Below are 122,758 nucleotides of genomic sequence, written 5' to 3'. Positions count from 1 at the left end.
CACGCGGAGCCGCACTAAGGACTAAAGAGCCGCAGGTTGCCGACCCCTGACTTATGGGAAGGATTGCTTCGATAAAAATGGTGGCTTTGCCAAAAAGAATTAATTGATTATTTTATGTGATCCCGAGTGAACCATCACCAGACTGGTTTAGATCTCTGGATTCGTATATGTCTAAATAAACCCCCGCGTATCAGCTGAAAAATGCTACATAGGACCAAGGATAAAGGAGGACTAGAGCTGCCTAACTTTCAACACTACTTTTTAACCAACAGGCTTCATCTCTGGATGGTTAAAACACGCCCACTAAGATGAGCCTTAGCGAGATATAGAACAGGCACTATTCAATAATTTAGAGATTTCAGACCTACCATTTATCAGCTCAAACATCCAACGACATGAATGCTTCAAAGGCATCAACATCAGCTCTTCTCTGACAGCATGGTGGGAGTTTCTAAAAATAACGGAGTCTTCATTAATCCCATGCAAACGTACACCTATCTGGAACAATCCGGACATATTACAAAATAATATGATGATGAACTCCACAGATTGAAGTCGTAAAGGAATGAAATACTCGGAACATATATTAGAAGGAACAGACTTTATTCTGTTCGACAGATTAGTTCTACAGTATGGGTTCAACAAGAAAAGATTTTTTAGAATATCAACAAATGCAATGTATAATAAAAAAGAAATTTAAACCGAATCAAGTCAAAATGAAAAACACCATCAAGTGTGGTACAGTTTCTCAGAACTCCCAAGTTACTTAAAAGAAATATAGGACGCTCCTGTCACGGCCTGGGGGATCAGCAGGACGTTGTTCGGCCATTTCTACCTTTTCTCACTCTCCTCCTCTCTGTCGCCGGAGCGGAACGTTTCATCGATTCTGATTCTGAAATAGTCAACGATTTGATCTAGCTAAAAATTAAGCCATATACGAAAAACAAATGCTTTATTCAAATTGGAAGGACAGCAGGAATGTGGAGGATTCAGTCAGCAACTTGAAATAATACAGTATATGCAGATTCTGTTTCCTGTAAGCTGTCAAGAGTCTTTTATCTAATTTAAACTTGTGATATTATATTGCTCGGTTTCCGACTATTCTAAAACTAATACAAAGCTCTGAATTTCTAATCACAACCCATAAAACGTTCACAAGATGACCACAAGATGTCTCTGCAGCACGTGCTGTGGACAGCGTAAAAAGCAATGAAACACAAAGCAGGACAGACAAATGCGTCTGGAATGAAAGCGCGAGAACAGAGATGCTGTTGTTAAAGGTGAAACACGACTATCAACGTACTTTAGCTGCAGTATAGTTTGTAGCCAGTGTGACATTAACAAACTAACAACGCGTAGTGAATGGTAGCTACACAAAAAACTGTTTTCTTTCTGTTTTCTCCAAGCTTCATTTTTTAATTGCAGTGAACTTCACGTAGCTGCCTGATGCGCATTCTGCTCTCTCATCAGAGGACTGAATTGTCTTTGAGTCATCAGTAATAAAGCGCCTTGAGGCGACTGTTGTTGTGATTGTAAATAAAATAAAATAGAATAGAATTGAGTCAGTATAATTGAGGGAGGCTGTATATTATAGTAAACATGTTCATACATTTTCCAGCTCATATATATTCATTACTGTTTTCCCCAATACCGAATTTAAAACTATTTTTAATCAGGATTTACTAACTAAAGGTAAAAACGGGAAAGTGGGTAAGTGACGTGTCCGTGATGGTGTTTGTGTGGCGCAGAGGAACCACATGACACGGTAACTTTAGAGGTCTTTCTCAGCCGTCTGCTGAGCCAACAGGAGCAGTGCAACAAGGACGCCCTTTGTTTTCTTCACTAACCGGACACCGAGGAAGACCTGCTGAACCGCACCGTGAGTGTATTTTACTTTTAAAACATCCAAACAGCGCCGTTGTGTATAAACATCAGGGTGTTAACCTGGAGGTGGCAATAAAACGAGACAGTCTGTTTTCCCTTTAATAAAACTTGAATCTGAAGTTAAGACAACATTATTAGAGAGAAAGAAAACGTTTACAGATTTGTGACAGTTTCACTGCAGTGAAGCATTAACCTGCCTCACGCCGATACTTTGTTACTAAAGGTGTTAAAGTGTTAAAGGTGGCACTGAATCATGGAGCATTCTTAGTTATTCACAGGACTGCAGTTGTGTGGAAAAGCCCTTTTACAAAAGTATAAACTGTGCAGTTTGGTGCACATGATGTCACATTAATTCAGGGATGTAACACTGGTGTCCTAAAACGATTCCCTTCATACGGCTTTATAAAACTTATAAAAGCTTTATAAAAAAAATTGACACAGTTTTTTTTTCTCTTTTTTCTGATAATGTAATAATGAGTATTACTGTACTTGTCATCATTATTAGAAAACCATGTTGGGACAAAACATTAACACAACTACTAAGCACACTGTTACTTATTCTAAACACAGCAGTGACTTCATCAGTTGCTCTTTGCAGCTGTTTTTGTGTTTAATAGAACAAAAGCAGATATTGCAGTGCATGTTTTCTTGTGATAGTATGCAGTGGTACCTGCAGCAGCTCGTTGTTGTTACGACTGTCTGGTTTGGGCCATGTAGATTAAAGTGGAGTAGACCCTGGTCAGGAGCAGCAGGTGTTGTGCTCCTTAACAAAGGCACCAGTGAACTGATAAGAGGCTTTGCTTCTAAATTTAGAACCAGGACGGCTTCCTGTCCACACACAGTGTGAGCAGTGGTGAGTTTCTGCAAAGTTAACTTGTTTTCTAATTGGGAATTAATTACATTTAAACTCCTAAATACATACACAATTTTAGATTCTGGATTTGCTTTTTGGATTTGGGGAATTTCATCGCCCTGCGACAGACTGGCGACTTGTCCAGGGTGTACCCTGCCTCTCACCCTAAGACAGCTGGGATAGGCTCCAGCACCCATGACCCTGAAAAAGGATAAGCGGAAGAGAATGGATGGATTGATGGGAACTTCATCTAGTTTTTCAGCTACAGTGGCTTGCAAAAGTATTCGGCCCCCTTGAACTTTTCCACATTTTGTCACATTACAGCCACAAACATGAATCGATTTTATTGGAATTCCACATGAAAGACCAATACAAAGTGGTGTACACGTGAGAAGTGGAACGAAAATCATACATGATTCCAAACATTTTTTACAAATAAATAACTGCAAAGTGGGGTGTGCGTAATTATTCAGCCCCCTGAGTCAATACTTTGTAGAACCACCTTTTGCTGCAATTACAGCTGCCAGTCTTTTAGGTTATGTCTCTACCAGCTTTGCACATCTAGAGACTGAAATCCTTGCCCATTCTTCTTTGTAAAACAGCTCCACAACTGCCCTGTGACGGCCTCAGAGGTTGTCTAAGAGAATATTGGGAGCAACAACACCATGAAGTCCAAAGAACACACCAGACAGGTCAGGGATAAAGTTATTGAGAAATTTAAAGCAGGCTTAGGCTACAAAAAGATTTCCCAAGCCTTGAACACCCCACGGAGCACTGTTCAAGCCATCATTCAGAAATGGAAGGAGTATGGCACAACTGTAAACCTACCAAGACAAGGCCGTCCACCTAAACTCACAGGCCGAACAAGGAGAGCGCTGATCAGAAATGCAGCCAAGAGGCCCATGGTGACTCTGGACGAGCTGCAGAGATCTACAGCTCAGGTGGGGGAATCTGTCCATAGGACAACTATTAGTTGTGCACTGCACAAAGTTGGCCTTTAAGATAAGATAAGATAAGATAAGATAACCTTTATTAGTCCCACACGTGGGAAATTTGTTTATGGAAGAGTGGCAAGAAGAAAGCCATTGTTAACAGAAAACCATAAGAAGTCCCGTTTGCAGTTTGCCACAAGCCATGTGGGGGACACAGCAAACATGTGGAAGAAGGTGCTCTGGTCAGATGAGACCAAAAACGCTATGTGTGGCAGAAAACTAACACTGCACATCACTCTGAACACACCATCCCCACTGTCAAATATGGTGGTGGCAGCATCATGCTCTGGGGGTGCTTCTCTTCAGCAGGGACAGGGAAGCTGGTCAGAGTTGATGGGAAGATGGATGGAGCCAAATACAGGGCAATCTTGGAAGAAAACCTCTTGGAGTCTGCAAAAGACTTGAGACTGGGGCGGAGGTTCACCTTCCAGCAGGACAACGACCCTAAACATAAAGCCAGGGCAACAATGGAATGGTTTCAAACAAAACATATCCATGTGTTAGAATGGCCCAGTCAAAGTCCAGATCTAAATCCAATCCAGAATCTGTGGCAAGATCTGAAAACTGCTGTTCACAAACGCTGTCCATCTAATCTGACTGAGCTGGAGCTGTTTTGCAAAGAAGAATGGGCAAGGATTTCAGTCTGTAGATGTGCAAAGCTGGTAGAGACATACCCTAAAAGACTGGCAGCTGTAACTGCAGCAAAAGGTGGTTCTACAAAGTATTGACTCAGGGGGCTTAATAATTACGCACACCCCACTTTGCAGTTATTTATTTGTAAAAAATGTTTGGAATCATGTATGATTTTCGTTCCACTTCTCACGTGTACACCACTTTGTGTTGGTCTTTCACGTGGAATTCCAATAAAATAGATTCATGTTTGTGGCTGTAATGTGACAAAATGTGGAAAAGTTCAAGGGGCCGAATACTTTTGCAAGCCACTGTATGTGTCCATCCTGAAGTCTTGGGAAAATGGAGTGTGTGTAAATGAATACATACAAATCCCCAGATCACACACTGTCATGGTCCTCGGTCAGTTGTTTTCAGTGTTTTGGACATTCTAGTTTTGGTTATTTATCAAGAGATGTTTTTTTTTTATAATTTTTTATAATGTTTAGGTTATTTCCTGTATCGATTCTTATTCCAGTTATTTGTTCCAAATTCTTCCCTCAGCGTTTCTCCCTCTTGTGTCAAGTCTGTTGTATTAGGTTCATTCACACATCACTCCCTGTTTTATAGAGAGCAGCATAAACACAGTTGAGTAGATTGTGTGAATCTTCATTGTAACTGCATTTTGCATTTCATTGTTAATCACACAGCTGTTGCTGGAGGAAGAACATGGAACGATATATCAGATCTTAACTGATGAAAGTGTGATTAGTGGTCTGTGATGTCTGCAGGGAATTTTACACAGAAATCCTAAACAGGGAGGAGGAAAAGAGTTACACAGCAGGTACATAAAAGAAAATTAGATGTATTTCATTTTATATGCTAAATGAGAGGAGGCTGAAGGAATATAAATGTGCTTTTAAGAAATATTTTAAGAAATATAAGAAACAACTCTTCTGAACACTGTGCAAAGGGGTCTCGGGATTAGGACTGCAGATTGATTCAGAGGACAGCTGCATTATTACGAACCGTGGACTGTGGGCTCAAATTGTGGTCATAAATATTTTGAACTTGTAAATCAGACTGTCTAGTTGTGAAGTGAGTTTTGTAACCTTGTAAACCAAAATAAAAATGTGTGTGTAAAAAAGATCTGTATTTGTAAAAGATAATTAAAGAAGTTACACGTTGTTTGGTTAATGTCTATTTACGGATAAAAGGCAAAAAACTATGTGTGAAACTCTGTGTTCAAGTTCCCTCAAGTTCCCTCGCATGCGTGTGAGTTTCAACTTGCAAATACGAATTTTGACCAGATTTTTCTTCCTTTCAGCTGATTGGTCGTCACACTGTAGAGAGAGGGCGAGTGGACCCAAATGCAGGACTCGCAGGCAGATTGAAGTTGTGGATGGTATTTATTAGCGAGGCTGGACGGACATAAGCTAACTGAAACTGAAAAACTGGCTGACTGAAGTAGACCAGGAAACACACCCGTGGATTAGACGATGACAAGACGAGGAACTGAGAGAAACTGAGGGTTTAAATACAGCGGCTAATGATGACAAGAAACAGGTGAGTACACACAGCTGAACTAAATCTCACTAATGACACAGGAAGTGGAACATACACACAGTCCGAGGCTAACACAATAAAACAGGAAATGTGAAAACTAAACAGTGATAAAGTCCAATACAGAAAACACTGATAAGAACCCTGGCACTTTACTGAGCTTCAGGTCCTGGAAGGGTAATACATTTTAAAGATGGAGGACGGCGACAGCCATTCGGAGGTGCAGATAGGCATTATTTTGTGGCTTAGTTCAGGGGTCAGCAACCTTTAAGACCCAAAGAGCCATTTGGACCCAGTTTCCACAGAAATGAAAACACTGGGAGCCGCAAATACTTTTTGACATCTAAAATGAAGATAACACCGCATACATTGTTTTTTACCTTTATGCTTTGTACAAACAGCTAGAAAGTGTTGCTTATGAAATCCATGAAGTGCTACAAAGAAAATGAAATTTTATTTATGTAATGAACACATTTTGAACTCTTAAAAAATTACAAAAAAGAAAGACATCCAGCTGAAGGTCTCTTTTAAATGAATTACAAAGCTGAACTGAAATGATCCATGTAGCAAACAAAAACTGAGCCGTCATTCTTATTTCAACTTTGGGCTTGCCCTGAATTTTAAAAATAATTGAAAAAAAGCACTATGCTGCTAAAAAATGGTTAATGTGTATGGCGGGGGCGTGGCCTGCAGTGCCTCTGCAGGAGAGGTGGACGCACCTGAGTGTCATCCGCAATCACGCCTCGCCACCTTAAAGTCTGCGCTCTCTCTGCTGTTGTGTTATGTGTCTGGCTCTGTGCTGGAAAGCTAAAGCCAGCTGCATGTGTACGGCAACCGTGTGTGAAAAGTGGTCAATAAAGAGAAGCTGAAAAGCGTGTTCGTGCAAACATTGTTGGGTCTGCCGTGATATGTTTAACATGGGACTTTTGCTCCTGAACCTCTGCGCACAGCGTCTGCAGACCAGGGCTTGTACGAAGTCACTTTCATCTTTACGCAGGACTGTAAGCTGTCGTCTGTGAGGCGCAAGCAGTTTTTGTTTTTAACATAGTTCATGGTGGAGAATAGCTGCTCAAATACGTATGTGGATCCGAAGATCGACAATCCACAAATTAGGCATACTGGTAGGCCGCTCTCGTCAGAGGTAAATGAAAATAAATCTTCCCAGGCATCATTAAATGTTCTATTTTCTTCAGATATTTTTCTTTTCTTACATTTCTCCATACTTGGCCTACCTGGGGTTGAAAGTCCCAATAAATCCATGGCGTTTTGGCGGGTACACCAGCTTCCGCGAGTGTGACTCTTATTTTGAGCAATGAAAAATAATGAAATATCATTTTATTTTTTTCAAGGCTCCGGAGCCGCAGGTTGCCGAACCCTGGTTTAGTTGAACAAAAACAAAATCATTGATATATCTTTTTGAATATCACATTCAGTTACTACACTGTGTAATTTTTCGGTTACTACACTGTGCACATTAGAAAAGTTGTTTCCATTAAACGTGATATTCAAATATATATATCTGTGTGGATTCTGGAGACAAGGGAATCTACAAGTAGTCCTTGGTGTGTTGTATAAAGACGAGCAGTGCCTAATCCAACCAGGAGTTTGTCGACCCAGGGCATTGAATAAGCATCAAATGTTAAATTTGTGCAGTTCGTTTGATGTGCGAGACATGAACGAGGTGCCCCAGCCAGCTGGTATCTTTTCGTGATGCCAAGTTGGAGATGACCTGAAACAGTGCCTGCCCAACGCTATCTGTGGAGATGCTGCACAACAATAATGTTTTGGGATACTGTTTTGCATAATCCATGAGGACAAATACAAAATGATAACCTGTGCACTACGATGAAATGACCCAATGAGGTCCATTCTGGGCAGGGTGCGAGGCATGGATCTCATTGGATGTGGGAACCATCTGCCCACATCCCCCCAGATGCCTGGCCAATAGAATCGGGAAATGACTCGCTCCAGAGTTTCCTCATATCCCATATTGCCCTGCCATCGGTGGATCACTGGAACTCGCCTCCTCCTCCCCCGAGGCAGTGTTGAGCAAACTTGTGTCACCACAAACACTACATGTCCCTATTGGTCATGCCCACATGTTTAATTTCCAGTGGTTCTATAGTATATTACCATAGCTGCCGAGGCCAGAAAGCATAGCGGCAGCACTGGAGAGGATCCACATCGAGTGGCAAGTTTCTCCAAAACCTGCGTCTGGCTCTTGGTCTGGCCCTGCAGTTTCTCCAGTTGTGCCCAATGCACCGCTGCCTGCTCCTGATGCATATCAGCAAGCTCCACCAGTATTCGCACCAGCAGTTGGAGTCTCTAAGCAGGCTGTGGGTCCAACATGGTGGACTGGGTTTTGGCTCCACTATAACAAGTCCACTGTGCACAAGACAGACTTTGGTTGGAGGGGCCATGTCTCTTTGGCCCAGCTTGCTACTTGCCGAGTCTCCACCTCTGGTCAGAGTGGATTACTGAAAATAGGTGAGACATGATTAAGCAATTGATGACAGCTGCCCTGCCCGCCTCGCCTGGCACTTCCCCCTAACCAGCTACATCACCCCTCCTCTGTAGCTGCAGTTGCAAATCACACCCTGCCAGACTACTACTAGCAACTGTCACGGGGTCGGTGACCCAGTGTTTTGATTTTTGCATTATTATTTTTAATCTTTGGTTTCACCTTGGTTTATGTCTACTAGTGTTTTGGTTGCTTTAGTATTTCAAGCGCTCCAGTTCTTCTGGGTTTCTGATTTCTTAGGTTTAATTCTCTCCCTGTGTTTTTTCTCACTATGTCAGTTATGTCGTAGGGTTAAGCTTGTGTCTCTGAGTCAGTGTCTGTGTACGTGGCTTATTTCCTGTTGTATTTTGATAGTCTGTCTCCTACACCAGCATCTAGATTTGCCTTCCATCGTCTCATTATAACTGATTTGTCCCAGCTCAACTCCCAGCTGTGTTTCTTCCTGTTCTCTATCCTCTTGCAATCCTACCTGTGTATTTTCTGTCTTCCCCTGCTTGTTGTCGCCTTGTTAACCTACACTCCCTCCGTGCTGCTCCCCTTCTCTCCCTTCGTGTTCCTGGTAAAACTCTAGCTCCAAGTTCCTGGTTTTGTTATTTCCTAGTTCATGTTCATTAGTACTTAGTTTCCTGAGTCCAGTTTAGCTTCTAGTTTACATTTTCGAAGTTTGTTTTGTTTTTCTTGAAGATTATTTCTCATGAAGTATTTACAGCGAATAAAGCTGTGCTTTAAGTTTATCATTCAGTCTCCGAGTCCAATGTCAAAGTTGGGAAAATGAATGCCTCGTGGGCTAAGGGTGAGTGTCCAGGCCCTTCACAGGGGTCTCAGCCTCTACCTGCTGTGAGGCCGGTAGAAGCCCCATTCTTCAGCAGCCCCTCTTGGGCCCCCGGGTGGGAGCCAGTTGAGGGCAGCTATCACGAGCATGATGTGGACGTTAAGACTCTCCTCTCCTCTGAGGAGTATGGGCTGTCCTGTGGATAGCCTCCGGCTAGCTCCACAGGGACAGAATTGGGCCAGGCTCACTTTTTTGATGTTATTGGCAGGGGATCCAGGGCTCTGGATGCTGCCCTCCCTGAGGACCCTGTGGCACCTGAGTCCACGTTTGAGGACATTATGCAGCCGTGGCCTTCCCAGATGCAGGTGCCACTGCAGCCTGACTTCAAGGACTTAGTGTACCGGCAGTTTGACTCTCCTGCTCCACAGCTGGTCTCCTGCCTGAAGGAGGTGCTGTAATGTTTGTAAAGTTTCTTGCCCCCCACCATAGATCAGGCTCTTGCTCCACTTTCTTTCTAAGGCCACATGCCCTAGCAGGAACTCCAGGGTGATAGATTCCCTGCTGGATTAGCTACACAGGGCCATGTCCACCCAGGCCTGTCTGGCTAATACAGGGACCATTTTGTCCCTCTACGTTTATTGCAGTCAGATTCTGGGGACTCCAGTGATGCAGGCGGACTGCTGGCCGCTTCCAACCAACTGGCTTCCCTTATGATGGAGCAACCTTGGCCTCAGAAGGTTAGTGCCTTGGCCTCCTTCTGGGTAGTCTGGTGCCATCTCTGGCTGTCCCAGCTCAAGCTGGATGACCGGGAATGTTTCAGTAAACATAGCAGTCTCTTATCAGTATGTTTTTTTTATAAACTGATTTACTGTAAGACAAATATTAGAGGGAGGATTTGGCTGAAGCACATTACAGCTACAGCTTATTGTCAGTCTCAGTGTTTCTCTTGTTTTGTTTGTGCCATTATTGACAGTCTGTCTTTGTTAGTTATTGTACTGGGCTTGTATGCATAACTGTTTCACAGAATAGTATTATCAAGATGTGGCGATAGCCGAATTGGCCAGCAGGTGTCACTGCGGAGATTAAGATTGTTTTGAAACACAGCTAAAGAATACTTTCTGGCACAAATGCCTCACTTTGTTTGGTGCTTGATCCTTAAGTAGCCAACTTAATCCTCTGATGAGCTGCAGGTAAGTTTATTAGCACAGTGCTTACAGGTGAGTGTGTGGCAGGGAGGCAGAGAGACCAGGAAGATCAGCCTCGTGAAGAAGGTAAATAACAGACCCACAAAACACACACAACGAGAGAGAGAGAAAACAGGCAGGAAAGCATGAGAAGATTCAGGGACACCGACAGCCCCTGTCTTTATGTTGGATATTTTTAAATGTATTCCACTACAGATTAATTTAATTCAATTCAATTCAACTTTATTCATACAGTGCCAAATTTACAACAACAGTCACCTCAAGGTGCTTTATATTGTACAGTAGATCCTAGAATAATAGATACAGAGGAAAAGCCCAACAATCATATGACCCCCTATGAGCAAGCACTTTGGCGACAGTGGGAAGGAAAAACTCCCTTTTAATAGAAAGAAACCTCCGGCAGAACCAGGCTCAGGGAGGGGCGGGGCCATCTGCTGCGACCGGTTGGGGTGAGAGAAGGAAGACAGGATAAAGACATGCTGTGGAAGAGAGACAGAGATTAATAACAAGTATGATTCAGTGCAGAGGAGTCTGTTAACACATAGTGAGTAAAAAACATGACTGAAAAGGAAAAACTCAATGCATCATGGGAATCCCCCGGCAGCCTACGTCTATTGCAGCATAACTAAGGGAGGATTCAGGGTCACCTGGTCCAGCCCTAACTATATGCTTTAGCAAAAAGGAAAGTTTGAAGCCTAATCTTAAAAGTAGAGATAGTGTCTGTCTCCTGAATCCAAACTGGAAGCTGGTTCCACAGAAGAGGGGCCTGAAAACTGAAGGCTCTGCCTCCCATTCTACTTTTAAATATTCTAGGAACAACAAGTAAGCCTGCAGAGCGAGAGCAAAGTGCTCTAATAGGGTGATATGGTACTACAAGGTCATTAAGATAAGATGGCGCCTGATTATTTAAGACCTTGTATGTGAGGAGCAGGATTTTGAATTCTGGATTTAACAGGAAGCCAATGAAGGGAAGCCAATACAGGAGAAATCTGCTCTCTCTTTCTAGTCCCTGTCAGGACTCTTGCTGCAGCATTTTGGATTAACTGAAGACTTTTCAGGGAGTTTTTAGGACTTCCTGATAATAATGAATTACAGTAGTCCAGCCTGGAAGTAATAAATGCATGAACTAGTTTTTCACTCTGAGACAGGATATTTCTAATTTTAGAGATGTTGCACAAATGGAAGAAAGCAGTCTTACATATTTGTTTAATATGTGCGTTGAAGGACATGTCCTGGTCAAAAATGACTCCAAGGTTCCTCACAGTGTTACTGGAGGCCAAGGTAATGCCATCCAGAGTAAGAATCTGGTTAGATACCATATTTCTAAGATTTTCAGGGCCGAGTACAATAACCTCAGTTTTATCTGAATTAAGAAGCAGAAAGTTAGCGGCCATCCAGGTCTTTATGTCTTTAAGACATTCCTGCAGTTTAACTCATTGGTGTGTGTTATCTGGCTTCATGGATAGATAGAGCTGGGTGTCATCTGCATAGCAGTGAAAATGTATGCTATGTCTTCTAATGATACTGCCTAAGGGAAGCATGCATAATGCAAACAGAATTGGTCCTAGCACTGAACCCTGTGGAACTGGAACTGAGATGGCTTTTTAAGTAAAGGTTTAACTACAGCCAGCTTGAAGGCCTGTGGTACATAGCCGATTATTAGAGATAGGTTGATCATATTTAAGATTGAAGAATTAATTAATGGCAGGACTTCTTTGAGCAGTTTTGTAGGAATGAGGTCTAAAAGACACGTTGATGGTTTGGAGGAAGTAATTATTGAAGTTAACTCAGAAAGATCAATTGGAGAAAAAGAGTCTAACTTAACATCAATGGTACTAAGAGTAGCTGTAGATAATATTACATCTGTGGGATGATTATTGGTAATTTTTTCTCTAATGATTAAAATTTTATTTGTAAAGAAGTTCATGAAGTCATTACTAGTTAACGTTAAAGGGATGGTTGGCTCAACAGAGCTCTGACTGTGTGTCAGCCTGGCTACAGTGCTGAAGAGAAACCTGGGGTTGTTCTTATTTTCTTCAATCAGTGACGAATAGTAAGATGTTCTGGCTTTGCGGAGGGCTTTCTTATAAATCAGCAAACTATTTCTCCAGGCGAAATGATGATCCTCTAAATTTGTGACACGCCATTTCCTCTCCAGCTTACGAGTTATCTGCTTTAGGCTACGTGTTTGAGAATTATACCACGGAGTCAGGTACTTCGGATTTGAGGCCTTAGTTTTCACTGGAGCTACAGTATCCAGAGTCGTACGTAGTGAGGAGCAGTGTTGGGTAAGTTACTTTAAAAAAGTAATTAATTACTAATTACTTAGTCAATATTGTATTTAAAATACTTATCTAATTACTGTGTCAGAAAAGTAACTTAATTACTAAATAAGTAATTTAACTAAATACTTCTTAAAATCCCTATAAACCTTGAGTGGGCAAACAATAGAAATTAAACTCTATAAATATTAAATACATTTTTTTTTAAAGACGGAGACTCTACAGTACGCAGCGGTAGCATCTCTTCCACAATGTAGCCTGCAGTCATTTTTTTAAGCTCACCTTCAGACACTTTCTGTGCTGCTGAAGTAAAATCAAGTTTTGCCTGCTTAGCAGGAGTTGCCGCGGTGTTATCCATGGATGATGAACAAGGATCACTCAGAAGTGTTCGTCTATGCTCTCGTGCTCTCGCTATTAACAGCGGCCGATAGTTTTTTCTTCCCAGGACATAGCTTACATATTACTGTAATGTTCTTGTCTGCTTGTTTCAGAAAAGTGAAGAGACAGGAATATGTCCATTTCATAAAACAGCCACACGCTTCAGCCGAGTCCGACATCTTCTGCTGTAGAATACGACTATGCAGCAAACTGGCGCGAAATGACGCGCAGCTGCACTACAGCGATGTTAAAGCGGCAGTTTACTACTACGTTTAGAAGATAAATTATTGAAATTAAATAATGATATTCAGCGAGTTTAATTATTTTACAATTTAACGCAAGTACATTGTAAGTAACTGTAATTAAAATACCTAAAAATGAACAGTAATTAGTTACTCTACTTTTTCAGTGGAAAAGTAATTTAATTATAGTAACGTGTTACTTAGTAACGCATTACACCCAACACCGCTCATTGGTGTGTGTTATCTGGCTTCATGGATAGATAGAGCTGCGTGTCATCTGCATAGCAGTGAAAATGTATGCTATGTCTTCTAATGATACTGCCTAAGGGAAGCATGTATAATGCAAACAGAATTGGTCCTAGCACTGAACCCTGTGGAACTGGAACTGAGATGGCTTTTTAAGTAAAGGTTTAACTACAGCCAGCTTGAAGGCCTGTGGTACATAGCTGATTATTAGAGATAGGTTGATCATATTTAAGATTGAAGCATTAATTAATGGCAGGACTTCTTTGAGCAGTTTTGTAGGAATGAGGTCTAAAAGACACGTTGATGGTTTGGAGGAAGTAATTATTGAAGTTAACTCAGAAAGATCAATTGGAGAAAAAGAGTCTAAATGAACATCAATGGTACTAAGAGTAGCTGTAGATAATATTACATCTGTGGGATGATTATTGGTAATTTTTTCTCTAATGATTAAAATTTTATCTGTAAAGAAGTTCATGAAGTCATTACTAGTTAACGTTAAAGGGATGGTTGGCTCAGCAGAGCTCTGACTTTTTGTCAGCCTGGCTACAGTGCTGAAGAGAAACCTGGGGTTGTTCTTATTTTCTTCAATCAGTGACGAATAGTAAGATGTTCTGGCTTTGCGGAGGGCTTTCTTATAAATCAGCAAACTATTTCTCCAGGCGAAATGATGATCCTCTAAATTTGTGACACGCCATTTCCTCTCCAGCTTACGAGTTATCTGCTTTAGGCTACGTGTTTGAGAATTATACCACGGAGTCAGGTACTTCGGATTTGAGGCCTTAGTTTTCACTGGAGCTACAGTATCCAGAGTCGTACGTAGTGAGGAGCAGTGTTGGGTAAGTTACTTTAAAAAAGTAATTAATTACTAATTACTTAGTCAATATTGTATTTAAAATACTTATCTAATTACTGTGTCAGAAAAGTAACTTAATTACTAAATAAGTAATTTAACTAAATACTTCTTAAAATCCCTATAAACCTTGAGTGGGCAAACAATAGAAATTAAACTCTATAAATAATAAATACATTTTTTTAAAGACGGAGACTCTACAGTACGCAGCGGTAGCATCTCTTCCACAATGTAGCCTGCAGTCATTTTTTTAAGCTCACCTTCAGACACTTTCTGTGCTGCTGAAGTAAAATCAAGTTTTGCCTGCTTAGCAGGAGTTGCCGCGGTGTTATCCATGGATGATGAACAAGGATCACTCAGAAGTGTTCGTCTATGCTCTCGTGCTCTCGCTATTAACAGCGGCCGATAGTTTTTTCTCCCCAGGACATAGCTTACATATTACTGTAATGTTCTTGTCTGCTTGTTTCAGAAAAGTGAAGAGACGGGAATATGTCCATTTCATAAAACAGCCACACGCTTCAGCCGAGTCCGACATCTTCCGCTGTAGAATACGACTATGCAGCAAACTGGCGCGAAATGACGCGCAGCTGCACTACAGCGATGTTAAAGCGGCAGAGTTTACTACTACGTTTAGAAGATAAATTATTGAAATTAAATAATGATATTCAGCGAGTTTAATTATTTTACAATGTAACGCAAGTACATTGTAAGTAACTGTAATTAAAATACCTAAAAATGAACAGTAATTAGTTACTCTACTTTTTCAGTGGAAAAGTAATTTAATTACAGTAACGTGTTACTTAGTAACGCGTTACACCCAACACTGGTGAGGAGGTAAAATTATTAACAAGATGATCGACCTCTGTTGGAGTAGCGTTCAGATAGCTGCCCTGCTCTATGTTGGTACAGGGCATTGAAGATGATAACAGTGGGTGGATTATATTCTTAAACTTAGTTACAGCACTTTCAGAAAGACATCTACTGTGATAAAGTCTACTCTCCACTGCTGTGTAATCAATTATTGTAAATGTAAATGTTATCAGGAAATGATCAGACAGCAGAGGGTTTTCAGGAAACACTGTTAAATGTTCAGTTTCTATGCCATATGTTAAAACAAGATCTAGAGTGTGATTAAAGTGGTGGGTGGGTTCTTTTACATTTTGAGAGAAGCCAGTTGAGTCTAATAACAGATTAAATGCCATGTTGAGGCTGTCATTTTTAGCATCTACATGGATGTTAAAATCACCCACAATAATTATTTTATCTGAGTTGAGCACTAAATCAGATAAAAAGTCTGAGAAATCAGAGAGAAACTCTGTGTAAGGCCCAGGTGGACGATAGATGATAACAAGTAAGACTGGTTTCTGAGTTTTACAGCTGGGGTGGACAAGGCTAAGCATCAGGCTTTCAAATGAATTAAAACTCTGTCTGGGTCTTTGGTTGATTAATAGGCTGGTGTGAAAAATTGCTGCCACACCGCCCCCTCGGCCTGTGCTTCGAGATTTCTGGTAGTTAGAATGACTCGGGGGTGTTGATTCATTTAAACTAACATAGTCATCCTGCTGCAACCAGGTTTCTGTAAGGCAGAGTAAATCGATTTGTTGATCAATTATTAACCCTTAGATGCACCCGTGGGGTCAAAAATGACCCCACGGGTTGTTTTTCTTCCAAATCTTTAAAATGAAAAGTTGTAATATATTCATATTCGAAGTATTCCTCATAAAATATGTTTGTAACATGAAGCCATTTGCATTTTTATTAATTTTTTCATTAATTTAAAAAAAAAATGCAGTTTTTTTATCACTACCCCACTCTATGTAATCTGATCAAAAATGATCAGATTATATTTTAAATATTTTTTCAAATCTCCTCCAAACCCCAGCTTTCTATAGTAAGTTTTGAGTGTTTACTAACATAAAAATAAAGCGTTCTATAATATGTTTATTAAGAGAGATTAAGCTTGTGTTTCTGTCATATATTGTGCCTAATTGTAGGAAGCTTATTAGTCAAGTCAAGTCAAGTCAGCTTTATTTCTATAGCACATTTAAAGGACATCAAGTGTCAGCCAAAGTGCTGAACAGAAGGATAGTATAATAAAATAAAAGAATTAAAATAGATAAGAAGAAAACATTATAGAAAACATTGTGAGACATCCATATATGTATGTAAAAATATATGTGTACATGCAAATATGCACATACATATACAAAAGTGTAAACATTTACACAAAAGCACACATACGTGAACATAAAATACATGTATACGTATACACATGCATACATCATCCAATGAGATAAAGACCAGAATAGCTAAAACAGAATAAAAGTGGTGTCAGAGAGATCTGAGACGAGACGTCATGAAACAGATACGTAAAAGCGAATTTTGCCAAAGTGCTTAAGAGACTTTTTAAAATTATCTTTTTTTTTTCTTTTTTTTTTTTCTTAAAGAAATCTACTACATCATGTGTCATTGTTTTATGTCATGTGTAATTTCCATTGCAAATATTAATCACAGTTAAATTAAGAGGGGATGGCAGTAAAAACTCCAGAGCTGTGATGTCATCAAGTGCACTTCCATTCCAATTGTAAAGGGATCGCACTGTGTTCTCGGGAAGTCCGGACACCTGTGTAAACTTATGAAGTCCGGAGTAGCGAGAATGCGAAATGTATTTCAACAAAGTGACTGTATTCTGAATATTACCTATTTAAACGAATACAGTTACTCATGTTTTGTATTTTAAATCCGCAACGCCGGTACATGTATTCCGTTACTCCCCAATACTGGATGTTACGTTCTGTTTTATTTTGATTTATTTTATTTTTGTTGCCTATGTTTTATTTTTACTTCCTTTCTGTCATCCTCCATGATTAGTTTCGGCTGTTTGCTTCCTCAGCCGTTTCCCTTTTTCCTTTTATATCCTGTATAATTAAATTCTCTGGCAGCATCTGACCAATCACAATGGAGCGTTTTATGGATAGTATGATTTTCTCCAACAAAAAATGATCCCTATAAATGCCACCTACTCTAGAGATGTTATCAAATGGTGATAAATATCTCTAAAGAACATGAAAATGCAACATTGTAAAAAAGATCACATGAATGCTGCAGATTTAGTGGTTTTAATTCCAGTTAACAGCTTTATCACAGAGTGCGCTCTGACTGCTGCTGTTTGTTTCAGCAACGGCTGCACAGCAGAGCTCTGAAACTTTAACCTGGATCTACTTTAACATTAAAGCTTACTGTCCCACAGCGCGGTAAAGGAGGAGACGCTTCAGCTCATGCACATCAAAATGACTGATCGATAGACTAATTTAGCTCATTTTCTGTAGAAGCAAAGTCATATGATTCCTGAAATACCCCTTTCTTGTCAACACACAGGATAATCCCTGTGTTTAACTTCAGTATAATGTGGTTATGCTGATAGCTCATGTTAGAGAGCAGAAGGATACCCTGGGTATATTATTATCCTGGGTTTAACCTGTAGTTGTTCCGTCTACTGCTTTGTGTAAATAAAGGTCGATTTTTGTTTCTATCAATTCTGTCCTCAGACTCTGTATTTGGGTCCACATCAACCACTGAACATGATAGAAGGATAAGGGACATGGAGCACTACAAAAACCTGACTGCACCTGAATAGTAGAGTAGATGAGAAGTGCAACACAGAGGCCAACTACAAAGTCGAGTTATAAATGCAACACTTTTAAATGGCAGGTAATTTCCAATGCAATAATCACCAAAAACAAACTCTTCCTTTGCATTTTGCACCACAATCTGTTTGTGAGCTAAAGGTTCAGTGACTCCAGAAGTCAAAAGACATTAATTTGTAATAAATTCACTCTCCAACTGAGAAAAAATGTCAAAAATAAATTACAGGAGAGAGAGAGACGAGAATTTATTTTACATGCTCAGCAAGTGATATTTGATCAAATGGAAATTGAAAGCTTACATGCAGTTTCCTATTTCTTATTAGTTGTAACACATTAGTATATATATCTATATCTATATATATCTACTTCTCTTCCCTGCTCACCCCTGCGGGTGGTCTATCCTTCAAGCTCGGGTCCTCTACCAGAGGCCTGGGAGCTTGAGGGTTAGCTGTTCCCAGGACTGCGCTCTTCTGGACAGAGATCTCCGATGTTGTTCCCGGGATCTGCTGGAGCCACTCGCCTAGCTTGGGAGTCACCGCACCTAGTGCTATGATTACCACGGGGACCACCGTTACCTTCACCCTCCACGTCCTCTCGAGCTCTTCTCTGAGCCCTTGGTATTTCTCGAGCTTCTCGTGTTCCTTCTTTCTGATGTTGCTGTCATTGGGAACCGCTACATCGATCACTGAGGCCGTCTTCTTCTGTTTGTGTACCACCACTATGTCCAGTTGGTTAGCCATCACCATTTTGTCCCACAGGATCTTAGCTCTGTCATTCTCCACCACCCTTGGGGGCATCTCCCATTTTGACCTCGGGACTTCCAGATGTTCCTGTACACTGCTGGCCACTTGGTTATGGCGCTCCATGTATGCCTTGCCTGCTAGCATCTTGCATCCTGCTGTTATGTGCTGGATTGTCTCTGGGGCATCTTTACACAGCCTGCACCTGGGGTCTTGCCTGGTGTGATAGACCCCAGCCTCTATGGATCTTGTACTCAGAGCTTGTTCTTGTGCTGCCATGATTAGTGCCTCTGTGCTGTCTTTCAGTCCAGCTTTGTCCAGCCACTGGTAGGATTTCTGGATATCAGCCACCTCCTCTATCTGCCGGTGGTACATACCGTGCAGGGGCCTGTCCTTCCATGATGGTTCCTCACCTTCCTCCTCTTTCTTGGGTTTCTGCTGCCTGAGGTATTCACTGAGCACGTGGTCAGTTGGGGCCATCTTCGTGATGTATTCGTGGATGTTTGTTGTCTCATCCTGGACTGTGGTGCTGACACTCTCCAGTCCCCGGCCTCCTTCCTTGCGCTTAGCATACAGCCTCAGGGTGCTGGACTTGGGGTGTAACCCTCCATGCAGGGTCAGAAGCTTTCTTGTCTTGATGTCAGTGGCTTCTATCTCCTCCTTTGGCCAGCTTATTGTCCCAGCAGGGTACCTGATCACGGGCAGGGCGTAGGTGTTGATGGCCCGGATCTTGTTCTTACCGTTAAGCTGACTCCTCAGGACTTCCCTGACCCTCTGCAGGTACTTGGTGGTTGCAGCTTTTCTAGAGGCCTCTTCATGGTTCCCATTTGCCTGTGGGATCCCCAGGTACTTGTAGCTGTCCTCTATGTCTGCAACGTCAGATCTGGTAGTTCTGACTACCTTCCCTCTCTTTGTTACCATCCGACTACACTTCTCCATTCCGAACGACATACCAATGTCATTGCTGTATGGCCTGGTAGTGTGGATCAGTGAATCGATGTCTCGTTCACTCTTGGCATACAGCTTGATGTCATCCATGTACAGGAGGTGGCTGACAACCGCTCCGTTTCGTAGTCGGTATCCGTAGCCAGTCTTGTTAATGATCTCACTGAGGGGGTTCAGGCCTATGCAGAACAGCAGTGGGGACAGAGCATCTCCTTGTAGATCCCGCACTTGATGGTGACTTGTGCTATGGGCTTGGAGTTGGCCTCTAGTGTTGTACGCCACATCCCCATCGAGTTCCTGATGAAGGCTCCTAGGGTCCTGTTGATCTTGTATAGTTCTAGGCATTCCAGGATCCAGGTGTGAGGCATTGAGTGTATATATGTATATATATATATACATATATATACACATACCTTGGCAGTTCATCTTGTAATCAGAAGGTTGCCGGTTTGAGCCCTGACTCGGACAGTCTCGGTCTTTGTGTCATTGGGCAAGACACTTCACCTACCGCCTACTGGTGATGGCCAGAGGGGCCGATGGCGCGATATGGCAGCCTCACTTCTGTCAGACCGCCCCAGGGCAGCTGTGGCTACAACTGTAGCTTGCCTCCACCAGTGTGTGAATGAATAGTGAAATTGTAAAGCGCTTTGAGGGTCTCGAAAAGCGCTATATAAATGCAATCCATTATTATATATATATATATATATATATATATATATATATATATATATATATATATATATATATATATATATATATATATATATATATATATATATATATAAGGGGTGCAACGATACACAAAATTGACGGTTCGGTTCGGTTCGATACTTTGGTGTCACGGTTCGATATTTTTTCGATACAAAAAAATGTTCATGCCTTTTTTAATTTGTAATTTATTACGATTATAAATATTTCTTTTAACTCAAAAATACAGTTTTTAAATTAAATGTTGCTGAAACACCAAAATAATAAAAGAATAAAAGAGTTTGGAAACTAGTTTATTACAGACAAATGTCCTTTTCCAAAATAAAAGCTATGCTATACCCTTCTTCTGGGGTAAATTCTCAGGAGCATATTGAACATATCAGGTCCCCATAAAATGAACCACTCTCTGATGGACCTCACCTCACACTCATCTTCTGGAGTGCTAGCACTTAGCTGCATATACAACAAAAACAACTTAAATAAAAATATGTATTGCACAGAAATGCCTTCCTAAATATATTTTTACATTTTTGAAATGTTCTATAAACAAGGTATCAACACCATACAGTTCTGCATTGTTTGGGAATCCCTGACTGTATTTTCTATTCTTGGCAGAATATAAAACAAACACACCCAATCCCTGACATGAAAATTTCTTTTAGAACCATGTTCTATGGTGTACAGAAAACACATGAAAACTTAAATCTGGTAAAGCTATACTTCACATATTTTCTGTTGTGCAAAAAAAAGAAGAAGCACCATGTAAGGAATAAAAAATAAATAAAGTAAATACAAATTAAAGCTATTCTATACCCTTCTTCTGGGGTATATTCTCAGTAGCATATATAACAAATCAGGTACCCATAAAATGAATCACTCTTTAATGGACCTCCCCTAACACTCATCTTCTGGAGTGCTAGCACTTAGCTGCATATACAGCATAAACAATTTAAATAAAAGGTCCTGTTAAATACAAACCAAAACAATTTACTCAATTTCCATGTACTTCTTCAGAAAAATTAGGATGTCCACATGTTGTGCTGACAGTACAGATCTGCTTGCTGTGACAATGTCACCTGCTGTGGAAAACACCCTCTCACTTGGGACAGAGGTTCCAGGTACAACCAAGTAACACTGTGCCAACTTGGAAAGATGAGGGTACAAGCTGTGATGTTCCTTCCACCATCTCAGCGGGTTACCATCTGTGGGAATGCAGTCTGCTAACCCGTATAAGTTAATTTCCTCCTCTGCCACTTTGGCTGCAGACCTGGTCCTTGGCTCCTGTGCCATGAACAGTTCTCCAAACAACTCCTTCATGGCCGACTTTTTCTCTGGTGGAGATGCTGATGGTGAAACTGAAGAGTTTGCTGCTTGAGTCTCTGTGGAGGTCGCAGTTTCTGTGGTGCCTGCGGCTTGGTCCTGAGGAAATATAAACAACCAAACTGTTAATTGTATTTGTTTAAATAATATTTATAAATCAAGCAGTAGCAAAATAAAATTTCAAAAATAAAAAAAGAATACCTACTTGTTCAATGCTCAGGACAAGTTCTCTGTTGAGTGCTCCATAGACTCTCAGCTGAGTGACATCTCCAAGTGTCGCAGGGACTTGAATCGAGGATCTAAAGCTGTGCACTTGTGTAGGTAATTCTGAAGGGCAGGATCAGCGTATCTCTGCTCCAGGTCCTCCCTGATGTTTTTTTTTACATCTCTCACTGCTGGGCTGTCATCATCAGACTGCGCCATAGAGTTCAGGATGTTTATTTTAAGTGGCAGGATCATGGATGCTGTTGGAGATGACGCTTCACACATCATGACTGTCACAGTTTTTAGGGTTTTCATGACTGTAACAAGATTTTCAGCCAGTGCATGTTCTTCCTGAGTTAGATTCTGAATGTTCTTCATACTCTTCTTCACAGTACTGTCGGCCATAGCAGCATACACTGCAGCTTGCTGTTCAAGGTATCTTTCCATCATATCATGAGAGGAGTTCCACCTAGTTGGAACATCTTGAATCAGTTTTTTTTCACTAAGCTGCAGCAGTTGCTGTTTTTTCTTTAACACATTGCATCCTGTTGTGCTTCTGTGAAAGAAGGAGACAATTCGTCTCATCTTTGCCAGGAGATGGGAAACCTTCTGCACTGCCATTCCTTTCTGAGCAGCTATATTAATAGTATGTGCAAAACATCCGATTTGTGGCCCCAGTCCAGCAGCTGTGACGGCATTAACTATGTTCTTAGCATTGTCAGTAGTTACAGGTATTGTCACATTTGGTCGCACTAACTTCCAGTCTTCCACAGCTTCAGAGAGACCTTTGGCTAAGTCGTCAGTGGCGTGACTTTCGACCAGGCGTGTCTGCAAAACACAGTTTTTCATCTGCCATTCCGGATCAATGTAATGTGCGGTGACAGTGAGGTAGCTCTTGACGTCCAGCCGTCTGAGGTCAGAGCAACAGCAGCTGCTGCTGACACTGCCGTCTCTAATTTAGCTTTTGTCTCCTTGTACAAAGCAGGAACTGCGATATCAGTGAAATAGGTTCGTGAAGGAATACTGTAACGGGGCTCAAGTACTCTCAGCATTTCCTGAAACCCGGTGTTTTGTACAACAGAAAACGGTCGCATGTCGACAGCAATTGCCCTGTCGATTTCTTTTGCCCTCTTAGAATCATGAGGTAACGGCTGTCTAAATGACTCTGGTTAGTAGCATGTGTGTTTGCTGTTGTTTTTGTCTGCCTTCACTTGTCTTTGCGCCGGCGTAAATGTGCATTCATATTTGTTGTGTTCCCACTGATGTAATTAACCATTGCGTGGCACATCCGACATACTGTTGTAGTTTTGTCCACAATGCGCTTACCATCAGAGTCATACTTCACACGAAAGCCAAAAAAGTTCCAAACGCCAGATTTCAATGACGGTGGAGGAGGTTCAACTTCGAAAGGCGTTGAGGCAGTTGCCATGTAGCAATGAGCTTAACTTCTGTTCTAGCTTGATTGAATGCATGTGGGTGGCGCTCAGTGGATCTGCGCTCGACAGTGCAGCCTAGGCGGAGTAGTCGAACGCAGATTCACTGATCGCTCAACACAGACAGCATCGTCAGAAGAAAAGTTGATAAAATAAATTAAAAATTCTGTATTGTTCGATACATATGCGTACCGAACCGAAAGCACTGTATCGAACGGTTCAATATCGATACGAATATCGTTGCACCCCTAATATATATATATATATATATATATATATATATATATATATATATATATATATATATATATATATATATATATATATATATATATATATATATATATATATATATATATATATATATATATATGGAGAGAGAGAGAGAGAGAGAGAGAGAGAGATATATATATAGTGGTGCCCAAATACTACACCCCTGCCACAGCTGGATGTTAAGTCCTTTAATTCCACTTTTGGATAAAGATAAGATGGGGAATTTCAATCTTTTTGACACAGTGTGTAATGTTCTTTCAAGAGGGTTATTAAACACAAGAAGCAAACTGACTGATAAAAGACATGGATCCAAAGGAGGAAACAGCTGGTAGTCCAGGTGAGTTATTTCATGCAATGTCCACAGAAAGTATGGAGAATGGAGGAAAAGCTGACTTGAAAGGTTGGCAGATCTGTCAAGAGTGGAGGGTGACATTCACTAGTTTGTCTTCCAAGTATAAGGAGTCACCTGGAGGATGAGCAGGCAGGTAAACAGGTGAGGTGAGTATTTTGAGTATTCAGTTCAACTCCAAAGGAAACAAACCAGTTCTATCTTTTAGCAATAAATGAAGCCGCTCCTATAGCCAGCAGGTAGGTAGAGCTGGTCTTTACATGCTGTAGCAGATGAACATATATACAGTATTGGGGAGTAACAGAATACATGTACCAGCGTTACGTATTTAAAATACAAAATATGAGTAACTGTATTCCGTTACAGTTACTGCTTAAATAGGTGATAATTAGAATACAGTTACTTTGTTGGCAAAAATGGATTACACGGCGGTCTTTTCCCATTTTATATGTTAGGCTATCCCCTCCCTACTTTTGGTAATTCAACACCGGTGGAAACCCAAACAAAACACGCAATAAGAGGCTCTAATGTAAGCGTCCTGCTAATGTTGATGGCTTCAGTTACACAATGGACCTGGAGCCAGCACAAACAGAACCAGCAGTGCATGGGCAGGAATGTTTTTCTTACTTGGAAATTCCGACACCACTTCACATTTAAAGAAGAAAGGGAGGGACCATATCTAAACGTGCAATGCAAACTCTGTTTTTCAGAAATCAAGCTGGTCTCAGCATCAAAAGACTCCCTAAAGAAACATCTTTTTTTAAAGCTAGCGTTAGCCTACTGCAGCTATCTTGTTTTAGTTGTGGTAGCTACCTGAGTTATATGTGCCACTTCAGTATCTTTGATGTACTACTGCTGTGTGATTCAGTACTATTACTGAAGGCTGCATTAACAGCCTGCTTGCTGCAAATAATCATGTGCAGTTCTGAAAGCAGACAGAAAGAAAACATATGACTGATATAGAAATAGTTTTCTATACGAGATCACTGCACAAAATGCAGCCTTACCTAATGTCCACCCACTGTTACTCATTTATATTAAGATTTAAAAAGCTAGTTGTTATTACTTTCAGAACTGCACTGGATTATCTACTATTTCTAACAGCCTAACAGTCTATGAACTAACCTCAGCTAAGGCCAGCTCACAATGTTAGCTCAGTGATCGTCACCGGTTCGTCTTCTAGATATAAGGAGGCAGGTAAAGGGGAGAGGTGAGTATCTAGCTCAGCTCCAATGAAAACAAACCAGTCTAAAGGAAGCTGGTGAGTCTTTTACGAAGGAATGAAGTTGCTCCTACAATCAGCAGCTAAGCACTGGGGACAAGGGAGAGAGAAAATGTTGAAGGAAGAATTACCAAAGAAGCAACCAGGGCTGAGTCTGTTATTGAAGTAAGTTGGCAGATAATCTACTGAAGACTGGGTGGTGGAGCTGGTCCTTACATTTTGTGACGACTGAAGATAACAAGGCACAGGTGGTTTGGCTGATTAAAGGCTGATTAAAGGGACTCTCCATAGCTGGACTGGCCATCGGCCCACCGCCTGGTGTCGACGCCGGTCCGAGTGTCAGGTGAACTGAAATTCAGGTGAGAAGTTATGACCAGTGTTGGGTGTAATGCGTTACTAAGTAACGCGTTATTGTAATTAAATTACTTTTCCAGTGAAAAAGTAGAGTAACTGACTACTGTTCATTTTTAGGTATTTTAATTACAGTTACTTACAATGTACTTGCGTTACATTTTAAAATAATTAAATTCGCTGAATATCATTATTTAATTTCAATAATTTATCTTCTAAACGTAGAAGTAAACTCTGCCGCTTTAACATCGCTGTAGTGCAGCTGCACGTCATTTCGCACCAGTTTGCTGCATAGTCGTATTCTACAGCGGAAGATGTCGGACTCGGCTGAAGCGAGTGGCTGTTTTATGACGTGGACATATTCCCGTCTCTTCACTTTTCGGAAACAAGCAGACAAGAATATTACAGTAATATGTAAGCTATGTCCTGGGGAGAAAAAACTGTCGGCTGCTGTTAATAGCACGAGTAATCTACTGAAGCGCCTGACACAAAGCATAGACGAACACTTCTGAGTGATCCTTGTTCATCATCCATGGATAACACCGCGGCAACTCCTGCTAAGCAGGCAAAACCTGATTTTACTTCAGCAGCACAGACGGTGCTTAAAAAATGATTGCTGGCTACATTGTGGAAGAGATGCTACCGCTGCGTACTGTAGAGTCTCTGTCTTAAAAAAAATTATTTATTTTTTAAAGAGTTTAATTTCTATTGTTTGCCCACTCAAGGTTTATAGGGATTTTAAGAAGTATTTAGTTAAATTACTTATTGAGTAATTAAGTTACTTTTTAGACACAGTAATTAGATAAGTATTTTAAATACAATATTGATTAAGTAATTAGTAATTAATTACTTTTTAAAAGTAACTTACCAAACACTGGTTATGAACTGCAGTCTATCTGGGTCAGATATAAACCAAATTTAGGTGAAGTTTATTTTCGTTACGCTGACTTTTTACAGTCAGTTACAATAACTCGTACTGCTCGTCCCGTAAAAAAACGGAATCGTCTCGTATTCAGAGAAAATATTACGCGTTTCGTATTGAGCTGAAAAGGAACACAGTTTGTCCCGGACTTCAGCTAGAATGGAAAAAGACACAAAGCTGGAGTTATTCTGCGTCTTTACACTGCAGCTGTTTCTTCTTCGCTCATTCTCTCCCCTCCCTCTCCTGTTGCTACTTCAATCATGAAACTGATCGATGATCAGCTGATCGACTTTTTTGTTGCAAGTCCCGTCTCTCTTGTTTGTTTATCGCCCACTTTGCGCCAGAAAGAGGAAACCAACGGATGTCGCGTTAAACAACAGCAGCACGTTTAAGCTTGATCAGCTGTTGTTAGAATGTATTTAATATTACTTTCTAGTATCAGCTGATGTTTGCTGGAGCCACAGCTGTAAAGCTGCTGGTCATGATGTCGGTTTGGATTTGTGGTGAGCAGTGTTGGTCAAGTTACTTTAAAAAAAAAAAAAAGTAACTAATTACTGATTACGTCCCCCAAAAAGTAATCCTGTTACTTTACTGATTACTTATTTTCAAAAGTAATTAGTTACTTAGTTACTTTAAAAAAATTATTTACAACCTGAATAGGTAATAAAGCAATAGATTTTTCAGCTCAATTCTACTTTTTCTGCATAATCCATCATATAAAATGTAATCAAATGAAAAAGTCTCTTTTTAAAACTTGTTTTATTCATTTTAATGTTTTAACTTTATGCAACAAGCATAAACACTCACTCTTTAAAATAGACGCAAGTAAACTAGAAAATAAATAAAATCAAAGAGTCAGCGGTCCTTGTAACGCGTTACTGCCCATCTCTGCTGGTGAGAGGGAAACATGCAGATGAAACCAGGAGATGTCCTTACTGAATCATCAGAGCTCAACAGGTGATGGAGAAACAGGTTTACCTTTTAGGTGACATGAATGAGTTGAAGGGAAGTTATGAACTGTTTCTGAGAGACAAATAACACCAGGATCCTTTTCTAAGTAGCTGACAGCCGGTAACTGTGCAGGGGCGGGTCTAGCAAAGCTTTGCCAGGGGGCCAGGTAGGGCATTAACAGGGAGAGGGGGGCACAAAGAAATACCTTTGTTTCTTATTCTCATTTAAAATATCTAGCTTTTATTAAATAATTATCTGAATCTTACAACCAAAGTTTTCATCTGATCTAAAATGTATAGAAATCCATTATTGTATGTAGTAATTTTTTTTCAAGGTCCCATCATAATTTCTTCAGAAGTAAGTACTGTATATGATGCCAGTATTTTCCCACATTTTCTAGATTCTGTACCAGTACTGTGTAAAATGCCATCAAAAAGTCAATTAAGTTTTATTCTTTCTCACCTGTCTTTCTGTCTCCTTTCACTTTTTAAAGGTTGCCATGTTAGAAAAAATATTTTGCCCTGCCGTGCTGTTTATTGATGTGGTAAATAAATAATTTATGAAAATATCACTAAATCTGTCATTTTTAATATTTTTAATATTCAGTAATGATCAAGTCTCACCTCTAGTCTTCTCTGTCCTAATGTCAGGTTTCCACCATGTGTTGTAGATAGATCAGGAGGTTAACTCGACCAAGCAGTCTTTGGATTTCGGCTAAGTACTGTTTAGAATACCAGAACAGGGAGGATGGTGTAGGTTTAAGTTTATTAGATTGATAAATATATACCAACAAGACAGTGTACATCACTGTCACAATGGCGTTTGTTTTCATTCAAAGGCTTTATGGTTTTTCCTATAATGGTGGGCCGGTCTCTGCCCGGGCTGATTTTTTTGTCCCAGTCCAGCCCTTGGACTCTCTATACCTGCCCCACTCATCCCCACTAACCATCAGAGAGGGTTAAACACATGAAGCAGTGATGGATCATAACAGCAACCTCGAAGGCAGCAGAGGCACAGGTCACCTGATCACAGTCGGTCCACATCTGTTGGCTCCCTCACCTGCCGAATCCCATTTTACAGATGGATTTACTTCGTTCAATAGCGGACAATGGTTGCACACAATTGTTTTGCTTCGGCAGAAACTTAAACAACTGAGTTAAATCAACACAACTTATTCATATTCAATAAACCTGTGCATTTTGTGTTGATGAAACTCAGTGTTTCTCAGTTGCAGCCTGTCCACAAAGAAAACGGACCGACTGTATTTCAACCCTGTTAAAAGAGACTTCTTTTCTCTATTGTACCGCTAAACTTGTCAAATCTTGTGGCGTCTCTATTCTTGAGACCAAATCAGGAAAGTGTGACAGTGATTAGTGGAATTTTGTGTCAAAAGGTATTCGATCTTTTTCAACATTCAGCCCCAAATTGTAGACTAAGGTAGCTTTTACTGATTCCTACAGGGAAAATAACTTTATGCTTACCTTAAGATTAGGTGTAGTGGGCAGCCACCAGCTATAAGATTGCTTATTCTCTTAGGGAAACCTCCAAGAAGTTATGAGTTATATCCCAGACATTTGAGGACTGTTATGATGAAACGTTTCTCCCACTGAAAACACTGAATCAACTTTCTGGGATTTCCTTACCAGAGCATGGATCAAGATGATACATTTTACACATTCGTCCCAATGTTTCTTCAACCCTCTGCTATATTTTTAGTTTTAGCAACAGCCTGTTAAATGCACGGCTGCACTCTGAACATTACACTACAGCAATAAAAACAACTTTTAGTTGAGTTGCGGTTTCCTATTAAGAAGGCAGATATAGAAGATAAAAATTCTGATATATATTTACTGATAACAGTCTGTCTGAGGTTCTGTACAATTAGTTTGCATTATTAGTAATGCTCTTCGCCACATTGCAGACTTTATTCAATTCAATTCAATCACCAAACCACATAAACAGTTGTTCGGTTGTACGGTTAAGTGCCAGCAGAAACAGGCTTCCACAGAAGAGCAGGCGGAAGGCTCTGCCTCCCATTACTACGTCTACCTGGGAACCACAACTAAGCCAGCAGTCTTAGAGCAAAGTACTCTAAAGAGGAGATACAGTACAATGAGTTCTTTAAGATGAGATGGGTGCTTTTAGGGACATCACAATCTTTTACTTCATTTGATAAACTTTTGATGGATGGAATTTATTGCAGTCAGACAAATCCTAACCGCGGAGGAAAGGAGTTCCACTAGATCACAGCAGGTAAATAAGAGAAAATAAGATGTATTTAGTCTTATGAAGCAGGTTTACTAAGCAGGGCAAATTATTGTGATGCTGCAGAGTCGGGATGATCTAACAACACATTTCACTTTGATTTGCTTGCTGAGAAAAAGAATCCGAGTTCTGTTATTTTTTGTAGTTTTACATGAAAATCCCAGAATTATTGAAGAGCAATATGCGGGGCTCACCTATGAGCTTGAGGATTGAGTTTTACTGAGACACGGTTTTGGCACAGCTTTGCAATATCCACATCACCATCTATCTCCTCGTCTTTAAGCAACAAACAATCACAACAACAGCAGCAGGCATAAGACATCATTTTTGGGGCTTTAGATATCATGCAATTTGCAATAAACTGTGTGACTCATTTAAATATTCTCCTCTTTACAAATAAATGTCATAAGGCCATGTATTTGTACTCCCCCTTTCGTTAGTAAATCTGGCCTAAATTTTCCGTTTTCGTTAAATTTCCAACCATTGTAATAAAGGTTCAAATGGCCTGCCGAGATTAGATTAAAGGAGTAGAACGTGCACTTTGTAGTTTAAATATGGCGGATATCCGGCATCACACTGTTAATGAGACAAGCGCAGGGTCTTTCGGATTTTCAGAGCATTTTTCCTAACTCCTTATCAGTTCTCTTAACACCTTTCCTGGACTTGGATTCGTTTCCCTCGAGGTCAAGGAAAAGCGATGGGAACGCATCTTTCTTTTTCTGCGGATGCCTTTCTAACAGCGTCACTATGTGACGTCAGATATGGCGAACCCCCTTCGCCAAGCTAATGTAAATAAAACAAACCGAAGCGGAATAGCGCACTTAATAAAAGCACGGTGTGTGACAGCAAGAGCAGCCGCATACAACGCGGAGCCACTTTTACAGGCCACATGACAAAGTCAAACCTGTAGTCTGAGTATGTGCATAGTTCATCGGACGGGGTACAGTGATTTTGATGAACGGACCCGGACCCCCCGCCCCACTGCTCGGCACCCACGTCGACTAACGCTAATACCCTTCACGGCTTGTTCACAGGCCATACACATGAATGCTTTTATTTTGATGTTTCCCGGAAGTACGCCACATCCTCTGTTCTTTTCTTGACTCTACTGTATTCTCATTATCAGCACAATAGGCAGGAAGGCTTACAGCTGGAAGAAAGAAAATTTCGTTTTACGTCCTCGGAACTAAACGGGCTTTTAGCCCAACAGGGACGTATTCCGGCCCGTGTCCCTCCGCGGGGCTGATCCGGGTCCACGGCCCGATCAGTGGATCTGCTGCAGCTGAAGCCTCCGAGATGCTCCGGGCTCTCTGCAGCTGCACAATAACAGCGTCACCGATACCGGCCTGGGGACACAGCTATGATTTTCAGACGGAGAGCCAGGTAACTTGAAATAGCTAGCAAGAGATGTGAGAATGGAACAAGTGGGCACAGAACAAGATGCTGCGAGCAAAACCACAATGGGTTTATTGGGATGCAGAGACTGTGGTGTACAATGGGCGGCGCTAGGCTGCGATTTTGCAGAGACATAGGCGAAGGTGTGGGTGTAGGGATTCTTCACACGCCAAGTCTTAACATGTTCCCAAGTTCGGGAACCATATATAGCGTATACAGCCTCTCCCTCCAGCTCTGCTTGGGCATTTGTAATATGTGGTATAGAACAGGGTGGTGGCTACTGCCCTAATATTAATCTCACATTGGTCTGCAGAAGTGCTAATCAGACGGAGAGGCAGTGTGATCAGATCTGATCAAAGTGAACAGCGAAATACACAAATCTATTTAGAGGAAGCGTGAGTCATTCTATTTCAGCTGTCATATGACATACCACACTATAACGTGCCTGACTGCATTGTTATGAATCCGTCTGGGTTTGAAAGTCAAATTATCATAGAGAACTAGTCCATCACATATTAGGAGAGTGTCAGAAGATTATTCTAGTCATCAACGTCTCCAAGTCCACTGAAGAAGTTTTTCCCCAAACTTTTCCAGTGTCCCATTAGCCAGTAACGTAACTGGGTAGTGTGTTTGAAAAGGTGATAGTAATATACATCAGTATAAGACTAAAATTAATTATTGGACATTTTTACCTGTAGAGGTTTTTTTTAAATTAATTATTTAGGGTTAAATAAAAAATATCAAGTTAATAAAGATGTTTTTACAAAATCTTAATAGAAGCATAAATTCTATGCACGTATTAACAGTACAAAGCTAATGTGGCAAAGTCGACAAAGTCGCCTTTATACTCTGAAAACAATATTGCTGTAATAGTGCGAATGGTCTCTTTCTTTTCCTGTTCGCCCAGCTAGATGGAACAAGGCATCACTGTGAAGTTGGATAGATATGAATATGAGCCTGGTTCTGCCGGAGGTTTCTTCCTGTTAAAGGGAGTTTTTCCTTCCCGCTGTCGCCAAAGTGCTTGCTCATAGGTGTCATATGATTGTTTTAGTAGTGTCTACCTTACAATATAAAGCGCCTTGAGGGGACAGTTGTTGTGATTTGATGCTGTAAAAATAAAATTGAATTGATGTGAATCGTATGTTATGGTCTTTACACAGAGCCCCTCTCAGCTTTAAAGACCCATGGGAGGCTTTGATAAGTGTATCAGCTCTTTATCAGTATAATAAAAACCAAAAGTGAGGAAATACGCTTCCTTTCAACAGAGTTGCAAGGTTGTTTTGGCAATATGTAGCAGCTTATTACCAATAAGCTGTACTTACTAAAATGCATTAGGTTAAATTAGGTTTATTATATGTGCAATAGACCCTGTGCACGAGAAAATGCTAACTTCCTGGTTTGAGACCGGATGTGGGGTTGTACATTTCCGGTAGCTTTACTTTGCAGTCAATCGCTACTGCGAAGATATTCTCTAAAATCATGTCCAAAACTCGAAAACGGAAAGATGGCGTTAAGTTACAAAGAGCAGAAGGTGGGAACACTCACCACTGTTGTGTCATAAAAAATCTAATGATCAATTTTGACGTTTAAAGAGTTTAGATCGATCAGTTGTTTACATCACTCAACACAAGCAGAACTGCATCACTGCAGCAGAAGACACATCGTCCACATTCAGAAGCACATCTCTGTATAGTGACTGGTCTTATGATTAAACAGGCAAATGTTCAGCGTTCAAACTACAGGTGAACAACAGTCAAACCAGATGTTTCCCCCTTATGTCCATATCAGCTAGTCAAGTACACACCTACACAGCATGTTAACAAACCATGAAAAAAGCCACACAAAAATGAATGATTGCAGGTAAGGGTTCCTATACATTAGTATTTACGAAGGGTATGTTGTGACTTACCTTCAGAATTACAGTGGTCCCTCGCTATAACGCGGTTCACCTTTCACCTCGCTGTTTCGCAGATTTTTTTAGTGCAAGTTTGCATGCTTTTTTTTTACATCACATTGTGTCCTGTGTCCTGATCGCTGCAGACGATCTCCTCTGTGACGTCTCTCCTGTACAGTACAGAATCGCTGCATCGATGCTAGCAGTGTGACTCTGAAGTGCAGTACTGTATGTCCACGATGTCCACGTGTCAAAAAAATAAAACTGGCTACTTGATTTCACCTATCGCTGGTTATTTTTAGAACATAACACCCGCGATAAACGAGGGACAGCTGAGAAATATAACATTTGAATCCCTTTTCTCTTTTGCTCTGAGGCGCGGGGGAAAAATATCGACAAGTCGATGAACATCATTTACAGATATATTGGGTAAATGCCCAAAACATCTATAGAAATGTAAATCGCCGCTTGATTCATTCATTTGCTTAATTTGTTTTGGACCGTAAACAGGGCGCGAATAGGACACCGGAAACAAAGCTCCCCACAGGAGTTTCCGCACCGGAAGTAGCATATGCTAACGTGCACATAGTCAATTGTATGACATAACAGCCACTTCCTGTGAGTGTTCCTTTGTTATCAAATACAAAAAGACCATGCCAGTTGTGTTCACGCTCTGATGACACCTGTGTGTGATTCCAAACCAATGAACACACATCTATCACAAATCCTGTTACATTGATCTGTTCCAGTGTGATTGTGTGACAGCAATCAATGACTGAAAAACAGACTGGTACTGTCTGAAAGTACTATTTCATTTTACAGCTCACTACAGGGTCTTTTACATAGAACTTGTTACATATGCACTAATATGTAAAAAAAAAAAGACTTTTTATTGATGTATATTTTTATCCCTTTTCTAGTGGTGTTGGGTTTTTATTTAAATGCTTGATAATGGAAAGTATTGTCACACTTACTGTTTAAGATGGGCAAACCCTTTTAATAATTAGTAGTGCCAACTATGGAAACCCCATAGACATCAATAGACATTAGAGCTGCTACGATTAGTCGACCAGTCACGATTACGTCGACGACTAATTTAATAGTCGATCCGTCGTTTGAAGCTTTGTAAGATCCCAAAAGACGCAGGAATAAGCAGTAGGATTTAAGAGTGTAATAACGGACTGAAACAGAAGATGGCAGCACTGCATGTACAAGGATGCCAGCTGCCGTTAAACCCCGAAGAAGAAGAAGCTGTGTCCAGTATCGTAGCTGTGTACAAATTCAGGGGCTGCATCCTTCGCAGGCCACATTTGTTGGCCGATTACGTTACAGCGACGTGACAAATGTCTAAATTCGAAGACTCCGACAAATGCGTCCTCCTTCTCCCCAGATTTGAAGGATGGGTGTATCCTTCGTGGACCAACCTTTCCCAGAATTCATTGCACAACTTAGCCAATTCCAGTTTCCAACAATGGCGGCAGCTACTTAGTTTTAATATTACTCTTATTATTCTTTCTGGGTCACAAAATAAACTTTTAACACATTTTCAGGCGATAATGTAGCTGTGTAAACTTCAAATATCTGCTCGGTTTATCAAGACACCACATATTTGCAAAAGTGCTCCGACGTTTTCGGAGACGTTTGGCTGAGGTTAAAGTTACAGTCACAGACATCAATACATACATCTTTACTATGAACAGATACACATTTGAACACATTTTTAAGTCTTTAATACATATACACCCCATTATTTTAGGTTTCACAATTACCTCATAATTTGTTCTAACATGTTTTACTACACAAATATGTATCATAGAATAGAGTGTTGTAAGAAAATGCCACACCCATACATATAAACCCACAGGAAAAATACAAGACACTGGTATCAGAGGCAGACTGGTACACTGATACTAACTAAAACACAGCATAAACAGGGAGGAACCCCCCGTCCCCCCTTAGGAATTTTTGGGGAATGAATTCCTTGGAGATGGTGCAGCAAGGTACAAAAATTTCAAGGTGTCAAGAGTTCTTTCACTCTCCAGTGGGCCCAATCGAGAAGAGAGGCGGTTGCCATGGTAAAGTAGAGAGGAGTCGTCTTTCTTCTCATTACAGAGACAAGCCCCCTACACAAAGTGTAAGGGGAAACATGAGCCAGACACCAGACCAAAGACCAGTAGGGAGGCCAAGTTTAAACTGTGGCCCCTCCCCAACATTTTCAAACCAATCACATTCATGCCTTGTTTGTGCCATATTATAAAAAACTCTGTTCAATAGCGAGTGGCAGCCTTTCCTTGTCCGCTAGCCAAGGAAAAGTCCATGGTGCTATGTAAAATTAACTTGAACCTTTAACTGATTAGTATTTAAATTTTGGTTAAAAGTATACTTTGAGTTTATTCATCTTCTGTTATAAGAATGAACCGTACAGTACCTAAGGAATCTAAGGAATACAAGATCTATTTTCAGACTGGTTTCCTTCCCGAAGATACTTAAGTCATTTTTGTTTTATGACTCATCCAGCTGTCCCCGTCTCTTCATGCCTTTTCTCCTCTTCAAATCCTATCCTGTCACTTTAATGACATTATCTTACTGTGTTTGATTCTTCCATCCATCCATCCATCCAACCGTCCGACTACCATCCATCCATCCATCCATCCATCCATCCATCCAATCGTCCGACTACCATCCATCCATCCATCCATCCATCCATCCATCCATCCAATCGTCCGACTACCATCCATCCATCCATCCATCCATCCATCCATCCATCCATCCATCCATCCAATCGTCCGACTACCATCCATCCATCCATCCATCCATCCATCCATCCATCCATCCATCTGTATTACTCTTTCCACACACTTTTCCCCTTCTTTGTCTGTATCTTCCTCTCCCACTGACTGCTTTGGGCTCACAACTATGTGCATCATTCCATTCATCCATCCTTCTCTCCTCTTCACAGGATGTTGCGATCGCTGGTTTGTGGTCGGCTGGGTCCAGTTTGGATGTGGAAAGCGCTGCTATTCTTTGTGGCCATTGCTTTTGCCACCCAGCTGCTGGGAATCATCTTCAACAAGAGGTATGGTTTTGCTTTTTCAATTTGAACTGCATTGGTGTTTTACATTTTTGCTTCAGATTTAGTTTCATTTCTCTCTATTATGAGGAAATTATGTTGGCAGTTCATGGACAACTGTGGGCTGCCCGTGTTCCTATAGAGTGGGTTTTTGTCACATGGTAACAGTGTCACAAATATGTGGTAGAGCTGGTACAACCATTGGATGTTCTTTTTTTCGTCCGTCAGCCGTCTGTGAAGAAAAGTGAAGTTGTACAGACCTAAAGTGAAACAGAGTTTCCACTGAAACCACTCTCTCTACGTTTCATACATTCTAACTCAGCATAAACTAGTGTGTAATGTTTTTGTACTTGTCTCATTCCTGGTCAGCTATTATCGCGCTCGTCCCTGTTGACTTGTCAACCAGTTAGCATTAACTGACATACAGCATCATCCATGTCGAGCAACATGCAGTTGGTATTGTGGAGGACTACAGCATGGGAGTACGTTTGCAGTGGTTGAAAACCCCCTCTCTGTAAGCTCTACATAGGCAAATACATGCTCAACATTATTGCATATATACTATAATACAGTAATAGTAAAATAACAGCCACACCGCTAGATGCTGCTCTGGGTCTCTAAAGTGATTTCTCCGCTTCCCCAGATGTGGTCACAGCTTCACCAGAAAGAGCTAAAACTGTCCCACTGACATCCTGAAATATGTATGAAGCAGCTGTGATAGAGATTTAGCTCCTGAATCTAACCATGAAATTGTCCCTGCTGCTGCGTTCTTGTGATGAACCCAGAATCTCAGTTTTTGTTCTTGCTTAGAAGCGTCAGGACCAGCTCGTCATGGCTTGATGTCAATAAAAATGTGTATCTACCTTACGCAACAAGTTCAGATCAGATGTTTTTAGGCAACACGCTTGGTGTGTAATGGCGTTAAAGTTTTAAAAATGTAAAATAAATGGATAAATACTCCAGATCACCAAAACTATTTCCAGTAAACAGTTCTTTGTTCATCCATGTCAGTCAGTCTAATGTAATAAATTGATACAATTAACAGAAAAATAATATTTTTGCACACCTCATAGATCCCAAACCAGGTTCTTTATGAGCTAGGTAGAACTTAATGTTTCATTTAGCCTGTTGTTTGCTGGGTCGTTACTTCTTCAAACCTTTGTTTGAATTATGAGCATGTCCTTCATTTTTTCTGTAAGTTTGCAACTTATTATTTTGATTTATTCTTTAGATTTCTGTGTGAAGAACCTGTATTTTAATTTACTGCAAGCAAGTATCTATATTAGTATTTTATAGAAAGTCTGAACTTGTGTCATAATTATAGAATCCCCAAACAAATTTAAAAGGTATAAATACAGGTGAAACTAATATATGATACAGATTCATTACATGCAAAGCGAGATATTTCAAGCCTTTATTTGTTATAATTTTGATGATTATGGCTTACAGCTTATGAAAACTTCAAATTCAAAAGCTCAGCAGATTAGAATATTGTGAAAAGGTTCAATATCGTAGGTTCAAAGTGTCACGCTCTAATCAGCTAATTAATCCAAAACACCTGCAAAGGGTTCCCGAGCCCTTAAATGGTCTCTCAGTCTGGTTCATGGGGAAGACTACTGACCTGACAGTTGAGCAGAAAACCATCACTGACAGCCTCCATAAGGAGGGAACGCCTCAAAAGGTAATTGCAAAAGAGGTTGGATGTTCTCAAAGTGCTGCATCAAAGCACATTAATAGAAAGTTCTGTGGAAGAAAAAGGTGCACAAGCAGCAGGGATGAGCTCAGCCTGGAGAGGATTGTTAGGAAAAGGCCGTTCAAAAGTGTAAGAGACCTTCACAAGGAGTGACTGAGGCTGGAGTTAGTGCAACACACAGACGGATCCTGGACATGAGCTTCAAATGCTCTATTCCTCATGTCAAGCTGATCCTGAACAACAAACAGAAGCGTCTCACCTGGCTAAAGAATAAAAGAACTGGTCTGTTAATCTGTGGCACAAAGTCCAGTTTCTGATGGGAGCAAATTTTGCATCTCATTTGGAAACCGAGGTCCTAGAGTCTGGAGGAAGAATGGAGAGCAGTGTCGGTCAAGTTCGTTGAAAAAGTAATCAGTTACTAATTACTGATTACTTTTCCAAGAAAGCAATCCTGTTACTTTACTCATTGCTTATTTTCAAAAGTAATTAGTTACTTAGTTACATTTTAAAACCATGATAAACAACCTGAATATGTAATAGAGCAACAGACCTTTCAGCCCAGTTCTACTTTTTCTGCATAATCCATCATATAAAATGTAATCAAATGAAAAACTTGTTTTGTTAGTTTTAATCTTTTAACTTTATGCATCAAGCAAAAATGAAATAATATGCAACATTATCTACTGGAAGAAATGTGTTTAACATTTAAATCTATTTACTGCACATTCTAGCATATAAAATAAAATAATGTTTTGTGTTTACACTCTTTCAAATAGATGCAAGTAAAACACAGCAGAAAATAAATAAAATCAAAGACTCAGCAGCTCTTAAATCTATTATCACCTGTGTAGCAGGAGTGGGGTGGGTGGAGGTTTGCCCACAGCGGTCATGTCAGTGGGAGGATCCGGGGTTTCTCTGTGAATGTCACATTCCCGTGGCAGCGTGCTCGCTGCTCGCTCAGAGTTGAAGTTTAATTTTTTGCAGTAGAAAGAAGTTTTCTTCCCACGCAGAGTGTTCAGCTGACGCTGATGTTTTTGTCACTTTTTGCAGAATCAAACTCAAAGTAATGTGAGTACTTCTAAGCTTTAAACGCCTCATGGTCGTACTCTCTCCATTGTTGATCTGCAAACATCTGTTTCTGCCACGGACGTCGCACGGGCTTATGTCATTGTCATGAGACACTCTCAGAAACAAAATCATGACGGTTTAGTAAAACCTTGTTCAGTGACCATGGGATAATTGTGCTTGATTGGCCAGCAAACCCACGTGACCTGAACAGGCTTTGCCAGAAGAAAGATGAGACACATGAGACCGAACAATGCAGAAGAGCTGAAGGCTGAAGCATCCTGGTCTTCCATAACACATCACTGCTGACGTGCCACGCCGCACTGAGGCAGTAATTTATGCAAAAGGGGCCCAAGACAAGTACTGAGTACATATGTATGATTATACTATCCAGGGTTTTCATAAGTGTAAGCTATGATCATCATAATTATAACAAGTAAAGTCTTGAAATATCTGGCTCTGCATGTAATGAGTCTACATTAGTTTCACCTTTTAAGTAGAATTACTGAAATAAGTTTTTTGCACCATATTCTAATATTTCGAGTTTCACATGTGCATGGTATAACAAGCCTGTAAATGAATGTGCCTCCACACTGCGCCCCCTGGTGGATACACAAGATATTACCACCGGTTTTCCTAAATGCTGCTTTTGGGACGTTACCACCCATGGTTGCATCGTCCAGGTGAGGGTATCATTACAGCCACCCATCAGCTGGCAACTGGTCAGAAATCCGTCACGCGCCCACCCACGGTCCTGTCAGGGATGAGACAGCCATTTTTAAAGTGGCTGTATCTGTAAGCCTAGTCTTAAAAGTAGAGATAATGTCTGTCTCCTGAACCCGAGCTGGTTTCACAGAACAGGGACCTGAATGTTGTGAAATACTGTTGTCCTTGCTGTCCCACTATTACCCAACTATTAAGCCACAGCTGCAGGACAAATGCTACCCAATCACATGCTTCTCATTCAGTTTGCTATTAATGATGAAGAAACGATTGCTGCTGCTTTCTTGGAGTATTTGTGCCTGTATGAAATGAAATCCCCGTGCTACCACAGTATAGCCTTTGAACATTTTGTCTGTCATGTGTCTGTGTTTATGTAACATCTGCTTAGAAGGAAACCATCCAGACAGGAATAAAACTCAGTTATAAAATCAGTTCACAGCAACTAATAAATTCAAAGCTCATACGTTTATCAAAGTCAAAAGTCAAAGTCAACTTTATTTGTCAATTCTGCCATATGTACAGGACATACAGAGAATAGAAATTCCGTTACTCTCAAACCCTAGAAGTTTATACTTCTTTAAGACATTTTAACTTTGCATGAAGTAAGGAGTTAGGTTCAAAGTGTACTCAGCAACTGAACTGTTTCTGTTTGTTGTCCTTTCTTTTACATTTCCTGTGAACAGCCACATTGGTTGAGACAGTGTGATGCTGCTAAGCTGTTTGGTTTAGCACATTATTTCTGATGTGGGGTGAAAACCTACTGATTTTGTAGTACAAGTAAGACTAAGAATTGATTTGCATTGATTGTAGAAATGTCAATACTATCATATGGTGAGTAGATTTGAGTTGTGGTAAAATCCCAGAGATGTTCTGAATAATAATTATTTACAGTTTGCTCCTCTCTTCCCACTCGTCCAACAGCAGTGCCCAACCAGCTGCTCACTCCATCTTTTCATCCCCTGATGCCCAGGGGCCGTCTCTGGGCTCCTGTCAGCCCCACACTCACATCATGTTCCTCAAGACACACAAGACAGCAAGCAGCACAGTGCTCAACATGCTGTACCGCTTTGGAGAGGAGCGCAGCCTTCGCTTTGCCCTCCCACTGGGCTACCAGCTGGGGTACCCACTACCTTTCAATGCTCACAGAGTCAAAGGTTATCGAGGTCCCCGAGCCACGGAGTTTCACATCATGGGCAATCACATGAGGTTTAATAAGCCAGAGGTAAGTCGTTCACGGGCGGAGAATGGTGGGTAAAATAGAAGACTGACAGTAATGACTGAAAATGGTTTGATAATCATACAGCAATCTGTGTAATCCTCCACTGTTCAAATTTCCAACATGGCTGGACATTTTAAAGAGACTCATTTTATAGTTTATATATAGAAAATGAAAGTGTACAAACTCATATACAGATGTCACACGGCAGTAGCCTCAGCCATACAATAATAATTGGCAGAAGATAATCGGTATCAACTAATAAACAAAATACACAAAAATAATACACAGAGGTCATTTTGTGGGCTAAAGTGATGTTCATTTAGAAATTTGCTCAAATTGGACTAAAAACACTACAGATTAGGGCTGCTCGATTATGGCAAAAATGATAATCACGATTATTTTCACTGAAATTGAGATCTTGATTATTTGATGATATTTATTTAACAATAACAATGTATTGAATAATGGCTTTAAAGATTGTCAAAAAATAATATAAAATAGTGTGCAAATACTGATAACAGTGCAAATGTTTGCAATATAAAAAATAAATGAAAAATGTAAACATCTATGTTTAGTGAACTTCAAAATACTGCATAATATTTATGCATACAAATAACCAAACATCAAGGCAAGCTGTGTAGCCACACAATGCACAACTGCATCAAACTGACATTGAGGTATGTCAACTAAAGTTGCTGCTCCTTCATTGTTTGATCGTATGTCACTTTGTGAGCGGTCTTCAAATGATTGAATAAATTTGTAGTGTTGCTCTGTGGTGCAGCTACGACACCGTAGCAAAGTTTCCACACTATGTCTACTTGATCCACGTCTGACTCCGCGAACCCAAAATGTTTCCACACCACTGAAGTCGTTTTACCGCTCTTTTCAACCAACAGCATTCTTTCTTCAGCAGCCATTATGCTCTCCAAATAACTTCTGCTTAGCTTTCCGAGCTTCCCTCGGGTCCTCTTAATTGTTGTGACGCGTGTTCGAATCGCAGAGAGGTGCGCTCGTTTTACCACATGGAGCAGCGCGAGAGTAAAGCACGAGGGAGGTGCTAATAATCGACTCAGTCATTTTTAATGATCGTTGAAAGCCCAGATCGTAATTTAGATTAAAATTCGATTAATTGAGCAGCCCTACTACAGACACTTATCTCCATGTTTAGTCTGACTTAACCTAACCGCCTGTATGACTGTAGGAGGACTGCCAGCCCATAAAACCTTCAGACTAGGAAACTGAACCCTTCAACCAGCACTAGAAGGTCCCAGTGGGATTGGTTAGCCTAATTCTGCCGGGCCGTGCATTAGCACTATTTGTCATTCCGTCTAATCACCAGACTGCTAGTATAAATACCTGTAAATACCCGTGTCAGCAAGCCGAACCCTCTGTGCAGATTGAGCATGCTCAGCGGTAGAATGACATCAGAGGAGCTTCTGTTGGTTTCATAATTAAAACAATGGATAGTTGAACCGTGACGGATGTCAGAGACAACACGTGATACTACTGCAGTAGTATCGTTATTTGTAACTGTTTCAATTTTTGTCTTTCAGGTGGAGAAAGTGATGCCTGCAGACACATTCTACTTTTCTATCATCAGGGATCCTGTCGCGCTGGCCGAGTCCTCTTTTGCTTATTACAAAGAAGTAGCTCCTGCCTTTCGGAAGGCAAAGGGGCTGGGCGACTTTGCCGACGACCCGAATAAATACTATGACCCTCGTCTTCGCAACAACCACTATGCCCGCAACCTGCTTTGGTTTGATTTTGGCATGGACAATAATGCTAATTTCTCAGTGGAATTAGCTCAGCATGGTGAGGCCATGATCCGCCAGACATTCAGACTGATTCTTGTGTCCGAGTACTTTGACGAGTCTATGATCCTGCTGAGACATGCCCTCTGCTGGCCACTGGATGCTGTAGTCTCATTTAGCCTTAACGCTCGGCAGCAAAAGCCCAGCAGCAACAGCGTAATGAGCGGAAGCTGGGTCGGCAAAGCTGCCGTAGCGGCTGGCGTCGGTGCTAGAGCTGGACGCTCACAAGGCAAGATGTTGCCCAATCTGTCGCTAACGGATCGTCAGCGGGAGAAGCTACGCCAGTGGAACGCCTTAGATTGGTACCTATACAAAGCCTTCAACCGCACGTTCTGGGAGGATATCGACAAGTTTGGTCGTGCCCAGATGGAGCAAGAAGTAGCTCTTCTCAGGATGCGGCGGGAAATCCTGGGCCGTGTTTGTCTGAAGGATGGTGGAAAGCCCGTAGAAGCGTACCGGATACGCGACAAAAATATCCGACCCTTTCAGAGCGGAGTAATAAAGATTCTTGGATACGAGCTCCAGCCGGGTCTCGACAATGCTACCAGGACGGCCTGTCTGAGGATGATTAGGCCCGAGATCCAATACAAAGATTTGCTGGATAGTAAACAGTTCCCACGGGCTGTCCAACCCCAGCTGGGACAGCAGGGACAGGGACTGCTAGCAGCTGGTGGTGCTTTTGTAAGACATGATTCATCTAGGACAGGAGAGAAAATGATGATGGGAGAAGCTGAGATGGAAAGAGAAAGAGACTGGGATGGAAGCCGTATAATGAAGAGCAACCAGACTTTAAAAGGAGTGCGAGAAAAAGAAAGATTGAGATAGTTTAAGGTGAGTTACATGTTACCTTTGATTTGCGAGCGGAAACGGACCAGAGACGCCTGAGCCAAATTTAGTTTACATGTGAGAAAGAAAAAAGCTTCTCTGCAGCACTTCCAGTTTTCTTTCTTTTCCTGAACACACTCTCTGGTTTGGTATGTCTTCATCTTTGGCAATTACTCTGAGTGACAGTTTATTATTGGAACTGCATTTTCTTAGTGACCCTGTGTTAATGCTTAAATTAAATAAAAGGTACAAGCTGTCCCAAGGTTACAGAGGAGGGGTACACCGCTCGGGTCTTGTGGCTGATCTGACAGAGTGTCTTTAATGGCACAGGCGGGAGTTTGTGAAAATAAAAGCATCAAGACAGTCTCACTGCACAGAGCACTGCAGAAAACCAAGACATTGTTTTCAGGCAAGATTTTAGGTTTGTTCTTGCATTAACAGCTGTTATTGATTTCATCAGACAAATGATCGCTTCCTTGCTCAACTCTTTTTTTGTATTTTAACATACAGACTGCTTTTTTTACATAAGCTTGCCTTTAAACACGGCTCAGAGACAGTAAATCTCATCTACAGGAGAAGTCTGCAGATAGCAGCTGTGGTGGTACAGGTACATCTTCCAGGTGAATTTTAAAAAATTCACGTTTAGGCAGGATTTTAAATGTTTTGATTTACATCAGGTTTGTGTAATGTTAAGGTTGTGCTTCAAAATAAGTGCCTGTGGGCGTGTCTCCTGAAACACCACAGGCTTGTTTGTGCTGTTGAGTGGTGAGTCTGGACTCTAAAAGCTATTTCTGGATTATTAGTTTCAGTTTGTTTACATTTATGAAAACACATCTTTTAGCTTTAGACTAAGATTGCTACATTGTTTCAGATCCACGCTTTCAGCAACATTAACCACGTCTTAGGAACCTGTCGGGCAGAAAGCTCATAGCTCGCTGTTGTTTCCAGCGACTCACAGCAGTCCCAGTTTCATTTTGTCATTGACCTGCTCTTCCATACTGAGGTCTAAAGTTACATTGGGCACGTGCAGGGCCAGCATGCTTACCTTTGCCTCCTTTCTGAGGACGTACCTGTGGAAGGAAAGTAGAGTCACAGACCATATTAGCAGTTTGTTAGCAGGTAAAGTGCTAAAGCTAGACGACTGCTTCAGTTGTGTTCTTCACCAACTGCTGTCCGTACGATCTAACACAGACTGAAAACCACGTTTCTTTGATTGCATAAGAAGCGTCACAGAGTGGGTTCACTGACAGTGTTGACCCAGCCTTAGTGAGGGTCATCCCTGCATGCGAGGTAGCACAGGTGACAGACAGCGTCAGACGTGACTGCATGCATATACATGAAATATGCATGCGCCACTTTGTTTTTAAATGAACCTCCTTACAACAGGTTGTTTCCTAGATCATAGGTGTTCGTTCATTGTTGAAAGTATTGAATTTATTGCCCAGTGTCAAACATTCGATCGTCTTGTTCTCCGTCCAGAGTCGGCCGCCCTATACAGTGTACATCTGGTCACCTCAGCAGTGGCCCGTAAGGGAGATTCAGGCATACTGTGTTTGAGCGGCTACCTCCTCTGATGAAAGGATATTATTCATCTTTTACAGTCAGTCTGTTTAAAGAGAGTCAAAGCGACGACTAATACTGAACAACGTCTTCAAATCAAAGGGACATAAGGTGTTTATTTCCCTTCACTCAGGAAACCAGTGGTTTATTTTATTTTACTCTAAATCTCTGACTTTCTCTTCATTCATAAATAAGCCATCATTAACAGTGAAACTCTTGAAAGTACTGCTTCAGGAGTGTCACAGTCCTGTCTGGGATCTCAACAACATTATTTCAGTCGCGCTAATTAAAATGTGCTCGTTATTACATCCAGAAAGGTCTCTGGAGTTCAAGCCTATGCAGACGTTTGGAAGGACAGAAGCTGCTGCTTTGTTACAGCAGCAGTGTGTGCACGGTTGGCAGGATGCTTCTGTGCTACAGCAGCGTAACTGAAGTAAATGTTTCCTTTCCCGTGGTTTTCCTGGTTTCCAAGTCACGTCGTGTTGACTTCACTGAAAGAGACCTTTCTGTCTTTTGCACCTGCCAGCTTTCACTTAGATTTCGAAGAACATCGCTTCATATTCTGCTTGTTCATGTTTTACACCAGTAACAGCTGAACATTCAAAAAAATTACACAATATGGATTTTTTTTATCATAGAGTGCTACTACATACTGTAACATAAGTGTCCCTCATATTTTGGTTATTAGATAACTGTGACTATTATATCCAGCTACATTTGTCACTCTCTGAAGGTTAGTGGTGATAAGTCATATTTACACACAGCATACACGTCGGTACTCAATCGCTGACAAAAGCCAATCAATTCTTGCCAAAATGGACTATAAACAATTAATACACTGAAAATCCCATCATAATGTTTTTATGCTTTTCGAGCGCCCTTCTATATGATATCACAGTCGTGTCATGTAATCAGCACAGTGTAATAAAAAAATAAAAATACTTTATTAATGCTGAGGAAATTTCTTTATTACACACTTAATTCCAATATAAATATGGAAGATGGCAAAGAAGTTGAAAATTGTAAACAAGTAAAACTAAAATGAGGTGAAACATTTGAACATAAATAAATAACAAAGTTAAAGCTGTTTCTTAAATTCAGGACAGTAACTATGTTGCCACCTCTGTCTGCTCATACTTTTTATTGGTGTTTAAACACGTGTGTGTGTTTTATTCCTTTTAATTCCACTCCATTAAAAACAGTTTCTGGTACTAAAAGGTACCAGAAAGTCAAACTTTGCTTCCCGATCGAGGATAAAGCTTTATTTGAATTTTCGCAAATACCGTAATGTGACTCATTTCGTAGCTCGTTTTCAGTATTAAAGTTCCATGTTGTACATAGTGAACAAGAGCGGTACAGGTCAGAGTAAGAAGCAGTGGTAGGTGGTGGGATTTACCTTCTGTCATGCCCACTTGGCCAACGATCTCTCTTCAGCCACTCTCACAGCCCTGACAGGACATTTCACAGAGAATTCCTCATGTTGCTCCAGATGTTACTGAGCAGGCAGAGCAGCTGCAGTATATGTGGCTATGATCTTACTTGAAACTGTATTCTGTCAGAAATTTGTAGTAGATCACGCTCTTTGTGTGCATCTGTTGTGTTTGTTTTCTTGTACTAAATAATTAAAAAAATCTGAACTCTCCTTCGTCTTTTTGCCTCCTTGTTTTTAACCTTTCACAGCAGCTGTGTGATACGGTGGTTGTTCTATGCTGCATTAAAATGTCCTGAGTAAAAAGATCAAAGAACTTTATGTGTAAATTGTTACATTCATAATAATGAAACAGAAAATGCAGCGAGTGCAAAGCAAACTGTAAGTTTACAGCTGTCGTTGCATCTGTGCAAATATCAGCCTCCATATTTGTGACTATTCTCTTACTTAACACAACACAGTTGTTTCATTTTGAAATTGAAGAATTAAAACTTGTTATACAAGCTTGTGTACATGGTTAGATCATATTCTTCAAGTTGAACATATTGAACATCTTCATAGACTCCACATTTTATTTAATGAAAAATGTCTTTCTAAAATCTTTACTGAGCTCACAGACCAAGAGACCTACACAATCACGTCCCATAGACCTCTATGCAGTATTCATGCAACCCGAGGATGCCCTGCCAGCCATTAGAAATACTGCAGATTTAAATGACGTAGAATTATAGATGTATGAAACCATGTCCATTTTATAACTATTCTCTGAAATAACCATATTTGATCGACGGGCTGGACCGCTCAGTTATCAGCTAAAGCTAGTGAGTTTAGTTAGCAGGCTGCTTTGTACTTTATAGTTAGCACTCAGAAATATACTGAGGTATAAATAAAATGTCTCAAATCAGATCACACAGCAGGCCCGGCCAAGGAGTTCATAACACTATCCTCCCGAGACACCCCCAAAATGTTTTGATATTTAGATTTTTTTAGATAATTTAATTGTTGTATTTCAAAGAAACATTTTTTTGTAATATTCTGTTACTTGAAGTGGACATCAGGTTGTTTGATCACAGAATATGATGCTGAGTGAAGCTGAAAAATATTTTATTCAGAACTGTGGAAGTTGTCAGAGATGCAGGACAGACAGGGCAAACAAAATGATTAAAGGACGTGCCAGCGTTTGAGGAGCCTGAGAACGGGCAAAATGATGACACCCACAGTCTGTTATGGACAAGATGTATTGTATAAGCTCTGAAGTTCTGAGGTTTGGTTTCTCAACTGCCAGACAGGAGATCGCCTGTGAAGGGAACCATCTTTCCTTGGCAGCCTTGTTGAGGACATTTGTCCTCATGTGTTACCTTAATGGACTTGCTAACATTGAAGAATTTATTTCAAAGTGTTGCCTATTTTCTGTTTGATGTAGTCAGAGAATCACGTGTTTGGTGGTTGTGGGCCACGTTGGCTTGTTTGATACTGTTGTGCCTAAAAACCTCAGAGCACAGTTCTTATTTTGGATGGTAGGTGCATCACCTCCTTTTAGCTTTCACCTTCCCTCTCTATCACTTAATCTCTCATGGCCATAAAATATGGAAGCTGATGTGTTCTGTTTGCCCAGCCCACACAAAAGCCAGGATGCCCCCTGACAGTACAGCAGGACTCATATATATGGTGCATGATGTAGTAGTATCAGCCTCGTGTCCCCAAAGGAGGACAGAAATTAATTGCTGGGTCCTAGGAGGATATCACCAACTGACACAGTTATAATGAAGTGGAAGTGATTGGGAATGAAAGAGGTTACCAACAAAGCTCCAAAACTGTGGCCTTAATATTACCTTAAGAACAGAGTGCAGAGAGCTTCATGGATTTCAGTTTCATGCTCCCAGTGATGGGTACGACCCCTCCCTGTTCATGGATCAGACAGTTTGGTGTGGAAGAACTTGAATGAACACCTGACAGACACCTCAGGAATTAATTAGAGCAGAGATTGTGATTCGGGCGGTCTGGTTCAACATCCGTTTCTGACCTCACAAATGGTCAGAATGGTCAAATTTCCCATAAGCACATGCCTGCACCTTGTCAAAAGCAAGGTTCCCAGGTGAGCTGATTAAGAATGGGATCTCACTCAGGTTCATGTGTGGCAATATAGTGTAGCAGAGCTGTCAGTTTAGGGGCTGCATAGGCTTAGAGTTAAGCTTTAGTAGAATCCTGGAAGGTGACTTGTAAAATTATCTTATTATAAATGTTATTTATGTAAACTTCATCCTGGTACAGTATGGCTTCGTTTTTCTGGTTTTCGTCACTGACCTTTGATTGCATTGGTCTGACTCGTCTTCTCGACATCGATTAATCGTCCTGTTGTTTTGTCGCTATTAGTGAAAGGAAGCAGGATGCACACCTCGGTGGGCGCTTTCAGTAAGCTGCTGTTCAGGCGCAGTGAAATGCAGAGGCAGAGTCAGCCAACGCCACGATGGAGTCACAATACAAGTTTTTTATGTATTTTCCTGTCGCCCAAATATCGAGTTTATCAGACGCAGCAAACTACACAACGCTTCCTCAGCGAAAGAACGTCTACCTCGGGGAGACGCTCCAGTTTCTGCTGGTGTTGCGGTCTCGGGGCTTAACGGACAGGGACGATGGTGCTCTGTCTTGGAAGGACCTGGGGGGTTCTTTGTGCGCTCTGGCGAGCGTGTGCGCCGCGGAGAGCTGGCGGCAGACACCGGCTGAGCAGTGTGACCGCATGAGCAGCTGCAGTGAAGACAGCGAGGATGTAGAGTCCGAGGATGTAGAGTGTAGGACCGCAGAACAGAGCGGAAGAAGACTGGGGGACAAGCAGACCTTCACACAGTGTAACCAACTTGTCAGTCATAAATGCTCACCCAGCAGTGCAGCGATGCACAACGAGACAGAACAAGCCAAGGTAAAATCAATAAGCCAGTACTGAAGAAGAGGAAGTCATAGATTTACACATATCTAATGTTTTTGCAGAACTGTCATCACTCATTATCGCATGTTACCTACAACGAGACAGGAACTATATAGTTTTTAAGTAACCTACATATATGTCCTAATTAGACAAAAAACCAGAGGGTGGTTTAGATTGTCTGTACTCGAGTAGAAGTGCAGATACTACTAGTAAAAATACTCCAGTACAAGTTACAGTACTGATTCAACTTATTTACTCGAATAAAAAAAGTAAAGGCTCTAAATGTGCTCAAAGTAAGGAAGTAAAGGAGGACGCTTCTATTTTGTCCAAAGCTGACTGAACCCTGTGCTATATGAACATAATGATAGAATAATATCAGTAGAGGGAACAAACTTTAGTCTATTTTTGCTTCTAATTATACTCAGCTTGAGTCTGAAGGGAAATCAAATCAAATCTACTTGCTGTTGCCTCCGTTGTAGAGGGGACTTTGCCTGTAAACAGGAAGTGTGCACAGTCAGAGGTTAAAGTGGGTTCAGCAGGTGGGGAACCTAAGACTGGTTGTCACGGCTCAGTGTGGGGAACTGAATCAAACTCACAATCATTTCTCCTGAGAGCTCCAGCAGCTGTTCTTAGTGTGCAGGCTGTGATCAGCTGACCTGCTGCTCTCTGTGGATGGACACATCTGGATTCAACCAGATGTGAGCAGATGTTTCATCCTCCACAGTTTATACTGTCTTTATACTAGATGCTATAAAGCTGGTATCAGTGGATCTAAGCTCATCAAATTCATATGACTCTCTGCTACATGTGATGTAAGCTAACTGTGACCATGAACCCACAGCCACTGTGCACCAGACAGTGTTGTGGAGTAACGGAATACATGTACCGCCGTTACGTATTTAAAATACAAAATATGAGTAACTGTATTCCGTTACAGTTACCGTTTAAAAAGGTGGTATTCAGAATACAGTTACTTTGTTGAAATAAATGGATTACACGGCGGTACTTTCCTGTTTCATATTGTCGCGGGTCAGGACTGTTTGGGTTTGTTTGACAGCTACGCTCTGTTGTTCCAGGCGGCAGCGTTACGGTTGCCATGGTGACGCTCTCTCTCTGCCACTGTGTGTTTCCTGGGTGAGAGAGCGCCTTTTTGTTGTTGTTGTGCTAAGCTAATAGGCAGAATGCTACAGACATAGCCCTAAAGAATGTAGCCTCATGGGCAGTGTAGTCCGTGCTGCAGCGAGAATGGACTACCATACACGTTATGTGTCTGTGAGCGAGGGAGGGAGAGAAAGGAAAAGTCCGAGCTGTCATCGAGCAGAAACGGGAGCTGGAAGCATGTAAATATAATAATAACCACTGCAGCCAAGAAGAGTGCCTGACGAGCCCAGCTGTAAGTAAGCTATTAAGACTCGACTGTACACTGTGTTCGTGTTTTCCTCCGAAACAATAAGTTCTGTTGGAGCAGCCTTTCAACGCCTCTCTCTGTCTCTGGCAAGCAAAGTTGACCCAGACAACAAAGTAAAGCTATTTTTCGGCTACCAGCCCGACACGGAACCCGACCTATTAGCCAGAGGTCCCTTTACTACGGTTAGGAGCCGCGGACCTTCAGTAATAGTAATAAATCACACAGCAATAGTACATTCACGTAGTTGTAAAAAGCATGATAATATATTAAGTAATCCAAAGTATTCAGAATACGTTACTCTCATTAAGTAACGTAACGGAATACGTTACAAAATACATTTTGGGGCATGTATTCTGTAATCTGTAGTGGAATACATTTTAAAAGTAACCTTCCCAACACTGGCACCAGACACACACTGTGCTTTACTTTAAATGCTCACAGTGCAGCAAACTAACCTGCAGAGGGTTTTCATGCAGCCTTGTATAACAGTTCGTCTGCCTTAGTTTGATTTGCAGCATGTTTCAAATTTAAAAAACAGTCACATGTACAAACAAAGTATCTCGTTTAAAAAATCCCACTGACCTTTAAATGTAAGCTCTCTTCTTCCTGCCATGTCCGTCTGTCTTATCTGTCTGTCTGAGTGAAGTTAGCTCTTTCTTTTCTCTCCCTGTCAAATAAGCAGCTGGACCTTTAGCCGCAACACACTGTTACACAAACTGCGCACAAACAATTTGTGTGTTTGCAGAAATGCTGCATTTGAAATGAGCTTCAGTAACACATTACTCCCTTTATGTTCGCTCGTCTTCTGTGGGGCTAACTAGATGCTGAAGCCCTGCAGCTCATGAAGCCCAGTTTTAACCCCTGACTTTGACACACTTCAGCTCTTTCATGCATCATCCTCTGGTGACGATTACACAACAGGACTGCCATGCATGTGTTACTGAATGTTACTTGAATCAGTTTGATGTTTGGAGGCTCGCAGTAACAAATAATAACTCCCCACCAACACCCACGCAGCCACAGGAAACAATCACTGGTCATTACATGGCATTTATTTACAAAGTAATGAGGGAAAAACAACAGAACAGGAGTGTCAACACATCAGGGTGAGCCGAGGCCAAAATAGTAAATCAAACAAAGCTGAGGTCTGATAGATGCCAACATACATGAGCTCACAGAGGAAAGGAACCAAAATAAAGACAGAGTCTGACCTCCTGTCCAAAAACAGGAGAAATCGATGTGTTCAAAGTAACGGCAGCTCACCCAGCTGATCAGCTGTTAGGGGAAGCGTGTGAAGCGCTCCAGGCTTTATATATAAGGCAGGTGTTCAGGCTGGAACCAGTCATTCAGGAGCCGTACATCCATGCACCTGTCGCAGCAGCACCTGCACAGTTCAATTACCATAACATGCAGAGTTAAGAGAGTTGCTACAACAAAGTGCGCTGTTCAGGAAAAAACACAAACACATACAACAAAGATCGTAAAACTACTCTTTAAATTTTAATTTATCAGCTGTTGTAAATGTCTATACATAAATATCTGCAAACAGAAAACAAACGCATAAATTATTTTCCACCATAATTAAAGCTAAACTAACATAAAGCGAGCACAGGTTTCATTTTTTATTAACCAAAGTTTTTTTTAAGAGTTTTGTTTTTTCCAGAGTTACCTGTGATGGCAGCTGTTAGACATAGTACTGTTGTGACTGATTGTTTAACTCAGTCCATATTATTTTATTTATTTAAACAAAAACATTGTCTTATGTTGATCTCCTGCAGTCTGCTTGGGTGTTGGAAGACCAGCTTATCTTCTGTCTCACTGTCTCTTTGGACAAGCTGCCAGTCAGTACACGTAAAGCCAAGGTTGGACACACCTGTATGCATGTACACTTAGTGTGTGTGTGTGTGTGTGTGCATAGATGTAGATAGATTGACAGCCTGCAAACCCTCGACCTTCTCTCAGTGAGCTTCATGATGTCGTCACCTGACATGTTTCCCCTCACAGGTGGGCCTGTCAGGGTTCATTTGTGGAATTTCTTGCCTTCTTAATGAGGTTCTCTTGTGCAGCAGTCAGGTTGGTGCACAGCTGACAGCTCTATTTGACAACTGTTAGAATTCATATTATGGAAGAACCAATCAGCTAAGTAAAGAGAAACAACAGTCTATCATTACTGTAAGAACTGAAGGTCAGTCAGGCTGTAAAACTGCAAAAACTTTGAATGTGTCCCCAAGTGCAATCACAAAACCATCAAGCGCTACGATGAAACTGTCTCACATGAGGACGCCCCAGGAAAGGAAGACCAGGAGTCCCCTCTGCTGCTGAGGATACATTCATCCGAGTCACCAGCCTCAGAAATCACAACAGCAGCTCAGATTAGAGCCCAGATAGATGCCACACAGAGCTCCAGTAGCAGACACATCTCTACATGTTCAGAGGAGACTGTGTGAATCAGGCCTTTATGGTCAAACAGCTGCTGAGAAACCACGACTAAGAAAAAGCAACAAGAAGAGATTTGTTTGGTCTGAGAAACACAAGGAGTGGACATTAGACCAGAGGACATCTGTGCTTTGGTCTGATGGGTCCTGGCCTCCACAGTCACCTGACCTAAACCCAGTGCAGATGGTTTGGGATGAGATGGAGCGCAGAGTGAAGGCAAAGGACCAACAGGTGCTCAGCATCTCTGGGAACTCCTTCAAGACTGTTGAAACCATTTCAGGTGACGACCTCATGAAGCTCATGGAGAGAAGGCCAAGAGTGAGCAAAGCAGGAATCAAAGCAAAGGCTGTTTGGAAGAATCTGAAATATCAAACATGTTTTCAGTTATTTCACACTTTTTTGTTATTACAGAATTCCACATGTGTTCATTCATAGTTCTGATGCTTCAGTAAAGAAATGGTATAAAAACACGTAAACATGTATTGTATAGTGTATAGTGTATATATTTGTTAATGTTTGTTTGTACTGTGCTTATTATTCCTAAATGGTACAAAACCGTTCAAAAGTCTTGACCCATCCCTGATTTCTTTATACTCAAACAAATCACAGGAACACTTTTTAATCAAAGTAAAGCATTGAATAAATTCAACCCTTGGTATATTAATCTGGTCAGTTAAGTCGCAGAGGGGATTTTTAATCGGTTTCAGTTGCTTTGGTGTTAATTACATTAACTACAGGCCTACTAGAGGGCCAACAACGAGGCCACTCCATCCATCTATGCTTTCATTTTCTTCCACAAAACTGCGACCGGGTCACGGGGGCAACAGCCTAAGCAGAGAAGCCCAGACCTCCTGCCTCGTAGCCACCTCATCTAGCCTATCCCGTGGAACACTAAAGCGTTCGCAGACCTGTAGAGACATATAATCTCTCCAACATGTCCTGTGTCTGCCCCGAGGCCTCCACCTGGTAGGACATGCCTGCAACACCTCACCAAGGAGGCACCCAACTCCTGAACAACCTCAACTCCTTTCGATATCGAGGAATGATGGCCGAGCACTGTGTCTAGCAGCCCTTCAGATTAAGCTCATTTCCGCTGCTTGTGTCCCAGATCACGTTATTTTGGTCACTACCCACAGCTTGTGATCATAGGTGAGGGTAAGGACGTAGACTGACTGATAAAGCGAGAGCTTTGTTTTTACACTCAGCTTTCTTGCCACCACGAGAGACCGGTACATCGTCTGCATCAGTGCAGCCACAGCACCAAGCAATCTAACGATCTTCTGGTCCCCTCTCCTCTGACTTGTGAACAAGACCCTCAGATACTTAAACTCCACCACTTGGGGAAGGAACTCGTCGCTGACCCGTAGTGGGCTCTCCGCCCTTTGCCAGCTGAGGTACATGGCCTCAGACTTTGAGGTGCTGATAAAAACCAGTTCATTTACCTCTTAACAGGTTCACCCTGAGTGGATACGACAAATGTGAAAGTAATGGAGAAGCCATGGGGAATGTTATGCTGCCTGTAATAATGCTCAGCATGACTGGTTTGTTTGTAGGTTAAGGAATGGGCAACCTCATCCATGGAGGGATGCACATACCTCTACAAGCTGGGCAACAGCAGCTTGATGGCCGTTAGGTGTCAGAGTGAAATCTTTGGAGCCGCTGTCAGATGGTACACTGGTGCAGCAGGTCCTGGGTTTCTTGTGTTGCACCAGAATGGTCACTGGTCTCATGTGACAAGAGTATGATGAAGGAACTGATACTAGTGACCAGCCCCACACATGCCTGACCTAAATTTAGACATTGTTTCGGTCAATCTGAGACTGTGCACCTGAGACGATCCAGCTCAGTGATACCCTGGATCAGTTCTGCCTGATGTTGTCAGGCTTGCACACTACTGAGTAGCAATGTTTCTATAATCAACAGAAACTAAACTAAAAACAAAAACTAGATGAAAACATTTTTAAAACCAAACTAAAGTAAACGGGCAGTAAAAGCATACCTGAAGAGAAAAACACACAATACATCATGGATCGGCCTCCTCGGAGCAGCATCATCTTTACAGAGAACAGCAGCAGCCAACAACCCTAGAAGACCTCTGGAAAGCCCTTCAGGAAGCCCAGAAAAATCTTTTTGAAGACAGAAATGACAAGAAAGCTTATCTTATCTACAAACTCTTGTTTTTGCCTTATTTCCACTGTGGTGGACTGCACTCACACGCAGGAAGTGTGTTGCTGAGTACGATGTTTTCAGTTGTTCAAAAATAACGTTGGAGTGAGAAACGTTGGCATGTGAGAGCTCTCGTCTCGTCTGTGTTTACCTCCACATTGGTGACCCCTGACTCAAACATGTTACGCCCCGAGGATGACGCTCCGCTCTGGACGTATCAGCGGCCGCTGGCCCTCTGCCTCCTGCTGCAGCTGCGTCTGCTGTGGCGCTTAAGCTGACGGATCCCCTGGAGGCTGGAGGTTCAGTTCGCCCTTCGCAGCATCTCAGGGACAAGGCTGGCACTGGTGGTCAGGAAAAGCTTCAACTTGAGTTTCAGTAAAACTTTATGTATTTCCAATTTTCCTAACAATTTGTAAGAAATTAGTGGTGGCTTAAGACTTTTGCATAGTACTCTGTATTATGAACTCTATAGTTGGAACTTGTAGTTGAATGCAGAACAATTCCCTGGTCCTGTTTTCTCTGTGCCTGCCTCTCTGTGATGACAGATTGTAGTCACTGTGTGGAAGCAGATGGAGGAAAATGCAGAATTAAGGGAGCTTGGCTACCTGACTCTGCTGCAGTTTAGGAGTCCAACCTGCACCTTCAGACAAGATCTTAGTTCCTTCAAGACACAAGGTAAACACACCATCTCTCAACATACTGAATGATCTATGTGTGTCACAAGAGTTAAAAAGGATTGTAGTCTAGAACCTACAACTAATGAGGCTATAAGACTAGGAAACCAGTATCTGTCCCATTGGATTACATATAAATTATAATTCCATTGTCCAGTCTGACAGTAAACAAACACCATGGTTTCCTCTTTCCTAGTCAGCACTACTCTGGATGTTCTTCCACCTCCCAGTGTCCAGTGTCGACAGATGACTGTTTCTGGAAAACATCTGACCGTCCTCAAGGGTAGAACAGCAGCTCATGCACACACAGACACACAACTTGGACTTTTATTATTTTTTAATTGTATTTTCCCAAATCTGGACCTCTCGTAAACAACAGCTTCCTGTCTCAGTATTAAGTGAAACAGCAGCCGCTTAAACTAAAGCAGCTACGTGTAATGTTGATCATTAATGATGTCAGACGCCACACAGTTAAGCGCCATGATTCTTCACTGAATAATGTGATACATGGTTTCAAATCCCTTTTGTTGTTATTGTCAATATTATATTGACATTTTTCATTTAACGGTTCTCAAATGAAACTTAATATTTGAGTGTTTCTTAGTTTTAGGCAAGTGTCTCATTTTTTTCCCGCATAGTTAGTCAAGTAAGAAATTTGCTGCCAGGAATATATATGTATATATATATATATGTATGTATATATATATATATATATATATATATATATATATATATATATATATATATATATATATATATATGTGTCCTAACATAAACCCAAACGGGTTTAAATACGGTTTAAATGCCCCAGTAGGGGGCAGCCCACTGGGGTTTAAATAGGGTTTAATTACTTGTGACTATTTGATTTGAGAGCTTAAGTAGCCTCTTGGATGTGAGGTGAAACATCTTCAAGAAACTTAAAGAAGCCGGTTGCTTTCCGAGCTCCTTAGAATTATCCATCACGTAGTCCTGCCTCATTTTTGTGTAATCAAAGTAAACGTCTGTCACGCTACCTTCATCTGATTTTTACTGATCTTAAACTTGTTCAAATTGAACGAAGGAAACAAAATGAATATACACAATATACAATACTATTCTGTTAAACATACCAAAAATGGGGAATTTGAATGGTCCAGAAAACTGCGTCAAGTTAGCAAAACACCAAAATGAGTTGTACCTGGAAGTACAATAAGCTCATAAACAGCTAATGGTTAGTGGGTTACTTTTTCCTCAGTGATGAACTGCAGCTCACAGGACAGAATGTGTGTCAAAGATGTGAAGATTCTTCCAAACTATAACTCGTCTTACCTTCCCATGATGCCTGATGGCTCAGTTCTCGTAGTCGACAACGTCTGGTAAGTACATATGCACTCGGTGTGCAAATGCTTTGTAAGCAGGGAAGTAATTGGCAAGTTGTTTTCTGTGTTCTTTAGCCTCCTAATGAGCACAACGGTTTATACTTTCTATTAAAGCCACCAGTCAGCGGAGATCACCATGGCTTCATTCTGTCGGATAGACAACAAACCATCACATCTACCTTGTATGCTCAGTGCCCTGGAGGAGCAGACCTTCATGTTTCAGCTGCAGCTACAAGAGAAAGAAGAACAGCAATCCAGCAAGGTGAGAAGGCACAATGGAGAGTGTGTCCTTACTTTTTTAAAACCAGTGCGATTTTGTGAAAACAAGTTTAGTGCAAAGTTAAAGCTGCCAAATGATTACAATAAATAGTAAGTAAGTAAAGTTTATTTATATAGCACCTTTCACAGACACGTGTCACAAAGTGCTTTACAAGGTAAAAACACAATACAGTCATAAATACATCATAAAAAGCCCGTTCCAATTAAAAGCTAATAAACATGTCGTTAGCTGCTTTTTGAAGGTCTCCACTGAGTCCAGACACGGTAGAAATAAAGGAAGTGATTGTGCCTAATTTATATATCATTTACAGACGTGGACAAAATTCTTGGTACCCTTCAGTCAATGAACGAAAAACTCACAATGGTCACAGAAATAACTGTAATCTGACAAAAGTATAAGTAAATACAAATTCTATGAATGTTAACCACTGAAAGTCACACATTGCTTTTTAACCATGCTTGAACAGAATTACTTAAAAAAACATAAATGTATGGAACAAGCCTGGACAAAAATGATGGTACCCACAACTTAATATTTTGTTGCACAACCTTTTGAGGCAATCACTGCAATCAAGCGATTCCTGTAACTGTCAATGAGACTTCTGCACCTCTCAGTAGGTATTTTGGTCCACTCCTCCTGATCAAACTGCTCCAGTTGTTTCCAGTTTGAAGGGCGCCTTTTCCAGACGGCATGTTTCATTCAAAGATGCTTAATAGGATTGAGGTCAGGGCTCATAGAAGGCCACTGTAGGAAAGTCCAGTGTTTTCCTCTTAGCCATTCTTGGGTGTTTCTGTGTGTTTTGGGTCATTGTCCTGTTGCAAGACCCATGACCTGCGACTGAGACCAAGCTTTCTGACGCTGGCCAGCACTTTTCTCTCCAGAATCCTTTGACAATCTTGAGATTTCAATGTACCCTGCACAGATTCAAGACACCCTGTGCCACATGCAGCAAAGCAGCCCCAGAACATAACCGAGCCTCCCCCATGTTTCACAGTTGGGACAGTGTTCTTTTCATGATATGCTTCATTTTTCCGTCTGTGAACATAGAGCTGATGTGCAAAAAGTTCAATTTTGGTCTCATCTGTCCACAGGACATTCTCCCAGAAGCTTTGTGGCATGTCAACGTGTAGTTTGGCATATTCCAGTCTGGCTTTTTTATGATTTGTTTTCAATAATGGTGTCCTCCTTGGTCGTCTCCCATGTAGCCCACTTTGGCTCAAACAACGACGGATGGTGCGATCTGACACTGATGTTCCTTGAGCATGAAGTTCACCTTGGATCTCTTTAGAAGTCTTTCTGGGCTCTTTTGTTACCATTTGGATTATCTGTCTCTTTGATCTGTCATCAATCTTCCTCCTACGGCCACATCCAGGGAGGTTGGCTACAGTCCCATGGATCTTAAATTTCTGAATAATATGTGCAGCTGTAGTCACAGGAACATCTAGCTGCTTGGAGATGGTCTTCTAGCCTTTACACTTTAACATGCTTGTCTATGCTTGTCTATGATTTTCTTTCTAATCTCCTGAGACAACTCTTTCCTTTGCTGCCTCTGGTCCATGTTGAGTGTGGTACACACCCTGTCACCAAACATGACATGGGTAGGTGGGATGGCAGAGTCATAATTCTCCCTCACAGACAGAATTGTGACTTTGTTTTCTGCTTGGCCATCACCTAAGGATTTACGTCCCTGATAAACAGGAGTCTCACTATCTGTTTAACGTCTCCCATGAACTAACACTGGCCTCACTGCGTCAAGTGTGTGTGTGTAGAGCATAAGGCCCATTTGTAGTGCACATGCTTACAACTAAGTGACAGGAGTGCTCTTGCTTATTCAAACTCTTGCAGTCTCAGGCGCCTGCTCTGTCTGCCAGTAGCTGGGGATTCTCTCCTCTAGTATTCCTGCTGATTCCTTTCTGTGCGCCGCTCATGTATTGAACCATATGCCTGTTCAGCCTCCGATATGATGCCTGACAGGAGCTTCCATGTGGTACTGAGGCAGGTTATTGGCCTGTAGTTGCATGGGGCCGGTTCTCATGCTTGCTGTATTTCTTTCTACTTCAATACCGATAACTTCCCTCCACGCTACCTTGATCTTGGCCTCTAGTCTCCTTCTCCAGGGTACTGAAGGGTATAGATTAGTCTCTGTGATGGTTACAGTAGGAACTGTCCGTAGTGCTGCATTCACATCATCTAGTAGACCTTCAGAGAGTACTTCACGTAATCTTGGTAACTGAATACGGAGGGTCCAAATTTCAAGCTTCACCATGACCTTTCAGGTCAGTTTCTCTCACACTCAACGCTCCTTCGACCCATCGTACCTGGGCTTGGTACCCAAGCTCGGGTGGAGGTGATGATGATATCTCCCCCCAACTTGTCGTCCTGGCTCCCCCTTGCCGTAGCCTGTGTGTTGTACCTCGTCAGTCTCTAGCTGTGACAGCAGTTCCTTCCTCCAAATGTTGGAACACTGAGTTAGTAGTTGTTTCACTGACAATCTGGATGCTGGAGATATCAGAGGTCCCACATCCTGTTCATGTAACCTCTTCTCCTGGGGTTACTTACATATTAGCACTCCAACAGTGCCCTGTTCTTATCTCTTGCCCACTTGAGCTTTCTTGTTTCAGTACACTTTTCATCAGTATCCTGGCTCCTCAGCACCTGACAGGGACCTTGATAATCCGGGCCCATCGCCCGGATTATCAAGGTCCCTGTCAGGTGCTAAGGTTTCACTTTTCAGTCTCTCGCCCATATCCGAGGTAGGCTTGGTTAGCATGGGGCATCTAGCCTAGGGACCTTATCCCACCTGTAAAAAGTGAAAATGTAATGAGGATGCATGGAAATCACATGGAAAGACCATACCTCATAATGCCTCTCATCACCTTGTCACTTCTCTGCCCTCTATGGGGCTCTCAGTCTGAAGCCTCCTGGAGAGTCCAATGTGAGAGGTAGAGGGGTCGAAGAGGAGGTTTTAATTATTAAATAATGTTGTTGTCTTTTCATAGGGTTTGGAAGTCCCATTGTTGGCTGTCCTACAGTGGCACAGTCCAGTACATCCTGCCATGAGGTAACCATTTGTCTTCTTGTTGAGGTATTTCTGTGGCAGTAGCAGTACATAACAATCCTGGAGCAGTACTGTCTGCATGTACTGTCTATATGAAACGACTGCCGTGTATTTTAAAGTAATTACAGCCGCTGCTTGCATCCAGTAAAGGATGGCAAACAGACTTAAATAAAAACTCAAAGGGAACTTTATCTTTTTGCTTAGTGTGGTTTACAAATAAGGATCATACGATTTTATTTAACATAAATAACATTAATTTCCCAGTTGATCACTATTTCACATGAGTCACTAGAGGGCACCAAAGGATCAAATGCTGCAGGCTTCTAAACACAAATAACCTTTAACATATATATAGATATATAATCCTCTATTTTTGGATCTACAGCACTCTATAATGTTATTTGACTGAACACAAACATATAACAGGATTTAGAGAAAATTAGTATAAAAATAAATTGATTAATTTCACCAACTGTGGCAAAATAAAAACAAATTTTTAAACAATTTAAGAGATGATATTTATGTGACTTACAGAATTTGTAGTTTAACATCTATTTTAAATAACAACTGAGCGCATGTTTGCACCCTTAGCGCAGACTGCAGCAACTATGGATCATCTATGCGGCTGCACTACATTAGACCTTTGACCTCTATGCATTGCTGTAGAAGGACAGCAATTGCTCAACAAACGCTAGCAGGAGTAACACTGCGATTAGCTCTGCAAGAGGATCCTGAGTTCAGTTCCAGCACCTGGGGCCTTTCTGTGTGGAGTTTGCGTGGGTTCTCTTCCTCCCACAGTCCAACGACCAAAGTTTAGTGGGATTAAGTTAACTCATAATTCTAAATTGCCCATAAGTACGACTGTGAGTGGGAATGGTTGTCTGTCTCTATGTGTTAGCCTTGCAACAGACTGGTCGACCTGTCCGGGGTGTACCCTGTCTCTCGCCCTGTGGTAGCCCAGCTAGGCTCCTGCCCCCCGTGACCCTGACAGGGATAAGCACATTGTATCATTTTGTATGCCTTTATGTGTGAAATACAACATGTATTAATGAAGAAACCAAAACAATCTCCATATAAGAACATTAAATGACTTTTTTCTGTTTATAATTGTATAGAATTGAAATTGTAGTCTTGTTGTGCTATTTGTTTTTTCTTATAAGTAGAATTCCTGCTTTATGTTCTAATAATAGAAATATAATACTTATCATGCTCTCTCCAGATGCATCTCTACTTGTTACTCGATACCCAGTGTTCACTTAAATCGTCCAGAGTTGGTGATGATGGCGTCCTGCCCAAGGACCGTCAGGCCTCAACAACACTTCAGGGTGAAATATACACTGCTCAACAATTTGCAAGATTTCCTCGCTGTTCGTCTGATCTGGAATTCAGAGGGTGAGTATCAAATCATACAGACAGTTCCTAGTGTGTGGGAAATAATTATTTGCTCCCTCTCCTGAATCTGGAAGTTTGCTCACTTACAAAGAATCGAGTCTTTCATTTTAATGGAGACAGAATATCAACAAAAATCCAGAAATAAAAACACACTACATGAAAGAAAATGGAGATGTAAATTGATTTACACCAAGCAAATACTTGGTCACTGTGAGCGCGGTGGTAAGACTTTTCTTATCACCAGGTTTCCACAGTCTCAGCAGGGATTTTGGCTTTTTGTCTCCTGGCTGCTGCTTTGCATTTCAAAGTTTCAGCTCCTTCGTCAGCCAATCCAACCCCCATTTTCCAAATGGGAGCAAAACTGTAAATGTGTAATGTTGCCACTGCTGTGTATTTGTGTCTGGCTAAATAAGCCATATGCAGAACACGGGCTAGGTTCTGTCTATGAATGTGCTGCAGTGGTGGTTTTAAGGGCAACCCCCCGAGCATTGTGCTCTATTCCTAGTGAAGCATAAAGGCTGCACCTTGCTAAGAACCAAAGCAAATCCTGTTTTTTCTTGCTTTTCCAAGTTACTGGAATGCGCACAGCTCACGGGACATCACACATTCCAGTTCCAACATCCAACTTTTGAGACAAATTAAACACATCGCCTCAGTACTGCAGGCACCCAGCTCTTATTGTAAGAGCTGGGTGATCAATCCAGACTAGTTGTACAAAGGGACTGCAGGAACACGAGGATTTGAAATACCAATATTTCTATGGCATGGTTCCTGTTTTTAATGGTCAGAATCACTGAGCTGCTGCTCTTCTATTCAAATGCTTCATACATAGGCTACATGTGACCCATATCCCATCATGCTATGACAGTGTGAACGGCACAAATCCGATATTTTCAAATCCAACCTCGGTCACTTTCGTATGTGGTCCTGAATCCGATACATATCTGATGTTTTAGAAAGTGACTGCTGTTTGATGGTCATGTCGCATTAAATCCGTCTTTTACGTCCCTGACATGAGACAGACGCCAATTATCAGCGCCGGAGAAGACAAACGAGAAAGCATGGCGGCGGAAACTGGAGACGGAGTCAATGGACAGAAACTGAGGTTTTGGACTTGATTAGCATATGGAGAGAAATTGATAGACTGCTGCAACAACACCTACTAGCTCCGTAGCCGCCATTTTTACTTCCGTAAACAGAGTGCGTTGTGTGACGTCTTCTTTTGTGCATGCGGACCGCATTGGGGGTTCACACTAGAGCGCGTTTGCTGTCACATTTTATTTGTAGTGTGAACAAGCAGACAAAAAAATCAGATTTGAGCATTAAGACCTGCAGTGTGAACGTAGCCTTAGATTCTTGAATTGGATAAATATTCTCTGCTCCAATCCTATATCGGATTCCTAATCCAGTCTAAATTCTCATTCTTCCCCCTGCTTATGTTTGTTACCTGCTCCTCACTGTCCGTGCATCCATCTAGGAGGAAGTCAGCAGGATCCCAGTGTGGGAGCGGTTGTGTGCCAGTCTCCACTCAACAACCTGGGCCAGTGTGAGAAAGGCTCCATACTGTCCTTCACTGTGGCCTTCCAGATTCTCAAAACTGGGATTTTTGAGGTACCAAAGGAAATAAGTTGTTAAATGTATTGACATTGTCGTAATATTAACAGTACACAAACCCAGCCCAGTAAATCCTGTTTATGCTCAGTTTAATGTTTGATCCTTGAAGAACTTTAAACCAGGAAGTACTACACCGCTCATACTGCTGTATTGTTTTTATTTGGCACAGTTTTGATTGACAAAAAATGTAATTAATGGCTTTCCATCTTCCACATGTCTATAACGCGGCAGCTGAGCCAGCATATGACGTTTACAGCTTCTGTGCCCGCACCGCCCACGGAGCCTCAGTCACCTTTGAAAAACACCTTGGGAGGACACCTGAGCCGATTAAAGAGCTTCCCCCACCACCAGCCATTTTGGTCAGTAAATCTCAGGTATGGAGGGTCATTGTACAAGACTGCTTCTCAAACTGTGGGGCATCGAGACACTTCCACTGGGGTGTGGGTGACTGGGAAAAAAGTTTTTATTAAATGAGTAAAGTTAAGTTGAATTAATTGAATGAAAACTGTAAAGGGAAGAAATGACCTTTTATCAACTTGGGTGGGCGAGGGGAACCTGTAGCAGCCATTCAGTCATGTCCCTCGGAGTGTCCTGTGTTGGGGGGTGTGGGTTGTCTGGCACGTAGAAACAGGCCATCCAGTCCTTGTACAACCGTTTCAAGAGTTTGGTCTGCAGCGATTGAACTTCATCAGGCTCATTTCTGGGGGCGTTGGACTGGAAGGCTTCCAGTTTGGTGGCCTCAAAATTTCTGATTTTGGAAGATGATGGTGTTCTGTTGGCTTGTGGTCATGAGCTTTGGTTTGTGACCAAGATCACAGATACAAGCAACAGAAATGAGCTTTCTCCAAAGGGTGGCTGCCCTTTCCCTTAGAGATGGTGAGAAGTTCAGTCATTCAAGAGGTGCTCAGAGTCGAGCTGTTGCTTCTCCAAATAGAAATGAGCCAGGTCATCGTTTCGGGCATCTATAGGTTGCCTCTTTGGCTCCTCAGGTCAGGTGTTCCAAGGTGTCCCACCTGGAGGAAGCCCTGGGCTGACCCAAGACAAACTGGTAAGACTATATCTCTCCGCTGCCATGGAAACGACTTGGCGTTCCCCTGAATAAGCTGTGGGAGGAGACTTCTCTGCTTAGGTTGTTTCCAGATAAGAAGAAGATGGATGGATGGAAATTCTTTTGAGTTATGTCAGATTTAAGCCAAATATATTTGTACAAAATATTCACATAATAGATGATACACGTTTTAGAGACGTTGTTGTAGTTGTGCAAGACTGGAGACGCATTTGAGACAATCTTTCATATTGCAGTCCACAGTGATGTCTGTGATATCTTTGTTCTGGGTCCAGGTCAGGCGCTGTGGCGGAGCTCCAGACAACAACCTCTCCTGCAGGAACTGTTAATCGAGCCCCTCACCTGTCCCCCGATCCCAGCTTTGTTTCACTGGTAAAAATAGCCAAGAGAGAGTGTAAGGTGCTAGTGCTGGAATGAATCAAAGATGTACACAAAAGGTAGGAAACTCTGGTGCATGTACTGTTTAACATTACCTGTTTATTTAGATGAGACATTAACCCCCTTCTGTAGTTTAAATACTGCGTTGCACAATCAGAACGGACTGGCTCTTAATCAAATGTTGTAAAAATAAGACAAAACTTATTAGACAAAACATTCACCTTCTGGCTGTAAAAAACAATTCAACAAGCTATCACGGGACTAAAGCAACACGACAGCCCAAAGAAGTGTTAGTAACCTTTGTCCAAGCTGACTGGAAGGAGCGGTTTGTTGAGAAGTAACTTTACACCCCCGTTCTCTGCGGCCTGCTGGAGCAGGGGGGCTAGGAGGAGGAGTTGGCCGTCCGACTGGGGTCTGGTGTATGGGGCCTCCCTGCTGCTGCGGAGTCGGGGCGGTCTGCTTCTCCCCACCGCAGGGAAAAGGGTTACACCACCTGAGTCTGGGTGCAGTTTCCCCCTCCAGGGGCAAGGGTACCTAGACTCGGGGCTTAGAGTACGCTTGGGGAGTGTGATTGTGTGTACAGCGTCTCTCTATGTCTGTCTCCACGTTGGGTGAGTGTTGAGCAATTGTATATGAGAGCATGAGGGTGGGAATGGATGTTTGTATCTGTGTGTGCCTGTTTGTCTGTGTCTATATGTCAGGTTGGGTATCAGACGCCACCTCTCTGAGGACATCTCAGGCCCTCCAAGGTTTGGAGGCCCATCTCCCCCCACCACTTCCCCTGCCGGTGGCGGACGCCCTCAGACATCGGTGCGTTGGTGGTTCTCTGTCTCCGGGGGTGGGCGCCCAGGTACCCACCGGCTCACTCCTTGGCGGCTGCTTATTGGGGCCTGGAGCCTGGGGCTCGCTCGGGCCACCTTGGGGATGGGGTGCCCTCGGCCTCACGGCCCGGGGCTCGGCCACTCAGGCACAGCTGGCTGCCGGCGGAGCTCACGGGCACGTCACTGCAACCCCCCCTGGCTTCTGCTCCGCGGCTGCTGAGTGACCCCTCATCTGGGACTCTCCTCAGCTCTTTCTGGGATAGTGGTGCGGCTGCCCCTCTGTTGGTCTTCCTTGGTCTCTTGTGTTCTGGGGGCCTCTGGATGTCTGGAGTCTTGATCTCCTCCATACCTGCTTCATGCCCTGGAGGTCGGGGCAGTGGCCCCCCACACCCTCTAGCAGATCATTACATGAAGGAACCTTTTAAAAACAAGCGCGTTCATGCTCACAGGTGTACACACGGGTGATCACACACACAAACTACACCCTTTTTGGCTCCTACCTCAAAGCACACTGTGCGCTGTCGATCTCACGTGCTGCACAATAATGTTTAATATTTAGTATTTACTGTCATATTCTCATATATCATTGTGATCTTGTTTATTACTCTCGTTTTCTTCTGCTTGCTTTCTTTTTTCTTTCTCAACAGGTGATCCAGGTGATCGATATATGTATTTTTTGTCTGCTTATTCTGTTGGTTTTTGTTTTTTGCCCTTTTTCCCCGTCCCTCTTCTCAGGTTTTTTTCTTTCCCTCTTTCTTTCTCCACATTCTCTCCTCCAGTCAAGTCTGTCCCGTATTCAGCAAGTGAAAATAAAATAAACAATAAAAAGTTGAATCAAATGGACCATTACGGCAAGGCTGGGATGGTCCATTTGGTAAAGTAAATCCGTTGGGCATCTTTCTTCGCCTTTAGACAATAATTCTGATGGCAAAAGAACCAAACGGGACAGGTTAAAAAAAAAAAAAAAAAAAAAAAAAAAAAAAAAAAGAGAAGTAACTTTAGACCCCCTAAAATTAATTGGAATGAAATTTGTATTTTGATTATTTGCCATCAAATGGAGAGTGGTGAAAAATGTCCATCTATCAAAATGTACACAAATGTAAATCTACTGCAAACTGGTCTAATGTTGGTACATTTCCTAGAAGCATTTTAAACTTCTTCTGTTTGTCTGTTCAGGTGATCTGGACTGTGGGAGCTTATGACAAAAGCATCACTGTCCTGTGGCTGTGCTTCAACACAGAGCAGCCGTCAGATCTTTGTCTTCATCCCAAGAAGAAGCAACAATCATACTATAATAAATGCTAAAGATGGAGTCAGTGAATGAGGAATGAAACATGAATCAGAGGACTGGTGCTGATGAGATTCTGATGTGAGCTCAGGTTAGTGGAGGGATACTTCTGTTTGTTACGCTTCTATCTGATGACAAATTCCCTCCATCACATCAACATTTTATTTACTTTAAAGATTTTCTTCACACCTTTTAAAAATGTTTGTTTTTGCTAAAACTGTTTAACTGTGTATCACTGTTATTCAAACACGTCTCTGTTTATGCTTGAATCTGTTGGTTTCACTCGAGTTTCCTTTTAGGATCATCGAGTCAGGCTCAACAGCGTAAAGTAAGCTCCAGTATGTTTCATGTCTCACAATGTGGACGTGATAACAGAACTTTACGTTTTTGTAAAGAAATGTTTTTTGTTTTTGTTTTGTTTTGCATACTGTGCTGTCAACAAACCATAATGTCATCACATTTCAATTAATTTAAGTTAAACTTATTACAGTATCCATGTGGCCTTTATATGTAACAATAAAAATGTAATTACTCATTCAATTTAACATGTCAAAGGTTTACAGCTGGATCTTGGCTTCTTGCCTCAAACTTAAAGGATTTATGTCTTAAACTATTCTTATGTCAGCCTCTATGGTTTGCACTGACACTGAGGGGCTAAAAGTTTAGTTTTATAATAGGATCCAGTCAGAGTGTGTCGAGCCCTTGCAGTAGTTACTTACTTACAGTTTATATTATCTTTTGATTTAACTTCTAGCAGCACTGTCTAATATTTCAGACCTTCCTGCTGTGATATTTGCCCCCTCCTTCATTTCCTTTGTGTTTTTCATTTATTAGACTTGCATGTTCCAGATCATAAAAAAGACAATAACCAGAGTAAATATCCCAGCAGCTGAGCTGGTGGGCAGCGCAGACGCTCAACTTTGTGAACGTGGACCAAAAATGGGCCCAATGTGGCTTAGAAACAGCTGCTTGATTTTTTATTTTTTTTACATAAAAAAATTTAACAATTATAAAATTTGCACTTTACTTGTGAATACAACTTTTGCTAACTCTGATTTCATTGCATTATCATAAAACTGCTTTTTCTGTGCAGTAGAAACGAGCGATACTGTAGGAGGCTGACAGTTTAAAGAGGACGTACAGTGGGATGCAAACGTTTGTGCAACCTTGTGAATAGTCATTATTTTCCTGTATAAATCGTTGGTTGTTACAATAATTATTGCACACTTCCTGTAAATCCAATAAACTTCATTTCACTTCTCAAATATCATTGTGTGTGTCTCCTATATGATATATTTAACTGACATTTTTTATTGTAACAACCAACGATTTATACAGGAAAACAATGACTATTAACAAGGTTGCACAAACTTTTGCATCCCACTGTAACTCATTTTTATTGAGACTGAAGATGATTGCATGTGCGAGTGCATGTTTGGAGTCATTGCACTGATGGTACCAATGTCTTCGCTCATGGCATTGTTATGGATTAGAATCTGAGCGTCTGCAGTGCCTAAACATTGTGCACAGTTTAGTAGAGATAAATGCAATCGTAGGCTTACAATTAAAAAACTGACATCAATCAATCAATCAATCAATCAATCTTTATTTATAAAGCACTTTTCATACAAAAAATGTAGCACAAAGTGCTTTACATGGTTAAAAGCAGCCCACCCCACCCTCTCACTCACTCCCCGCACTCTCATTAACAGTTACAGGTATGGTGCAGTGACTGTCAGGGTCAGATGATGTAATACTTTGTGAATGTATCATTAGGGTATCATGGACCATCAAAAGTTCTCATCCTCATAAGAACAGTTGTGTTCAGGACAGTGTGCATAGGAAACAACATTCTGAATATGTGGCAGTGCAGCTGAGACTGTAATCTTAATGAGTCTGTGCACAGCTGCTGGTTTTTTGTTGTTTTTGTTAAAAGTATTGAGCGACCTTTCTAACAACGTAACCCAGTTTGGAAAGATACGTTTCTGGTTCTCTAGTGCAGCAAGTGGCACCAACCACACTGTGAGTGCTACAAAGTATTTCCTGATTATTTAGTATTTTGTACCATGTGAGAAACTATGAAGTCTGCTCTGTGCGTTTGTGTGTGCGTGCATAGATCGAGCTAGATTCTTCTTTTTTATGACTGACTGTAAGTTTGAGTTCACTTTCTTAATAAATTTGGGATGAATTTCATAGTGTCATCAATTATTCTACACTGTATAAAGCTGTGAATAAAAATATGTATAAAACCTCTGCAAAATATGCTCTATTCATACTTTCAGACATGTATTTTTAGTAGAGTTGACCAGCTGGTCATTAGTTAGATGTTCTCCCACGTTTTAGAGGCTAAACTTGTAAATATAGGAGTTTGTTTTTTAAATATATGAATAAAATCCTTTGCGGTCAGTGACGCTAATATCTAGAACTCATTTACATCATCAGATGCCCGTGACATGCTCTGGCAGGCTTTTATTGCGCTGCCTTCAGTTCCTGGGGTTTTCTGCATTGCTCTTTGATAACTCTGTTGAATAGAGGACAGTTGACTGGCTGGGCTCGTGAACAATTTCCTGTGTTTCGCCTTTAAAAACATGTAGCTTGCATTTACAGTACACATTTTTTCCCCATTTGCGGTGTGTTATAGCACTTTGCCGACCCTCCACAGTGATTATAGCCCTGCACACCTCACATTTCATCCTGTTACGTAGTGACCCCGTGCGACTGGCAGCCGTGCATGCCCGTGCCATTGCCTCCACGGTGTTTCACAGATGATGATGCTTTGGATCACGAGGTTTTCCTTCCTTCTCTATATTTTTATCTTCCCATCATTCGGATACAAGTTAAACTTGACTGTATCTGTCCAAAGACTTTTTCCAGAAATGTGCCAACCCTCTTACAAATGCTCTGAAAATGTTTGGACTCCATGTAAAAAGTAAATAAAAACAGAGCGGGCCAGTTTTATAAACACATGTATTGTTCACAACAGAACTTCCAGTATTTAAAATGTTTTTTTAAAAGTACAGTTTTTGGAAAAAAATGTTTTAAATTTGATAACAGCAACATTTATCAAAAAAGAGGAGATATGGCAGTGCTTGCTAATGTGCAGCGTTTCCTATTCGTTCAACAGTCTGCAAATATTTCAGAACTGAGGTTTCTTTGAGAGGAATGTTGTCCTATTCTTGTTTTAATATATGATTTTAGTGACTCCATCAGATTGTCTGGAGTTCATGTTTTCCAAAAAGAATAAAAAATGTTTGATTTGCCTGAATACAGAATGGTTTTCTACTTTCAGTCGTTTTTTCCATGAGCTTTGGTGCAGAGGGGATGGTGGTGTTTCAGGGTCATGTTTTTATTTTGATATTTTTTTCTTTATAGTTTGTAGAAAATAATTTTTTTGTTTAAACCGAATCTTGACTACAGTCACCTCAAGGTGCTTTACATTGTAAGGAAAAGACCCTACAATAATCCAGAGCAGAGGAGTTGCAGGAGTGTCATACCTGAGGAAGCTGTATGTGACAGTGGATGGAATTACTGTGACCCTGATGAAGAGCAGTACGACACTGGTCAGTATATGAATGAATTACTATCTGTTATATTTCCCATCTTTAGATAAAATGTGTGCCAACAGACATCCCACACACTAGTTGTATCATCACCATGGATGTCTAATGTCTACACATAACTGACATTTTAGCAAAGAACTCAAATTATATCTTTAGTTACTTTGTTGCTAACAGCATGTAAAAAAAACCAACAGATTTTTTCCCATTTTGTCAGTTGAACCTATACAAATGCCAAAGATAACACAGTGTGATAGGCATAAAGCAGTATCTTTCTTGCTTGTTAAAACTATACAAAGTCAGTTTTTGCCTGATATACTGCACACTCCACACTCTTTGTACTTTTATACTCCCTGACCTGTCCACCAATTAGACGTTTACACAGTCTGTTTAACATCTTTATATTATCTTTTTCTTCATCACTGAATCAGGTGAACGGAGTACGGGTGGCTCTGCCCCACTCCCCCTCTCCTCTCATGTCTATTAGTCTTGCTGGTCAGTTCATCACACTTCAAACATCCTTTGGCCTGAGGGTGCGTTGGGATGGAAACCATTATGCCCAGATCTCAGTTCCCAGGTTAGTATAAATATTGGTTTGAACTATTTTGATATTGTAGAACTTCTTTTTATTTGCTTCACACATTCATACAATACACATGACCACTGTCTCCATTGCTCCATCATTCTTTTTTTGATGACCACTTTCCTCTGATGCAACCATAACCTAACGATCTGAAGAAACTCTGGTAGATAACGATCTAAACTGCTGAACGTCACCAGTTGTTTTATGTATGTTGTGTAAACTTAAAAAAAAACCTTATTATACATTGCAAATATTCTTAATATTGTCTTATCTTAATCCTACATATCCTGCCTTGACTTTGTCCTACCAGCTCCTACTATGACCAAATGTGTGGCCTTTGTGGTGACTATGATGGGAACCCAGACAATGACTTCACTAAACCAGATGGCACTGTGGCAGGAAATACTAATGACTTTGGGAACAGCTGGCAGACTGACGACGATGAAGATGACTCGTGAGTCCGAACATATCTATCTTTCTGTCTTTTGGATTTCTTCCTGTTATGTCTTTTGATACCTTACTGTCGGACTCTTCCTGACACACTGAAGAGGATGTAACTGTGTTTTGTATTTGTATTGACCAGATGTACCCCAGGAACAAAGCCTGATCCAGACTGTGACCCCAACTTGGAAGCTGAAGTTGTAAGACCAGAGAAATGTGGTAAAATTACAGACCCTACTGGACCCTTCCGGTAAGAATTCACAACCCCTCCACTTTTGGTTATCGACTTGGTTAAACTGATGGGATGCCTGGTAATCACCCAACTGAACTGTAAAATATGAAAAAATCTTTTCAATACTATTATTGTAATGCTGTAATGAAGCCTTCTGGCACTGGGATGCCAGGTTCGTTCTTTGTCCCTCATCTCCAACAAGTGGTTGGAGATGAGGGGAGGAAGACGGGACAAAATCTAAACTGTGGAAGAGAGCCAGAGATGACTAAGTAATGGGAAAGGAAGCTTACATTCAAACTCTGGACCTCAGTGACTGAACGGTGACTCAGTTATTTGTTATGCATCCTACAGGACATGTGTAAGCAAATATGCTGATCAATGCAATTATTTGAAAATAATTAAAATTATTAATTAGAAGAAATCTAAGTACACAGTGTGTTGGAGAATAGGCTAATGTTAAATTTGATGCCTGTGGGAAAGGCAACACCAACATCCAGTACAAAGATACTTGATGGGCGCTGGTTTAGCTCAGTGGGATGAGCAGGCAACCAGAAGCGCCACAGGCCTGAGTTTGGGTCCAACCAGTGACCCCTTGCTGCGTGTGTTCCCCGCTTTCCTGTCTCTCTCTACACTGTTTCCAAGCAGTAAAGACCAATCATTAAAATACATCTACTGTCTGGTTATTAGACAGCAGGTCAGTAATGGGCACGCTCTGAAGTAAAGACAGGGTGGAACTTATCACTCTGAAAAACTGCAGGCATCATTTTAGGAACACAGAAACACTACAAGAAGCACATACACATATAACTATTTATTTAATTAAACATTCACTTCAAATGACATGTTCAAGTATAACTTAAAAAAGCAACAAATAAGCAAGTCTTATCTTCATTTTTACTCTTCTTTGATTACAAGTGGTTACATAGAGAAAAAATAGTTTCATTGAAGTTCGTCATCAAAAAGCAGTGACTTTCACCTTTTTCTGGTTATCAATGTTTGTATATGGAACACCTACAACAGAAGACATGGGAGACATATTAGAGCTGAAAAATGAGTAAAACACACACACATTATATACATACGAGTATTTATACACCAAGCTTTAGTTGTCAGAGAGATGGCATCACATTTGACTCTTTGGTATACAGAGGAGTTCATGTTGCCCCTTCATCCCCCCCTGTGGTGGATTTTTGTATGACATGTATACCTATACAACTCTATACACTATATATCTGCACTGAACATATGTACTGTAACTTTCACGTAGAATATTAGGCACAAGGTATTTTGCCGTTACACACACACACACACACACACACACACACACACACACACACACACACACACACACACACACACAATAAACATTTTTCATGCAGCACATTCTCTCTTCAAAGATAGTAACATGGTAACAGAGATACTGAAACACACTATTAACCTACAATGGAGTGTTTATTATTATGTAAAGCATTTAACCCATATATTTGATGTAGTTAATCAAGTATTATTCACATGTATATCATAAGATTATCACAAAAAGTATGCTGTTTTTGGGCGCGTGGGAAAGTTACTCCGCAGCAGGGAGGTGGGTTCCTGTAAAAGGGGATCTGGGAAAGTCCTCTGGGCTTTTTCCTGCTGTCTGTCCGTTGGGGTTGGTCCCAACCTGCATGCGCTTACAGCGAACACCCTAGGGGAGCTTTGCCTTTCCTTCTGTTTCTCTCTGTTTAATAAAACAGCTGGCATAGACCTTTGCTCCTGTCCTGTGATTTTTGTGTTTTTGACTTTAATTGGAATTGAGAAGCAGAAACCCACCTACTTCTAATCTGAGGAATTACTCACACTTGCGACCACCACATCCCTCCTCTACTATTGTTGACAGTTTGACAGTAAGAGGAGTCTTTGCAGACCTAAGCTGTGCTGCCATGTTCTTTTATTAGGAGAGAAAAAGCTTCCGAACAAGCGACACTTATTCTTTTTCGAAGGACGCTGTCATGAATTTTTACACATAACATGCTAAGCGAGGCACACAGAGTCTGAGATTTTTATTTTTTGCGCTTTCTTTGTGCTTTTTACTGTCAGACCTTTGAGTGAATTTGTTGGGACATCCTGCCTGGTGGTGTAGTGTTAATATACACCTGAATGTTCCAGCCCAGCAAACTGGTCACTCTGATGGTCATGTGGATTTGATGAGCAGGAGCTTGACTGCTACACACCCTTTCAATTTGATGTTTATAGTGACATTATGGAAACAACAACAACTACTAACAGTAGTAAGTGTTACACTAACTAAATGTTTGTTGTGGTAGAGCAGCTTTATTTTTTTTTAAAAGCTCATTTAATCTTTTTCCTGATCCTTACTTGTTGATTCCATGCTGATATTTGTCTGAATGTTCTTCTTTTTCCTGAAAAGAGAAAAACGGAGCTTAGAGACTTTAATGTGTGCATGCATACAGTTTTTTATTTCAAGTTTTATAATGGTATTTGGAAAAAACAAAACATATTGGCCCTGATATATTTTTAAAACATGTATTTGTGTTTAAACTTCATACAGTGCACACAGACATACTTATTCAAGCACTTATTTTTGTTAAGATGATCTGTTAACACTCACATGGTTTTCTTTTTGCAAACAAGAACAATAGTAGTCACGGTGATGATAATGACAGCAACTGGGACCAGAACCGCAATCAGGATAATCCACTTAGTTTCTGAAAAACACACAAATGAGAAACAAAGTCTTTAACTGTTAACCACATGTCCTCCACTCTCAGTGAAAAAATTCATTTGACCAATCACAGTGAAGTCAGTATTTTATATGATAGCTCTTATCTCAACATTATATTGTCACTTTGAACATTTTTCTGGGTTATATCAACCACAGACATTACAATTCTACTTTAGTCCGGAACGCCGTGTCGGCTAATACCTCTGACATCAGTTAGTGCAAATAGATCTCGTGATGATAAACAGTCAAGTATGAGACATCTAGCTTAACGTTAGTTTTTCAGTGTTTGATACTAAAATGTTTCTATGTTTAGTCTTGCATCCACAAAGACACACAAAGACATCGCAGACACAAAGAGTAGTACAGAAACAGGAAAGTTCACAAGGAAATGTGACAGCTTTAAAGAATGACGTCATGTTTGAGTCGTACCAAGTCCTCCACCGGTGGGTGGTATCACTTCCCTCTCACAGTTTGTGCCTTCAAAGCCTTCTGCACACAGACAGGTGTACGTGTTGTTGCCTGAGTCCTGACATGTGCCTTCATTCAAACAGGGGTAACTGAGGCAGGGACTTGCTGCAAGAAGACAAGAATAGGTGTTGTTGACAGTTTAATTTAGTTCATTTCTCAGTTAATTTGTAAGATATTTTATTCACAACAGGAAACACATAATCACATAATTAAACTGAGAATCTATAAAGTTTTAGGAAAAAACAAGGTAATTATGAAAAAACATTAGTTTTTTAACAGCTGTCCATAAACAGCTGTGAACTGGGACCAGTTAGTGGAGTGAATGTTGTCCCATTCCTGTTTAATGTGGGATTAGAGATGCTCCATGGTCCTGGATTTTCTTTGTTGTATTTTTGCTTTTATGTTATCGGTCTGAACTGCACACAGACCAGTTCAGCACCCAGACTCTCCCACACAGCCCTGCTGTATGATTGTATAATTCAAAATACTCGGTGCTCAAACACTTGCATGAACACGTACCTTTGTAGCAGTCACGTTTGAAGTTGTAGATGGTGCACACGTAACCGTCCTGGCAGGTCTTCGGCTCACACACAGCACCGGTACTGCTACACTCACAAGACCGAGAGCAGTCCTCGGTCACAAACTTCTCTTTGAGCTGCAGGATGGAGAGACGTGAGCGCACATCGTCACATGGTCACATAGATAAACAGTCACTCGTGTAACTGAAGGCCACTTACAGGGTAGTATCTGTTTAGGAAGGTGCAGCCACACTGTGCATATGGCACACAAGTCCCCTCACTCATAACAAAGCCGGCGGCACACTGGCAGCCTTCCACACACGAAGTGACTTCACACTCCGAGGGTGCTGCCAGGTTGGCGCAGGAGGCGGGGCAAGATGACATGCAGGGGGAGTAAGTGCTGTTGGCGGGGCAAGAGAGGACTGGGAAAGAGAAACGTGATGTGTTACAGCAAACCGTTCGACAGAATGTAACTCTTTGTTTTACAAATGTGTCTTAGTTCAATGCCTCACGTTTACAGGAGATTTGATAATATCAAATATAAGAGTATCTATATAAGAAACTATAAAGAAGAATATAAGAAACTGTAAACTATATAAATGAATACAAACTGCATTACCACATATCTGTCTCAGTGAGGACAGCACGTTACAATCTGCGTTTTCTGACAGTTTGTTTTTATTTACTTCAAATTATGAATACAAACAAAAACACACAACAGGTGATGTGAGGAGACGGACTCTGAACTGTTTGTCTTCCCATATGATGTGAATTAAGTGCAGCATTTCTTACCACAGTCCAGCTGCTGCCTCCACAATCCTAATGTAACTCCAGCCAGTTGACAAGCTGCTGCATATGCTTCATAACTGGCACAGCGCATAGCGTCACTGCCTCCCTCAGCACACAGGTCAAACAGACAGTCTCTGAAAGGACAAACATGAGCACAAGCAAAGAGCTCACACATGCACGTTGGTTCATACAGCTGCTGTCATGTGTTATATTGAATATGTCTTGATGCACTCTCAATCATCCAGGTACGTAAATCCCAAAAGGCTGATTCTGTTCATCTAGACGTTGCATTTTCCAGATGAATTATATCGATTATGCTCAAGTTAACGTTGTACTGAAATGTTTCCAGAAGACAGCTTCATACATATCCCCACAGAAGTGCAGACTACTTACTCCTGGTAGATTTGGGGTGACACGGTGGCGTGGCAGGCAGCAAATGGCCCACTGGAATCAGACAGCGCCCCACACTTCATCCTGCTGTTGTAGTCGCTGATCTGTGACTGAGAGCAGTCTGGCACCTCGAACCCTGAGTCTGGATCAGTCTCTGCTTCTTGTCTGGAGACAGAGAAACTGTTGTGTAACAGCCGTGTGTAACATGAAGTTTAGTTTCCACAAAAACTGTAACATGAAACGACTCTATTCTGTCTGAACAATTTCTTTTATCAAGCACTTAACAGACAGACAGACTTGGGCCAAGCTCTGTTAATTATTGTCGGGCAGCAATAATTATCTTTTTTTATAAAATAAGGCAGTTTTCTTTAACAACAATATTCTCTGTTAAATAGTCACAGAAATCTGTAGAAGCAGTGAGCCTGGTTGTAATCGTACCTCAGTGCACGGATAGGACGGTCCAGGATCCTAAGTCTGTTGGCTGGTCGGTCATTGACCTTCCAACTATCTCCAAATTCATTAAGATCCCTGACTACTGTCCCATCTGGCTTCATGTATTCATTTCTGGTGATGCCATCATAGTTCCCACACAGTCCTCTAACAGAATTCTTATAGGTACCAGGAAGTATGATTTCTGATACACAAACAGAGAGACATAAGAGGAGCGTGAACAGATTTGTACAAAAGCCTAAGACGTTCTCAGACAGACGTGTCCTCTTCTTTTACCTCCTCGACTGCTGCCATCAAAGCGTACGGTGAGTCCAAAGTCAGTGGTGAGCTGGATCTGCCTGGAGTTCCTTGTGATGGTCAAACCATCAACTGGTGTGAGAGGAGGTGTTACATACTCCCCATTGACCTACAGGAGATCAGGTAGGATTGCGTTACATCATTTTTACCATTAGAAATTTATGAAAACCTGCTCTTTATGAACAAAGTGTCAGCTGACCAGGACAGTCTTCTTCTGCAGGAATTTAACATTGACACCGTAAACATCGATGTACATCTCCTCCAGGAACGACACCCTCTTGTTCACTCCACGTCTAACGTTCTTTCCTCTCACCACCAGGGGCATCAGGGAGCTCGACAGGTTGTGACCCAGAGCAAGTTCATAGGTGTCGATACCTTGGAAGTGATGCTTGAAGCCATCGAATGTTAGGTAGTGAGGATCCCCAGAGATGCTGCACTGATTGAACTCTAACGATGGTGGAAAATGGGAGGATTCATGGTCAAAAGCCACAGTCATTTTTGTCACTCTGCTTTTTTATTAAGGCTTGAAGTCTCTCAAACTCACCGGTGGGTCTGCAGTAGCGGTTTCCATTCTTGTCCAGGTCACACAGTGAATTAGAATTACAGCTGTGGTCCTCACATCTGACTTCACCACCAGGGTTACAGGTACACGACTCAGTGCATTTATCTGTTAGCCACAAATCTCCTACCTGTGGGCGCACACACACAGACATGCATGGGACTGGTTATATCTGGACTTACAATAAAGGGTTTTCAATATGCTAATATTAAGTCCTCATAGCCTCCGTGTGCTTTTGAGCTCAGGATTTTCTATTAGAGAACATCCCACTGAGTCCATCATCTAGCAACAGTACGGGCAGCACTGTACTCACATCATGGTACTCTCTGTTCGAGTCCAGACAGCCACACTGGTCCAGAGTAACACACTTGCTGTCACTGAGGACGTAACCAGCATTGCACTGGCAGCCCTCGAGACAAGTAGTTGGAGGAAGATGGCAGAAGACAGGGAAGAGGTCAGAGCACGTGGGAGGGCAGGGGGCTGTGCAGTCTGAGTAGTGGCTGTTAGGAGGACAGGGCAGGGCTGCAGAGAGGGACGAGAATGAGGTAAGACAAACAATAAACTCAAATCTTTATGTGAATCTTTGTTACTGTAACTCACGGCAAAAGCTGCTGTTTCTCCAGCTGATGGTGACACCGGCACTCTGACAGGCCTGAGCATATGCCTCCACGTTGTCACAGAGCCTAGTCTGCATGCCGTCATACTCGCACATGTCATAGACGCAGTTACCCAGGAAAGCCTCAGGGGGCACTAGAGCGTGGCACGGCTTGAAGTTATTGGAGAGGATGATCCCACCACACTGAGCCTTATACAGCGTCCCTTCTGCTTCGCTACAGTTTGGGTGGATGTCTGGACGGGTGTCTGGCTGACAACTGAACAGAAGAACGTTTGGATCAGGGTGTAATTTCCCCAACATGGACAGCATACATTTGATTCATTAGAGTAACAACTATCTGGAACCAGGGGTGTTTTGTGAATCTGTAGACCACTACTATCTGATCTTTAAGTCTGATGTCATTAGCCATGCCCGGGTCCAAACTCCGCTGCAGGTCCATGAGTCACATGATCACTGCGGCATCACTGAGAGTTAAAAACTGCCTAAATTCTTTCATCTCTAATAAAATGATCAGCGTTGCTGCTTTATCAGGTGGAACAATTAAGTTTAACGTCCAGGCATCCATGTAAACCGAATTTATGAAATTTAATGGAGTTAGAAGTTAGCAGGAAGTTAGCTCGCTAGTTTCCATCTATATGTAATATAGCATGTTCTGACTGAGGGATTTCCAAAACAAATTAAAATGTACAGCTCTGCTACCATTTCCAACATAAATGAAGACAGAAAACTAAACATTAGTGACATTTGTAGGCTAGCTGGTATATAATCATGTGCTACATGTTTATATATCGCTTTTTCCACTCGATAAAAGTTAACGTGAGGGTTCCTGATGGTTAGGGACAAATGCAATCACATGGTAGGATGCTGTAAGTGGACCAAACTTCAGTCAGGAGAACAACTGAGATAATCCATCCATAATACCAGGTTAGTCATTAATATACTGATGCATGGGCTGGGCTGTAGTTACATGTAAGGTTTTAAAAACTGAGCTTTAAAATGAACAGTGGTAAAAAAACAAAAAACGAGAGAAGCCGACAGTGATCACTGACTGTTTTTAGGGGCTTGTTCAGATTAAATAGAACAAGATACAAAGCATTAAAACATGTTAAAAACACAACAGCCTTATTAAACGCAGAGTAGTCATCACTTAAAGACCGGATAGAGTTACAACTCAGTCTATCCACATAACAACACTAAAAGTTGTTCATTGGTTGTTACCCACTGACCCAGGATCACTGTCTCCATTTGATTTCCAGCTGTTTCCCAGTTCAATGTCATCCTTGGCTGGTTCCTTGTTGGGCATTAGGTTGTCATCAGAGGGGTTCTGGTTGTAGTTTCCACACATGCCACACACCTGGAGAAGAGACCAGTGGAACAAGGTTATAGCAATGTTTCATGTGCTGAAGAACCTCCACAAGGTTACATTCTGTAATATACAGCAGAGCAGCTACTACAAGCAGCCATAACTAGCATACACAATTTGTAACTTTTAATTTCTTCATGTGACTTGACATTGAAAGAGTTGTGATGCAGACACTAGAAAACATGGTCTTAATTTCTGATACCTTATCAAAATATTCTCCTGGAACAGTGATCTCAACGTGATGGACTCCGTCAAATTTCACCTGCAGACCAAAGTTTGTGTCCAGCAGACTATAGGCTCCACTGGTTATCACTTTAGCTCCAGCCAAGTCAACGGAAACTGGGGCCTTCACCCGCTGTCCGTTCACCTGAGCACAGAAAAGAGAAATCATGTCAGCTGCTGATTGTTTCAGGATGGCGTGGTTCCTCTATAATTGAATGTCTGTAAAATCATAAACTATGTCACATACCAGAACTCTGCGGCTCTTTTGCAGTTCAATAACAGTGCCAGGGTACAGGGTGACTTTCACAGAGCGAACATATGACGCCTCTGGTTGACCACGTTCCTCATTCTTAGCCACTATGTTGAAGGGAGTGACTTGGGTGGCGTTGCACACCTTTAAAATAGTGTATATTTCGTTTTCAAAGACAAAACAGCACCACAGGAATATCTGTTGTGTACAAAGTAAGTTAAACTTTTCCCATACCTCCACCAGAGTATATGTGCAAGTTCCCATAAACGTATGCATCACACCATCAAAAGTGTAGTAGTGCGGATCTCCAGCTACATGACACACTCCTTTACCTGAGGTCGGATATGAGACTCGGTAAAAGGGCAAAAACATACACTGATACAGCTTTAGTTGAAGTGAACATGTAATTATCCAGCCCTTCGTTCAGTTTACCTGTCGAATGACAGCCTAGTACTCCTTCCACCACTTTGCACTCCTGTGCAGGGCTGCACTGCCAAGACTCACAGCTGATGTTGTTGTTTCCAGCACACTTGCATTGCTCTGAGCAGTCAGCCTTTGTGAACCAAGTGTCTCCAACCTAAACATATACAAAAAAAGTTTAATGCACACTTACATAAAACACATTTTCTTGCAAAAAGGGAAATCTCCCACAGCACACCCACCGGCCTGTATTTCCCATCACCATCAGTGCATCCACACACCACATGCAGGGCCGCATGAGGTGTAATGACTGCCTGGGGGGCACTTCAGAGCTGGAGGGAGTCACACATTTGGTAAAGGAATTTTTAGGGTTGTTTGTAAAAATGCACAACAGTTGTTACATATCTATAAACAAAAAGAAGATTGTATTTGTCTACAGGAAACGTGTTACAGCAAAACTCATGAAGTTTGTGTACGTCATTTCTTTTTGAACCATTGTTGGCCCCTAACTCAGAAGAGGGACAGTTTTGGTGCTTGCAGTGGAATTATCTAAAAGTTGTGAGAGATGTAATCTAGTGAAAGTGAGACAAATGAGAGTATATAGTTTAAACTGCACTATTTTCAACAGGATATTTTTCTGAAAAAACAAACAAATATTGGTGAATTTTCTTGAAATCAGTAATCTGGGAGGGTCTGGAATGTCCACTATATGTTTCTGTGGACCAATAAACCTTTGTGTTTCCCATAAAGCAGCATTATTAGCATTATTCCTTAGCACTTAAAAATCAAGCTTATGTAACCTTTGTTAGACAGCAGACACTGCAGTTTTAAATGGAAATATAAACTGCGTACTATAATGTCACTAGTAGTAATACTAGTAGTAAAGAAAGTGGAAGATGACCTTGGTGTATTGGACAAATCATTTTATTACTTTATACTCAACTTTTTATATTTAAAGGGATCATTTTTTCACGCTCAAAATGAAATAAAAGGAACTTAGGAATAAAGTGGGATCAACAGTTCTTGTATTGGCATAATGATGAAGAAATGAAAATCTACAAATAGATAAAATGAAAGTCTGATATTCTGTTTTCTGTAATGTGACTCACTCGGGATCTGAGTCAGCAACCTGCCAGCTGTCTCCTAGCTCATTGGTGTTAGCAGCTGGTGCGTTATCTGGTTTCAAGTTGTCATCGTTAGGGTCCCCATTGAAATTTCCTGTGGGGACAACAGATATTCAAAATCACTCCATTTTAATTAGTCAAATCCTGTGTTTTATTTATTTAATGACTAACAAAGCAAAACAGAATTGTTAAAATATTTATTTTAATTTCAATTCAGGTTAATTTTTTTTGTGCGCAACGCAGATTTTCTGTGCGCAGAGACCGTGCCAGCAGTGCGCAATTGCGCACGTGCGCAGCTTAGAGGGAACATTGATGGTGAGTGCGTTTATCAAAGGTTATGTAGTGAGGATCACCAGAAACTGAGCAGATACCATTTCCTGAACAAAGAAGGCAGGAAGTTAGTTTATCATTTACCATGATGAACAAAAGAAATGCAGATATCAGTGGCACTGCATAAGATGGATAATGCACTGAGATGTCAGATGTGTTAAATGAAATAATATCCTTTAGATGTATGTGAAGCTGTGTGATTAACATACCCAGAGGGTGGCATTCATATTCTCCATCTTGTAGTTTGCAGCTCTCAGTAGTTGGGTTACAGCTGGTGTTATGACACTGTAGCAGACCTCCACTGTGACACATACACTTTTGTTCACAACCCTCCAAGTACCAGTCATCGCCCACCTGACAAATGTACACAGAATGCAAAAAACAATCAAAATGTTGTCATGTAATTCTCTCTTGTACATCCCATGAATATAAAGATCTAAATGATAAATATACATTTGGATGCAAACCAGGGATTCTGTATGCCACTAACTAATTAGGCCAACCTACACTCATTTATTTATTGATTTTGTGCTTGCTAATCATGGTGGCACCAGTATATAAATGCTCTGATATAAATACAAATGCTATAACACCAGTGTCTTTTACAGTCAGGTAAAATACAGTGTAATCAATATAATCTGTGCTTGATAAGTTGAAAGTAAAAATCTTTGTTGTAAAACCAATATTTTTGTGCCAACAGTTCGCTGCAGTCTATGCACCCTTAATTTAGTTGAGTTTTGATTTCTTTTGTACTGTAGGGTCTGTGTGTCTTTTGGTGTCTCTCCTGTTGACGTTATAAAGAGGACTGAAAATGATGTTAGCATGAGCTTAGCACATTTTAAAGGTAAATGGAATATAGTTTTATTTGTTTGGAGGCTGTTTCCACTTACAGGGTGATACGTTCCACTGGGGTCCACACAACCACAGTCTCTCAGTTCCACACATTTGTCATCACTGAGAATGAAGCCAGGGTTACACTCACAACCCTCCACACACACTTCCTCACAGCCAGGTGGTCCCACCACACCAAGACATGTCTCAGGACATGAACTCACACAAAGGGAGTAGGAGCTGTTGGGAGGACAGGTCAGAGCTGTGTGGACAAACACAGGGATGAACAATAATGAGAGGGAACAATGGTGGACAAATGGCAACAGAGAAGGGGGGGGGGAGTAGGATGATTCAAAGACAGGACATCTACGTATCTCATATTGATTTTACTTTGTGCAGTGTCATAAATGAAAGCAAGAACAGTATTAACTGCATTGATCATTTTATATTGGTTTCAGCATTGTGCACTGTATCTTAACCTCTTCTCCCTATTCAATTATAAATATGTTTATAAGTTCAATTATAGTGTTGGTGAGCAGGATGTAATATATCTTAGTTATATTTACAGGTGGAGACAACTTCCAAATGGAGAAGCTATGGCATGCACCCAGTAGCGGTTTTAGATACGGGCGACACGGGCGGTTGCCCGGGGCGGCATCGTGGTGGGGGGCGGCATCACGGGCATCGGCAAAAAAAAAAAAATTGCTCGTACTCATGCTGCCCCGACATCATGCCAGCGCATATTGGGGATGGCATAGGCACCGATCGGTTTTCTATCGCCCATTTGCTGGGAGTAAGGGCGCCCTCCGTTTGCGAGGTGCGCCTGCTGCTTGCGGCACAGGGAGGAGAGGGCGGGGCGGCGGGGGATTCTCTGGCTGGCTGGAGCAGCATCTAATAACCAACTTGCAAAATAAAACAAAATAAAAACAAACCAACAAACACGAAAACAGCAGACATAATGATACAGACTTATAATTTGCACCGATGTTTTTTCGAAATTCTATACGTGAAAAGTGAGCGCGAGAGCCCTCGGTGCGCCTGCTCGCTGCTGAAGTCAAAGTAAACTTTATTGTCATCTCCGCTACATACAGTCCAGTATATAGAGAGACGAGACGACGAGGCTCCAGTTACAGCAGTGCAAGTAAACAAACAATAAATATAAGAAGAGTAAGAAAATAAATATACACTTTAGGACCAGGGGTAAAGGGATCAATAACAATTTAAAATGTATATTTTATATTTTGTTGATTTAAAGTCTCACACACAACCCGTTTTTAAAGTTTAAAAAAAAGAGAAAAGAAGAGGAGGAGTGTAGCGACTTCCACAGTCGGGGACTGAGCCTATTTGCCTGACGCGCTGTCAACTGTACGCAATAATGCGAGAGGTGGAATTGCTTGCTTGTTTATTAAAGTGCTTGAAAAGTTTACAGAGCAATGTGATCGGCTCGCGATTCAAACTCTTAAAACATCACAGGCTCTAATGCAACAAGGGGAAACTCGTTGTGCTGCGGTCAACAAAAACTACGGCTACCCAGCCCTCCTCTCTGTCAAAATCAAACCAGTGAAAGACAGACTGACAACGCCCTCTTAATGTCACCGCTAGCACCCACGTGACTCCCGTTACACATCACCATAGCAACCAAACAAATGAAAACCCAGTGATCATTAAAATTCAATACATTTAATTATGGCTCCTACAAGGAGAAAAGAGCAAAAGATACAGGTAAGCAGATGTGTCATTGGATAATGGCAGGTCATGTATCCTAAAACATTAAGAATCAGAATACTTTCTTAATCCCTAAGGAAATTATGTGGGTTACAGTTCCTCCAAGAAGAAATGGTAAAAATAGTAACAGTAACAGACTAAACTCCAAACAATATATACAATAATATAATATTAATTAGTCAGTGTCAATTGTTGAATTGTCCTGTTCCCATTGTATGACGAATTATGATGTCTGTTTGGTAGCCGTTTGCATACTATGCATACTCTCTCTCTCTTCATATATAGGGTCATATATGTGTGTGTGCGTGTGCGTGTGCGTGCGCGTGGGGGGGGGGGGGGGGGGGGGGGGCGCCAGAGGGCGTGTTCGCCCGGGGCGCCAAACAGGCTAGGACCGCCACTGCATGCACCCCATTTAAAAGGGAAAATGCTGAAGGTTCATGTTTCAACATGAAAAGGTTTTATTCAAGGCTTTATTCATTCATGTTTCAGAATGGGGCTTATCAAGCCAATGGGTGATGTCACTGTGACTATGTTTTATATATACTTTATGATGTTCACAAAGCACAGCTGATATTATTATTAAACTATCATATATCATATAGATATATTTAGTATATGTCAGATTCAAACTTACGGCAGAAGTCTGGAGTTCTCCATTGGTAGACTTTGGCTCCAGCACTATGACATGCATCAGTGTAGGCCTGGAGCTGGTCACACAGCACGTGCTGCTGGCCGTTGAACTGACACATGTCATACACACAGCTTTGGAAGAATGGAGTGGGATTAACTACACTGATGCACTCCCTGTGTTAGAGCCAATCTATTGCAAAATATTTTTGATACTGTTTCAGTTATTATGTTACATGTTTGATTTTGTATAACATGTTGTTAGAGAATAGATGCTGCGCGTTTAATTTGTGTCAGGTAAGAAAACGTTACAGCGCATGTGTGGTAGCAGGTTAGGATGCAGCCAGAACAGCAATGGAAATGTGCGCTGTAGCAGCAAATGGTTTTTTGACCGTGACATCATCTGTTTGTATGTACTCGTCAGAAATAAATCTGGACAGCTCACATTAAGAAGTGGAAGAATTATTTTTTCAAAGCTTGGGACAGAAATTCGCCACTACATAAAAGTCAAAAAACCAGCGAATAACGGAGGAATGTTTGCACGGTGGAGCCACCGACTGAGTCATAGAAAAGTCACCGGATCATCGGCATAAGGACGCCTACGCACAACAACACGGCGAACAGCTAAGTAAAAAGTGTTTTTTCAGATGCATCTTACCTGTGGAAGTAGTATAAAGGAGTTTGTGCAGTACACCACCCCACAGCTGTGCCGAAGAAAAATCATTACGGAGTAGCGGTGTTATATAATTACAATGGCGGACGCATTAACGACAGTGTGGGTGTAGTTACGCGTGATGACAGCCAGAGGGCGATGATAGACAAGGGTCTGGAGTTCAAACTGCATCAGCTCACAAAGGTGAGAAGAGGCAAATTAGGACAAGTGACAGCACAGGAAGATGAAACTGAGCGACTTTTGAGCCGTGAAATTCTGCCGGCTGTAAATGATGTGAGAGGGGCACTGAAGGCTTACAAGAAGTTGTATGAAGAGTTTCAAGAATGCAATTATGCAGTGTTGCTGTGTATTAAAGATGAGGAGGAAAAGGAGGCTGACCAGCAACTTTGGTTTCAGCCAATGTCAGAACAATGTTTGCAGTTCATTAATAGAGTTAATACATGGATTGAAGCACAAACATGTGATCAAGAGATAACGCCAATGGACAGTGCATCCAGAGTGTCAAAAGCATCTAGAGCGTCAACCACGTCTAAAGTATCCAACACGTCAAGGGTGTCGACAGCATCATCAGAGCGCATCAAGGAAGAAGCTAACAGAGCAGCTCTGATGGCACGAGCAGCGTCTCTGAAAGAAAAACAGGCTCTAGAGTTAAAAGAAGCAGAAATTAAAGCTGCAAAAGAAAGGCTGGATATTGAAACAGCCATTGCAGTGTCTACTGCCAAAGTGAAAGTGTATGAGGAATGTGAAGGTGTTAAGTCTCACGTGAGTGAAACCAGACTTACGGTAACGCCATGGCGTGACCTCCTGAAAATGAACAATGAAAATGGTCATGGCAACGTAAAACACACACCAGGGAAGCCAACAGAGATAGAGAGGTCTGCCTCTCGGAGGAATCCTGGTGATCCAGGTGCTGCAGCAGGGGCAATACCTAAGACACATAGAACTCCACTGCAGGGGCCGAGCCAACGCCAAGAGGGTGTCTCACTTCAGGAGACCAGACCAAGTGAGCTTCATCAAGTTATGCAGAAACAGGCAGATATCACAGAGATGCTTGTAAAGAACCAACAGCTGGCTCGGTTACCACAAAGGGAAGTGCCAGTGTTCCACGGAGATCCTTTGGAGTACAGGTCGTTTATGAGGGCATTCATGCACGCTATCGACACCAGAGCTGATAGCAATTCAGATAAGCTATACTTTCTGGAGCAGTATACTCGAGGCGAGCCTCGTGATCTTGTGAGGAGTTGTCAGCATATGCCTGAACATCGGGGGTATGAAAGGGCCCTGCAGCTGCTTCAAGATAAATATGGAAACGAGCTACAGATTGCTAGCACGCTAATCGAAAAGGTGTCAAAGTGGCCACAAATTAAGGCTGAAGATGGAAAGGCGTTGAGCGCATTCTCCGTATTCCTGGTGAGCTGTCGTAATGCCATGGAGGATGTCGACTATATGGAAGAAATGGACAACCCAGCAACTATGAGGGTCATCATTTCCAAGTTGCCATTTAAAATAAGAGAGCGCTGGAGAACCCATGCATATGACATCCAGGAGCGGCGCTGCAACAGAGCAAGATTCACAGAGCTGGTGGCCTTCGTTGAACGCCAAGCAAAGATCATGTCCGACCCACTCTTTGGCGATCTTGAAACAGCAGTGTCAGACAAGGTCATAAAAAAGCCACAGCAAGGAAACAAGTTGAAGAAAGACATTAGACATGGGAGCAGCTTTGCTATCAAGGTTAACCAAGGTTCAGAAATGGACAAAAGAAGCAGAGTGAGTAAGAACCAGAGTGACCTGTCACTCAATTGCGCCTTCACAAGACCTTGCATGTTCTGTGGGAAACTTCATACACTGCAAGAGTGTCACAAGATTAGAGAGGAGACTCATAAGGATAGAGTGGACTATTTGAAGAAAAACGGACTTTGCTTTGGATGCCTGCTAAAAGGTCACATGAGCAGAGATTGCAAAAAGAAGATGGTGTGCGAGGTTTGTTCACTCAAGCATCCAAGTTTGTTGCACTTTTCAAGTTATGAGGAAGAGAAGCCTCCCACTGAGGTCAATACGGATAGCACCTCTAAAGGCCCAGCAGGGTTGTCTGAAGAAAAGGAGACAAGTGCCTGTACTGGGGCTGGAGGCAGCTGCGTGCTTGCCATTGTACCTGTAAGGGTGAAGTCCTGCAAGAGTGACAAGGCTGTGGAGGTTTACGCTTTCATTGACCCAGGTAGCTCTGCATCGTTCTGCACCGATGCCTTGGCAAGGCAGTTGAAGGTGCAAGGCAGACGAACTGAGCTAACGTTGAGGACCATAAATTCCAAAAGTCGAGAGGAGAGTTATGTGCTCACAGAATTAGAAGTCAGCAGTCTGGCAGACAACAACTTTATCGCACTGTCAAAGGTCTTCACACAGAAAAGTATTCCTGTTTCCAGAGAGAACATCCCACTTCAGAAAGAGGTTGACAAGTGGCCGTACCTTCGCGAGGTGAGGTTGCCTCATATTGACGCTGAAGTGGAGCTTCTCATTGGAACTAAAGAATACACCATATTGGAGCCATGGAAGGTGATCCCAAGTGAGGACAATGGTCCATATGCCGTAAAGACAGCACTTGGATGGATTCTGAATGGACCACTCAGAGAAACAGATACTGCAGCCAATGATGTACAACCATGTGCTACTGTGAACAGAATATTCATCGACAACGTGGAACAACTGCTTGTACGACAGTATAACCACGACTTTCCAGAGCGTCACTGTGATGATAAAGCAGGAATGTCTCAAGAGGACCACCACTTTATGGAGTCTGTGTCAAGCTCTACTCATCTAGTTGATGGACACTATTCCATAAGTCTTCCTACGAAGAAGCTGTGTGTTCAGATGCCGAACAATCGAAGTGCAGTATTACAGCGTGCACTGAGCCTTCAGCGTAAGCTGAAAAAGAATCCTGCACTCCATGAAGAATACACTGCCTTCATGAGTGACATGTTGAGCAAGGGATATGCCGTTGAGGTTCCAACAACACAGTTAAACCGCAAGGATGGCAAACAGTGGTATATTCCCCACCATGGGGTATACCATCCACAAAAAAAGAAGCTGAGGGTCGTCTTTGACTGCGCTGCCAGCTACCAAGGAGTTTCACTGAATAGTGAACTTCTACAAGGGCCAGATTTAACAAACTCGTTGATCGGAGTGCTGACACGGTTCAGGGAAGAGCCTATTGCCTTTACAGCAGATATCGAAGCAATGTACCATCAGGTGCGCGTACCGGATGACGATGCTGACCTGCAGCGCTTTCTGTGGTGGCCAGCAGGGGACCTCAATCGAGGCATTGCTGAGTACAGGATGATGGTGCACATCTTTGGTGCGACTTCTTCTCCCAGTTGTGCCAACTATGCACTGCGAAGAACAGCAGAGGAGAACCGCAGCAAATCATCACCTGAAGCTGTAAGCACAGTTCTGGAAAATTTTTATGTTGACGACTGCTTGAAGTCTGTTGCCACGGAAACTCAAGGTATGGAGTTATACACAGACCTCACTGAATTGTGCTCTGGTGGAGGATTTCACCTAACGAAATGGACAAGCAACAGTCGTGCCTTGCTCACATTCATCCCTGAGCATGAGAGAGCCAAAGATGTCAGAGACCTGAACTTGAACCATGACCTGCTGCCTATGGAACGTGCTTTAGGAGTTCTATGGTGCCCTGAGTCTGATGTATTCAAGTTCAGGATTAACATCAAAGACAGACCTGTGACGAGACGTGGGATACTTTCCGTCACCAGCTCCATCTATGACCCACTGGGATTCCTTTCCCCAGGAACTCTCCCTGCAAAAATGATCTTGCAGCAGTTATGCAGGGAGGGTCTTGCTTGGGATGATGAGATCCCAGAACAGCTCAGTCGTAAGTGGAACAAGTGGTTACAAGAGCTGTGCCAGCTGTCAGAGGTAACCGTACCCAGGTGTGTCAGACCATTGGACTTCGGTCCTGTCGCAACAGCACAGCTCCACCATTTTTCTGATGGGAGCGAATGTGGATATGGAACAGTGTCATACTTGAGGATGACCAGTAAAGACGGACGTGTTCACTGTACGTTAATGATGGGAAAATCCCGAGTGGCGCCCCTGAAGCAAACCACTATTCCACGAATAGAGTTGACTGCAGCTGTGGTTGCTGCAAAGACAGACAAAATGTTAAGAAGAGAGCTTAAGATGAATCTTCATGAATCTACATTCTGGACTGACAGCACAACTGTGTTGAAGTATATTGAAAATGAGAATCTTCGCTTTAAGACATTCGTGGCCAATCGCATTGCGGTCATTAGAGAGCTAACAAAGCCTCAGCAGTGGAGGTACGTTGGTACAGCAATCAATCCAGCTGATTGTGCATCCAGAGGGCTTGCACCATCTAAGCTCATGAAGAATCTAAGCTGGTTCCATGGCCCAGCCTTCCTGAAAACCCCAGAAAGACAGTGGCCAGAAAGACCTGACAAGGAAAGGATTGATAAAGACGACAGCGAAGTGAGGCATGCAGCCATGGTACATCTCACAGATACAGCTGAGAATGTTCACACGTTGAACAAGCTGATCAATCACTATTCCAGCTGGCATCGAGTGAAGAGAGCTGTGGCATGGATGATCAAACTCAAAGACTTACTGCTACGACGATGTGAAAAAAGGAAAGAGACATACGTCAAACAGAAAGAACAAGACAACGAATCAATGCAGACAACACTTACCCTGAAGGATCTGGTGCAAGCTGAGACAGAGATCATTAAGTTCTGTCAAAGTCAACAATTCCCAGAAGAAATCACCATGTTAAAGAAAGGCAAGTGTGTGACGAAGACTAGTCACTTGAGGAAGCTTGATCCAGTGATGCAGGACGGAGTTTTGAGAGTTGGTGGTCGCCTCGCAGCTGCTGGGATGCCAGAACACGTGAAGCACCCAGTCATTATCCCAAAGGGCTCACATATCACCACACTGATCTTGCAGGATATACATGAGAAGATTGGGCACTGTGGAAGACTGTATATGCTTTCACGGCTGAGACAGAAGTATTGGATTCCATCCGCTAACTCAGAGGTGAGGAAGTTTCTGTCAAGGTGCATAATCTGCAGGAAAACTAGAGGCAAACCACTGGAACAGAAGATGGCAGATTTGCCAGAGGATAGGCTTCTACCTGATGAACCCCCCTTTTCTAATGTTGGGGTGGATTACTTTGGACCGTTTAATGTGAAGCATGGCCGCAGCACAGTAAAAAGGTATGGTGTGTTGTTTACCTGTCTTACAACGAGAGCAGTGCACATTGAAATTGCACACACCTTGGACACTGATTCATGTCTGAACGCCATCAGACGCTTTGTGTGCAGAAGAGGTCAGGTATCTGTCATGCGTTCAGATAATGGCACCAACCTAGTTGCTGCTGAACGGGAGTTACGCGAAGCCATTCAAGAGTGGAATCAGTCAAAGATCCTAGATTGTCTCATGCAAAAGGGAATCCAGTGGGTATTTAACCCACCCGCTGGTTCTCACTTTGGAGGGATATGGGAAAGGCAGATCAGAACCATGAGGAAGGTCCTGAGGTCTATACTGAAGGAACAGTTGGTCAATGATGAAGGTTTACTGACACTGATGTGTGAAGTGGAGTCAGTACTAAATGACAGACCGCTTACTACAGTAACAGATGATCCAACAGACCTGGAACCACTGACTCCTAACCACTTGCTACTGATGAAGAAAAAGCCGGTTTTGCCTCCTGGACTTTTCAGAAAGGAAGACTCATACTCCCACCGCCGTTGGAAGCAAGTGCAATATCTTGCTGACTTGTTTTGGAAGAGGTGGGTGCGCGAGTACTTGCCTATGCTTCAAGAGCGTCAAAGGTGGACTCAGGTCAGAAAAAACTTAACTGTGGGGGACGTTGTAATGGTGGTCGATGAGTCAGCGCCAAGAAGCTCGTGGGTGTTGGGGAGAGTTCTTCGTGTCATTCCAGATGCTAAGGGTCTGGTGCGGCGTGTGATCATCAAGACAAAGACTAACACCTTAGAAAGACCCATTGACAAGCTATGCTTGATCTGTGAGAATGTCATGTAAACTAGAATGAGAAAATACCGTGTATGTTCTGATCAGTTACAAGTTTTGTGAAAGATAATTTGAATGACCATGTGTGATACAGAAAGTATTGATGTTATTTGGCTCTTTTGTAAGTGTTCAATAATTGTCAGTCTTCACGCCCTCCAATTATGGGGCTGGAAATGTTAGAGCCAATCTATTGCAAAATATTTTTGATACTGTTTCAGTTATTATGTTACATGTTTGATTTTGTATAACATGTTGTTAGAGAATAGATGCTGCGCGTTTAATTTGTGTCAGGTAAGAAAACGTTACAGCGCATGTGTGGTAGCAGGTTAGGATGCAGCCAGAACAGCAATGGAAATGTGCGCTGTAGCAGCAAATGGTTTTTTGACCGTGACATCATCTGTTTGTATGTACGCGTCAGAAATAAATCTGGACAGCTCACATTAAGAAGTGGAAGAATTATTTTTTCAAAGCTTGGGACAGAAATTCGCCACTACACCCTGTAACAGAGAAAAACACTCTGTAGCGAACCCCCCCGAATGAAGGATGACACTTTACTGATGACGTTTTGAAGGTTTAATGGCAGTAAACCATCAATCTCACCGTAAGAGCTGGGGATGTATACATAGAAACAGCGTGTAAGCAAAAAAAATCCACACTCTGACAATCGTAAACATTATAACATAAAGTACGTTCAACGTAACATCTAACAAATGTAGCCTCTGTCACAAAAACATCTAAACATGTCCTTATTTATGTCATAACCATACCTTGTGCCTCTATCAAGGGGGCTGCTAATAACAAAAGAAATCTCCATAGGCTCCGTTAAACCATCACATTTCAAACTCCCGCGACTGCTGCTGAAAACTGCGCCAAAAACAGTATTGCAGGAAATCGTCCCATCAAAATAAAAGCTTCTACACCCAAACAGGAAGTTAGTAGTAGAAAACAACGATGAGTGTCAAAATAAGGTGCAACGAACTAAATAAAGGCATTTAGGGTTATTTACAACCTGCAAAAGCATTTTGTGTTGTGTGTAATTATTAATTTCTTGGCCCATCAGCTCCAGTAGCATTCCTAAATCTTCTGATTAATAATAACCATAATATTTCACTCAATACCTAGCCTGTATTAATTCATTAGCGCTTCATCAGTGTTACACACCGGCACAAAAGTTAGGCGCACTCAAATCTTTCACCCGCATCGCTTAACACCGAAGTTTTATATGTGCACTTTTTTGGGGGGGGGAGTTGCAGTCCATACAGACAATATTCATTTCTAAATTATTAACTAACATCTTGTGCTTAAAGTGCTTTGTCAATGTTGTAGAAAATGTTAAACTTAATCATCATCTCGGCTCCTCTGACGACCTGTTTGCTGCTGCCTGCTGCTGAAAGGCAGTGGGGAGAGGGGACACTTGGGCAGTGCATTTATTGCAGCATATAATGTGTTTTCTGGATGCACTGCTGCTTTTTCAGCATTCAAAGATTGATGACACCGTGTCAGAGCTGGCTATGAATTTCAGATCAGGCCTTAGCTTAACAGAAAAGTTATCAATACTTTTCATCTTCTCTTATTACCCACAGCAACATCCACTTCTGTCGGGCCTGGGCTGCTCACTAGGGCTGGGTATCATCACTGATTTCTATAATCCATTTGATTCAGGTTCTCAAAGTCCTGATTCGATTCAGTTTAGCCTCAGACAGTCAGAAATATTATAATTCTGATCATTTATCAGTACTGATAAATGTGAGACTTCATCAGAATTGTGAACATCACAGCAGATGCCTTTGTGTGAAAGTAACTGAGAATAAAACAGAAAAACATGAAGGAGATTTTTCTGGCCTGACTTTTTATAGCAGATAACCTTAAAATATTCTGCAATATTGCATAATTTTAAGAAGTTTAAATTTCTTCAGCATTGAACAACAGAAAAAATAGGCTTTCTTGTCCAAGGTCATTTAAGTGAAAAAAGAAAAGACAGCGCTGTAAACAACGGTAGACTGGTGGGTAATAAGCGAATGAATAAAGCAGAAAACAGAGATTTGAGACGGGAAACTGTTCTTGAAGTACACACAGAGAGCTGTGCATGAAGTCTGATTTTTATCGTGCTGGAAGCAAAACAGCAAAACTCAGCGGGAATTCATGACGACATTGATCAAATGTGAAGCTGCTTCTTTTGCTGCTGGCTCGGTGAATTTTGGGTGGACAAAACCTGCAGCTCAGAATCAGCGCAAAAAGACGTAAACACAGCGTCACAGGGTCAGAAAGCCGAGAAAGACAAAGCTGATTCTGATGCGTCGGGTCTGTGTTCACGTCTTTGTGTGGAGTCCGTGTACCTGCTCTCATTTACTGTTTGGTGGTTGTTGAAATAGTTTTGTGAGCTTTAATCTGAGAATCTGGCGTTTCTGGCAAAACACAGATTTAAAAGTCAATTCAGGATTTAATGAATCGATATCGCTTTATTCAAGCTACTCACCTCCCTCTATCCACCTGCACTTTCAACTAGACCACGGCCAATCAGAGAGATCCCGCCCATGGCTATCTCTGATTGGTTTAGTCCACGATAGGGACATAACGTGTGTCTGTTGATGACCACACGGAGAGTTGCAGAGATTTTTTTTTTTGTTACTTGAACATTTTTTTTAGTCGCACCATTGAAAAATTAGAGCCCTGCACAATGTACCAAAGATGAAACCTTGGAACATTTACTGTTATCCTGCTACAGAACGGTAGAGATCAGACAGCAAATGGCTAAAGTGGGGTTTGATATTGATAATAACATAAAAAGCTATAAAGTATGGCCTTTTAAGGAAAAAATCTATGACAATAAAAGATGCCTTTTTTGGCTAATCATGTGCATTATCAATACCCACATTTGTAAAACAAGAGCCAAGGTGGTCATTGAACAAAAGATGATATATAGTGTGGTTGTTTGTAAGAATATTCTTGCAGACTTGAGCAGGAGGAAAACTCTAGAAGAAAAAATAATAGCCCTTTACCTTGGGATCTGTTAAAGATATGATTAATGTTAAAATGTTTGAGTACGATTTTGGGGAGGTTAATTGAAATGTATTTCTATGTGTTTGTTGTAAATTATTGTGTGTATTGCCATGTATTTTGATGCAAGTTTTCTTTTTTGTGTGTTGTTTTGTTATGAATTGCCATGAATTTTGAAAATGGTGGAAGGATCCTGTGGAGATTTCTCCTACGGATGGCCCAGCAAGACGAGAGGAAGCGGATCCACAAACAGGGATTTTTCTAAACAAACATCATCCAGCAACGGAGGAATTGGTCAATGAAACAACCAAAGGAGGTAGGAAAAGAAGTGTCTCGATGACATCTTATGGCAGAGACAAGAGAAAAGCCAGACAGTAGTCTCAATAAGGGAAGACAGTGCAGACAGCTTTTGTTTAAAAACACTCACGTGAATATCATAAAGGAAAGAGATATAACACCTGGGCGGCTTTTACTTGTGGATTGTTATTATGGTGGTCAAAAGTTCTGGTTAATTAATGTATATACCGCACCGCCTCTGTCAGTGCGCCCCAGGGCAGCTGTGGCTACAATGTAGCTTGCCATTGCCAGTGTGTGGATGTGTGTGTGAATGGGTGAATGACTGAATGTAGTGTAAAGTGCTTTGGGGTCCTTAGGGACTGAGTAAAGCGCTATACAAATGCAGGCCATTTACCATTTATTTACCCGAAAGAAAAAAGAACTGCTAAAGAAAATGAGAGTTGTTGGAATGTGGGATTAATACTGTTTCATGTGGGATTTTAATGTACTTACGGAAGAGAATGACACGACATTCAAGGAGTCCAAGGAAGGCAAGCTGTTAACACAAATATGTCAAGACGCATCTCTTTACACATTTACGTGCTTGTATTTATTAATTAAACAGGTTAATCAAAAAGTGGTCCACATTACTAAATTAGACCTGGGGGATCTCCACATTTTCACTCACCTTTACTAAAAACTCACCATAGAAAACTCTGACCTCAAAGTCAAAGTATGAATCTGGAGCAGAAGATCTTCCCAAAGCACACCTGTGCATTCCTGAGTCACACTTGATCATTTTGAGAAGGTCAAAAACACAATTCCTCTTCCTGAAGCTCCATCTTTATACTTCATGCTGAATCTGCCACTCCGAGCTCTGCTTCCATCTGTTTTAATGAGGATATCTTCTGCTCGCTCACATTTTTCCTCACAGAAGAACTTTGTGCTTCCAGACAAAGATAAGTTGCAGTTAAGCGTGCCATTAAATCCTTCAGCTGCAGACCAAATATTATGTTTTGCCTTGACGAGCCCAGCTGGGCCTGTCAGATGAAAAATAATAATAATACATTTCAAACAAGATGGATAATCACAACATTATTTAGTGTATGTAAATATTAGACTTGTAGTCAAGACTGCCTAAACCAAGACCAAGACAAAACCAAGACTAGAGGGTCTCGAGACTAAGACGAGACCAAGACAAAGTCGAGACGAGACCAACACTCAGACCGAGACGTAAAACGTCTTTAAACTGCAGCCAGTTGCTGCTTCGTTTACGGGTCTCAGGCATATTTATGTGTTCTTGCTCTCGCACAGCCCTCCTCACCGCTGTCTACTGTCTCACTCACTGAGAGGACAGACGGATGCTCCACTTGACTGTTGCGTCTCTCACCGTCTCTGTTTTTCACATAATGATATTATCCTATATCCTCGCATGTGATTGGCCACAATATGGAGGGATTGGAGCACAGCTGAGCCACTGTGTGAGAGCTGAGCAGCCAAAGGAAATTAAGTGAGGAGCCGGCTCTCGCTCAATGGGAGTCGACTCTTCTGATTCCCTACAAAGCGCTCTGTGAGCACGGCTCTTAGAGCTGAAGACCAAAGTCTGTCGAGATCAAGATAAGACCAAGACCACGTAAAAGTGGTCTCGAGACATCTAACTCTAGTAAATATATGTATTTCATAAGGTGTTTTATAAAGTTGAGTATGTTTTTAGTTCAAATTAAAATTAAAGAGCAACATTAAGATCATCAGTCCTCACCTGACAAGAAACAGAAGAAGAGAAAACGGAGGATTTTCATTCTGACTTTAATCCTGATGTTGTTGTTAAACTTCAGAAGAAGAGCGTCTGACACTTCACTCTGTCAGATCATCAGAAAGTTACTGAATGAGTTGTTTCCTTTTTATCACTTCCTTCAACTTTTTTAGATGCATCCATCACACATGATGCAGATCAGTACTGTGAAGTTTCCCTGATGCCGTAAGTGTGAGTGAAAAGAGTTTCAGACCAAAACCTGACGACAGCTGGTTCGACCTCTGAGAGCAACACGTGAAGCATATTGATTTTTTCTCCAGGTTATAAAATGTTCCTGTCATTTTCATCTCATCTGAATATTGTGTTTGGCTTAAAGCAGGGGTGTCCAAACTTTTTTCGCTGAGGGCCACATACATAAAAATATAGGACGGGCTGGGCCACTTACTAGAAATTAGGTATATAACCTTTACTGATTTAAAAATCACTTAAAAATGGTCAAATGTGTTATATTGTTGAATATAATTAAAGACAATACTGCCTTCATCACAGCTTTCCATAAATGGATCTTTATTGATTTATGCAGAAAAAGCTTTGGTAGCTCATTCTCAGAACAGCAGCCTCAGATTTCTTCTTAGAGGGAATATTTACAGCACAGAGAAAAAACAATAAAGGGGAAAATGGGACGGGTACATTTCAAGTTTGTTATTTAAGTTATTAGGCTTAGCAACACACCTATTAACGTTCGTTTGAAACTGTTATCAACATTAACAGACTGAACTGGACTTAATAACAGGAGTCCATATAATTTTAGTAAATTATTCTGGTGAGTATCAGCTGCGCTGGGTATGTAAATCGGGCCATCCAGCTGCGGTGCTGATCGCCACTCGTGGCAAAAATCCGGACAAATGTCACTTGACCAAGGAGGAAATCTGCATCAGATGAGATCAGCTGACTTTGCATGTGCGTGCGCTGTGCACAGCGGTGTGTACTCTGTGTTTTAAACAATAAAAACGCATATAAGAAAGTGGTGCGCAAAAGCAGGGTAGTGACAGAATCGAATTTGAATTATTGATATTTGAAGCACGTGTACCTGCACATTAACACACGGGTACTGTGGAATACATTTTTTTACTCACCTAAAGCGCTCGTGCTCTCGTCCACTCCCCGCAAAAAATTAGCAGCTGTGTGGTGTCTGTGGCATCGGCGCTCTCATCGCATGCGATGGAGTAAAAATCAAAAGCACAGCTTTATCAGACAGTTGCAGTTTAATGTTGGCTGATGAGTCTTCAATGCGTCGCACAACTGGATTTCTGGACATGCTGACGTTGTTGAAGTCCTGCACTTTTTCCGGGCACATTATTTCGGTGACTTTAACGAGGCCGTGTTTTATGAGGTCTCCATCCCGACCTCATATTGGAGCCTTTTCCTGGACAATTTGAGCACGAAAAAAATACTGTTGCTGACCCTGCAGGAGAGCTAGCATTTGCTTTAATTTCTGCTCTCGCTCAGCACCAGTGTAGGATGCATAGGGATGATGTTTGGTTTCATAATGACGTCGTACATTATACTCTTTCATAACTTCCACAGTTTCAGTGCAGATCAAACAGATACACGTCCCCATGAATTCTTTGAAGAAATATTCACTCTCCCACCTTGTCTGAAATTTTCTGCATTCACTTTCTACCTTTCGCTTCTTCGGTTCTGCCATGTTTAGTAACTTGGGGGTAAATTTCTTCTGTGATTGTCCTTTTTGGTGGAGCAACTGCCTTGATCAACAGCAGCTCCCCCTGGTGTTAAAACTAAGAAGTGCAATACACTCAAGCAAAAGTTGAAGTGCGGGCCATATTCTATTCAATTTACAAAATTACTTGCGGGCCAATTAAAACTGGACCGCGGGCCGCAATTGGCCCGCGGGCCGGACTTTGGACATGCCTGGCTTAAAGAAAAAAGAGGAATATTTATTTATTTATAAATCACCATCAGTTTTTTGATGTTGCATTCTGAAATTATTTTATATTAAATACTCAAAATAAATTGTACAGTTGATCTAAAACTAAAGATATCTGATCAAATCCTCCCATGCAGAAATCTTACAAACTGAATTTATAAGCAACAACAACAACGTCTCAGCAGCTTAACAGATAAAATCCTCACTGCAGGGCCTGGGTCTGATTCTGCCTCAGACCATTTCCTGTGTCATTTCCACTCACACTCTTATCACCCTCCTGTCTCCTTTCTGCACTGTGCTATCTAAAACACAAAAACCATCTACATCTCAAAGCTGACTGTTTTCTTAGGAATAAAGAGAAATATCAATTAATTTGTTTAGAAATCAACATATTTTTTGCTGTCTCATTTTGAGATTATTTTATATAAAATACTGAAAGTAAACGGCAAAATAAGCCAAATGGCACAAAGTTGAAAATGGATCTTTTTTGAACATGAACCCTTGAGGAGGAAAACAGATATCCCTGTCTTGTAGCAAGAACAGCAGGCTAAACAGAGATACCCAGAGATACTGTGTTCCTCTACCTGATAGACAACAGTAAACCATTTAAAAATTAAAAATATTTGATCAAATCATTTCATGCAGGAATCTTACAAATCGAAAGCAACAACAACCTCTCACCAGCTCAGGCAACGGAAGAAATTACAATGAAGGTAGAAATAAATAGTTCTGCTGTCTCCTTCCTGGTGGTTTGACTTCAGTGAAATTGACCAGTTATTAAAGTAAGAACGAGTCACTAGAACTCAGTTCTGCTCACCTTCACCTTCACTGGCTGCCAGCTTCAAAGAAGCATAAAGTCTGTGTCTAGGCCGTCGTAGTTGGAGGAGGGAGTGGGTTTGACTTACTTTAACTCTCACTAACTCACTGTCAGACTGAATTCACAGTGTTGTTAGAGTCAACCTGGCTGAGCAGATGACCAATGTACTGACGTTTATAGTCCTGCTGCAGGGCCTGGGTATGGATCTACCTCAAACCATGTCCCCTCACACTGCCCACCCTCCTGTCTACTAAACACCACAACATTACTGCCAGCTTGATCATTAAGTACCCATACATCCAGAGCCATCTATTTGTTGTGTGCCACCCCCAGTTTATATCTGGGATCGAGTATGAAAATGTACAGATGGTTCCCACAGTTTCCCAGCATATGTGTGTGAAGATGGGAGCAGAGAGTGTTTGAAATGTAGCAATGCTGGAACTTTATGCAGGAGAAGCAGGAGCAGCATTTACAGGCTATTTATCACCAAGAACTTCTGTTCAACCAATAAAACAGTTTCCACTGCGATCTGTCGACAAACTAAAGTCATTTCCTCGTCTCCTTTTCAGTCTGTGGGTGAGCGTCAGAGCTGAACACAGGGAGTAACCAGGAACGTTTAAACATGTGCAGTTTAAAGTGTCACAGCTCTGATGTGCAACTTTAAAATTAGAAATAAGTAATAGTAGGTGTGTGGAGACGGCACCTTGCAGCTGGACCTTTAGCTGTGGGACACTGTGCGACAAACTGCACACAAACAGTTTGTGTGTTTGCTGATGTTTGTTTAGGTGATAGAAATGTAGCATTTGAAATGACCTGATACTTAAGAAAAGGAATTCCCTTTTTGTTCCTTGCTCCTCTCAGTTAGATGCAACTAATGTATTTTTCCCCAAATCCTTCTGCCTCTCACCGATCATCACTTCGGTCTTTGTTACGTTGAGCTGCAGATGATTCTGCTTGCACCGTGTGACAAACAGCCCAGTATTCAGCCTCATCACCGTCACTGTGTCACAAACCAGACAAACGGAGGCACTGTAACCATGACAACAAGACGTTATTTACAAACAGAGATTACAGCTATGATGTGACTCTGAACTATGATGGACGTGAGATTCTAAGGAATAGCAAACGTGAACTGTACAGCAAACATGAAGTACTAGGAAACTATATACATATGAATTCTGTGACACGGGGAAAAGGGAAGTCAGGCCGGGGGAACGAAAGAGGAAATATGGACATGAACTGTGCTACTTATTGTAGGTGGAGGACTGGCATGAGAGGGGTAAGAGGTCCGAGTGAGGCGGTGATGGTTCCATGCTGGTGATGGTCCGTGGTATCCGGTAACTGTGGCAGGAACAGAAGTGAGCATGAGCTGTGGAGGAAGAGCTGCTGAGAAAACTGGCGTCCAAATGAAGGTGAGTATTGTCAGAGTTTGAGCATGGGGAGCAGGTGGATGACTACAGGCAGAGAAACACGAGGTGAGCAGATAATATCACTATGAACAATATCACAAGAGCTGTGTCGGCTACACTAACAGAGGTTAGTTGAAGATCTGGTGATTGATTGATCGATTGATCATACTTTATTCATCCCGAGGGAAATTGGATTAAGGCTGCCAGCCGTGCCAGCGCCGTCTTACCCTTCCGACAATACATACATTACACAAACATCACATGGGGAAGACAGGTCAGAGAGGTATAACATGGAAAAGCACAACATGAGGAAAGATAAGGAGAAAAAATAACTCCCCCCAGACTGAGCTCCAACAGGGAGATCAGTCTGAGAACAGAAAAAAACACCTCTGCACATGAAAAACACTCTAATACACCAAAGAAACACATGACAAGCAACAGGGATGGGTAAAGGGTGAGAGACTTCAGTTTTTTTATTTCTATATGATGAACTCTGCATTATTAAGTGATAAGAACAAGTAATCTGATGTTCTGTAATCATTATGATGCTATAATTTGAGATACAATAAATAAAATAAGTTTTTGTACAAAGTATCGGATCGGAAAGGAAATCAGTGGTATTGCAATTCACTATTATCCAGTATCTCCAGGCCACATGCACAATGCTGCAGTCAGTCACTGGAGACCTTAATATTGACTGGTTCTCACATACCTGTATTTAGCCACGTCCCTGCTCAAGAGGATTTTGTGTGATCACCTCGACCGTAATAACAGAAAAATGCTTTTGAAGAAGGAGTCGGAGGATCATCATCCTCCTGCACTGACTAAAACTGAAGCACTGTTTGTTAACTGCAGTGAGAACTCTGACATTTCTAAAGTGAAGTTTATTTATATAGAAGAAAGTGTTAACAAGCTTAAAAGCTGATGTGAGCGGTAAATAAAAAGGGTTAAACACATAGTGTCACTCTCAAACTGCTCCTCTTCCTGGAGTGAAGCACAGCCTCTTCTTCCTGCTCTTAAACACAGCACCTCCTCTCTGTCCACGTGTTTCCTCGTTCCCTCCCCTTCAGATCTGCACTTTGAAGATGGGTGTAACCAACATGTGGTGACGTGTAAGAGCTGACAGGCTCCATTCACTGCAGAAACACATGTTGTTGAGATCAGAGCTCGGACTAGTTTCAGTTTTAAGGAAGAGAAACTCGCACAGTCACTGACACTGAGAGGAGAAATGGCACAGAAAGGAGTTCAGCTGGACCGAGAAACCTTCTCTTGTTCCATCTGTTTGGATCTACTGAAGGATCCGGTGACTATTCCCTGTGGACACAGCTACTGCATGAACTGCATTAAAAGTTTCTGGGATGAAGAGGACAGGAAGGGAATCCACAGCTGCCCTCAGTGCAGGAAGACTTTCACAGCGAGGCCTGTCCTGGAGAAAAACACCATGTTAGCAGCTTTAGTGGAGCAGCTGAAGAAGACTGGACTCCAAGCTGCTGCAGCTGATCACTGCTATGCTGGACCTGAAGATGTGGCCTGTGATGTCTGCACTGGGAGGAAGCTGAGAGCCATCAAGTCCTGTTTATTCTGTCTGGTCTCTTACTGTGAGAAACACCTCCAACCTCACTATGATGTAGTTCAGCTTAAGAAACACAAGCTGGTGGCCCCCTCCAAGAAGCTCCAGGACAACATCTGCTCTCGTCATGATGAGGTGATGAAGATTTTCTGCCGTACTGATCAGCAGAGTATCTGTTATCTCTGCACAATGGATGAACATAAAGGCCATGAAACAGTCCCAGCTGCAGCAGAAAGGACTGAGAAGCAGAAGGAGCTCGAGGTGAGACGACTCAACATCCAGCAGAGAATCCAGGAGCGAGAGAAAGATGTGAAGCTGCTTCAGCAGGAGGTGGAGGCCATCAATGGCTCTGCTGATAAAGCAGTGGAGGACAGTGAGAAGATCTTCACTGAGCTGATCCGTCTCATCCAGAAAAGAAGCTCTGATGTGAAGCAGCAGGTCAGATCCCAGCAGGAAACTGAAGTGAGTCGAGTCAAAGAGCTTCAGGAGAAGCTGGAGCAGGAGATCGCTGAGCTGAAGAGGAAAGACGGCGAGCTGGAGCAGCTCTCACACACAGAGGATCACAACCAGTTTCTACACAACTACCTCTCACTGTCAGCACTCGGTGAGTTGACACACTCATCCAGCATCAACATCCGTCCTCTGAGCTACTTTGAGGATGTGACAGCAGCTGTGTCAGAGACCAGAGATAAACTACAGGACATTCTGAGAGAGGAACGGACAAACATCTCACTGACAGTCACTGAAGAGGACGTTTTACTGTCACCAGCAGAGCCAAAGACCAGAGCTGGATTCTTAAAATGTTCATGTGACATCACACTGGATCCAAACACAGCAAACAGACTTTTGTTATTATCAGAGGGGAACAGAAAAGTAACAAGAATGAACCAACAACAGTCTTATTCTGATCATCCAGACAGATTCACTGACTATTATCAGGTCCTGAGTAGAGAGAGTCTGACTGGACGTTGTTACTGGGAGGTGGAGTGGAGAGGTGGAGGAGTTCGTGTAGCAGTCGCATACAAGAATATCAGCAGAGCATGGAGGGACTCTTTATTTGGAAACAATGACAAATCTTGGGCATTACGCTGTGACACAAACAGTTTCATATTCATTCACAACGAAGTCCAAACTGTCCTCTCAGGTCCTCGGTCCTCCAGAGTAGGAGTGTACCTGGATCACAGAGCAGGTATTCTGTCTTTCTACAGCGTCTCTGAGACCATGACTCTCCTCCACAGAGTCCAGACCACCTTCACTCAGCCGCTCTATGCTGGACTTTGGCTTTGGTTAGATGGAGACACTGCAGAGTTGATTAAAGTCAAATAGAGAAGACAGGTTCATGTTGATCCCTGATCATTATATGTACTTGTGTAGTTTCTAAATGAGCCGTTACATTTTAGAAGCTGAGAAGCTCAGAGGTCCATTGATGTGTGGAAATAATATTGCACTGATTCAAACTGTACTTACATTTATAAACCTTACATCAACATAAATCTGCATTTGTTCTCATGACTGATAATCATGTGAGTTTAAATTATACTACTCTTCATATTCAGCATGTGTGAAACCTTTCATCGGTCTGGTTAGTGCTCTTATTCTGGAGTTGCTGTAGCGGGTTGTCAAATGCAGTGATTCATCAGTTAGTCAATGATCAGAGAATTGATTGTTTTGTCATTATTTTAGTCACATTTAAAGCTGCTTCCAGTTTCTGAAATGTGACGATTGTTGATTTTCTTGATCATATATGACCTTAAACTTAATGTCTTTAAAGGTTTGAACTTTTAAAATGTAACAAAAGATTGAATCTTTGAGGGTTTTTTAATTGTTCTTATTGTATCTAGAGTGATGACATTTAATGTCATTTTTCAGCTGACAGATGCGGAGGATAGACATGTTTCTTTGCCCTGAGCTGTGTCTGGCAGGCAGAGCGTCTCCACGCTCCACAAAACTGATGCTTCTGATTCGGAGTAAATGAGCTGAGGGAGACACCTGGTGGACAAACACATACATGACAGGAAGAAAGACTAAAGTGCAGAGGGGAGACAACCAGCTGGAAATACTTGTTGGAAAGGATTGTCATGCTTCAGAAAAGCACATAGCACACTCTAACAGTCCTTTATTTGCACTGAAGGAGACACGTGAAGAAACCAAATCACACAATAATGACGTGAACACATTTATAGCCAGTGTTCAAGATGATGGATAGAAACAAAAATCATGGAGCATTTATGCATTTTTAGGTCTGTGTCACAGAAACTGTTCAGCTATTCTCTGTTTATTAGTCTATTTATTAGGAACCTCTGTTGATTTTATATGTAAAGCATTTTTCTTCTATCATTGAACCTTTTAAGGGTTTTCTCATCGTAGTTTTGGGGAGTTTTTAATTAGATTTACAGCCTAAGAATAACTTTGTGATGTCAGAGTAGAAAGTCTGTGTCCAACACTGGTGTTTGACCAGATGTTTGATCCCTGCAGGGTTGGATTTTTTTATATGAATGATGAATTTGTTGTATTGCATGTCAGTTAGATTTTTACTGATGGATGAATCGTTGTAAAAAGTGGATCTACCAACAGTTTATTTCTTTGTTATTGTGATTAAAATGTCAAACAAATATATTTTCCACCTTTTGTGTGACAGAGGCAGGAATTTCTCTGTCCTGCATGTGAAGAAATCTGCTGTGAAATCAGAACATTAACAGGTTTCAGGTTGTATTCAAACACATATTACTGTGTATCATGTGTCAGCAGGCATGTGTTTACAGGGACTATAAGACACGTTAGTGGCTTTAATGCATATTTATATATTTAATACAGGTTCTTTACACTAAAATGAGGCAGGAGATGTGCTTCCAAGATTTATTATTCAGACAGGGAAAGCAAAAAAACTACACCTTCAACCATCCAGGGAAGAGGAGTTCAGGACTGAGGCTTAGCAGCAGGTGAGAACGGTCCACACAAGGGGAAGGCGGATCCATCAAATGAATAAATAAAAACAGATCAACTCAGCCGCTTTTGAACGTGCACTCAATCGTGAAGGGAATCCGGTCCCGGACCAGTCCGGCTGCTCCTGAAACAGGGACTAAAGATTAGATGATGTTTGCCGGCTGACAAAAGCAGCACAAGCCTGAACCCGCTGCTCCACTCCTGCACACCCCACCACAAACACCTCAAACAACAACGCATTAACCTCACAACTTTTCAAGACACACAAAACAACGCTTAATCAAATAAAAGCAATACACAACCCACCTCAAACAGGTACACACACACTCATACTAAAATCATTAAGGCTCCATTTAAGACATCGAACATGGTCCCTGCTCAGAACCACACTGGATGCAGAGGAGCCAAGCCAATGCACACAGCAGCAAAAAGAACTACAGCAACACAACCGAGAACAAACGAGCAGCACAAAGAGGAAAGCAAACTGAGAACAAAACAGCAGCAGCTACAATATCTTCAGAGGGACAAACTGCATTTAGCAGAACACCAACTTAAATTCAAAGAACCGCAAACTGCAGTTTCTACAAAGCCGCTAAACGACTCCACCTGAACAGGAGAGGAGCGCTTCCTGAACCGGTGTTTGTCAAAACGTCACGCCGCTGTCAGATTGGCGTTCACGCCGCCGTCGCTCCAGTACAGCTGAGCAGACTGCAGCCGTGGGAGAGAGTGACTGTGTTTCGCACGCTCAGCTTTCTCATCCTGGACTTCATGACAGATCTACCACTGTGAGTAACGCTGCTTCGTCTTCCGTGGACTCTGTATCTGCTACATCAGATACCTGTGTGTTTGACCTCTACAGACATTATTCAGAGGGACTCCTCGGTGTCACGTTATTCACCGCTTGTCCTCGCTCGTGACCTTTGTGTTCCTGAGCCGTCAGACTCTGCTAATGCTCGCAGTCTTTTCTCTAAGTTAGCCAATATGGATTTTCCAGCTGTTGAGTTTGCTGAACAAAGGACTGTTACTCCACCCCAGACTCACCTCCACGCTATTACTGGCATTGTATCCCCACTGGACTGGTTTCCTCCTCATCCTGTTGATTCTGAGGTTTCCCAGCCTGAGCGCAGCCACACCATCAACAGCTGTGAATAAAACAGTGCTGAGGAGCACAAACAATCTGTAGCCGATGCTCCTTCTAGTTTGTGTTCCAACCTGTTTTGTCTTTTGACATTTCCGGTGTTGCCCAGCCAGCCTGGACATCAGTGAACCTGCTCCTGCATCTGAGACTTCCTGTGTTGGTCCGCCAGTTTCCCAGTCTGTGATCTTTTCTGTGCCTCAGCTGGTAAACGTAAATGGTAGCAGAGCGCCACCTGCCATAGTTAAACTGGCTGAAATGCTGGACTTAGTGCCTCACAAATAATGACTCAGGTTGGATTTTGTGTTTCACAGCCATTTCTATGTAAAGCAGCTCACCATGCTTTGGTGTCAGTCCCTGTTAACACTGTTGTGCTATTGTTACACCCTTGGACTGTGCAGTTTATTCTGGGATGGCCTGTGAAAATACACCTGCTTCTGTAACCTCCTTCTGAGCTGAGAGTTACTGAGTTTGCTAAGCCTGAATGTGTGCATACAAAGACTGTTTCAAAGACTGCTAATTCAAACATGGACAGCTTAAGAAAAGCAGAGTTGCTAAAACCAGCCTGCCGTACGTCTGTCTCCTGAAACTGTGTTTGGCACCATTAACCTAGTTTACCCAGTGACTGTTACTGAGCTCCGCTCTGCACCTCCAGTTCCTGTTCCCAGGGCAGCTCGGGCCCAGCTTTCCTTGCACCCACCCATACCATAGGTCAGTTTCTAGCTCTATTACCTGTTCGGGCTGTAGCTCCACTGCTGAAAGCTCTAGTGAGCTTATTCAGTCAGCTGAGGACTGCATCTTTCTGACAAAGAGGACGAGCATCACAATTTCCCCTCAGAGGTGAAAAAGATGATGATAAAGAAGACTGTAACACATTGTAAAGGCGGCACCACAGAAGAGGGAGACTTTAATGTGGCTGATACGCAGAGGTGGCAAAAGTACACACATGTTGTACTTAAGTAGAAGTACAGAAACCTGTGTTAAAAATGCTCCAGTAAAGGTTAAAGTACTGATTCAATGCATTTACTTAAGTAAAAGTGAAAAAGTACAGGCTCTGAAGTGTACTCAGAGTGAGACAGTAAAAAGTAGCTGAGCTCTGCCTCGTGAGCAGAGAAAAAGCAGGAAAATAAAAACATGGCTCTATTTTCTGTTGCCTACGTTGTAGAGGGCGACTTTGTCCCTAAACAGGAAAATGAGGAGTCAGGGGTTAAAGTGGATTCAGCAGGTGGAGGAACCCTGAAATCAGCTGTAATGGCTCAGTGCCTGGAAAAGATCACAAATCACAATCATTTCTATTGAGAGCTCCAGTGGATGTTCTGACTGTGCAGGCTGTGATCAGCTGACCTGCTGCTCTTTGTGGATTTACACAAGTGAATTCAACCAGATGTCAGCTGATGTTTTCATGAGTTGAACAGGCTGATTTCCATTCTCTACACTGACAGTGTTTATGCTGTCTTTAGATTAGACACTATTCAGCTGCTATGAAGGTGGAATTCAGTGAATCTAAGCGTCACGAGCTTAACTGCAAATTCATCTCTGCTACACTGGATGTAACCAAACTCTGAGCATGAAACCACTGTCACCAGTCACACACTGTTCTGTACTTTAAATCCATCACCGTGCAGCTAACTAACCTGTTCATCCTGCAGTAACATGCAACCTTTAAATAACACAGTTGGTCTTCATCAGTTTGTTTAGCAGCACGTTTCAGAATATGAAAAAACATAATGTCACATGTACAGACGCAATATTTGATTTAAAAACTGAGCTTTAAATGTTACATGTGAGCTTTACTCCCTCCCTGTGAAATACAGCAGCTACAACTCACTGTGAGACAAACTGCACATGTTTGTGTGTTTGCTGATGTTTGTTGAGCTGATAGAAACGTTGCATTTGAAATTTGCTCACACTTAAAGTTTGATGCTTGAAGGCTGTCTTCATCCTGCTCTCTCACTCTTTGTGTCATCACCCAAAAGTTCAATGTTGCAGTGAAACAGAATTTACAAACTAAAAGACAAAAACAAAAAAAGACATGAACTGATCCACATCAGTTCATAACAATATTGAACACAGGCTGCAGCTGGACACTGACAGGTAACATCATTTTGACCTGCTGTCGCCTGGATGTGGAGCTGCACTGTAAACAAACTCTGAAGCCCAATTCCATCAGAGTAGGAACAGAAATCTTTAACGAACTAAAATAATAAATTTCATCAGCTTCTCAGCCCCTGAATACAAGCAGACTAGTGGATCAGAAGGTGAAAGTTAGCTAATAATCTCTAATGTTTTTGATGCTATTTAGAGAACAGATAAAAACAAGCAGACACTTGAGTCACAGCAACGTCCCCGTATTATCAGGACAGTTTGAACTTTTGCTGTATTTCAGTTAAAGTGTGTTTTAAATCTGCATCACTGACTTGTGCCAGGAAATGATCTCTTCATCTTCTTCCTGCCACAGCAAAGAAAGTCTTAATTAGGCGATTAATGACAAACTAGCCTCTGTGTGAGCGCACTGTAACACCATGACATCATAAACACTGCATATGAAACTTGTTCTCATCTGTCCTGTATGTCATCATTAGGCAAGTTAAGAAAATATAATGTTTAATGATAATTCCAGAAAATAATACTAACATGTGGTATTATTACTAGTATTAATATAGTAGTAGTAGTACTTTTAAAGGTGCTCTGATTAAATTTGGGGGCGCTTGAACACCTCATAGAAGGAGTTATGAAAAAAGTGAAACCAAACGGAGCAACTTGTCATAGTCGACCTGGGCCGGTTCTAGACAATCATATATAAGGGGGCAGCCAGAAATGTAAAGGGGGCAAATGGTGGCAATGGAGGCAGGAAAGGGGTGGGGGTTGGGTGGGGTGTTCTTAATAAGTGTTTTTGTCATGTAACTGGATTGCACTTTGTCAGGCCTCTACACTAAGATTAGACCAACCTGGGTGTCCCACCTGAAGGCTAAACTTCTGCTGGTCTAGCTCGTAGGGTCACTGAGGCACGCAAACCCCCGCTGACCACATTAAGGTGGTAATCCATCAGGGGGAAAACAGAAAAACAAAACATCAAAAAATAAAATAAAATATTTAAAAAAAAATAAGACTTCTCAATATAGTCAATATTTACAAAACGGGTTGGCATAGTAATGAAAAAAAATCACCCTGTCTTTTCCTACAACTCTCAAATTAGTTTGTAGAACAAAACAGATTTTGTCATGCTTTAAGCTTATTTGTTTTGCAACTAAACAGCTCCACTCTCCTTCCTCCTCAGTCCACTCTACAACAACAGTCTCCTGTTTACCTTTCCAAAAAACTCTTACAGATTCATCCATATCCAACTTATTTGTTATGGACTTCTCATGGACCAAGGTCACCAAATTCCTCTTATGTCACAAAACTAAATAATCTTTGCTAAAATCGCTGTGATTACATCCGTATATGAAACGATGAAACTGTCGAGCAGAGGCGGAGGCAGACATGTGAAACACCCGGGGCTTAGCCCTAAAGGGTAGTATGCATGTGGGATTTTTTTTTATTTTTTGGGGGGGTGGGGGTAGAAACGACTGAAAGATTATTAGGCTCTTTTTTGAGTTTTGTTCAAAAAAGAATGACTTCATATAGGGAAAAATAAATATCACATCTGCAGGACACCTTAAACTAGCTTTTTTTAATTAAGCAGCAAGGCAGAACAAAGTCGGGCTGTATCAAGACACGAGGACTGAACCCCAATTCAACCAGACCCAGAACTGATGTGGAATTAAAATCAGGACTACAACAGTTCAAAATCAGGACTACTTAGGACTTAACCAAGACAGAACCAGAATCAGAACTAGATGATAGTAGCACTAAAAATCATCATAGACCTGCACTACACTTATTTTTTAATTCTACCAAAGTACACTATTTAGATTGAGAAAAGTTTATATAATTATTTAGCCTTGTTGTTAAAACAAGCCTGCATAACTTAATAAATGTAGAATTTGAAAAATAACAAACCTAAAAAGAAACACTAGGTATGAGATACATGAGGACCTATGATACGGTGATACTTGGTAAACAACCATCTGACTAACATGTGTGTCTCACCTGCTCTTGTTCCATCTCTGTTCTGTCCTCATTCTCCATCTCCATCTCTGTTCCTCTCTCTCTCTCTCTCTGTTCCTCTCTCTCCCTCTTTGTGCTGACAATCATCAAATATACAGTTGAAACCAGATATTTACAAACTCTTCAGCTCAAAACACAAACACTTTTTTAATTGTAACATCAAATCAGACTAAATGTTTATTTTTTTAGGTTGATAAATATAAAAAAACATGTTTGTTAACTTTAATAGTAAAGAGAGAAATTGTCTATTTCTTAATTGAAAATGGCACCAAATTGTATTGAAAATTGAGACACACTTATGGAGCTCCACAATTCTCTTCCTGCTGTTTTGGTTGACAGGCATATAAGGCAAAACACAAGCTCTGTGTTTTGCCTTATATGCATCCACAGGTGTGCCACTAATTTACTCACATGGACTCTACGAACCAATCAGAAGCTTCTTCAGCTCAGAATGGAGTCGTCTGCAGTTTTCTTATTAATTAACAATAAACTTAGTGTATATGAACTCCTACATTTGATGAAAGTGATAGACAGCTCTGTCTCTCTTTATTCTGACATTTAACTAATTCAGAAGATATTTCAATATTTATTTACATGACATTTTGCAGGCTTACGTTTCACCCTCAGTTACAGTACTGAAGAAATTAACTTTCTTGACATGAAAGTAACAAAAAAAGACAAATCTCTGTCCACATCTCTGTATTCTAAACCCACTGATCGGAATACATTATTACATTACTGATTGGATTGTTACATTTGTGATTGACATGACATTGACCAATCAGATGAAAGGAAGAAAAATAGGGTCAGAATTCGTACTTGTAACTTGCAAGTCCACACACAAATCTTTTTTACGCACACACAAATCTTTTTTACACATACAAATCTTTTTTACACATACAAATTCTTTTTACACATACAAATCCTGATTTACAAGTACAAAATATTTATGGCCACATTTTGAGCCCATACAAGTCCCCCAGTCGGCTGCTGGCAGCAGACAGGCTCACAGTGGTGCTTGTGGGATTGAGAAACACGTCTTTTCCAGACTGAGGCTACGTCCACACCAGCCCGGATAGATCTGAAAACGGCGTTTTTGTCTGAAAACGCTCCGCGCCCACACTAGTGTTTTCAGCTGTTTTCACAGAGTTGTGTGTCCACATTGAAAAGGCTGAAACCCTTACGTCCCAGTACTGCACATGCGTGAAACGCAAGACGATTCGACCTGCCTCATTTCTGTCTGCTGCTTATTTACTTTCCGGCTCTTTGAAACGTCTCTTTGAAAAGTGCAGTTTTTTAAATGGACTAACAATGAGGTGGAGTTGTTGCTGCGAGTAACACAAAAGTACAAAGTTGCAAAAGCGAGTGAGAATTAAAGAATATGAAGAAAAGCTCTCTGGAGCATGTGCAGACTGATATTAATCTTTAATAGGGCTGTCAAAATTGAAAGCAAACGAAACAGCTGCTGTATAATGCCCTCTGCCATCTTGGTTGAAGTGGTCACATGACTGCATCACATGACTAACATGCGTCATCAGTGTCCACATTGCAAAGCAAAAGCACCGTTTTCAAATGTTTGCATTTTCGAGAGCGTTTCCAAAACGCTGCGTTTTCCTTGAGCCAAAATGTGTCTCAGCGAAAACGCATTAGTGTGGACGTGGCCTGAAACTGTGAGAAGAACAATGAGCGAGTCCCCCACTGTACACATATAGTTGTGTTTCTTTGTTGTTAATTATCTCACGAGTCGCTGTTACTCCTGTCAGCCACCATACGGACAAGTTCTTTGTTTACAGATGATTTATTCCACGTTCACCAACAGGATCGCTCAGCGCAGTGATCGTGAGAACTAATTAAAACATAGCCAATTATATCACTGTTTTATACATAAATATATAATGCTACTTTAGCTTGTCTCACATATTCAGTGAAATTAAATAAGTTAAACCATCATGTGACTAATGATGTGTCAGTCGTGAATGAAACAGCTCTTAGCAGTAGCGTTTTTTTTGACGGGCGGTTGCCCAGGGCGGCATCGTGGTGGGGCAGCATCACAGGCATCGGCAGAAAAAACCCCCAAAACAACCTAAAAAACCCCCCCCAAAAAACGCTCATGCTGCCCCGACATCAGCCAGCGCATTTTGTGAATGGCATAGGCACCGATCGGTTTTCTATCGCACATCTGCTGGGAGTAAGGGCGCCCTCCGTTTGCGAGGTGCGCCTGCTGCTTGCCGCACAGGAAGGAGAGGGCGGGGCGGCGGGGGATTCTCTGGCTGGCTGGAGCAGCGTCTAATAACCAACTCGCAAATTAAACAGCAAACACGAAAACACCAGACATCATGATACAGACTTATAATTTGCACCGATGTTTTTATAATTTGCACCGAGAGCCCTCGGTGCGCCTGCGCGCTGCTGAAGTCAAAGTAAACTTTATTTATTGTCTCTCTACATACAGTCCAGTATATAGAGAGATGAGACGACGAGGCTCCAGTTACAGCAGTGCAAGGAAACAAACAATAAATATAAGAAGAGTAAGAAAATAAATATACACTTTAGGACCAGGGGTAAAGGGATCAATAACAATTTAAAATTTATAATTTACAGTTTGATGATTTAAAGTCTCACACACCACCCGTCGAAAGGGGAGGGGGGCCGGCTGCTTCCAAATAGAGCACATTTCATTCATAATGTTGTCAGTCCAAGCCCATTATGGATTCATGATTTGAATCCTGGGTTGTGCAAAATCCCAGAAATAAACCCCAGACAAAGCGAATTTATGAACTAAGGTGTAGGTCTATTAGATTATGTTGTTGTGATCCTCGAGTTGAGGGATGTTTGTTCATACTGGAGTGCAAAATTAAAACCAATGTAAGATGGACAAGAAAATTTCAAAGCCATCAGGTGCTCAGTTTAGAAAAAGTGAAAAGAAGAGGAGGAGAAACGAGCAAAAGATGCAGGTAAGCAGATGTGTGACTGGATAATGGCAGGTCATCCTGAAACAATCAGAGTCAGAATCAGAATACTTTATTAATCCCTGAGGAAATTATGTGGGTTACAGTTGCTCCAAGAAGAAATGGTAAAAATAGCAACAGTAACAGACTAAACTCCAAACAATACATTATGTTACAGATTTTAATATTAATTATCCAGTGTCAATTGTTGATTTGTCCTGTTCTCATTGTATGACGAATTATGATGGCTGTTTGGTAGCAGTTTTGCATACTATGCATACGCTCTCTTCATATGTGTATGTGTGTGTGTGTGTGGGGGGGGGGGGACCGAGTGTTCGCCCAGGGCGCCAAACAGGCTAGGACCGCCACTGAGTATTTATATGGACGACACTTCACCCTGATCACAGACCACCATCTTTAACCCTCAGAAAGGTATTCCAACCATGGCTTGTGTACACTTGCAGCAATGGGCTTTGTTTCTGGGTGCACACACCAACACCATTGAGTTCAAAGGGACAAGGCTACATACAATACAATACAATACAATACAATTTTATTTCTATAGCACATTTAAAAACCCGAAGGCTTGTGGTAAGTGCTTCACAGTAATATGGAGAGTCAACATATAACAGGGTACAAATTGGGCACTAGCACAGACAGAATAGGAACACTAACAGACCAGGAGAGTTAGATAAATACAAGATCTGCTAAGACAAAAACAGCAGTATAATTAATAAAAATAATAAATTTTATAAAATCTAATAAAAGATTTAAAAGTTTAAAATTTAAAAGATTTAAAAGGGTGTTAACTGGTCACAAAAGCCAAGTCAAATAGATATGCTTTTAATCTTGATTTAAAGGATTGGATAGAGTCCAAGGTTCGAATAGAAGCAGGGAGGCTATTCCAAAGGTTGGGTGCAGCTGAAGCAAAGGCACGATTGCTTCTGGTCTTCAGTCTAAACTTAGGTTGGACGAGGAGTAATTGACCTGATGATCTTAATGCACGACAAGGGGTGTACAAATTGAGGAGGTCAGTGAGGTAGCTGGGTGCAATGTTATTTAGGATTTTAAAAGTGAGTAGCAAGATTTTAAACTCAATACGATATTTGATTGGTAACCAGTGTAGATCAACAGGAGTCGGAGTAATAGGGTCAAATTTTCTAGCTCCAGTAAGAAGGCGAGCCGCAGCATTCTGAACAAGTTGCAGCCTTCGAAGAGAGAAGGCTTGGAGACCACAGTAGAGAGAATTACAATAATCTAACCTGGAGGTCATAAAAGCGTGAATAAGTTTTTCCAGGTCCCTGTGTGGTATATAATGCTCAGCTTTAGAAATCTGGCGCAGTTGAAAAAACCCAGATTTAACTACAGATGATACTTGCTTATCGAGCTTAAAGGAGCTATCCAAATAGACACCCAGGTTACGCATAGAATCAGAGAGAGAGTTAGCTAGGGGCCCCAGCAAGGCAACAAGCTGGTCTCGAGGAATATGGCTGTCGAACACCATGACTTCAGTTTTTTTCTCATTTAAAACGAGAGAATTTTCTGACAGCCAATCTTTAACCTCTCTCTAGCAATCGTACAGGGAGTTCAGTGATGCTGACAAATCATCAGTCAGTTGACAATAGATTTCAATGTCATCAGCGAAAAAGTGATAGGAAATATTGTATTTTTCAAATAAGGAGCCCAAGGGTAGCATATACAAAGAGAATAATAAAGGGCCCAAGACAGACCCCTGGGGCACACCACAGCAGAGAGGGGCAACAGAGGAAGAGTATCCTCCCATCACAACAGAGAAGAATCTATCTGTGAGGTAAGAATTAAACCAATTAAGGGCAGAACCCTTGATGCCTACAACATGCTCTAGCCTCCTCAAGAGTATATTATGATCAATCATGTCAAAGGCTGAAGACAGATCCAATGGAAATACATGGAAATGCAGATGGGCTTTCACGTCTTCAACACATGTAGCCCACTGAAGATATGGCTGATCCAGCTACTGTGTTTCATGTTACACAAATGGAACCCCTACCTGTCACAAGTGCTCAGGTGAAAAGAGAAACGAGTGGAGACACAATCTTGTCCAAAGTATACGATCTTACTGTGAATGGTTGGTCGTCCTGTAGTGACACTCAGTTCTCTGCGTACTCCACCCACAAAGACCAACTATCCATTTGCCAAGGATGTGTCATGTGGGGAACTCGTGTTATCCTGCCACCCAAACTACATACAAAGGTACTGGACTCACTGCACGATGGACATTTGGGTGTTGTTAAGATGAAAAGTCTTGCTAGAAGCTATGTTTGGTGGCCAGGCACTGATTGTGAAATAGAGAATATGGCTAAATCCTGCATTGGTTGCCAGCAGATGCTGCGCCAGCCTCAAACAGCACCTGTACACGTGTGGGAGTGGCCATCCACTCCATGGCAACGCATTCATATAGACTATGCTGGCCCATTTATGGACCAAATGTTCCTGGTTGTGGTTGATGCCCACTCAAAGTGGCCAGAAATCTTCCCCGTAAAGCAAGCAACAGCTGCCAGCACGATCAATAGTCTTTGGTCACCGTTTGCACGCACAGGTTCACTACAACAGCTCGTAAGTGACAATGGTCGTCAGTTTACTGGAGAGGAGTTCCAGTGTTTCCTTGGGAGTCACGGCATACGACATATCACTTCAGCTCCCCATCATCCTGCAACAAAGCTGAACCAGCTAGTCGCACAGAGGGGAAGCCGCTGCAACAGAAAATTAACAATTTCTTACTGTCTTACAGGAACACCACTCATGCAACAACTGGACACACACCTACAATGCTCTTCATGGGATGGAATCTGAGATCACGTCTAGATTTGCTGACACCAGACATTTGCAAGGATGTCCAAGATAAACAGTGTTCCATGATGGAAGCAACAAGAAACAAAACCAGATTCTTCAATGTTGGACAAAAAGTTCTCGCCAGAGACTACAGAGACCCAAGTCGCAAATGGCAGTCTGGCATGATTCGTTCACGGACCGGACCGCTGATATACACCATAAATGTTGGAGCCAACTTAGTCTGGCGTAGACATGTTGATCAGATTCTAGATGCAGAATGTCACATTGTTCCAGAGCAACTTGAGAGCACATCTACATCTCAAGATTCAGAAGCGTTTGCCCTCGCTTCACCACCTGAGGTTCAGGGTTTACGCGAAACCACCAATTTTCAAACACCTGAACCTTCGACACCAAACACTATGGACTCTGACCAAACAGGCAGACGTTACCCTGAGAGAAATTACAGAGCACCTCAGAGACTGAACTTATAGGTTTCCAGTTCATTTTGTAAGGAAAGCAGTTAAAATATTTAAGAGGAACAACCTACCTCTATGTTGTAAATCACTGAGTAGGTGTCATATTTCAGTTTAAGTACAATTATGTGGTCATCAAAGCTGGATGGGAGGAACTGTTATGTATTTAGTAAAATCAGTTTATATTTTTGTGGTAAAGTAGAGAACACCAAGTGGTGTGTATGTGTGCATTGATATGCCTGTGCTTTTCAACAACATGATTAATAAAGTAAGTTACTAACAACCAAACAGGTGTTGTTACTTACCAGTTAAGTTATAAGAGAGAACATAACAGACTGGTTGAGATCCTGGATTAAAGAGGGAATGGGAAGGGAGGAGGAGTACAGAGGAGTGATTGGTCGGTTCGTGAGGTGGTGTGAGGAGAATCACCTGAAACTGAATGTGGCCAAAACAAAGGTGCTGGTGGTGGACGTTGGCAGAAACAGATCCCTCCTCTGTCTGCACTGGTGGGAATGATATTGAAATAGTCACATCCTTTAAGTATCTGGGAGTTCATCTGGATCACAAGTTGGAGTGGTCTGCCAACATGAACGCTGCCTACAAAAAGGGTCTGAGCCAGCTTTACTTTCTACGAAGGCTCAGATGGTAAATGGACTGGTTCCAGAGTCTCCAGTCTGTAGTCTGGACGCTTCCCAACCCCCTGAGCCATGGTCGCCCCTCTTTTCGAACACTGCAGGAGTCACGGTGGCTTTCTGACGAGGTAAGAGAACTTATCATTATGGATTCTGATTTCAAGGTTCTGCTCGTTCTGAAGCATTTGCAGTGCAGAGACCATGAATAGTTTAAAATGCGCGGGTAGGTCGGGGGGGTTATTGCAAAACTCTGATAAGGTTTCACCCATTCACTTCAATAGGAAAAAATGTTATCAACCCAACACAGATGTTGTGACATCTGTGACATCTTAATATCCAGTTTCAGTATATGCAGAAAAAACCTTTATCAGCAATTATATTCCTTTTGATGTTTTTGTGTACAGCACTCAAGCAGTTACTTCAAAAATTGTTGCTGTTGTTGTATAAACTCTGATTTTTCAAAACAGGTCATTGATGCACACCTGCACTGTGTTATTGAGAGACGAAAGGTAAGTCAGAAATGTTATTTGCCTGCTAATTATGATATTAAAAAAAAACGTATTTACTGTTCTATAACATTTTTGTATACTTATACAGAATGCTGCACACCTGCTCTGTTCAGTAGTTGCAAGCTCGTTGTTTTCTGGGCTGTTCAGATGCCTCAACAAGGTATGTTGAAAGTTCAGAAGGGGTCCAAACAGTTGACTCCTTTCTGTTGCTGAGGAAAGAGTTTGGTTCCTTTAAAGAAGACTATGCATGGTACCTAAGTAAATCCAAATTACTCTACACTTCCAATCCCACAGATGAAGTTCCAGTTGAAGACATGTGGCTATGCCTTGTGAACTTTGTTACACACTGGATTCTTGTGGTAAGTGTTCATTTTGTTATTTGCGTAATTTGTTGTGAAGCAGTTTCTTCCACAAAGTGTTATTTTTAAATAAGTTTTCAGTGGCACACACTATTGTAATTTTTAATGACACTGAGGTATTATTCTTAGATAAAAAAAAAAATCTTATTTCATTACAAACATTTTTGTTCAACTAGGAATTTTCTGAGGAGGAGAGGGCATGAAGACACCATGGAGTGGCAGTTACAGACTATGCAACACAACAAGCAACAGGATTCCAGCAGTTGTGGAGTTTTACTGTTAAAGGTAACCCTTATTCAAAAGATTAAATTTCTTGTTAGCTAGAATTAAGACTTTAAGTGAATTTAAGTGAAGTGAAATTTATTTTGGTCAAAAACAACACAGATTATCATTTTACATAGTGCTTAAGTGCTTAATCATACAGTAACTGAAAAAGGAATAGGCTGAAGCCTTGTGGCTTATAATTATCCTATCCCTAATTAAGACTTTACATACAAATTATGATCAATCTCACAGTTTGCAGAACACTACCTTGATTTTGGAGGTCAGTGAGGTGTCAACCACTACAGAGGCAGTTGTGCTGGAGCGAATGCAGATAGCTTGCACCCTACTTGAAAATCGAGGTACAGTGGCTTGCAAAAGTATTCGGCCCCCTTGAACTTTTCCACATTTTGTGACATTACAGCCACAAACATGAATCAATTTTATTGGAATTCCACGTGAAAGACTAATACAAAGTGGTGTACACGTGAGAAGTGGAACGAAAATCATACATGATTCCAAACATTTTTTACAAATAAATAACTGAAAAGTAGGGTGTGCGTAATTATTCAGCCCCCTGAGTCAATACTTTGTAGAACCACCTTTTGCTGCAATTACAGCTGCCAGTCTTTTAGGGTATGTCTCTACCAGCTTTGCACATCTAGAGACTGAAATTCTTGCCCATTCTTCTTTGCAAAACAGCTCCACAACTGCCCTGTGATGGCCTCAGAGGTTGTCTAAGAGAATATTGGGAACAACGACACCATGAAGTCCAAAGAACACACCAGACAGGTCAGGGATAAAGTTATGGAGAAATTTAAAGCAGGCTTAGGCTACAAAAAGATTTACCAAGCCTTAGAACATCCCACGGAGCACTGTTCAAGCCATCATTCAGAAATGGAAGGAGTATGGCACAACTGCAAACCTACCAAGACAAGGCCGTCCACCTAAACTCACAGGCCGAACAAGGAGAGCGCTGATCAGAAATGCAGCCAAGAGGCCCATGGTGACTCTGGACGAGCTGCAGAGATCTACAGCTCAGGTGGGGGAATCTGTCCATAGGACAACTATTAGTCCTGCACTGCACAAAGTTGGCCTTTATGGAAGAGTGGCAAGAAGAAAGCCATTGTTAACAGAAAACCATAAGAAGTCCCGTTTGCAGTTTGCCACAAGCCATGTGGGGGACACAGCAAACATGTGGAAGAAGGTGCTCTGGTCAGATGAGACCAAAATGGAACTTTTTGGCCAAAATGCAAAACACTATGTGTGGCGGAAAACTAACACTGCACATCACTCTGAACACACCATCCCCACTGTCAAATATGGTGGTGGCAGCATCATGCTCTGGGGGTGCTTCTCTTCAGCAGGGACAGGGAAGCTGGTCAGAGTTGATGGGAAGATGGATGGAGCCAAATACAGGGCAATCTTGGAAGAAAACCTCTTGGAGTCTGCAAAAGACTTGAGACTGGGGCGGAGGTTCACCTTCCAGCAGGACAACGACCCTAAACATAAAGCCAGGGCAACAATGGAATGGTTTAAAACAAAACATATCCATGTGTTAGAATGGCCCAGTCAAAGTCCAGATCTAAATCCAATCGAAAATCTGTGGCAAGATCTGAAAACTGCTGTTCACAAACGCTGTCCATCTAATCTGACTGAGCTGGAGCTGTTTTGCAAAGAAAAATGGGCAAGGATTTCAGTCTCTAGATGTGCAAAGCTGGTAGAGACATACCCTAAAAGACTGGCAGCTGTAATTGCAGCAAAAGGTGGTTCTACAAAGTATTGACTCAGGGGGCTGAATAATTACGCACACCCTACTTTTCAGTTATTTATTTGTAAAAAATGTTTGGAATCATGTATGATTTTCGTTCCACTTCTCACATGTACACCACTTTGTATTGGTCTTTCACGTGGAATTCCAATAAAATTGATTCATGTTTGTGGCTGTAATGTCACAAAATGTGGAAAAGTTCAAGGGGGCCGAATACTTTTGCAAGCCACTGTAAGTCCAGTAAAATCCTTATCACGTTAGAGTGCATACTTCCAATTTAAAATGTTGACTAATAGTATTCACCAAACAGAATATGTTATTCTTTGGCTCTCAGCGAAGGCGGTCACACTTTTCTCCTCTCCTGCCCTTATCTTCCCTGCTTAGCTTCTTGTGTCCTTGTCTTGTCTGAGATTTATTAATTTCCCTGGAACACTCTCTCACAGTCTGTGTCTAAAACCTAAAAGAGAATCATGGATTTGATCAACTGGTCTCTGAACGCTATTGACACCATTTTCTCAACGAGAAGTCTGGGCTCGGGAGAGCCCGAGTGCCCTGGAGGGACTTTCCCTGCCGGATACACGATGGACTGGTGGCATAACTGGAGGGTCGTGTGCCTGGCGGGACTGTTGATCGAGGGCGCTGAAGATATTTACCTATTCGGAACCATGATAACAGGGTTCTTGCTTCTCGGAGATGGCTAGGCCCTGGCTTATAGGAGAATTAAGAGAGCGGAGACGGCTGTTCAAACCCCCACAAGGCTGCCCGCTGGAATTGAAACGATTGGACGAGGTGCGAGTTCTCAGAAAGGGCTCACTGAATGCAGCATGGTTAAGAGCTGTGAGGCGCTTACGACTGCAGTGAATGCTCAAAATAACACCTCTGAGCGTATATTGGGTTACATCAGGAAAGAATCCACCCAAAACAACAACTCATGGAGGAAGCTGGATTACATCTCGGTTCAGTTGGCCTTGGTCGTGAGGTCTCAGAATCTGCTCTGTGAGCAACTGAGTGACAAGATCATGGGATCGACAGCTAATAACATCATGGAGAAGGAAAATTGAGAGACCACTGTCGGAGTGCTAAAAACAGCTTGAAATTCTCATGAGTTGGTTGCAAAAGAAAAATCACCATCATAATGTGGCTACCCCTTCGGTGCCAGCTGCGGGCTCAAGGCTGGAGCCGAACAAAATCTCCCTGATAACGACTGTGTTTTGTCTGTTCCTCCCGATCCTATGCAAGGCCACCTGAGTTGGCTGGAAGACTGTTTACTTAGCCTGACAGGGCAAAGGACATTGCCTCAGCTTGACTCTGGACAAACACACACACACACCTACACTGATATGCACACACTGATCCCCCCTCCCTTTCCAAACGCCTTCAATGCTTGTGTCCTACCGGGGAAGATGGTAGTCGACTGGACCAGCGCAGACATGCTGCAGGACCGGATGCGCTGTCTACACCGGCTCTCTCTCACCCTTTACCCGCCCCTGTTGCTTGTGTAACCGGATGGGCT

General features: G+C 41.8%; 3 protein-coding genes across 7 annotated transcripts; all 3 read left to right on the top strand.

The window, feature by feature from the left end:
* The first annotated feature begins 1,750 nt into the window (after positions 1 to 1,750).
* Positions 1,751 to 46,624, top strand: gal3st4 (galactose-3-O-sulfotransferase 4). 2 transcript variants are annotated; one of them, XM_063470408.1, is made up of 5 exons: positions 1,751 to 1,879; positions 5,666 to 5,904; positions 35,976 to 36,092; positions 40,489 to 40,789; positions 42,340 to 46,624. In XM_063470408.1, exons 2-5 carry the CDS (start codon positions 5,888 to 5,890, stop codon positions 43,420 to 43,422), a joined length of 1,518 nt encoding a protein of 505 aa, XP_063326478.1. In that variant the 5' UTR covers positions 1,751 to 1,879; positions 5,666 to 5,887; the 3' UTR covers positions 43,423 to 46,624. The 2 variants fall into 2 exon arrangements, with proteins under 2 accessions (XP_063326478.1, XP_063326477.1); XM_063470407.1 differs by lacking the exons at positions 1,751 to 1,879; positions 5,666 to 5,904 and adding an exon at positions 30,833 to 31,110.
* Positions 46,625 to 48,807: 2,183 nt separating this feature from the next.
* On the top strand, positions 48,808 to 69,232 carry LOC134625059 (trafficking protein particle complex subunit 14-like). 3 transcript variants are annotated; one of them, XM_063470403.1, is made up of 12 exons: positions 48,808 to 49,328; positions 52,521 to 52,604; positions 55,890 to 56,019; positions 56,215 to 56,301; positions 57,253 to 57,373; positions 57,491 to 57,638; positions 60,656 to 60,717; positions 61,934 to 62,106; positions 63,584 to 63,717; positions 63,952 to 64,094; positions 65,062 to 65,223; positions 67,162 to 69,232. In XM_063470403.1, exons 1-11 carry the CDS (start codon positions 48,879 to 48,881, stop codon positions 65,201 to 65,203), a joined length of 1,674 nt encoding a protein of 557 aa, XP_063326473.1. In that variant the 5' UTR covers positions 48,808 to 48,878; the 3' UTR covers positions 65,204 to 65,223; positions 67,162 to 69,232. The 3 variants fall into 3 exon arrangements, with proteins under 3 accessions (XP_063326473.1, XP_063326474.1, XP_063326475.1); XM_063470404.1 differs by lacking the exon at positions 67,162 to 69,232 and having other exon boundaries at positions 63,952 to 64,079; positions 65,062 to 65,610; XM_063470405.1 differs by lacking the exons at positions 56,215 to 56,301; positions 67,162 to 69,232 and having other exon boundaries at positions 65,062 to 65,610.
* Positions 69,233 to 102,941: 33,709 nt separating this feature from the next.
* Positions 102,942 to 106,005, top strand: LOC134625038 (tripartite motif-containing protein 16-like). 2 transcript variants are annotated; one of them, XM_063470366.1, is made up of 2 exons: positions 102,942 to 104,482; positions 105,163 to 106,005. In XM_063470366.1, the coding sequence occupies exons 1-2, from the start codon at positions 102,952 to 102,954 to the stop codon at positions 105,180 to 105,182; spliced, it is 1,551 nt and encodes a 516-aa protein (XP_063326436.1). In that variant the 5' UTR covers positions 102,942 to 102,951; the 3' UTR covers positions 105,183 to 106,005. The 2 variants fall into 2 exon arrangements, with proteins under 2 accessions (XP_063326436.1, XP_063326435.1); XM_063470365.1 differs by having other exon boundaries at positions 102,942 to 106,005.
* Positions 106,006 to 122,758: the final 16,753 nt, after the last annotated feature.

The sequence above is a fragment of the Pelmatolapia mariae genome, linkage group LG3_W (genome assembly GCF_036321145.2).
Source record: "Pelmatolapia mariae isolate MD_Pm_ZW linkage group LG3_W, Pm_UMD_F_2, whole genome shotgun sequence".
Lineage (NCBI taxonomy): Eukaryota > Metazoa > Chordata > Actinopteri > Cichliformes > Cichlidae > Pelmatolapia > Pelmatolapia mariae.
Note: the sequence above shows the minus strand (reverse complement) of the source record. Positions and strands in the feature narration are given on the sequence as shown.

Coding starts and splice junctions, on each gene's coding strand:
- LOC134625038 (XM_063470365.1), top strand. CDS start 102,952: ATGGCACAGAAAGGAGTTCAGCTGGACCGAGAAACCTTCTCTTGTTCC.
- LOC134625059 (XM_063470403.1), top strand. CDS start 48,879: ATGGAGTCACAATACAAGTTTTTTATGTATTTTCCTGTCGCCCAAATA. Junction 49,329..52,520: donor ACGAGACAGAACAAGCCAAG/GTAAAATCAATA, acceptor GATCTCCTGCAG/TCTGCTTGGGTGTTGGAAGA. Junction 60,718..61,933: donor CCAGTACATCCTGCCATGAG/GTAACCATTTGT, acceptor TGCTCTCTCCAG/ATGCATCTCTACTTGTTACT.
- gal3st4 (XM_063470407.1), top strand. CDS start 31,088: ATGATTTTCAGACGGAGAGCCAG. Junction 36,093..40,488: donor GGAATCATCTTCAACAAGAG/GTATGGTTTTGC, acceptor CTCGTCCAACAG/CAGTGCCCAACCAGCTGCTC. Junction 40,790..42,339: donor TGAGGTTTAATAAGCCAGAG/GTAAGTCGTTCA, acceptor TTTGTCTTTCAG/GTGGAGAAAGTGATGCCTGC.